The sequence below is a fragment of the Eptatretus burgeri genome, chromosome 16, assembly GCF_056783735.1.
Source record: "Eptatretus burgeri isolate ZD-2024b chromosome 16, Ebu_testis_v1, whole genome shotgun sequence".
Lineage (NCBI taxonomy): Eukaryota > Metazoa > Chordata > Myxini > Myxiniformes > Myxinidae > Eptatretus > Eptatretus burgeri.
Window position 1 is genome coordinate 57,088,594 of NC_140976.1, and position 144,179 is coordinate 57,232,772.

General features: G+C 42.3%; 1 long non-coding RNA gene across 1 annotated transcript; it reads right to left on the bottom strand.

The window, feature by feature from the left end:
* Positions 1 to 36,489: 36,489 nt before the first annotated feature.
* LOC147011114 (uncharacterized) lies at positions 36,490 to 98,130 on the bottom strand. The gene is made up of 4 exons (XR_015052340.1): positions 98,046 to 98,130; positions 73,541 to 73,644; positions 36,893 to 36,953; positions 36,490 to 36,769 (listed from the first exon to the last, which is right to left on the bottom strand). It is a non-coding gene; the product is annotated as an uncharacterized LOC147011114 (long non-coding RNA).
* Between the last annotated feature and the right edge of the window lie 46,049 nt (positions 98,131 to 144,179).

The following is a 144,179-nucleotide window of genomic DNA, read 5'->3' on the forward strand; positions in this document are numbered from 1 at the left end:
CGGTTATATGGAGGTTTGAATCGTGGCAGGTAAATTGGCTGCTCAGTTATATGGATGGTTGAATAGCGTGTGGTATACTGGCTGCTCGGTTATATGGAGGTTTGAATCGTGGCAGGTAAACTGGCTGCTCAGTTATATGGATGGTTGAATCGTGGCAGGTAAACTGGCCAGTTATATGGATGTTTGAATAGCGGCCGGTAAACTGGCTGCTCAGTTATATTAAGGTTTGAATAGCGGCCGGTAAACTGGCTGCTCCGTTATATGGAGGTTTGAATAGCAGCCGGTAAACTGGCTGCTCCGTTTTATGGAGGTTTGAATAGCGGCCGGTAAACTGGACACCCAGTTTTATTGAGGTTTGAATAGCAGCCGGTAAACTGGCTGCTCAGTTATATTGAGTTTTGAATAGCGGCCGGTAAACTGGCTGCTCCGTTATATGGAGGTTTGAATAGAGGCCAGTAAACTGGCTGCTCAGTTTTATGGAGGTTTGAATAGCGGCTGGTAAACTGGCCACTCCGTTATATGGAGGTTTGAATTGCGGCCGGTAAACTGGCTGCTCCGTAATGTGGAGGTTTGAATAGCGGCTGGTAAACTGGACACCCAGTTATATTGAGGTTTGAATAGCGGCCGGTAAACTGGCCGATCAGTTATATGGAGGTTTGAATAGCGGCTGGTAAACTGGCCGCTCAGTTATATGGAGTTTTAATCGCGGCCGGTAAACTGGCTGCTCCGTTATATGGAGGTTTGAATAGTGGCTGGTAAACTGGCCACTCAGTTATATGGAGGTTTGAATAGCGGCTGGTAAACTGGCCACTCAGTTATATGGAGGTTTGAATCATGGCCGGTAAACTGGCTGCTCGATTATATGGAGGTTTGAATAGCGGCCGGTAAAATGGCCGCTCAGGTTCAAACGGTTAAACCACTCGAGGGGCAGCTCGATTTTGCCCAAATAAGCAAAGGCTGACTACAAATGGTGGTTCAATTTCGGTCTAGATTCATGCATCATGTCTCCCAAGAAATATGATAAAGGATAAACTCAACATTGCCGACAATATAATATTCACTTCTGCAATGATGTGAGGAACAATTTATTGACGAGATCCTCAACCCCAGATGATGTTTCCATTTTTGATCGAGGTAATCGGTCTCACAGTATAAAGTTTATTCTCAACACATTCTTTGTTATTTTCCAACTTTTAAATGATTTGATGTAATCATACATGTATGATCTGGATAAATAATCATCATCATGGTGCTGTGCAGCCAGTCACCAGCCTAGAATTCGGACAGGCTTAATGTTCACGTTGATCAGACATTGCTCCATCATTCACTGTTCCATTCCAGGCCTATTTTTATCTCACTTGCTGCTATCTTGAATATTAGCTGATGTTTTGAAGCAGGAAACGTGTGTTTAAAGGGTTTTGCTTACTAACAACTATAAAGACAAATACCTTCGAATATTATTGAACCACATATAGTTGATAAACTCTCCTTTCATAAACCAAAGTCCAAATGAAATTTGAACCACCCTCACAGGAATGATTCATTCATTCATTCTCCCTGGATAGGTCCACTAAAAGTCATTTTAAAGTCACAGACATCATCTGCCTCGAGCTTACATCACTATTGTGACAGGGTGGACGCTTGTACAAGCTGCAGCTTTCAACTGGCTGACAAGTCCAGGGAGAACAGATCTAGACAACAATCTTTGTTATTCTCCAGAGATGCCTGCCCGAAGGCGACACCAAGGAGATCCGGTGAGGCAGTCTGTCAGCAACCGCACGTCACGTGTGTCCGGCAGCACTTAAGCCAGGCCACAGGGACTGTGAACCACTTAATCAGGATAATGTTATAAATTGGAACAGAAGTTGGACAACCCAAATGTGATAGAAAAAACGTAATGTGTGGAAGATGCGAAATAAGGGACACTATACGATTGTGGAGTGTGAAAAAGAGATGTTAATGAAGCCTGACAATCGCAGGATTTGATGAAAATAAATTTTTTGAGGACGAGTCTGAAACTGAGAATATAAATACGACGTATGCTTAGCTTTTTCACTGTTGAGCATATTTTACTTTTTCTCCAAAAGTGCAGATGTGAAACAGGTGATTGAGGATATGTTGCATCATCTTGCCACTTTTGCCATAAGAACAATGTTTGATGCATCCTAAGCAGGAAGTTCTGACGTCAATTGGGTAAGTTTGTTTTTTCTTAAAAAGTGTAACTTGGCCGAACTAAGTTTATTTCGTTTGAGAAATTTAACTCAACATATTGTGTATACCGAGAAGCCGCACACACGCGCAGTCGTCGGTCCAAAGCCAAATGTGTGATAGTCTGCCAGAGTTGTAGGTAGCGGTGCAGAAACCAAAAGTGGAAGTGGATTGGGAAAGACCCTGCAAAGAAGCTGTTGTTGTTTTTACAACAGAGAAGAAAATGGCTTCATTCACACATGATATTGCTGGGCACCCCCATGAGCATTTCATGCAGGTGAGGGTTTTATCCATGGAAGAATAAACAAGAGGAGATGCGTCCTGGTGATGAATGCGGTGCATCAACCTCGGGTGAAAAAAGTTCATCTGATCTCACCGAGAATGTTCATCTAATCTCACCCAACTAAAGAGGATCAAGTCGTTCATCCTGACAAGTGTTGTATCTAATTCGTAATTTGCTGTGTGCAAAGAGAAGGGTTGCTGAGCCAATGCGTCTGAGGCTGCAAAGAACAAAAAATAATCGTGAAGACATGAATAAATGTTTATTCGGGAGGCAGTTGCTGCAAAAGGCATTTCAAGGAGAATGAAATTTGTCCTTTGTTTAGAGGCATCAGAAGCAGGTGATAGCATGTACAGCTCGAGGACAATCTTGCAAATCTCGACTCGGCTACAAACTGTCATCCTGGTGTTTCATTGACAGGGTCATTCATCAGAGTGTGTGCCGTCCCTTGGATGGATGTTGAACGGATGTCCCACCTGCTGGAATTAGTTGCTGGGTGTTAAGGATCCCACAGTGTCCTTCACAAAGAGGAGGCGAGCTATCAATGGCAACATGAACAAATTATAAATTCCTGTTCCAACATCCAGGAAGCGCTTCTTCAGCAGCTCAAAGCTGTGTGCTACATACAAAAGCAGAAGAAGAAGTGCTCAGGTTCACTATCCTACTATTAGTTTGCAAATGATCACTGGCTTTAACAACAATACAATTTTTTATTATGGAACCTAGGCATCAATTAGCTACACATATCGAAATGGAAGGGCACTCTGTATGAGCGCATACATCCGCCACGTTATACCTGATCCAAGAGAACATATCGGGCCCAATCCATTTTATAAATATCATGCGACATAGCACTACATCGTTTTTGGACCCTATCTCTCAATGGTGAAGAATCACTTTCAAAATTAAATAATTCTCGTATCCAGATCCGGATTAAGATCTTCACCAAAATCTAATCAATTTATCATGGTCAAACACCCAACGTGTCCACCAAGTTTCATCCAAACCAAGTTCTTGAGATATCGTGATATATATTTCATTAACCTTATCACTCAATAGTGAAGAATCACTTAAAAATAATAACATCCAAATCCGGATTCGGATCTTCAACAAAATTGAATTAATTCTTCCTGGTCATACACCCAATATGTCCGCCAAGTTTCGTCCGAATCCGTCCCCAACTTTTTGAGATATCGTGTTATATATAGTTTTTGGCCCCACCTCTCAATGGTGAAGAATCACTGAAAAAAATTCGAGTAGCCGGATCCGGATCTTCACCAAAATCTAATCAGTTCGTCCTCATGACACACCGAACCCGTCCACAAAATTTAATCTGGATCCGTGAACAGCTTTATGAATAACCCGAGACAGTGGGGAAGCAGGGTTCATATGCTTACACAATGTAGATAATGTGTAAGCATATCCCGCTGACAAATATATGCATAAAAACGAGCAAGTACGACCCATCGCTTCGCAGATGGTTGTGTGAAGGCGATGGGGGAGGGGGGTGAAGAGAAAGAGAGAGAGAGAGAGAAGAGGGAGGGGAGGCAGAGAGGACAGAGGGAAGGGATTTGGCTGGGAGATGAAGGAGAGGAAGGAGGGGAAGCGAGGAGTAGGTGAAGAAAAGGAAGCGAGGAAGGGGAAAATAGCGATGAAGGGGGATGGAGGGAGAATTTGTCTTGTGGGAGAATCAAAGGTGTGCGTTGCGATGTGCTTTTAGGTCGGTTATTACATCCAACAAACCATCTAACGACCATCCAACAAACCATCCAACAGACCATCCAACAATCATCCAACAAACCCTCCAATGATCATCCAACAAACCATCCAACAATCATCCAACAAACCCTCCAATGATCCTCCAAAAAACCATCCAACAAATGATCCAACAAACCATCCAATGATCATCCAACAAGCCCTCCAATGAAAATCCAACAAACCATCCAACAGACCATCCAATGATCATCCAACAAACCCTCCAATAATCATCCAACAAACGATCCAACAGACCATCCAACAATCATCCAACGATCACCCAACAAACCCTCCAATGATCATTCAACAAACCATCCAACAAACCGCACAACAAACCATCCAACAAACATACAACGATCATCCAAAAAGCCCTCCAATGATCATCCAACAAACCATCCAACAAACCGTCCAACAAACTATCCAACGAACCCTCCAATGTTCATCCAACAAACCCTCCAATGATCATCCAACAAACCGTCCAACAGACCTTCCAATGGTCATCCAACAGACCATCCAACAAACCCTCCAATGATCATTCAACAAACCATCCAACAGACCATCCAACAATCATCCAACGATCATCCGACAAACCCTCCAATGATTATCCAACAAACCGTCCAACAAACCATTCAACAAACCGTCCAACGAACCCTTCAACGTTCATCCAACAAACCCTCCAATGATAATCCAACAGACCATCCAACAAACCCTCCAATGATCATCCAACAAACGATCTAACAAACCGTCCAACAAACCATCCAAGGAACCCTCCAACAGACCATCCAACAATCATCCAACGATCATCCAACAAGCCCTCCAATGATCATCCAACAAACCATCCAACAGACCATTCAACAATCATCGAACAAACCCTCCAATGATCATCCAACAAACCATCCAACAAACCGTCCAACAAACCATCCAACGAACCCTCCAATGTTCATCCAACAAACCCTCCAATGATCATCCAACAAACCGTCCAACAGACCTTCCAATGGTCATCCAACAACCATCCAACAAAGCACCCAACAAACCATCCAACAAAACGTCCAAGAAACCGTCAAAGAAACCATCCAACAAACCATCCAACAAATCATCCAACAAACCATCCAACAAACCATCCAACAAACCCTCCAACGTTCATCCAACAAACCCTCCAATGATCATTCAACAAACAGTATAACAAACCATCCAATGAACCCTCCAACGATCATCCAACAAACCCTCCAATCATCATCCAACAAAAGTCGAAGAAACCATCCAACAGACCATCCAACAAACCATCCAATGATGATCCAACAAACCGTCCAACAAACCATCCAACAAACCCTCCAACAAACCATCCAACGAACCCTCCGACAATCATCCCACGTTCATCCAAGAAACCATCCAACAGACCATCCAACAAACCCTCCAATGATCATCCAACAAACCGTCCAACAAACCATCCAACGAACCCTCCAACGATCATCCAACGAACCCTCCAATGATCATCCAACAAAAGTCTAACAAACCATTCAACAGACCATCCAACAAACCATCCAATAATCATCCAACAAACCGTCCAATAAACCGTCCAACAAACCATCCAACAAACCCTCCAACAAACCATTCAACGAACCCTCCAATGTTCATCCAACAAACCCTCCAACGATCATCCAACAAACCATCCAACAAGCAGTCACAGACTGGTACTTACGAAATCGTCAACTTGACCTCTGACCTTGTCTAATAAAAGCTGTCTCTCTCGAGAGAAGGTAGCGATGCAAACCAGAAGTTTCTACGATGATTCTGTACCAAACCATCAAAAATCGAATGTTTTGGATGTTTGACCTCAGTGTGACCTTGACCTTTGACCGATTTTGACCAAAATCTAACCATCGCTAGCCATCACCCTCCTGAATCATGTGGTCTAATTTGACATTGGTAGCTTCTTCCGTTCTCGAGTTATCGTGCCAACAAACAAACAAACAAACAAACAAACAAACAAACAGAAATGGAAGACATCAATATTCTGACGAAATCTTTAGATGTCGTATGTAACAAACCCTCCAACGTTCATCCAATAAACCCTCCAAAGATCATCCAACAAACCATCCAACAAAACGTCCAACAAACCGTCCAACAAACCGTCCAACAAACCGTCCAACAAACCATTGAACAAACCGTCCAACAAACCATACAACAAACCATCCAACAAACCATACAACAAACAATCCAACAGACCCTCCAACAATCATCCAACATTCATCCAACAAACCCTCCAACATTCATCCAACAAACCATCCAAAAAACCATCCAAAAAACCATCCAACAAACCGTCCAACAAACCGTCCAACATTCATCCAAGAAACCGTCCAACAAACCATCCAACAAACCATCCAACAAAGCATCCAACAAACCGTCCAACAAACCATCCAACAAACCAGCCAACAAACCATCCAACAAACCATCCAACAAACCATCCAACAAACCATCCAACAAACCGTCCAACAAACCGTCCAACAAACCGTCCAACAAACAATCCAACAGACCCTCCAACAATCATCCAACATTCATCCAACAAACCCTCCAACATTCATCCAACAAACCCTCCAATGATCATCCAATAAACCATCCAACAAACCATCCAACAAACCATCCAACAAACCGTCCAACAAACCGTCCAACAAACCGTCCAACAATCCGTCCAACAAAACGTCCAACAAACCATCCAATAAACCATCCAACAAACCATCCAACAAACCATCCACCAAACCATCCAACAAACTGTCCAACAAACCATCCAACAAAACATCCTACAAACAAACCAACAAACCATCCAACAAACAAACCAACAATCCATCCAACAAACCATCCAACAAACCGTCCAACAAACCACCCAACAAACCGTCCAACAGACAGTCCAACAAATTGTCCAACAAACCATCCAACAAACAAACCAACAAACCATCCAAAAAACCATCCAACAAACCATCCAACAAACCATCCAACAAACCATCCAACAAACCATCCAACAAACTGTTCAACAAACCATCCAATGAACCATCCAACAAACCATCCAACAAACCATCAAATGATCATCCAACAAACCATCCAACAAACCATCCAACAAACCATTCAACAAACCATCCAACAAACCGTCCAACAAATCGTCCAACAAACCTTCCAACAAACCGTCCAACAAACCATCCAACAAACCATCCAACAAACCTTCCAACAAACCTTCCAACAAACCTTCCAACAAACCGTCCAACAAAACATCCAACAAACCATCCAACAAACCATCCAACAAACCGTACAACAGACCCTCCAACAATCATCCAACGTTCAACCAACAAACCCTCCAATAAACATCCAACAAACCATGCAACAGACCCTCCAACAATCATCCAACAATGATCCAACAAACCTTCCAATGATCATCCAACAAACCATTCAACAAACCGTCCAACAAACCATCCAACAAACCATCCAACAAACCATCCAACAAACCATCCAATAGACCCTCCAACAATCATCCAACGTTCATCCAACAAATCCTCCAATAATCATCCAACAAACCCTCCAATGATCATCCAACAAAAGTCTAACAAACTATCCAACAGACCATCCAACAAAGCATCCAACAGACCATCCAACAGACCATCCAACGAACCCTCCAATGCTGATCCAACAATCATCCAACAAACCGTCCAATGATCATACAACAAACCAACCGTCCAACAAACCATCCAACAAAACGTCCAACAAACCATCCAACAAACCATCCAACAAACCATCCAACAAACCGTCCAACAAACCATCCAACAAACCCTCCAGCGATCATCCAACAAACCCTCCAATGATCATCCAACAAACCGTCCAATGATCATCCAACAAACAGTCTAACAAACCATCCAACGAACCCTCCAACGATCATCCAACAAACCCTCCAATGATCATCCAACAAAAGTCTAACAAACTATCCAACAGACCATCCAACAAACCATCCAATGATCATCCAACAAACTATCCAACAGACCCTCCAACAATCATCCAACATTCATTCAACCAACCCTCCAATAATCATCCAACAAACCATTCAACAAACCATCCAACAACCCTCCAATAATCATCCAACAAACCATCCAACAGACCATCCAACAATCATCCAACGATCATCCAACAAACCCTCCAATGATCATCCAACAAACCATCCAACAAACCATCCAACAAACCCCCCAATGATCATCCAACAAAAGTCGAACAAACCATCCAACAAACCATCCAACAAACCATCCAACAAACCTTCCAACAAACCATCAAATGATCATCCAACAAACCATCCAACAAACCATCCAACAAACCATCCAACAAACCGTTCAACAAACCATCCAACAAACCATCCAACAAACCGTCCAACAAACCATCCAACAAACCATCCAACAAACCATTAAAACAAACCATCCAACAAACCGTCCAACAAACCATCCAACAAACCGTCCAACAAACTATCCAACAAACAATCCAACAAACCATCCAACAAATCTTCCAACAAACCATCCAACAAACCGTCCAACAAAACATCCAACAAACCATCCAACAAACCATCCAACAAACCATCCAACAAACCATACAACAGACCCTCCAACAATCATCCAACGTTCAACCAACAAACCCTCCAATAATCATCCAACAAACCATCCAACAAAGCATCCAATAGACCCTCCAACAATCATCCAACGTTCATCCAACAAATCCTCCAATAATCATCCAACAAACCCTCCAATGATCATCCAACAAAAGTCTAACAAACTATCCAACAGACCATCCAACAAAGCATCCAACAGACCATCCAACAGACCATCCAACGAACCCTCCAATGCTGATCCAACAATCATCCAACAAACCGTCCAATGATCATACAACAAACCAACCGTCCAACAAACCATCCAACAAAACGTCCAACAAACCATCCAACAAACCATCCAACAAACCATCCAACAAACCGTCCAACAAACCATCCAACAAACCCTCCAGCGATCATCCAACAAACCCTCCAATGATCATCCAACAAACCGTCCAATGATCATCCAACAAACAGTCTAACAAACCATCCAACGAACCCTCCAACGATCATCCAACAAACCCTCCAATGATCATCCAACAAAAGTCTAACAAACTATCCAACAGACCATCCAACAAACCATCCAATGATCATCCAACAAACTATCCAACAGACCCTCCAACAATCATCCAACATTCATTCAACCAACCCTCCAATAATCATCCAACAAACCATTCAACAAACCATCCAACAACCCTCCAATAATCATCCAACAAACCATCCAACAGACCATCCAACAATCATCCAACGATCATCCAACAAACCCTCCAATGATCATCCAACAAACCATCCAACAAACCATCCAACAAACCCCCAATGATCATCCAACAAAAGTCGAACAAACCATCCAACAAACCATCCAACAAACCATCCAACAAACCTTCCAACAAACCATCAAATGATCATCCAACAAACCATCCAACAAACCATCCAACAAACCATCCAACAAACCGTCCAACAAACCATCCAACAAACCATCCAACAAACCGTCCAACAAACCATCCAACAAACCATCCAACAAACCATTAAAACAAACCATCCAACAAACCGTCCAACAAACCATCCAACAAACCGTCCAACAAACTATCCAACAAACAATCCAACAAACCATCCAACAAATCTTCCAACAAACCATCCAACAAACCGTCCAACAAAACATCCAACAAACCATCCAACAAACCATCCAACAAACCATCCAACAAACCATACAACAGACCCTCCAACAATCATCCAACGTTCAACCAACAAACCCTCCAATAATCATCCAACAAACCATCCAACAAAGCATCCAACTGACCATCCAACAGACTGTCCAACGAACCCTCCAATGCTGATCCAACATTCATCCAACAAACCGTCCAATGATCATACAACAAACCAACCGTCCAACAAACCATCCAACAAAACGTCCAACAAACCGTCCAACAAACCATCCAACAAACCATCCAACAAACCATCCAACAAACCGTCCAACAAACCATCCAACAAACCCTCCAGCGATCATCCAACAAACCCTCCAATGATCATCCAACAAACCGTCCAATGATCATCCAACAAACAGTCTAACAAACCATCCAACGAACCCTCCAACGATCATCCAACTAACCCTCCAATGATCATCCAACAAACCATCCAACAAAACGTCCAACAAACCGTCCAACAACCCATCCAACAAACCATCCAACAAACCGTCCAACAAACCGTCCAACAAACCATCCAACAGACCCTCCAACAATCATCCAACGATGATCCAACAAACCGTCCAACAAACCGTCCAACAAACCATCCAACAAACCATCCAACAAACCTTCCAACAAACCATCCAACAAACCGTCCAACAAAACCATCCAACAAACCGTCCAACAAACCATCCAACAAACCTTCCAACAAACCATCCAACAAACCATCCAACAAACCGTCCAACAAACCGTCCAACAAACCATCCAACAAACCGTCCAACAAACCGCCCAACAAACCGTCCAACAAACCATCCAACAAACCATCCAACAAACCCTCCAACAAAACGTCCAACAAACCATCCAACAAACCATCCAACAAACCGTCCAACAAACCATCCAACAAACCATCCAACAAACCATTCCATCACCCTCCAACAATCATCCAACATTAATCCAACAAACCCTCCAATAATCATCCAACAAACCATTCAACAAACCATCCAACAGACCCTCCAACAATCATCCAACAAACCATCCAACAGAACATCCAACAATCATCCAACGATCATCCAACAAACCCTCCAATGATCATCCAACAAACCATCCAACAAACCATCCAACAAACCGTCCAACAAACCCCCCAATGATCATCCAACAAAAGTCGAACAAACCATCCAACAGACCATCCAACAAACCATTCAACAAACCATCCAACAAACCGTCCAACAAATCGTCCAACAAACCGTCCAACAAACCATCCAACAAACCATCCAACAAACCCTCCAACAAAACGTCCAACAAACCATCCAACAAACCATCCAACAAACCGTCCAACAAACCATCCAACAAACCATCCAACAAACCATTCCATCACCCTCCAACAATCATCCAACATTCATCCAACAAACCCTCCAATAATCATCCAACAAACCATTCAACAAACCATCCAACAGACCCTCCAACAATCATCCAACAAACCATCCAACAGAACATCCAACAATCATCCAACGATCATCCAACAAACCCTCCAATGATCATCCAACAAACCATCCAACAAACCATCCAACAAACCGTCCAACAAACCCCCCAATGATCATCCAACAAAAGTCGAACAAACCATCCAACAAACCATCCAACAAACCATTCAACAAACCATCCAACAAACCGTCCAACAAATCGTCCAACAAACCTTCCAACAAACCGTCCAACAAACCATCCAACAAACCATCCAACAAACCTTCCAACAAACCTTCCAACAAACCTTCCAACAAACCGTCCAACAAAACATCCAACAAACCATCCAACAAACCATCCAACAAAGCATCCAACAAACCATACAACAAACCGTACAACAGACCCTCCAACAATCATCCAACGTTCAACCAACAAACCCTCCAATAAACATCCAACAAACCATGCAACAGACCCTCCAACAATCATCCAACAATGATCCAACAAACCTTCCAATGATCATCCAACAAACCATTCAACAAACCGTCCAACAAACCATCCAACAAACCATCCAACAAACCATCCAACAAACCATCCAACAGACCCTCCAACAATCATCCAACGTTCATCCAACAAATCCTCCAATAATCATCCAACAAACCCTCCAATGATCATCCAACAAAAGTCTAACAAACTATCCAACAGACCATCCAACAAAGCATCCAACAGACCATCCAACAGACCATCCAACGAACCCTCCAATGCTGATCCAACAATCATCCAACAAACCGTCCAATGATCATACAACAAACCAACCGTCCAACAAACCATCCAACAAAACGTCCAACAAACCATCCAACAAACCATCCAACAAACCATCCAACAAACCGTCCAACAAACCATCCAACAAACCCTCCAGCGATCATCCAACAAACCCTCCAATGATCATCCAACAAACCGTCCAATGATCATCCAACAAACAGTCTAACAAACCATCCAACGAACCCTCCAACGATCATCCAACAAACCCTCCAATGATCATCCAACAAAAGTCTAACAAACTATCCAACAGACCATCCAACAAACCATCCAATGATCATCCAACAAACTATCCAACAGACCCTCCAACAATCATCCAACATTCATTCAACCAACCCTCCAATAATCATCCAACAAACCATTCAACAAACCATCCAACAACCCTCCAATAATCATCCAACAAACCATCCAACAGACCATCCAACAATCATCCAACGATCATCCAACAAACCCTCCAATGATCATCCAACAAACCATCCAGCAAACCATGCAACAAACCCCGTAATGATCATCCAACAAAAGTCGAACAAACCATCCAACAAACCATCCAACAAACCATCCAACAAACCTTCCAACAAACCATCAAATGATCATCCAACAAACCATCCAACAAACCATCCAACAAACCATCCAACAAACCGTCCAACAAACCATCCAACAAACCATCCAACAAACCGTCCAACAAACCATCCAACAAACCATCCAACAAACCATTAAAACAAACCATCCAACAAACCGTCCAACAAACCATCCAACAAACCGTCCAACAAACTATCCAACAAACAATCCAACAAACCATCCAACAAATCTTCCAACAAACCATCCAACAAACCGTCCAACAAAACATCCAACAAACCATCCAACAAACCATCCAACAAACCATCCAACAAACCATACAACAGACCCTCCAACAATCATCCAACGTTCAACCAACAAACCCTCCAATAATCATCCAACAAACCATCCAACAAAGCATCCAACTGACCATCCAACAGACTGTCCAACGAACCCTCCAATGCTGATCCAACATTCATCCAACAAACCGTCCAATGATCATACAACAAACCAACCGTCCAACAAACCATCCAACAAAACGTCCAACAAACCGTCCAACAAACCATCCAACAAACCATCCAACAAACCATCCAACAAACCGTCCAACAAACCATCCAACAAACCCTCCAGCGATCATCCAACAAACCCTCCAATGATCATCCAACAAACCGTCCAATGATCATCCAACAAACAGTCTAACAAACCATCCAACGAACCCTCCAACGATCATCCAACTAACCCTCCAATGATCATCCAACAAACCATCCAACAAAACGTCCAACAAACCGTCCAACAACCCATCCAACAAACCATCCAACAAACCGTCCAACAAACCGTCCAACAAACCATCCAACAGACCCTCCAACAATCATCCAACGATGATCCAACAAACCGTCCAACAAACCGTCCAACAAACCATCCAACAAACCATCCAACAAACCTTCCAACAAACCATCCAACAAACCGTCCAACAAAACCATCCAACAAACCGTCCAACAAACCATCCAACAAACCTTCCAACAAACCATCCAACAAACCATCCAACAAACCGTCCAACAAACCGTCCAACAAACCATCCAACAAACCGTCCAACAAACCGTCCAACAAACCGTCCAACAAACCATCCAACAAACCATCCAACAAACCCTCCAACAAAACGTCCAACAAACCATCCAACAAACCATCCAACAAACCGTCCAACAAACCATCCAACAAACCATCCAACAAACCATTCCATCACCCTCCAACAATCATCCAACATTCATCCAACAAACCCTCCAATAATCATCCAGCAGACCATTCAACAAACCATCCAACAGACCCTCCAACAATCATCCAACAAACCATCCAACAGAACATCCAACAATCATCCAACGATCATCCAACAAACCCTCCAATGATCATCCAACAAACCATCCAACAAACCATCCAACAAACCGTCCAACAAACCCCCCAATGATCATCCAACAAAAGTCGAACAAACCATCCAACAGACCATCCAACAAACCATCCAACGATCATCCAACAAACCGTCCAACAAACCGTCCAACAAACCATCCAACAAACCCTCCAACAAACCATCCAACAAACCCTCCAACAATCATCCAACGATGATCCAAAAAACCCTCCAATGATCATCCAACAAACCATCCAACAAGCCATCCAACAAAACATCCAACAAACCATCCAACAAACCATCCAACAAACCATCCAACAAACCATCCAACAAACCGTCCAACAAACCATTCAACAAACCATCCAACAAAACATCCAACAAAACATCCAACAAACCATCCAACAAACCGTCCAGCAGACCCTCCAACAAAAAATCATCCAACGTTCTTCCAACAAACCCTCCAATAATCATCCAACAAACCATCCAACAGACCATCCAACAATCATCCAACAAACCATCCAACAAACCATCCAACAGACCCTCCAACAATCATCCGTTCATCCAACAAGCTTTTTTCTTTAGGACAGACGTTTACACACATTTCTTTTGCGAGCTCTGACGCCTGCCATTATTTTTCCTCAGCTACGTTTATGCACGTTTTTCGCGAGCACTGATGCCCACCTTTTTTGAAAGCGCATGCGTAGGGTGGATATACTGGTTCTGGCTCACTTTTCCCCATGTAAATGAATGGGGGATTTTCAGCGATTCCTATTTTTTTTTCACTAAAAATAAACCCCGTTTTTATCCCAAGGTATATTTATTTGTCTCCCCTTTTAACCTGGAGGTTGAACCTCATTGAATTGAACACCTGGGTGTTGAACAGCTCACTCATTGAACCTATAAAGATTTGTTCATTCTCAAATTCCTTCAATAGTTTAATTTTCTTTGCACAATAATCCCCATCTAAAATATTGACAAACAAAACATTTGAATCTTTATATTTTTTAAGATACCCCTTTTGTGCCATTACGAAATGATAAACTTCTCTTAATGATCTCATCTGGCCACCGCCCGAGTTGCAAATCATTTTTGTGAATAAACCACGCCATAAAAAAAGTTTTGTTTCAAATGTTTTCAGTTCATGCCGTGAAAATGAGGAAGTGTTTTTTTGACACGGTCGTGCTGTGAAAAGAAAAACAGGAACTATTCTGTGAGACAAGGTCTCGTGTTTATATTTTATCTCGGAACACGAACTGAAAACATGTTTAATCAAAACCATTTTAGGGCATTTTCAGTATGTTTTGAAAATGATTCATACAATCGCCCAGTTATTTTCCAAGCTGCCTCGCTCGAACCGTCAGTTCCTGTGGCTGCACCCAATGCTTAGGTAATTTCCTCATCGTTGCTTTATAAGTGATTCGCCAGACAAAGTTTCTGCCAGACGGGATTTTCATTTTTACAACTGAGACATGAGCGATCTTTCTTCCGATGAACAAAACAGCTCAACACAAAGTTGGTAAGTTGGTTCCTCTTTGAACGATGAACCAATTGATTATTAATTAAATCGTGATAATTCTGATATATATATATATATATATATTTTTTTTTCTTGGCAGGTCCTTGGAAGAAATGGAGTTTACATATCACGATGAGGTGCATCAAATGAATGCTCTTATTGAAGAGGTCAATGATTTTAGAAGAGAATTGAAAAACATTTATAATGACTGGTACGAAGTCTTATCACGGCCTCTGATCTCGAATGAATTAAACCAATGGTGAGACACGTGTGTGTGTGTGTGTGTGTGTGTGTGTGTGTGTGTGTGTGTGTGTGTGTGTGTGTGTGTGTGTGTGTGTGTGTGTGTGTGTGTGTGTGTGTGTGTGTGTGTGTGTATATATATATATATATATATATATATATATATATATATATAAATATATGTGTCTGTGTGTGTGTGTGTGTGTGTGTGTGTGTGTGTGTGTGTGTGTGTGTGTGTGTGTGTGTGTGTGTGTGTATATATATATGTGTGTCTATGTGTGTGTATGTGTGTGTGTGTATACATATATATATATATATATATATATATATATATATATATATATATATATATATATATATATATATATATATATGTGTGTGTGTGTGTGTGTGTGTGTGTGTGCGTGTTTGTCTGTCTCTTTGTATCTCTCTCTGTCTGTCTTCATCTATACCCTTGACTTATTATTTTTTTTTTTCAGCACTATCACACAACATCAGCTGTTGAAGCAATCTTGTACAACACATGATTTTCTGGAGGTAAATGTTTCTGAATTATTATTAATATCACTCTCTCTTTAGAATGTCGTCTTATGTTGGTTGCATCATTAGTTTGGACGCGGTTTTGTCAGTACACTGGAATTCATTTTATTGACCTTGAAAGGATGACAGGCTCCTGGTGTGTTAATTCAGTGGTCAACGAGGCTTGAACTTAGAACCAACACCAGGTTTACTCATATTACCATGTAATTATCTTTATAAAACCTAATTATTATCCACTTTTTGTTTCAAAACAGAATATGGTGTCTGAGTTTCGAAATCACAAGACATCTGAAGAAGATTGCTGGGAAAGATTATACATTCTCGCAAATGAATATTTAATATTTTCAATTTTAATAAATTATATTTGTTTTGTTTACAATTACTTGATTTTAAATTTTAAAAAAAGGATTAAGACATGAAGGGGGGGTAGGTGCGCCCCCCCAATGACCCATCACCCCCTCATCCCATCCCTCCCCTCCCCATGTGTGTGTGTGGGGAAGGGTGGGGGTGGGATGAGGGAGGTGGTGGGTCAAAGGGGGGCGCACAGGGGGATGAGGGGAGTGGGGCTTATGTGGGCGGGGCTTGTGTGGGTGGGGCTTCGGTGGGAGGGGTGTGTGTGGGTGGGGCTTGTGTGGGTGGGGCTTGTGTGGGAGGGGTTTATGTGGGTGGAGCTTGTGTGGGAGGGGTTTATGTGGACAGGGTTTATGTGTGTGGAGTTTTTGTGTGGAGCTTGTGTGGGGTTTGTGTGGGCAGGGTTTATGTGGGTGGAGCTTGTGTGGGAGGGGTTTATGTGGGCAGGGTTTATGTGGGCGGGACTTCGGTGGAGCTTATGTGGGAGGGGTGAATGTGGATGGGGCTTATGTGGATGAGGTTTGTGTGGATAAATGGATGGGTGGATGGGTGGATGGGTGGAGCTTGTGTGGATGGGTGGATAATTTTTTAATTAAATAAACATGTTGTGTGTGGGGAACTAATTAAGTAATCACTAATTATGTGAATATGATGAATATGGGTGGAGCTTGTGGGGGGTTTGTGTGTGTGAAGCTTGTGTGGAGCTTGTGGGGGGTTTGTGTGTGGTGGGGTTTGTGTGGGGTTTGTGTGGGGTGGGGTTTATGTGGGTGGGTTTTGTGTGGGTGGAGTAAAAAAGGGGTGGAGTCAAAAAATTTCAATTTATCTTTGTCTTTTGTAATTCCTGTGAATAAAATGAACCTAAAATCTCTTCCCCTTCCAAATCATATATCTTGTAAGTCCAAGGAACCGTATCTATTACATCAACAATTTTAAAAGTTCTTTCGTCCATCGTTTAGTAAAACCCTTTTCAAAATGAGATTTCCACCTATATATTCTTATGATATCACCAACTTTGAACTTAGGTTTTCTGACATTAATCTCTTTTTCATATTTTAATTTTGTAAATGTTTCTGATGGTTTCATATTTGTTGACATGTGAATCGTGTCATTATACTTATCCACAATATCCTGAATAAAAGATGACCATTGTTGTGAACCGAGTTGTGGGAATTTTTTATAAAGTCTCTCTTTTAAGGTACGATAAAACATTCAACAACAACTGCCTTCCCTTCATTAAAGGTACTGTATAATGTAATACTGTTATTTTTTAGAAAATTCATAAATGTCTTGTTATAAAACTCTCTACCCTCATCAGTCCACAATTTTTTAGGTTTTGTCTTACTTTTATTAAATATCTGTTGAAAGGCTAACATAAGAGTATTACCTGTTTTGTTTTTTAATGGTACAATCCATGCGTATCTACTCCTCAAATCAATAACGGTTAAAGCATACTTGTACCCCTTATCATTATTGAGTTCAATCAAATCAGCAGACCAGATATAATCTACTTCCTTGGAATAAACTTTCCTTCTCTGAAACTTTGTGAATATTGGTTTATGTAATTCATCAGCTAATTGCTCTTCAGTCTTCATGACATCATTAGAGCCTATAAGTTTTTTGAATTTCCAAGTCCAAGTTTCAATTTAGCACTGATCAACTTCTTCACAATGAACCGATCAACTTTTTCTCTCAAGGTTGGATTTTGTATCAGAGACAAATTATACAACATTTCTCTATCGGCTTCATGCTTTTCTTCCAACGTTGTGGTATTCCCATAATCAATATCGTGTCTCATGCACACTTCATCAACTCTATTGATAGGCTAACTCCAGGATTTAGGATTGTCTGCCTCATCTAATCTTTTATCCAAGTTTGTGCCTGGACCACAGAAAGAATACCCTGGAAGATGTAATTCCCCTGGTATTCCAGTAGTTGTAAATTTACTTCCTGATAAAAACTTTTGTATATCTCCTCCTCGTTTGTGTTTGGAGATAAATTGATTTTTTTTTCAACCACACAGCAAACATATACCTTTTTGTATAACCCTGTTATTTTTACTTTTAATATATGAAATATTTTTGGTATTAGTTTTCTTTTTACATTTGAGACAATAACTCATTTATTTATGTGAAAAATTCCTGCAGAGTGCAAAAACCTTTTTAGTTTCCAACATGCACATTTGAATCTTAATTTTTAAAACATAAAGAATCCTTAGAAATGCCTTCACTCTCTCCTCCATTTATTTAAGAAAAAAAATAAAAATGAAAAACTTGAATTAAAATGAATAGCTTGTCGATGTCAATAGTCTTGAAGAAAATATTGCAAATAGACTTGCCAATTCTTTGTTTTCCTCCTCGGTGGGTTGATTTATTTTCTGTAATACCACCAATCTTTTTTTAATCTCACTGGTTTCCATATTTTGATATTTATTTTGCTCGCTCTTTCCTCCCTTTCCACCCTCTCTCTCTTCTCTCTTTCCGCCCTCTCTTCTCTCTTTCCTCCCTCTCTCTCTTCTCTCTCTTCTCCCTTTCATCCCTCTCTCTCTCTCTCTCTCTCTCTCTTCTCTCTTTCCTCCCTCTCTCTCTTCTCTCTTTCCTCCTTCTCTTTCTTCTCCCTCTCCTCCTTCTCTCTCTTCTCCTTTTCCTCCTCTTCCCTCTCTTCTTCAACTCCTTCCTCATCCCTTATTATCCTTGAATCGCTTACACCCCATAGAATATCATACATATATTCATCAGGATTTCTTGTTATTACTGTATCCAAAATAATTTTTTTTACAACAGAAAACCAATAAAATTTCTTTTGAATTTCTAAAAGAGCCTTACCTTTTCTTAACTTTATAATTTTTTCATTATTTAACATTTTCATTAAATCTAAAGTTGTCGGTTTATCAACATCAGCATAATACCAATCTTTTATTGAAAATACCTCATTCTTATGTTGTAGAACATATTTATTAAAATACCGAATACCCTTTTCTTGAAGGTATGCTTGGACACAGAAATGATAATTTTCTTGAAGCCTTCTTGCTGTCATTTATATATTAGAAATTTATGTTAGAATAATATTATGGCACGAAACACCTCCCCATCTTCCCACAGTTAAATCATTTTGTATTTCCTTACTTATTATATATAATCCTGTTTTTTCTGTTTTCATGAGATAAACAAGGGCAAAACCATTATTATATTTACCCTTATTAAATTCTTTTATTTGTTGTTTACTAATCGTGGCCCCACAAAACTCATTCTCGATACCAAGTGGATAATATTCTTCCTTACGAGACTGATTTAATTGTTCCAGGTCTTCGAGGTTAATTTTAAATGACCAATTATACCCTAAATCATTCATATCATACCCCCATTGTTCTATTCTCATACAAACGATACGCCCTTCTTTATAAAAAATTATTTTAATTCGAACTGTGAATTCTGTATGACCTGGAGATAATAAACACTTCTGTATCTTTGGAATACACGGCCGTTTTATTTAAGGATATATATTGTTATAAATCGCTTAATCTCACCAAGTCATTCGCGTCAGTCGGGCTTGGATAATTTTTTAATTTGTAAGCATTTTTCATGTTAATATTTTTAGTTATATTATATTTATGTCGTTCAGCCTGTGCCTTTGTGTAATAATTTGATAAATCAATATCCAGTTCTTGAGATACACCAAAGATAGAACCATCTTTACCAACATAAGTCATTTATATTAGATTAAAAATAATATTTAAAATTTTTTATTTTTGTTGAGTTGAAATAACACATATAGACATAATTGACCACAACACTTGGAATTTAATCATTGGACTTGAAATGTTTGATAAACACCATTCTGTAAGAATTTTATGACTTCAACAGGTGGTGGAAGACCAAAACTATCAAAATAATATTTGTCTTGACTATTAAAAATACAAACCCAATGATAACCATTCCCATTATTATCTTCTAAGTTCATAATAATATTCTTTGTATGTTTCGGCACATTTGTTAATTCATCTCTCATACAAATAACCACATTATGAATTTTTAATTTCTTACAATATTTAACAAGTTGTAAATTTGATGTTGTATTCTTTCCAAATTCTTTCAACCACTCATCAATGCTCATTTATTTATTAGAAAGATATAATCCATTACCTCTTTTCGTTAATTTTACACCTGCTTGTGCTATAGAAGAAAGCATATCTCCAACTAACAATCTCGCTTTATCAGGCAGACCTTCAAGTTTTTCAGCAAAATCTACAATTACACCACTTCCACTAATTTGTTTCTCCAACTCTTTGTTATGTCTTTCCAATTCTTTTTGAGCCTGGAGTTGAGCCTTCCTTTCGTTGGCAGTTTTCACCGCTGTTGAAATACCACCCGTCAATGCTCCAACCGCACTTAAACCAGCAAATAAAGGAATTAGAAATGGGAGAAATCCTCCACTCGTCTCTCTTATTGAATATTTTTTCAACATTGGTTTTGTCATTTTAATTTTAAGTGAGCCAGTGTCATTCAAGATTTTAACCTGTTCTCTTGTGAGCAAAACATCAATTCTTACTGCTCCTTTTCTCTGAATTGGATTAACGTTAATCGTACAAGGCTTTTGATTTTGAACACAAGATGATAGTTTATGAAGATTGATTTGATTAACATATACCCCAGTTGGTACTTTGCCACTCATTTATTTAACAAAAAATTATGTGAGACTAATCATCACACCATTATCTGTATTAATCTGCAATTCTGTTTCTTCGAAAAGCAAACAATATGTATCAACTTCTTCACTCTCTCCTCTTTCAATGTGTAGGGAAGTATCCACTCGATTAGACTTTATAGTTTCCTTTTGAGCGCTCAGGTCAAACGCATAGATTGTATACAAACTTTTAAATGCTGTCATATCCAAAATAGGTTCTTTATTTCCATTACTTTCACACACCTTTTGGTAAGACTTGTATGCTTCAGCAAAATCATTTTTTTCCCAATTAATTTCCAATCTATCTCGTGGATAAAATGTTCCATCTAGAGAAACGCGAAGTTGTTTCACCTTAGCATTATCACTCAATGCATTATTCTTATCAGTCGCAGTATCACCATCTGGCTTTTTAAAAATGATCCACATATATCTTGGCTTTCCTTCCAGAACACCCAAATTCCACGTGTAAGTAGTTTGGTTGAGTTTAACGTGTTGACATCTTCTTTTGAGGTATGATACACTGAGTGGTTTCTTTGAGTTAAGTCTTCGATTCAACATCTCTTCTGTTTTAAGGTTAGGAGTATATTCACTGATATACCAACTCATCTCCTCAATTACAAATTTATTCTGATCAACAAAAGCATTACCAACACCAAAAAGCAATCGATTTTCATTATCATTCCTTTGTAGTTGAAATCTAATTTTAAGACCATACAGAACTTTATCATGATCACAAAATCCAAATATACCTTTAAGAGGAACTGCCACAGTAAAACTATTTTCTGCTTTTCAATCATCATTATATGCTCCTTTCCTTTGAGTATATCCAGGGTCTGTGTTTGTTCCCATTGACATATCAGGAATAAAACATTCGACAGACCCCTTTCCCATTCTACCACTGAATGTATAGAGTGTAAATTTCATCATTTCAGATACAGCAGAGACATAATCAACCGCTTCAACTTCTTGTGTTCCAATATACAAACGCACAGTATCAAACATTTTCCAGAAGAAATCATTTACAAGTGTAGCGTTTGTGTTAGTCGCAGCCTCAGTGAATTTAAATTTACACAACAAGAAACTTTCGGATAGATTCAAATAGGTTTGTTGATTATTTATTTCAAAACCTTTTGTACCATTAGTATTCCAGTCTGTTCCAGTTATTGCATTTACCTTGAAGTAATCTTCTTTTTTAGTGGAGTTTGAGATAATAATAGTATCATCCAAATCATAGATACTATCAATTGCTTCCATACTTGTATTTATTTAGGAAAAAAGATGTTAAAACTTTTGAAACCCTGATCCAAGTATTTGAATTATTTTCTGTCGTTCTTGGGGGGACAACTGAGTTTTGCCTTTCTTAATTTCTTTTATTGCTTGTAATTTATGAGATTCCTTCTGGGCATCTTTTATGCTCTTTACAACACCTGCTACATTTCCCACAGCAGAAGCAGTTGAACCAATTAGATCTTTATGTTTAAGAATAGTTGAACCAATACCCATTAGAGTATCAATTATCCCATCTCCTCTAAATTGATGTCCAACACCCCTTTGTCTCTTAGGTTTATAGTATCCTCCACCAAGATACATACCTTCACCCTTGTAGTATGGGGAAAGGAACATCCCATCCCCTGTAATTATTTTATATTTTCCCAACTCGTGTTTCCTCACAATAACCATCGTATTTATTTATTGGAAAACTTCACGTAGGTGAATTCTGATGGATATAACGTCTCCATTAAAAAAATCATACGATTATCTTGGTTGGTTATCCTAAAATTTACTCTGTGTATGGTTTTTCCTGACACAGGGAGATAAACCAAATTTTTGGGTTCCATATTGAATTTATAACCAATTGGGGTTGAGTATGCGCTGAATGAAAATATTGCATTTGTTTTTTTTCCATCATTATAAGCACCATCAATCAAATCACAGTGAATTAACACCGAATTTATTCCTGAGGATATTTGAATGACATTATCACTGTACAACGTCCCATTAGTTTCAATCTTTTTTGAGGAGAAACCCAATAACTCTCTAAATGAATTATCAATTGTGAAATCAACCTTGTAGTTATTTTTAACTTTAATCGTTGATTTTGAAGTATGTTTTTGAATGTATATAACAATATTTTTTAGTTCATCACCCTGTTCTTTCATAAGACGAGCAATTTCGGAAGATATTTGAGAAATCTCATATGCTCCGGGTGAGACTGTTATCGTTTTGTATCCACTTCCTGGATTATAACTAAACTTGTCATTTTTATCAGTTATATTAAATAAGGTATTATAAGTTTCCATGGACAATAAAGATGCCTCATATTCTTTTGTTGGGTCAAGTTGTAGTGGGTATGGGAATGAAGATGTGTGGTCGCTTGTTGTGAAATAAAAACTCAGGATTGTGCTTCTCATCTTATTTAATATGAGATAAAATGTCTTTATATTGAGATTTATTAATTATTTTCATGTTCATCAACTGGTCTAAAATGGCTGATGCTTCATTAAAACAATTGTTATTTCCAGCCTTCTTACTACCTAACAACAATAACAGTCTATTAACTAATTGCGATGGGTCATTTGGAAGAAAACTAACACCTGAACCAAGGATCCTTCAAGCCTGAATAATGTGTTTCTCCTTCTCATTCTTCCTACTTTTACCAGAAAGAATAACCTTATAATTTAGAGTGTTCAGCAGATCAATATATACTCTATCATCATTATTTTCCATATCCAATGGTTTATCAATATACTTTGATTCATCCCTCACAGTTGAACCTTGTCTTCCATCTTTTGTGAGAAGAAACATTAATCTCGGAGTTAGTTTAACAGAAGGTTGAGCAGAACTCAAGAACCTTAATTCATCATTAAATATCAATACCTTTTCTTGAACAAGATGAAATATTGCTGGTTGTTCTGTTGGAATGAGTCCTGCTTTAGTTTTTGAATCCGCTGAATATTCATTGTTTTGAAGAGCATTCACAATATAATCAGGGGGTTGATTAATCTCTTCCAGTTGTTGAAATAAACCTTCATCATCATATACCTTTAATTCTCCGAAATGCTCTCATTCTTCCTCTGTCATTTGATCAAAATCTTTTAACATTTGAAGTTTTTTAGGAGTATATTCTACTGTGGGAACTGTGGAAACATCTTTCATTTTTTCTTGGGGAGTTTTTAAAAGTGGTTTAAAAAATTTCTCTTGTTTTCTTTCAAATGCTTCTTCACCCGTTTGTTTCTGTCTGCGTTTCTTCTTTATGTCTTCCTGCTGTTTTACAACTTTTGAAACCAACTATTGATGTTCCTTAAATCTTCTTGCTCTTTCTTTTGCATCCATTTATTTATTGTAAAATATAATTTAATGAATTGTAAATATCAACAAGGAAATTTTCCTTTTCTTCATCATTCAAGTAGATGTGTTCAAATAAATCCTTTTCTTTAAATATTTCATCAAATTCTTTATTAACATTAATGCGAGTTGTAATTTCTTCTTCACTAATACTTGCATCTCTGCTTTTCATACGTTTGCATTGAGTTTCTTCATCAACATCAAAACCGAATGATAAAATCTTCACTCCGCTCAGATGTTTAATAATTTGTCTCGTTCCTTCTGGATTAGTTTCTAATATCCCAACACCACCAGATTTTAGTTTCTTTATCTCACTCTTACAATGTGAATATTTTGTTGTACCAAGAGAAACCTCCTCAAATATTTGACCTTCATTCCTCAATCGCATATGTTCCTCCACTGAAATATAGTGATAATCTTCAACTTTTACTTCTCCAGGTCTTATTGCTCTAGTTGTTGTTGATACAATGCGTATCACGGGGTGTTTTTCAAGTAAATTTACAATATTCTCATTTGTACTACACAAGAACCTTGATTTATGAAAGTTTTTTCCAGAAGCAGATTTACCCACAAGATTTACAATAATAGTTGTCATTTATATATGTAATTGTTTATAAAACAAAAAATATATCCCTTAATATCTCATCTTGTTTCACAACAATATATTTATATTTTTCAGTCGTGTGCTTCATGTAATCCTCAAATTTCTTTTTACTACATAATGTAGAACAATTATCTCTCCAAAAATTATTGATATCTATTGAATTTAACTTGAATAAAATAAAAGTATTAGCATTGTTTCTGATGGAACGACGAGGAAGTTGAAAGTACGATTGACTAAGATAAATACAATTACAAGAAGAATGTCTCCCTCTTGTGTAGTAGCTGTCCATTACCGTTTGGTTTCTCTCATTAACACAATCATCAAAGATAACGAGGTTCTTTTTTGATTTATCCAAATCTTGGGGAGACGGTATATCATCAGTATTATCACTAAGAATACAAGTTATAGGATTTGATTTCTTTTTACATCTCTGTGTATCACAAAATAGTTGAATTATATCTTCAATGTTATCATCATTTAGGTTTTTTTGACGTTTAAATAAACCGATTATATCTTCTTTTTGAAGACCAGCATTAAAACCTTGTGAGAGTAGTTGATACTCTGGTTGAAAACTCGACTTTGTGAAAATTATTAAATTATCATAATCTAAAAAGTTGGGAGTGAGGAGCATTTTTAAAAGTAAGCAGGTTTTTCCACATCCACTTGAACCAACTATGAGACATCTTAATGAATTTGGGAGATTTTTATGGTTGTTAAATTTTATCTTATTTTCCCAAATAGGTAAAAAATCATTCATTTATATATTTGGAAAACAGGTTATTTAATTTATTATTGGCTTTTTTAGAAACTCTATATTTTATCCTAAGTTCAGGTTTAATTTCAAGATAATCCATTATTTTATTTATACAATATCTTGTGTTGATATTTCCCTGAAAGTTACATCCATGAATAATATATTACAACAATCCTTTGAACATTTCTCTTATATGTTCAGTTTCTTCCCTTGTAAGGAAAGGTGTGTTATCACCCTCATAATTTACATTCATTTCTCTTATCAATCTTGTAAAGTAATTCATTTTTGGTGTAAATCTAAAAGAATTATTTTCCTTTTTATATTTTTTATTATCATTATTTAGAAGATAATCACAGAATATACATTGTTTATAAGCTTTTGACTCTGTGTTTAATCCCCGTGTTTCACACGCACGACAATTCTCAAATTTGTCATATGGAGAATCAGGAAAGTCTAGCATATTTATAAAGTAAAACTTTACTTAAACTGAAATTCATCTATACTTTCAGTTGTATATTGGCTCATATTTAATAATATTACCATCGATATCGACATACTTTTTTTCATTATCAGATTCAACGACAACTTTTTTTATATTAAAGGTAATTTTAAAATGATCGTTAACTACTATTGAACGAAATGTCATTTCACCTGATATATTAACATCCTTTATTTCATCAGGATTTACATCTTTAGGGTTGTTGAAAAAAATACAAATTTCTCCTTGCATATTACAGATGGTCTTATCTTTTCTTTCTAAAGCTTCATCCATAAGGTTTTTGTTTTTTGATACTTTTTCTCGTTTCATTTTACCCTAACAGCTTTTTCTAGTTTTGAATATATTACCAGAAGGAGAGGAGAAACTTTTGTTCGAGATACTTTAATTGATGTTCTACCAGGTATAGTAAAAGCCCTTCCACTGAAGGAAATTGAAGAACTCATATTATTTACCATAATTGTTTTTATCCAATAGTTGTTATATTTATCTTTGTTCAATTTTACATCTTTGACATATTTCTCAGTATCTTTAACAAATGAAGAGATTGATTGAAACTTGTCTTTTGTGTCTTGAAACATTGTATTTATTAAGTGAAAAAGTTGGAGGATAAAATGGTTTTAAGCACAGATTCACCTGTAAAATAAACGAAATTTTCATCAAGAAAATTTTAGTATATAAATATGGTGAATACAACATACTGCGATGTTTGTAATCACAAATATAAACATTATATAAAACACCTCCGAACCAACAAACACACATTTAATCTATTTCATAAAATATCTCCTCTTGAGATGGAAAGAAAACATTGTGATATCTGTTCAAAGGATGTTTTGAAGAGAAGTTATAATAAACATCTTCAATCACAAAAACACAAGAAAAATGAGTTTAAAGTAAAGGGAGACTATTATATTGAAAACACTGATGGGGGCATTTAAAGGGCATATAAAAATAAGGATTTTTCAATTTGGAGAACCCGGTCCATCATCAATAGCTGAATCAATTGAAATAGTGAAACCCAATGTTGAAAATTTTTTTAAAAAGACATTAAAAGAAATGAAAACTTTAAAGTTTTATATGGGAGTGAAAATGAATATGAAAAGACAAGATGAAGAACATACTCCTTATATGAGAACAGATCTTCATTTTATAACATCATTTCAAGATTTTTTGAATAGTGAGGTTTATGAAGACCTATCAAGACAGGAGGAGGATGTTGATAATACAGTGGTAGGAAGTGGATTCAATATGAAAAAAAATCATCTTTTTAGATATACACATTCTAAAATCAAACCCTCTTAAAGCTTCTTCTTATATTGAATTACCAAAAGAAATAAAACTAAAGAAGGCAGTTGTTAATATTAAGAACAATGATAATAAATGTTTTCTCTGGTCTGTTATTGCTCACTTTCATCCACCAAAATGTAATTCAGAAAGAGTAAAACAATATATGAAATATGAGAATACCTTGAACATTAAAGATTTTAAATTCCCAATGCCACTAACAGATATTTCTAAATTTGAGAAAAAGAATAATCTTTCTATTAATGTATATGGATTAACGGATACAAACAAAGTTCAACTATTAAAAATTTCAAACAACTATAAAAATGAAGAAACACACATTGATCTTTTATATTTTAGTGTTGGAAAGAATTCACATTACACATACATCAATAATTTATCAAGATTAATCTCTTCTCAGGTATTCAGAACAGCAAACAAAATATATCCTTGTAAGCGATGTCTTAATTCATTTCATACAAATGAACGATTAGAACAACATTCAAAATATTGTAGTAATCATAAATCAGCTGTAATTACAATGCCTAAACCTGGTGAAAAGATTTATTTTGAAGATTATAATAAATCTATCATGCACCCATTTGTGATATACGCTGATTTTGAGTGTATCCTTAAAAAGATAAATACTGCTTCTCCTAATCCAAAAGAATCATATACAAATAAATATCAAAAACATATTCCTTGTGGTTTCTGTTATTATATCAAATCATCTGTTGGAGAAAAGTATAACAAACTTGAACATTATCGTGGAAAAAAAGCTTCACAAGAGTTTGCAAAACGATTAGAAAAGGATTGTATAAGACTCACTAAATTAATGAAAGAAACAAATGAACCGATGAAATTAACCAAAGAAGAAAAATTAGAATTTAGAATGAACAATATCTGTCATATTTGTGAGGGGGAAATTAAGGAGTCTAAAGTTAGGGATCATTGTCATCTTACTGGTAAATATAGAGGTCCCGCTCATTCCTGTTGTAATCTTAATTATAAATTACCTTCCTTTATTCCAGTCTTTCTTCACAACAGCGCCAACTATGATACACATCTATTTATAAATGAACTTTCAAAAACACCAGGGAATATTTCTGCCATAACAAACACAAGTCAAAAGTATATTTCATTTACAAAAATGATATTCACAAAACCTTTAACTCGTATTAGGTTTCTAGATTCTTACAAGTTTATGGGAACACCACTAGCCTACCTCGCATCAAATCTAAGCTCCACGGACTCTTTTCCAAATCTTAATTCATTCTTTCCAAAAAAGGAAATTCTCACTAAAGAAGAAATTCAGATTAAAGAGAGAATTCAAAGTAAAGAGGAAATTCTAATTAATGAGGAAATTAATGAAGAAATTCTAACTGAAGATAAAATTCTAATTATAAAGAAAATTTGAACAATGAATGAAATTCTAACTAAAGAGGAAATTCTGATTAAAGATGAAATTCTGATTAAAGAAGGAATTCTCACGAGAGAGGAAATTCAAACAAGGAATGAAATTCAAAGTAAAGAGAAAATTCTTACAAGTAAGGGAATTTATCCTTATGATTATATGGATTCATTTATGAGATTTAAAGAAACACAACTTCCTTCAAAAGAAAGTTTCTATAATAACCTTTATGAAGAAGAGATAAGTGATAAGGAATATAAACACGCACAAGAAATATGGAAAATATTTAAGATAAAGAACCTTGGAGAATATCATGATTTATATCTATAAACAGATGTTTTATTGTTAGCTGATGTGATTAAAGCTTTTAGATCACTCTGTCATAATAAAAATTGTTATGGATTAGATCCTGCACACTATTTCACAGCTCCTGGTTTCGCTTGGAGTGCAATGTTGAAAATGACAAAACAAGATATAGATTTAATCAGTGATGTTGATATGCTTTTGATGATTGAGAAGTCCAAGAGAGGTGGAATATCACAAGTATGTTCAAAAAGATATGCTAAAGCAAATAATAAATATCTTCCAAATTATGATAGTGAAAAAGATAGTAATTATTTGATGTATTTTGATGCTAATAATTTGTATGGATGGGCAATGTCTCAATCTCTGCCTTATGGTAAATTAGAGTGGGTGGAAGAAAAGGATTATGAAAAGGCTTTGATGAATATTGTTATTTCTTCTCAAGAGGAATTGAATGACGAAGAAGAAGGTTATTATTTTGAAGTTGATTTGAAGTACCCGAGTGATCTTCATAATAAGCATAAAGACCTTCCTTTTGCATGTGAGAAAGAAACCCCAAAGAAAGAATGGTTCAGTGATTATCATAAAAGTTTTAATATTAAAGGGAAATCAACAGAAAAGTTATTAACAACATTCTATGATAAAGAGGGTTATGTTTTGCATCAGAGAAGCTTAAAACAGTTTTTGAGAGAAGGATTGAGAGTAGCTAAAATTCATAGAGTTTTAAAATTTAAACAAAGTCCTTGGGTGAAAAAGTATATTGAATTCAATACAGATATGAGAGCAAATACAAAAGTAAAATTTGAAGGGGACTTTTATAAATTAATGAATAATGCTGTATTTGGAAAGACTATGGAAAATGTTAGAAACAGGCAAAACATTAGATTCGCAACATCTTGGAAAGAAGCTTCGAGATTGATAAATAAACCAAGTTTTGAGAGAGAAGAGGTTTTTTCAGAGAACTTTTCTGCAATTCATATGAAAAAGGAAAGTATTGTAATGGATAAACCAATTTATATTGGAACAGCAGTTCTTGATTTATCAAAGATATTGATGTATGATTATTTGTATAATGACTTAAAGAAAGATTATGGTGAAAATGTTTCATTGTTGTATATGGACACTGATAGTTTTATCCTAGATATAAAAACTGATGATGTTTATGAAGATATGAAGAAAAATATTGGAGTATATGATACAAGTAATTTCAGCAAGAAGAGTGATTTATTTTCCAAAAAGAATGAAAAGGTTATTGGTAAGTTTAAGGATGAGTTGGGTGGAAAAGTAATGAGTGAGTTTATTGGATTGAGAGCAAAGGCATATGCTTATAAGTATGGTGATCAGATTGATAAGAGGTTAAAGGGAATAAAGAAATATGTAATAAAGAAATCAATAACTTTTAGAAATTATTATAATTGTTTGATGAATAAGAAAGAAGAATATAGGAAAATGAATACAATAAGAAGTTATAAACATAACATATATAGTGAAGAAGTAAATAAAAAAGCATTAGGAGCCTTTGATGATAAGAGATTTATTTTAGATAATGGAATAGATTGTGTTCCATATGGATATTGTATGATAGAGTGAATAGAATAGATTGTGTTTTAACGATGGGAAGATGGGTTAGGGTTTTTTAAGGGCTACCGCCGCGTTTTTTGCAATATATAAATGGTCAAATCAAGTATTAATCAAACTAAAGAGTGGAGAAAATCTCAGTCTTGGTATATAAATGGAAAACATAATGAATGTGAAAAATATCAAATAAGTCTTATTGAAAAAATAACTAAAACAAAGGTAAATAAAACAAATAAGCGAATCAATTTAAAAAGTAGTAAGTTGGAGGATGTAAAGTAAAAAATGAATATCCTTAAATGGACTGAAAACTTTGATGGTTATCAATTGAACAATGAAAAAACAATTTACTATAATCTCAAAATGATATGTGGCTCAGGAGGTGGTCAAACAAGAGCATTAAGAGAAGTTTATCATTTCGTAATGGCAGAAAAGGGATATCTTAAAAAATATAAAGATTCAAATGTTTTGTTTGTCAATATTTTAGATGGGGATTATTGTGCAAAGAAAATTAAACTATTGAAGGAATTTGAGAATGAACAAATCTTTATAGGTTCAATGAGTGAGCTGTTCAACCCCCAGGTGTTCAATTCAATGAGGTTCAACCTCCAGGTTAAAAGGGGAGACAAATAAATATACCTTGGGATAAAAAGGGGGTTTATTTTTAGGGAAAAAAAATAGGAATCGCTGAAAATCCCCCATTCATTTACATGGGGAAAAGTGAGCCAGAACCAGTATATCCACCCTACTCATCCAACAAACCATACAACAAACCGTCCAACAAACCATCCAACAAACCATCCAACAAACCATCCAACAAACTATCCAACAAACCATCCAACAAACCATCCAACAAACTGTCCAACAAACCATCCAACAAACCATCCAACAAAACGTCCTACAAACCGTCTTACAAACCGTCCAACAAACCATCCAACAGATCGTCCAGCAAACCGTCCAACAAACCATCCAACAAACCGTCAAACAAACCATCCAACAGACCATCCAACAAACCATCCGACAAACCGTCCAACAAACCTTCCAACAAACCATCCAACAAACCATCCAACAAACCATCCAACAAACCATCCAACAAACCGTTCAACAAACCGTCCAACAAACCATCCAACAAACCATCCAACAAGCCATCCAACAAACCGTCCAACAAACCGTCCAACAAACCGTCCAACAAACCGTCCAACAAACCGTCCAACAAACCGTCCAACAAACCGTCCAACAAACTGTCCAATAAACCATCCAACAAACCATCCAACATTCATCCAACAAACCCTCCAATGATCATCCAACAAACCGTCCAACGAACCCTCCAAAAATCATCCAACATTCATCCAACAAACCCTGCAATGATCATCCAACAAACCATCCAACAAACCATCCAACAAACCATCCAACAAACCATCTAACAAACCATCCAACAAACCCTCCAACAATCATCCAACGTTCGTCCAACAAACCCTCCAATAATCAACCAACAAACCATCCAACAAACCATCCAACAAACCATCCAACAAACCGTCCAACAAACCATCCAACAAACCATCCAACAAACCATGCAACAAACCATCCCACAAACCTTGCAACAAACCATCCCACAAACCATCCAACAAACCCTCCAATGATCATCCAACAAACCCTCCAATGATCATCCAACAAACCGTCCAACAAACCGTCCAATAAATCGTCCAACAAACCATCCAACAAACCCTCCAATTATCATCCAACAAACCATCCAACGAACCTTCCAAAAATCATCCAACATTCATCCAACAAACTCTGCAATGATCATCCAACAAACCATCCAACAAACCATCCAACAAACCGTTCAATAAACCGTCTAACAAACCATCCAACAGACCCTCCAACAATCATCCAACAAACCATCCAACAAACCATCCAACAAACCGTCCAACAAACGATCCAACAAACTATCCAACAAACTATCCAATAAACCATCAAACAAACCATCCAACAAACCGTCCAACAAACCATCCAACAAAATGTCCAACAAACCGTCCAACAAACCATCGCACAAACTGTCCAACAAACCATCCAACAAACCGTCCAACAAACAAACCAACAAACCATCCAATAAACCGTCCAACAAACCATCCAACAAACCATCCAACGAACCATCCAACAAACCGTCCAACAAACCGTCCAACAGACCATCCAACAAACCATCCAACAAACCATCCAACAAACCGTCCAACAAACCGTCCAACAAACCATCCAACAAACAAACCAACCACAGTACCTTCCAGCGCTTGCAATCCTCACCTCGCTGGCCCCAGCATATGGGGCAAAAATGTCCAGTCTGCAGTTCCTATTTGGCTTCTCCAAGTTCTCCAACAAACCGTTGTCGAGTCTTGTCGATTATTTCTTGTCGAGTCCACACGCGTGGAGTGGGTGGGCCTCGCCGGTACCTGGCCGAGTCCCCACCCAGAAAAGGGAGGACCCATGGGAGCCCCGTCCAATCAGGGCGGACGATGACGTCTGTTTCAACGAGCCCCCGTCCCGTTTGGGATGGTCCATAAAAGACGACACCATCCTCTGTGGAGAGGAATCTCAAGAGTGAGTTTTTTTTGGAAGAGTTGAGTTGGTTGGTGTGCGTCGTGCGGATTGAGCTGGAGTTCTGCATTTGGCTGGCGTTCGCTGGAGTTTTCCTGGGTCCCGTCCGCAACCCTGATCTCCGACCTGGGACTCCAACTGCTCCGCACGGGTTCCTTCATGGGCACGAGCCCCACGCGTGTGACTGTGGGACGAGCTGCACGACCATTAGCTGCTGCCGCACCGCAGAGCACCCCCTCCCTTCAACGTGCAGGTACCCAAGCAAACTGCGACCCCCAGCTCGTCTCTCCCTCTCTGGCTGCAGGGGTCTTTTAGTAAATCACCTGAGTGTGCGTCTGAGTGTGTGGACCCATCCTGTAAGTCTCTCTATCGAGTGCAGCCTGCGGCTGCTGGTTGCATCTTAAGTTGGGATATGGCTATGCTGCTGATGCAGTGCCCCCCTTTCCAGTGCACTGGTACTCATTTTGCCGACCTCGGAAGGATGACAGGCTCAGTCAACCTCCTGGTGTATTCATTCAGCGGCCAACGGGGCTTGAACTCAGGACCCTAGGATCCCAAGCCACCACCCTAACCACTAAGCCAATACCAAGCTTTGTCTTGTAAGTAGAAACTGTATGTGTTCTTGAACATTGTAAATTCACACCAGTATATTCCACGATAAGTCTTGCTCTGTCTTCTTTATTGTAAATAAATTACTGCAGAAATGTTCCCAGTTCATTTCCGTCTTTTCTTTCATTGGTCCAACATGGTTCGGATCTGAGTTTAGCCGGGTCTTTATACCCGATAATCGGTTCATCCGAGCCGGCACGGCTTTGGCAGTTCCGCTCGACTGCACCTGAACCGGAGTTGGTAATCGGTAGTTGGAACTCTACTGCAGTCGAAAGAGTGTCCCGGTTCAAGCAAGACATGCCGAGGGCGTCGTTCCCCGGTAGATGACACTGCGTAGTTAATTATGTAAATTGGTTCTAGACAAAAAGACCCTTCACTACGCAGTGGAGGTATTGGCGTTTCACGGTCAGTTCAGCGACCCGCCGGCTTGTGGGGTTATCCGGAGCGACAGCCTACAATTCCGGGGAGTCTGGTGGGAGACGACGAAACTTTCCCCACCTTGTGGTCATTCTCGCCACCGGACCCCGGCCCGCAAGAGTATGTATATATATATATATATATATATATATATGTATATATATATATATATATATATATGTATATATATATATATATATATATATGTATATATATATATATATATATATATATATATATATATATATATATATATATGCCTGGTGTTGGCGCAGTGGTTAGGGCAGCGGCTTGGGATCCAAAAGGTCCTGAGTTCAAACCCCGTTGGGCCACTGGATTAATACACCAGGGGGTTGACTCAGCCTGTCATCCTTCCGAGGTCGGCGAAATGAGTACCAGTATACTGGGCCGGTGTATACCCCGGTTAAAATAGGTGTACCATATCCCTGTGTCGTAAGAAGCGACCAGGGTTGCGTCAGGAAGGGCATCCGGCGTAAAACATGTGCCAAATCACTATGCGGATCATACGGATGATCCGCTGTGGCGACCCCTTACGGGAGCAGCCGAAAGAAGAAGAAGAAGAAATATATATATATATATATATATATATATATATATATATATATATATATATATATATATGTATATATCTATATATATATATGTATATATCTATATATATCTATACACACACACCTTTGATTCTCCCACTAGACAAAAGGAAGGGACCTGTCTCACATGTACTTAACAGAATAAATATATATATATATATATATATATATATATATATATATATATATATATATATATATGTGTGTATGTATATCTACACATGCATACATATGGACATGGAAAACATGTTTGGGGTGGAAACCGTGCCGCTTTGCCGGGATGCGAAGTGGGCTGATGTGTTTGCATTTGTTTGACGATGTGTTTGTACATTTTGGGACAAATGTTATTTAATTGTTTGATATTTCGTTGTGAACCTTATTATAAGTTGACAGGTCACTTTCATCTCCTTCAATTTGCACTGGATAGGGTAAGCTTTGCAGAACGTATTGGAAATGAGATATGCTCTATCTTGGCATGTTGTAATGAAGAGAAAAAGGAATCAATTTTATTGATTCTTCTCATTCTCTTTAACATTTCAATAAGGCTCCTACCTTATCCTCCCTTTCACAAGTAAACAATTCTGTTCTCTTTTACCTTTCAAAAAGTATCACAAAGCCTGAAGCCACCAACCATGAACTCGAACCATTCATATGGTCAGCTAAGTTTGTTGTTACGAGTAATATAATTAGTTCTTCCTTTTAAATAAATAATATGATGTGAAAAAGGTATTAAAATCGCAAAATAAATGAACTCAATGTGGTCAACAAAGCACGTAAAAAAACAAAAAAATATCTTATTGCAGGAACAGACATGGCCGGTTGTTTAAAATAAAGACGACTGTTGTTTCATGATTCTGCTTTTATTTCATTGTGGTTACAAGGGTCCCTGTCCATATGGAGAATGGTTAATCTGTTGCTTTATGATCAGACGAGCTTGGCAAGAATACTGCATTATCCGTTTGAGTCGACTCAAGAGCCAAATCCATGTTCTCATCCGTTAGCAATAGCTAAAATAGTCAACCTGTCGTTTATAGTAACCCAACTCCAAATACACAAAATCTGACAACTATATTACAAATGATGGAACAGCGAATAATGAAATTTCTGGTCAACTAAACCATCAATCCTCTTGAAACTTACAAACAATTGGCTGCACAGTATGATGATGATGATCACCTGTCAAGGGCATCTGTGTGAAAGAGTACAATGAGGGCAATAATTAAATTAAAAAGCACCCTTAACAAATATGCTTATAAACACCACACTTTTCGAAGAAAAAATAATGCAGGACATTGTAATCGGCTCAATCTACCTGTCTTTCTCTCTGTCTGTCCATCCATCTGTCCGGCTGTCTGTCCATCACGCTTTCTCCTCTGAAACAGTTGTGCAGAAATTTACCAAACTTAGTAGTTATGATCACCACATGGCAAGAAGGTGCGAGACCAATATAAATTTTGGCCCCGCTCCCTGTGGTGGTGTCAAAAGGTCAAATATTAAAAAATGCAATTGCGGGCACATTTTTAAGCATTTCTCCATGAAACTTTGAATATGCAATCAACGTTGGGGACACATGAAATATGTCATGATTTTTGGGAGTTGACCTCTCGTCCATGCCTCAGGAGGTGGGGACTTCGGGTCACAGGGTTCAAAACGGAAAAAAAAATTAACCAAAAACTTGATATTGGGCCATTACCTGGTGGAATTTTTTTTTTACCATCTTTCAACTTTGGTTGAGGTGGGAAGTGTGAGGATTTGTGATGATGTGTCATCAACTTCAACACGACAATGAAGGCGAACAATATTTCAACTGCAATAGACCAAGTATGTCTCCATAGTTGGAAAAAAACCTTGAAAAGTAATTTATATACACAGTATATGCATATTAGCTTTGTAATATACCTGCTATTGTTCTTATTCTTTTCTTGCAGCCTAACCCAAAATTGGTTTAAGCTACGAACTTGGTTTAAACACCAATCTGCTGCATTTTGCAGTGGGATGGTGCAAACTGAAAGAAATTTTAACAGCTCGAAAGGATTTCACAAAAAGTGTGCAAAACTACATTCCTTTGTAAAGGAATAGGAACGGATCAGAGGGGTGGGTGGGACTACGACTGTCAATCAGCCTGATGGGGGTGGGGCCGCTCGACATTTGACCAGGTCAACCTGTCAACCTGTGGACCAGGGGCAAATCAGACTGATTTTGTGGGGGCCTAAAACATTTCTTTACTCTGACGAAGGAATGGGGTCGGGGGTCATTTAATATTCCCTTTCACATAGCTACAAAGGCTTAGGCACTATAGAGAGATTTAAAAATGGCCCGTCACAGTCGCTGCTTAACTCTCAATTCCGTGAAATTTGCGGAAACCCCGTGGAATGGCAACTGTCAATTGTGTCCATGCACATGAGACCCGAAACCAAGAGATCGCAAAATCAACTTCGCAAAAGGAGAAATCTACTGCAGCAACAGCATGGTTACAAAGTCCCGTTACCCCTCACCTCACACCCCCCCCCTTCCTGACTCTATCAACATCTGCCCTGGTACGTTTCGAATGTGTACATGTATGTATGTATTGCACATACATACATACACACACAGATATATATATATATATATATATATATATATATATATATATATATATATATATATATATATATATATATATATATGAGGCGCCGTGAGGAAGAGTGATGTCAGGGACACCGGCCATTTTGGAGTTGATGCCATATAGCACTATTTTAACCCTTACCCGATCATCCGAGCCTGTCATCATCATCACATCATTAAAAAATGTCGCTTATATCACTCCTCCTCCGGCTACTCTGAGGCTTGGTTTGGAGGATCGCTTGAAGACAGGCACTCTGCACTGGGCCGCCCTATGAAAGGGTGTAGGGCAGCCCGGAATCATGGTGAAACCCAATCCTTATCCCTGTGTCGTAAGAGGCGACCAGGGTTGCGTCAGGAAGGCCATCCGGCGTAAAACCTATGCCAAAGCAGTATGCGGATCATAACGGATGATCCGCTGTGGCGACCCCTAACGGGAGCAGCCGAAAGACGAACAACAACATATATATGTGTATATATATATATATATATATATATATATATATATATATATATATGTGTCGTAAGAAGCGACCAGGGTTGCGTCAGGAAGGGCATCCGGCGTAAAACATGTGCCAAATCACAATGCGGATCATACGGATGATCCGCTGTGGCGACCCCTGAAGGGAGCAGCCGAAAGAAGAAGAAGAAGATATATATATATATATATATGTACATATTGTCATGTTAATACATTGGTGTTATGACAATAAGTTTCCTGTATTCACAGTTCACATTTATACCTCTTGTGTGTTCATTATGTTCATTTATCACATTCTGCGGAGGGGGTAACAGAACTTTGTGAACACCTTGTAGATTTTTCACTCAGAGGCAATGTAAAAGTGTTACCTTGCAAGTGGAATTTGATATTATTCGTCAAATGGATGCTCCTGAATGTGCCGTTGATGTTTCAAGGTTAAGTTTGCCCCTGATCTATAAATACGGTGCCGTTCAGGAAGAATAAGATGTACCACTAACTTTGACCGCTTCTGGAAGGGGTTTATTTGTATTTGAATGTCTGATAATTTTTTTCGTATTAATTTTTGCATTTATGTACTTGAATATACAGTCACTATCAATAATCCAAAAGGTTTCGGCACTATTAGAGTGATTAAAAAAAATATACGAAATTTTGTTTCAAAATTTTCGATTTTTTTTTTGCCGAAAACACCCACAGGTACTCACAAACGAACCTCTGAAAGTTTGAAGATGATCCACTTAGCCAACTCTGAGAAAAATGGTGACCATACACACGAACACACACACACACACACACACACAGACAACCGCTCTCTTATAGTACAAAAGATACGTATATATAAAGCTCAGTTCATGTCTGCATGTCACATGATGTCTATTAATGACGTACTCTTTGAATGTCAGTTGCACGCTGACTACACATACGTCTATTAATTACATACTATTGTAATGTACCTCTTGAACCTATTGACTAGAACCCTTAGACCCTTGTTAACCCTTTCAGATGCCCAAGACTTGACTTCCAGTTCTGGGTTTGGAGCATTGGCAGGTCTCCTTCAGGGCTCTCTGCTGACGATCTCAAAGTTAAGTTTCCAGTCATTATCTGTCCCGTTTTAACTGTTTATTTTCTCACCTACATGTTACTGTGTGTTTCTAGTTCGGTTTTGTTTCAAAAATCCTGCTATTTTGTGAGTTTTCGTTGACCTTGTCTTTTGGGGTGCTTGAGGCCTACCCATCCCTCCCCTTGGTATACAATCGTGTTTATTTGTATTTTCTCCCCATTACCTTCAATTTCTATCTTCCCCACTTTCCCAACATCCCCCATCCCTCCCAACTAAACACTATTTCTTGTCTTAAATAACAATAACAAAAAACTACCTTTCTCCTTGCACACTCACAAGTCTTGATTCTTCCACTTTCTCTTCCTCTTCTCTTCCTCCTCCACACCATCTTTATTCAACTGAGCTGACCCTCTCTTACCATTACCTTCACGATTTCTTCCGATCTACAACCTTCCATTCACGAATATTACCTGTTCTTCAAAAATACATCAAAAATAATAATCTTCCTTGTATCCTTTCGATCGCTCCACCTCCTGAAACCACGTGTCTCTCTCTACTCTTCCTGATAATTTTCATTGACCCAGCAGCTTCACACTACTTTTACCATCCAAATTCACCACACACTTCCACGATTTTTCTTCAACCTTCCCTTTTCCAAATGTTGCGCAATCTTTATTTAAAATAAATAATTTCACTTTTGATGATACACCTCCCAGAGCCAAGTGCTTCTACCGTAACCACGTGATCTGTTGAGAAACCCTGCGTTTATCGATCCAATTTCACCATTCACCTCACGATTTTTTCTACACTTCAATGACCTAATCTGATGAAAACTCTCTCAACCAATAATAATAATATTAATAAAAACGATCTCTTATAATGTTGCATCTTCCTCTTTCACATGTGTGGTACTTTTTACTGGATCAAAATGCACTACTCTTCTACTATTTAAACAGGCTGCTCTCAATTCGACCTATCCTTCATACCTTGCCGAAAAAATCCAACTGTTACAGCGTTTCTTCCCTCCATTCTCTTAATTCGCGTTTATTTCATCCATCAGGAAATGTGTTCAATCGCATCTCTAACCTATAACTTATAAAAAAAACCACAGTTTGCTCTCAATGTTCGCTTTCCATCGACCATTCTTTTTTTCCAATTTCAGTGCCAACTCAGATCACTCTCAAAGCAACCATCACACTCTTCTCCCTCCAAGCCTCCCTCTCAATCTCTCAAAAACTCCCCCCTCATCTTTCTCCCACCATTCACCCTTCTCAAAGTTGCCCCCCTCTCATCCACAAAGCTTCCTCCTTCCACTGCCCTCTCACCTCCATCTCTTCACTCCACCTCCTCAAATCCTCAACTGCCTTCTTCCCTCTCTCTTGTCCCCCTCTCCCCCAGAACCACAGAGCCTTTTCTCCTCCTCATCCGGCCCCTCGCAAGCTATTCTGCAATCCCCCACACTCTTTCAACAACCCTCCCTACCCCCCCTCATCCATTGTCCTACCCTCCCCCTCCCCTCCCACCCCCTGCACGAAAGCTTCCTCCCCTCCCTCTTCATTAACATTGTGGACCTCAAATTTCTGGGGCCTTCTCTCAAACCTTTCATATCTTTCCATACAGGTTGCTACTGACAAACCAGACATAATCTGCTGAACAGAAACTTTCCTCCCCCCAGACGTGTCTGACTCCCAAGTATCTCTCCCTGGTTACTCCCTCCTCTGGTATGACAGACCTGAGCCTCGTCCTGGTGGAGGAGTTGCTCTTTTCATCAAAGACTATTCCTCACTCTCCATGCACTGCTCTCACTCCCCCACACCCCCAGGAATACCTCTGGCTACGGCTTCCCCTCCACTCCCACCTCATGTTTATATGTGTACTGTACCGTCCACCAAACAGTTATCTTCTCATCCAAACTCTCTCTTCCTCATATGTGGCGACTTCAATTGTCATCATGCTCAGTGTGGTACCTCTCTCACCTGTCATAGCATTTCAGCAAAAACTTTCTGCGACTCATCGGGACTGAAACAATCTGTCAACTTCCCGAACCAGATCTCAACCAATGGTACTCCATCTCTTCTGGATCTGATTTTGACAAATTTCCCTGACAATATCTGCTGCTCTTCCTTTGCTCCAATCGGTTCTTCTGACCACGTCCTTGTCAAAGTGGACATCTCTCTGGCTGTTATCAGAGAACCACCTCACCACCGTCGAGTCTGGCATTTCACTCCAGCCGACTGGCAGGGTCTCCAAGCAGCCCTCAAACGTATAGACTGGTCTCCTATCACTACTTTCTCCAACATCAACTCATCCTGGGAATTCTTTCAAAGAAACTTGCTCTCCCTCATGGACAGATTTATCGCCTCTCGTCTTCAGTTGTCCTACCCTTCCTCCCGCCCTTGGTTCATTGAAGCTTGTGGCGAGGGAGTCGTCCTGAAACAACTTCCCTTTGCCTCATGGTAAGCAAACCCAACTGAGGGTCATCTCAGTTCCTTCCATAAACCTCAGAACAAGTGTATATCTACCCTCAGGAAAGCCAGAAAACAACATCTTTCTTAGCTCAAATCTGAACTTTCAAACCTCTCTCCCTACTCAAAATCCTGGTGGCATATAATAAAATCTGTTTCTGGTGTACGTTCCCCCTCCATCCCCTCCCTTACCTCAAATGGCAGCACTGCTGATAACGCACGTAAAAAAGCTGAATGTCTAAACTCGGTGTTTGCAGCTAAATATTGTGTCCAAAACCCATTGCTTTCTCTAACCACTTTACCCAGTCGCACCCAACTGTCCCTGGACTCTATGTCCTTTTCTCCTGACAAGGTGGAGAGCTTGCTGTCAAACTTCGACTCAGATTCTGCAACTGGTCCAGACGGTATCAGCCCACTTGTCCTAAAAACCTGCTCCTCCGCTCTTGCTCACCCTCTCTCTGTTCTATTCACCCTCTCATTTGCTCAAGGCCATCGGCCATCTGCGTGGAAATCAGCAAACATTACTACCCTGCATAAAAAAGATGCAAAAATGGATCCCTGCAACTACAGACCAATCAGCCTTCTCCCAATCATAAGCAAGGTTATGGAATCCATCATCGTTTCAGACAATAAATCCTTCCTCTTCTCCAATGGCTGGATTTCCGATCATCAATTTGGTTTTAGACCAGGTCACTTAACCCTGGATATGCTGCTTCTGCTCTCCCAACAATGGATGGAGGTCCTCAATGCCAGAAATGAAATCCGAGCCGTATCCCTGGACATATCATGTGCTTTTAACACAGTCTGGCACTCTGCCCTGCTCACCAAACTCTCTTCCTATGGTATCCAAGGCCATCTCCACTCATGGCTCGCAGACTTCCTCTCCTGTCGCAGTCAACGTGTGGCCCTAAATGGAGTTCTTTCATCCCCTCTTCCTGTCCAGGCTGGAGCTCCTCAAGGTTGCGTTCAGTGCCCTGTTCTTTTTATGGTTTTCATCAATGATCTCTCCGACTCTCTGGAAAATCCTCTGATTCTCTTTGCTGATGACTCCACCCTCTGCCGTACCATCTGTCATCCCTCAGACTGGCAAACAGCAGCATCTTCGCTCACTACAAATCTGGGTACAATCACAAACTGGTCCAACACTTTTAGTTAAAAGACTTTTAGTTAAACAGTTAAAACGGGACAGATAACGACTGGAAACTTAACTTTGAGATCGTCAGCAGAGAGCCCTGAAGGAGACCTGCCAATGCTCCAAACCCAGAACTGGAAGTCAAAAGCAGACTTTTCTCAAAGTGTTTGCCTTGCTGGATGACATCACACAATTCCAGTGGGCAGTGGTTCAAGCCGAACCATCATGGAATTATTTTAGTTGTCTCCATTTTTCCGTTTGTCATTGGATTGTTATTGTTTTTACTGTTGTTCTATGGCCCTCCATGCTACCAAAACTCAAACCATACCATCATTTATCCATAAATGGGTATATCCCATTGCATTGTCAATTATGTTTATACTTCTTTCTTTCATGGCTACAACTATTTCCACATTCTTGTGGGGTTGGCCAGGAGAAACTTTTTTGACGAAGTCTTTCACCAACCAGCTGGCGAGGCCTGCTGTTGGATTAATGAGATATATCCTTGATGAAGTGGGTGAGATTGTATGCATTGTAACTTTTTTAACATCAGCAGACAATAGTGAGGAATTCAAAACAGCAGAACTTTGATAAAACATTCCAGGTGTTGCTTATGAAGAGTGTGAAACCATTTGACAAAGAAGCAGTGCTATCCTGTCCAGAAGAACCTGAGTAAGGGTGAAGGGTATCAGAGATTGGCTGTCATTTTGGTCATGAGAAAGTGAAAGTGGCAAAGCCGTTAATGGATTCAGCAAACCATGGCAGAGCTAAACATAGCATCGTGCACCACTTGGCAAAGAGCCAGTACAATCACTGCCTTCAGTTCTCTTGGAGCAGCTCATCCATCTGAAGCACCGAACAGGAAGGTGACATCATGGCCTAAGTTAAAGCCAGGACTAGATCTGAATCGAGAACTCTTTGGCTACTTCTTTAGTCGATAACAACTTCTTTCACTTTTGGTCATCACATCTGCATCACATGACATGCAGCAGAGTGACATTCAAGCTCACTTTAGAATAGGCAGTGCTGAGGAGTTTAAAAGTGTCATTTTTCATGAAGGGAAGATTAGTCTTTGCATTGCTAATTTCAATTAGAAACATACATTTCTTGACATCGCCATCACAATAAGTGATACTTTTGAAGTAATGAGTTTGTGAGATACGAGAGTAAACAAATGAATGCAAACTTGAGCATTTTATTAAGGGTAGGTTGTCACTGCATGAATTAACATCTTATCACATTCTGATAGTGAGTGTCCACCAATTTATATTCTGCTCCACTCTATCATTTGCACTTCAGTAGCTTGGTCACATTTGAGCCGTCTGCTTCGAGTTCAGTTCCCAATTGGGTTGTGACTTATCAGACTCAAATGGTGCTCCAATGGATTGAGCCATTCCATCAGGTGGGTCACATCTCTTTAGGAGAGGGAAATTGTCATAAATTGTATCTCTGGTAAGTAGGGTGTACCAATAACATTCTGTTAAGTAAATAGATATGTTGTTTATATTATTAAAAGTAGATGTGTTAAGTTGGGTCTGTGGATGATTACATGACGACGCAAAGGTGTGATCAGCCAAATTACTTCTTCCATATCAAGCTTTGCTTATAAGTAGTTATTCTTGCGACTTTGAGCCCACGAGTTTCTAAATTACGAGGGATGTTCAAAAAGAGCAAGGCGGCAGCAATTGGAAACTCGAACGGGCACTCGGTAGAGCACATACCTCCGCCAGTCTGAACAGTTTACGTTTTGTATCCCATTGATAGGCCCGATCTGGATCCAGACCTGAACCAAAATCTAATCGGCTCGTTCTCGTCACCAACCCAACTGATCCACCAAGTTTTGTCTAAATCCATCCACAACTTTTTGAGATATCGTGTTATATATCGTTTTTGGCTTCATCTCTCAATGGTGAAAAACACTTCAAATATTTTTTTTATCTTCAATAAAATCCAATCAATTCGTCCTTGTCACACACCCGACCTGTCCACCAAGTTTCGTCCAAAACCTTTTGAAATATCCTGCTCACAGACAAGCAGACAGACGGCCAAACGGACACGATGGAAAACATGACTTCACTCCACCTTTTCTGGGAGGGGTAATTAAAGGTCAATGATGGTTTTTTTTGTCAGGCAACCAAATAATCAAAAACTAATTCCATTTAACAAATCCCCTTGACCTCTTTAAATAAGTGTTACATTTGGGTTACACATCATGCTTCATGATCCTGCAGCATTTGATCTTCTACAGGCCAGTGTACAAGGCAAGCCCTCTGCCCTATTTGTCACTGAGGTGTGCAGTCCCCAGATAACAACTTGGCTTGGCTATCAGCGTGATAAGCTAGTCTTTAATAAATGACACTGCCCAAGTTATCAATGAGTTGAATTATTTATGAAGTGGAACAAGGAGTCCTCCCCTAAAGGCATAGAGAATGCCACTGCGAAACAAGAGGATTCGTTGATGAGGACATGAAAATTAGAGATTCCAGCCTTCGGGTTAAATGTGGAAGAGCATTTTCAGGTGAGAATAGTGAACAGTTTATACATGTACAGAAAAATTAATCACTCTGATGTGCAAAGCAATATGATGGCAATGACGAAAGAAAATTGGTAAAAACACCAAATGACGAAATTTGACGTTTCAACTCTTTTTGGGGAGTCAAGTACATCTACTGTCGTATCATCACAAGCAGCATGTACAGATATGGATGAAACACGAGCCATGTACAGATGTGTATGTACCACGTCCTCCTCCCTGTAACGCTTCCACTCCACACCCTAACCTCTCCCATCCCGCCAAGCAATCTCAGACCTACATTTTGGTGAGTACCCCTGCAATTATTCATTTCATTGTCCATTTGTGTTCTCTACTGATTTGTTGAATATTTGGCTGGAATATGATATTGAGGTTAAAGTTATTTGAGGGTGACCGAAAATGTACCCGAGGAACACATCCCTCCCCACCCCCATTATAACAATACATCGATGGGAAATATCTCTCTTCTGCTTCACATCGTTTAGCTTAACGTTGCACTTTCTACGACGTTAAGTGGGAACTTGCTGTGGTGTGTTTTAAAAGAGCAATTATACAATTGATTGAAATCGAACCGAGGCCACCAACATTGCTGCGTTAATGCCCTCAGTCCGATATCAACTTTCTTGGTTTATCTGTATTTCATTTTCGTTCAAAGTGTTTATCTTGCTTGTATGTTTTGGAATATAGCGGTGGAAGGGAAACGGGGGTGTTCGATGTGATGGAGCAACACCAACCCATTAATGTAAACATCTATAGACCAGCAGGAATTCAAAATGACCAGCAGGAATTCATATATATGTAAAAAATACCCTGTGCATACAATAACCATCTCCGATTTTGAAAATTCCTCCGAAAAAAAAAAGTTATGACGTCAAAATATCTCCGCTAATGGAAATCTCCTAAAAAAATTATCTCCGAAACTAGGCAAGCTTTTTGAATTCTGTTTGTGCGAATCGAACAGGGCATTAGCAGAGATGAATTACCACACATATGATGTCATATCAATTTGTATGACGTCATTCCTATTTCTTTGACATTTTTTGTTTCACAACCCAGAGTTTTCATCGGTTCTTCGTGAAACTTGCCATGTATATGCAGAAAGCCCACGCGCAGGCAGTAACCATCTCCGATTTTGGAAATTCTTCCTAGAAAAAAAGTTGATGTCATAATATCGCCGCTAATGGAAATTGCTTATACCATTATCTCCGAAACTAGGCAAGCTGTTTGAATTTTGTTTGCGGGAATCAAGCCGGGCATTAGCACGGATAATTTATCGCAAACCTGATACATCACAATGACGTCATATTCGTTTTTATGACGTCATCATAAAGAGGACGAGGATATTAGCTCATTCGAGCTTGTTTTATTCATGTTAACTGTGGCTCTTTTGTGTTGTAGGAGAGTACAGACTATGGAGCAATAATTTGAGGAGAAAGACATTCTGCATAATTTCGGATTCAAACTAATGTAGCTTGATGCTGCGGTCTAGTACAGTATATATTAGAACAGCACATGCTTTGCTACCTTTGCCACCGAAGGTGAAGGAAGTTACGTTTTCATCGCTTTCTGTCTATTTCTATTTTATGTGCAGGATATCTCAAAAAGTTGTGGACGGACCCAGATGAAAGTTTGTGGACAGGTTCGGTGTCTGATCATGATGAATTGCTTAGATTTTGGTGAAGTTCCGGATCCGACTACTATAATTTTTTAAGTGATTCTTTACCAGTGAGAGATAGGGCCAAAATTATATGGAGCACGATATCTCAAAAATGTAATGGGCCAGATATGTTCTCATGGATCAGGCAATATGTGGTGGAGGTATGCGCTCTACCAAGTGCCCTTCTAGTTTCAGATCCATGTTTTTCATTAGAAACAGCTTGTGAGATAGAAAGGTGAACAACATGGTGGCAACTAACTCTTCACATAGTCTAGACTAGAATATGGCCCCAGAAGTAAAGGCCCGGTCACACCTTGACGTTTTAGCCAGCGATGGCAATGTATTAAAATGTATGTAAAACGCTGGCTGACGTTGAACTTTTGATGTTTTTTTTTTAAGATTCGGACGTATTCATAACGAGTTGGTCGTATGCATAACACATTAGTAATGGACACAGAACGTTTCGTTGTGTTATAGATAACTTATACCAACGAATGATGACATGTTGTCGGCCTACACAACCGATGCCCAACGATAGTCTAACTTCGGCATAGCACGTTGCATGCATCGCCGACGATGTCGTGACGTAACCTATTAAAAGGCTGACGCACAACGATTCGAATCATAACTGCCGTAGAAATGGAAGTGTCAACATCGCGGTCACACCTTGGCGATCTTGCCAGCATATGCCGACCTAAGAAAAATGTGTCTAAAACGTTGCGGCACATCAAATACGGTATGAGTAAGTTTGGTATACGTGAGTACAACGCTAAAGTACGCTATCATACGTCGTAGTAAGTAGAGTACGTCAAGAAATTTTAAACATGTTCAAAATTTTACGACGTACTCGGCGTATGACACACGTTCCGCATGCGATGGGGATAAGTTTTACACACGATATGTGGACGCTTACACACGTCCACAAACGCTACTTATAAGCTACTCATAAGTCGAAACACGTCGCGGTAATGTCTTTTTTACGCGAAACTTATTTCTAACTTGTGTTTAACGTGCTTTGAACCAATTCTTTACGTAGTCCCAACACACATCGACGTATGTAGACGTATTCCAATGACGTCTTCCGGTCGACAAGAAAAAAATAAATGAACGTGTTTCTAGGTTACAACTGCCATATAAAGACGTGTTCCCAGCAGTTTTGGGAATTGGTATATAAAAATGCTGCTCATAAAAGGGAACCCAACAGTGTTTTCGAGTTCCTTTTTGAGTCGATGTCCATGTCAGCAGTATCAGTATCAGTATCAGTATCAGTATCAGTATTAGTAGTAGTTTGTTCATGTTGGCAGTAGTAGGTGAGTGTGAGGGGGAGGGTGTGGGTTATGATGGATCCTCCTTGCGTCCGCGTGTCCACGGGTAGGTTCATAGGCTGCCACTCAACGATTTAAATGGCTGCATCTCCACTATTGAAAGTAGACGCTTGCGCTCAACAATTGGATTTTTTTTACACTCAACGACTTTTAAACGGTACCACTCAGCTATTTTCATTGTTTACAATGAACGATTTAAATTGCTGTCACTCGCCTTTGTTTTTTGACGCTGAGGTTTTGAAATTTGAAGCGTTTCTTCTGAACGTGTTAAAACGCTCAAACTCGACTATTTTAAATAGACGCTGCCGATGGACAATTGGAATCATAGCCAAGCTAGACATCGAAGTGTGAACATCCTCGTCATGCCGAAGAAAAGTTTGAAGAATGCTGCAAATAAGTGTCCTGGCCATGGCCGTGGACGCTGACGCAAGGACGATCCATTATACCGACGTCTTTCAGCCTATGAGTAACTTAAAAGTAACATCTGTCGATGTGTGGCAACGATCGCGTAACGTGCCAACAACACGTTAATCATAGGTTAGAAATAAGTTTCGGGTACGCTAAACATTACCTCGGCGTGTCTCAACTTATGATTAACTTACAAGTAGCATGTGTTGACGTCTGTCAACGATCGCAGACCGTGCATACAACTTGTGGCCAGCGTAGCGGAATGTGTGAGTCATACGCCGGCATACGTCGTGAAATTTCAAGCATGAAAAAATTTGAGGACAACGAAAAAGTACAACGTTTAAAGCCAACGTACAACGACGTATGGCAGTGTTTTTCAGTGTGCTCTCAATGTTATCAAAACTTACCCATAACGTATTCAACGTGTGCCAGCGTTTTAGAAAAAAAATTCAAAAATCGGCATACGTTGGCTAAAACGTCAAGGTGTGACCGGGCCTTAACAACCAAGAGAGCATATAATGATGAAAGAGAGAATAGACAGTTGTGGAGTCACTGCCAAGGAATGACTGGATTTGGCATCTGATGGTAAATCAATGTTGTCACCTACAACAGTCAGCATCAAAGTAGCAAATACATTTACAAACAAAATAGGAAGTAAACATTCCAACAGGAAGTTGGTGAGGAAGAGGCTGTAATGGAGGGTGATTGGAAAACTAAACTTGATCGTGAAGGCTCATGTCATTCTTGCGCAACACGCAGAACAACCCTGACCAATCGCTGAAAGATGAATTTTGAATTGCGAAACATTCAGAAAACCAATTTGATCTCACTCCCCAGGTGGACAGTTTATCTACATAGACCATTTTTGTCAAAAATGTCACTTTGGCATCCCCATGCATTGAAATTTGACCACGACATCAACTTTTCCCACCTCCCCGAATAATAATGGAATGCACTTAAATCTCTGGAAAATGGAAGGATGTCATCAAACCAGCTGAGAAAAGGGGTGCAAAGGTAGATTGTCACTCCAACCTTTACAAACATAATTCCTTCTGACAACGTGTAGTCACTTTTTACTACAAAGTTAAACTACAAGGACACTCTACGACATAGCGACATCGACAGATATGCTTCCGCCCACATGATTCCATCATCACACATACTTGTACCAAGTTTGATTTAATTTGGTACATGTCTGTCATATGTGAGATTTCAGGTGTTTCTGACTCCCTTCTTGACATTATTCTTCAGTCAAAGAGAATGAACTTGCCACTACAGTCCATTACAAAGCTACAAATTCACACAGCTTCCTTCTACATTTAACCTCCCACATTAAAGATCCCTGCCATATTTCCAATTCCTGGGGCTTCTCCATTGCTGGAGCTACAATTGGACTTCAAAATCCAATGAGATGTGCAAGTTCTTTGCCAAACATGCCTTTCATTTCCCACCTCCATTTTGACCGATGTACTGGAGTTCCCCCGCATCATGGAGAGACAGGTGGCATTGCAACTTTCTGGGGAAGAAAAACTGAAGAAGGAATCCCATTCACATTGACTTACAATGCAATTAACCTTTGAGTCAAGAATATAATCCAGAGGAACTTCAAGCTGTTACAGAACGATCCTGAAAGTGCCGATATCTTCCTGCAAGCACCTCTCATTTCGTTCAAGCAGGACAGGTGCATTTGTAAAATTCCCTCGTTGAAGGACCATTACTCTCTGATCTCCCACCACGAATATTTAAGTGTTCACGGAGTGACAGTAAAACCTGCCCTTTTATCTAGACAAGCACTTAGATTTCAGGATCTAAAAGTAGTGCTAAAATAATGAAACACTTTGACTGCTTCTCCGTGAATGTCCTCTTTGCACTCACTAGGTAAAGGAATTGTAAAAAGTATAAGGGGATTGTGATGGGAGGTAAGAATAGAGGAAGGATTACTGAGGTTATGAAGGGGGTCATATATTTACTGTTTATACAAAAAGATACTTGTATTGTTTGACTCACAACGCCATTCTCCTCATGTACACCATGTATGGTCCATTTATTGTTTTGTTTTTTTTTTTACAAAAAATTGAATACAAAGTCAAGGCTCGTTGAAGGGCTAAAACACTGAACGAATCAGGAAGCAAGATAACAAAATGAACATTAAATAGAGAAGGGGGGGGAGCAGAACAACAGTAGGGTTGAAGAACAAAATAGAGGGAAACTTAGACAAATGAGGGCTTTGGGCAGACAAGATGGATACAGAAACAAACTCTCACGAAGGAAAACTTGATATTTGAAGAGAAGTGGACTTGGGTTGGGGGGTGGAGGGGGCAGTTAATGGGGGCAGAAAATATAATGGTTTTGGTTTGGGAATGATCTGGGATGGTGGTGAACAGCTGTCTTGAAGATCTGGAGGGAAGAATGAGATTGATGAAAATGTGGAAGCTGATTTCACAGGAGGGAGAAAAGAGGAACGAAAGAGTGGAGGTGAGCAGTGATTCTGTGAGTTTCAGGAATCTGGAGGGGGGTAATGGCGAAGCACGAATAGAGCATTGGGTACAAGACCACAAAGGAGGTGGTGGAGGACAGAGAGACCACTGACCTGTCTGTGAGGAGAAAGTGAAAGCTTCACATAAAAAGTCCAGATATGAATTTTTTAAGCAACAATGGTAGTTTGTTCCATAGTCAAGGGGAGGATGAAATCATAGTCATTGTTCAAGATCTACAGTGAAGCATGGTGGATGATATAATCTACAAGTTTGGGGCTACAATTGGAAGAATGTCTTCCTCAATTGGACGAGGCTGTTTTGAAGTTTGAAATTGACTTTATAATGCAGAATAAGTAAAAAAAATAATCGTTTAATGATGATATTTTGTGTATTTATATGGTCGACCCTGTGGAAGTTGTATCATAAGTAACATCAACACTGGTCAAAGCATCCTGGGTAAAACCAAGACTTTGGAAAAGGGATCAATCATTAAATTGCATTGTGAAGGAATATTGGCCCATTTACCATTTCCACCTCAACCGATGGCTCTGGATGCTCAAGATCCAGATTCAGATGAAATACATTATTTATTGTATGTGTTCGACCAATATCTATTCATGTACTCAAAATTCGCTTTTAAAATATGGACTTATGTCTGTTAATATATTTGTCCTGCTTGTGATTTATGTACACACTCTACTCAGAGCTTTATACATCAATATAAAAACAATAAAAGAGGGGATCAAACCAGTTGACATTCACAAGAGAGTCTGCACAATGATCATGATGTATGTCTTTCACATAGCTGTGTTTAAAAGTACAGCAAGATTTAAAAATTGCTGTGATTTGGTGTCTGATCATGAGCATTCTCAAATGTAGCAACTGAACTACCACTCAGGCAAACATTTTATGCATTAAAGAGTTTATTTTGGAGAAATGGCAGATTACTAAATATATTGTTACGGTTGTGGAAATTCGCAGAACACCATAAAGGTCTCTAGTTCAGTTCGATTGATAAGTCTGTGTTCAGTTAGATTTCCCCACTGTTGTTTAATGGAATTTTTTCGTGTCACAGGGCTGTGATCCTTTGAGATAGCCGTTTTTCTTTACTATCGTTATTTTGGACCAACCACGATCAACAACAACCACGATCGTCTCAAACCACAACAACCACGATCAACACCAACCACGATCGCTTCAAACCACACCAACCACGATCGCCTCAAACCACAACAACCACAATCGCCGCAAACCACAACAACCACGATCGCACCAAACCACAACAACCATGATCGCCTCAAACCACAACAATCACGATCGCCTCAAACCACAACAATCACGATCACCTCAAACCACAACTATCACAATCGCCTCAAACCACAACAACCATGATCGCACCAAACCACAACTCTCTACCGATGGCGCGCGGATTTTCCCTGCTGCCTTTCCCATGCTTTGGTATGGGGGAGGTGCGATTTGAGCCAGAGGTCAAAGGTGAAAAAAGGTGGGGGCCTGATTTTGGGGTAATGAATCTCCCTGGACCTGTGCCAAGAATGATTGTCTCAGCCACCGCAAGGCGCGCGGGGAGGGGGGGCGAGAGGGCACGCCCCTTTTCTGGAAGCTTCCTGCAGGAGCTGGAAGGTGGGCGGAGCGATAAAAGGGGAGGGGCGAGGCGTTGGAACGGAGGGTTATAAGGGCGCGCAGGACGCAAAGTAAAGTGTTGTTGTTGTTGGGGGCTTTTTGTCGTCGTCGAGATGGTGCCTTCTCCTTGGGCACGCCAGGTGTGTGTGGTGGTTTTCGTGGGTGCGTGGGATTTCTTCTTCTTCGTCATCTTGGTCTTCGAAGAGTCTTGGGTTCGGTGGTTTGGGTCGAGTCGTCGGAGCTCGCAGTCAGTGGGGAGTTCGGGCGTGGCACGAAGGACACGGACGGGAGGCGCCGCTTTGCAGCTCTGTTGCGCAAGCCTGCGCATCCGTGCGGAGAGCGCCGGAGAGAGCTCGCCGGCTCCGTGGAAGGCCGAGCTCAGCCGCGGTTGTCCGAGCTGCCGTGGGGGACAGACGTCGCGACTCGCATCCGTCGCGACCCACCATCGCACCACGAGGGTGCAGGTAACCTGCAACGGTCTCGTGGGATTTGTTCGGTCCGCCAAGTCCCATGCCATAAAGGTCTACGGACCCTGTCTGGTGCCCTTGTTTTTTGAGGGTGGCCTTTTCTTTTCTTTTGTGTGAATGATGTGGCGCTGAGTCTCCATAAGTAAAAACTGTATAAGTGGCTGTACATAAATTGCTTATAGTCGGTTGTAGTGCTTTCGCTTTATTGAATGCATATGTGCATGACTGTATACGTGCTGTGAATAATAAATGTACTTGTGTGAATGTAACCCGTTCATCGTGTCTTTTTCCCCTCTTGGAATACCATATTGCATCTCGGAATATTAGTTGGGTTTTAAATACCCATTAAATAGAATCGGATCCTGCAAGGTCGGGCGATAATACCCGCTCGGTTATCACTGCAGAACGGAACAGACCACTTGAGCGTTTCGTGTCCAAGCCGACCGGCGTCGAGGTACGGTCTCCCGGTTGGCTACCCGCGCAGGTACTTAGGTATATCGATATTCGGCGATTGACCCTATTTTGCGCGGGTAGAAAATTGGCGAGGCCATGGCGGGGTTGAAGATCCACCCGTGACAGGGTTCCGGCATTGTTCCGGAAGGTCACGACTGAATTGTCCGTCCGGTGGGCGAGCGGTTACTATTAGTGAAAAGCAGTCGTTCGCATGCCGGCGGGCGCAAATTCGTAAATAAATATATATATATATATATATATATATATATATATATATATATATATATATATATATATATATATATATATATATATATATATATATATATATATATATATATATATATATATATATATATATATATATATATATATATATATATATATATATATATATATATATATATATATATATATATATATATATATATATATATATATATATATATATGCCTGGTGTTGGCGCAGTGGTAAGGGCAGTGGCTTGGGACCCAAGAGGTCCTGAGTTCAAGCCCCGTTGGGACACTGAATTAATATATATATATATATATATATATATATATATATATATATAAACCAAGTCGAAAACACCAGGGGGTTGACTCAGCCTGCCATCCTTCCGAGGTCGGCGAAATGAGCACCAGTTGTACTGGGCCCGGTGTATGCCCCGGTTAGAATAGGTGTACCATATCCCTGTGTGTCGTAAGAGGCGACCAGGGTTGCGTCAGGAAGGGCATCCGGCGTAAAAACCTATGCCAAATCATTATGCGGACAACAAAACGAATTTCCACACCGGATCGGTCGAGGCCCGGGTTACCAACGACCGCCACCGGTACTGGTGGTCAGCAGGGTACCAGTGGAAATTGTGCTACTGCTGGGCGAAGGAGGAGAAGGAGACGGGGAAGGCGAGTCCGGAGGCAGTGGGAGAGGGGGAAGGGTAGAAGTGTGGAGGTGAGAGTTGGAACTCTGAATGTTGGGACGATGACTGGCAAAGGGCGAGAGTTGGCTGATATGATGGAGAGAAGAAAGGTGGACATACTGTGTGTACAAGAGACCAAGTGGATGGGGAGTAAGGCGAGGAGCATTGGAGGTGGTTTCAAACTGTTCTACCATGGTGTGGATGGGAGGAGAAATGGTGTCGGGATAATCCTGAAGGAAGATCATGTCAAGAGGGTATTGGAGGTGAGGAGGGTGTCTGACCGAGTGATGAGTGTGAAGTTGGAAATTGAAGGGGTGATGATGAATGTCATCAGTGCATATGCCCCACATATGGGGTGTGAGATGGAATATAAAGAAGATTTCTGGGGTGAGTTAGATGAAGTGGTGGAGAGTGTATCCAAGGATGAAAGAGTGGTGATTGGAGCAGATTTCAATGGACATGTTGGGGAAGGGAATAAAGAGGATGAGGAGGTGATGGGGAGGTACGGTCTCAACAAGAGAAATGTGGAAGGGCAAATGGTGGTAGAGTTTGCAAAAAGAATGGAAATGGCAGTGGTAAACACGTATTTCAAGAAGAAGGAGGAACACAGGGTGACATACAAGAGTGGGGGAAAGTGCACACAGGTGGATTACATCTTAAGTAGGAGATGCAACCTGAAAGAGATTAGTGACTGTAAGGTTGTGGCAGGGGAGAGTGTAGCTCGACAGCATCGATTGGTGGTCTGTAGGATGACTTTAGAGGTGAGGTTGAGGAAGAGAGTGAGGGCTGAACCAAGGACCAGATGGTGGAAGCTGAAGGAGGAAGACTGTTGCGTGAAATTTAGGGAGGAGGTGAGACAGGCGTTGGATGGTGATAAAGATGGGTGGGATGATTGGGCAACGACAGCAGAAGTGTGAGGGAGATAGCGAGGAAGGTACTTGGTGTGACATCTGGACAGAGGAAGGAAGATAAGGAGACTTGGTGGTGGAATGAGGAAGTACAGGAAAGTATAAGGAAGAAGGGGGTGGCGAAAAAGAAGTGGGATAGTCAGAGAGATGAAGAAAGTCGGCAGGAGTACAAGGAGTGGCGTCGAAAAGCAAAAAGAGAGGTGGCTAAGGCCAAGGAAAAGGCATATGACGAGCTGTATGAGAAGTTGGATACAAAAGAAGGGGAAAAGGATTTATACCGATTGGCAAGACAGAGGGACCGAGCTGGGAAGGATGTGCTGCAGGTTAGGGTGATAAAGGACGCAAATGGGAATGTGCTGACGAGCGAGGAGAGTGTGTTGAGAAGGTGGATGGAGTACTTTGAGGAGCTGATGAATGAAGAAAATGAGAGAGAGAGAAGGTTGGAAGAGGTGGAGATGGTGAATCTGGAAGTGGGGTGGATCAGTAAGGATGAAGTGAGGACTGCTATGAAGAAGATGAAAAGTGGAAAGGCGGTTGGCCCAGATGGTATACCAGTGGAGGCATGGAAGTGCTTAGGAGAGATGGCAGTGGGGTTGTTAACCAGATTGTTTAATAAAGTCTTGGAAAGTGAGAGGATGCCGGAGGAGTGGAGATTAAGTGTGCTGGTTCCGATTTTCAAGAATAAGGGTGATGTGCAGAGCTGTGGAAATTACAGAGGGATAAAGTTGTTAAGCCACACCATGAAGTTGTGGGAAAGAGTAGTGGAAGCTCGGCTGAGAGGAGAGGTGATGATCTGTGAGCAGCAATATGGGTTTATGCCAGGAAAGAGCACCACTGATGCGATGTTTGCTTTGAGAATGTTGATGGAGAAGTACAGGGAAGGCCAGAAAGAGTTACATTGTGTGTTTGTGGATTTAGAGAAAGCTTATGATAGGGTGCCAAGAGAGGAGTTGTGGTATTGTATGAGGAAGTCGGGAGTGTTGGAGAAGTATGTGAGGATCGTGCAGGATATGTATGAGGACAGTGTGACAGCGGTGAGGTGTGCGGTTGGAATGACGGACCGGTTTAAGGTTAAAGTGGGATTGCACCAAGGATCGACTCTGAGCCCTTTCCTGTTTGCAATGGTGATGGACAGGTTGACGGACGAGATCAGACTGGAGTCTCCATGGACCATGATGTTCGTGGATGACATCATGATCTGTAGGGAGAGTAGGGAGCAGGCTGAATCGAGCCTTGAGAGGTGGAGGTACGCACTGGAGAGAAGGGGAATGTTAGTCAGTAGGAGTAAGACGGAGTACATGTGCGTAAATGAGAGGGAGGGTGGTGGTATGGTGCAGTTGCAAGGAGTTGAGGTGGGGAAGGTGGATTGGTTTAAATACTTGGGATCAACTGTCCAAAGTAACGGAGAGTGTGGGAGAGAAGTGAAAAAGAGAGTGCAGGCAGGATGGAGTGGGTGGAGAAGAGTTGCAGGAGTGATTTGTGACAGAAGGGTAGCTGCAAGAGTGAAGGGGAAAGTATACAAGACGGTAGTGAGACCAGCTATGTTGTATGGTTTGGAGGCGGTGGCGCTAACAAAAAGACAGGAAGCAGAGCTGGAGGTGGCAGAGTTAAAGATGCTGCGATTCTCGTTGGGAGTGACGAGGATGGATAGGATAAGAAATGAGTGTATAAGAGGGACAGCGCAGGTAGGACGGTTTGGAAACAAAGTGAGAGAGGCGAGATTGAGATGGTTTGGACATGTGCACAGGAGGGAAACGGAGTATATCGGGAGAAGGATGTTGAAGATGGAGCCGCCAGGCAGGAGGAGAAGAGGAAGGCCAAAGAAGAGGTTCATGGATGCGGTGAGGGCGGACATGCGGGTGGTTGGAGTGTCAATGGAAGATGTGGAGGATAGAGCGAAATGGAGACAGTTGGTCCGCTGTGGCGACCCCTAACGGGAGCAAGCCGAAAGAGGAAGAAGAAGAAGATATATATATATATATATATATATATATATATATATATATATATATATATATATATATATATATATATATATATATATATATGTGTGTGTGTGTGTGTGTGTGTGTGTGTGTGTGTGTGTGTGTGTGTGTGTGTATTTTATTTTTTTTAAAGAAGAAGAAGGCGCTTACAACCAAAAGTCAAAAACGAGATCAACTCCGCTAATTTGAGCAAAAAAGCAAGAGCAGACCTGCATAAAATATTTATTAATAATGTTTGGTGTTAAGGGGCTGTCTCACCTTGACGTTTTAGCCAGCATATGGCAAGGTATCAAAATGTATGAAAACGCTGGCGTACGCTGAACTATTGATGTTTTTTTTCAGTTTTGGGCGTATAATAACATGTTGGACGTAGGCATAACGTCGTAGTAACGTGCACAGAACGTTTCAATCACATATAGATAACTTATACCAACGAATGCTGAGCGTGTTGTCGGCGTTCACAACCTATGCCCAACGATAGTTTAACTTATGCATAGCGCGGCAGAGTATCGCCGACGATCACGTGGCGTAGGCGATTCATAGGCTGCGGCTCGACGATTCAAATCATAACCGCACTAGACATCGAAGTGTGAAGCCGCTGTCACACCTTGACGTTTTAGCCAGCGTATGCCGACGTATGAAAAATTTGCCGAACCAAGCTGGCACACGTCGAATACGTTATGGGTAAGTTTTGTATACGTTAAGAGCATGCTGGCAGACATCGTAGTATGCCGAATACGTCGAAATTGTCAGCATATTGAAAATTTCTCTACGAACTCGGCGTATGACACACATTCCGCATACGCTGGCATAAGTTGTAGGCACGTTACGCGATTGTTGACACACCTCGACACACGTTACTTGTAAGTTGCTCATAAGTTCGAAAACATCGAGGTAATGTTTAGCGTCAGTGTTCCAGACTCCCTGGTTTTTTTTATTTTCTTCGGCATGACGGTGATGTTGGCACTTCGATTTCTAGTGCGGTTATGATATAATATAATTAATAGGCTGCCGTTCAACGATTTAAATCATAACCGCTACTAAAAAAAAACAGGGAGTCTGGAACACTGACGCTCACCATTACCTTGACGTGTTTCGACTTATGAGTAACTTATAAGTGACGTGTGTCAACGATCGCTTAACTTGCCTACAACACGTTACCTCATAGGTTAGAAATAAGTTTCGGGTACACTAAACATTACCTCGACATGTTTCGACTTATGAGTAACTTACAAGTAACGTGTGTCGACGTGTGTCAACAATCGCGTATGTGGAACATGTGAGTCATACGCTGGCATACGTCGAAAAATTTCAAGCATGGAACATTTGTCTAACACCTCGGCGTACTACGAAAAAATGCCAGCGTACTATGACATATGCCAGCGTGCTCTTAACGTATACAAACTTATCCATAACATATTCGATGTGTGCCAGCATTTTAGCCAAATTTTGCATACGCTGGCTAAATCGTCAAGGTGTGACAGGGCCTTTAGGGAAGGTTAAATTTGGAAAGCATACATTTGTTCTGATGTCACTTTCTTTAAATAGAAAAAAATGGCTCATTGTGTATTGGTTGGTTGTGTATTGGTTCTGATGTCAAAGGTTGGTTTTAGAGAATTTTAAAATTATTTTAAAATTGTCAGGGGGGGGGGGGATGAAGGAGTTATGGTGGGGAATGGGACTGGGGCGGGTGTATGAAAGCTTGGAGTGGGGAAGTGATTGAAGCCTTTGGGTTGGAGGAGAGGGTGAAACTTGGAGTTTGGGAGTGGGGGGCCTTGAGGGCTTGAATTCACATTTTAAATTGCATGAATGTTCCGTGGGTTCCTGCTGGTAGGGTAATACTGTCTGTCGGTCTGTCTGTCCCACCATGAAATGGGGGTGTGGGGTGCAGGGGATGGGCGGGGGTGTGGGTGGAAGAAAAAAATATTCAAAAACTACGAAAACTAAAAATAAATGAATAAAAAAAAATATATATATATATATATATATATATATATATATATATATATTGCATTTATAAATTAGTATGGTGTTCGCGCAGGCATGGTGGGCTGAATGGCCTCCACTTTTTTTTTTTTGTATACCTTGTCGAGGCTGGTATGAGAGCGAACACACGACTCACAGCAAGGGGGAATGAGACAAGAGGGGCGGGAGTGGAAGGGACAAAATAGTGGGGAACAGACATTAGGTGAACTGTGGAAGGGAGAGGGATGGGGATGGGATGGGGAACATGGTGAAGAGAAGATGGACATTACAGGGACTTTCAGGAAGGAAAGCAGGGGAATTGAAGGAAGTGGGCTTGGGTGGATTATCGGGGGTAGAAAAGATTGAGGATTTGGATGGGGGATGATAAGAGGTGGTGGTGAACAGCTGTTTTCAAAGCCTGGAGGGAAGAATGAGACAGAATAGAGTGAGGAAGTTTATTCCAAAGGCGGGAAAAAAAGAGGAATGAAAGAGTGAAGATGAGCAGCGATTCGTGATTTTGGTAGTTTTACCAGGAGGGGGTTGTTGGAGGACCTTGAGCGCCCTGTGGAAATGTGGTGGGGACAAATCGCATAGAGAGCAGGGGGGCGGGGGGCGAGGATGGAGAGCAGACGCTAGAAGACAGAAAGACCACCGACCAACCTGCGGTGATTGGGTGCAAGGCCCAAAGTCTCAGCTTCATTGCGGGAGATGCCGATGATCCTAAATGCCATGGTTTCGACAGCGTGAAGCTGAGAAAGGTGGGAGGCAGGAGCACCAGCCCAGAGGGGAGGGCAATACTCCATCAGGCCACGGAAAAAAGCTTTGTAAGTGGTCAGGAGCTCAAGAGGGCCGAGGAAGGACTTTGCAAGACAGAGGATTCCCAGTCGGCGACTGGCTTTTGAGGCGAGGTTGGAAATGTGACTTTCCCAGGAAAGGTCATGGCAGATAGTGAGACCCAGAATCTTGAAAGAAAAGACTTCTTCCAGAGGATTGTAGAGAAAGTGGATGGGGGGGGTTTCTAAACGGTCCTTTCGAAGAGATATAGTGAGAGTGTGAGATTTGTCTGGATTGAAAGACATGTTCCACGTGTTGGACCAGTTTGTGATTTTATCCAGATCTGCAGTGAGCGAAAAAGCTGCTGCTTGCCGGTCTTAGGGATGACAGATGGTAGGGCAGAGGGTGGAGTCGTCGGAAAAGAGAAATAGAGGATTTTCCAGAGAGTCAGAGAGATCATTGAAGAAAACCAGAAAAAGAACAGGGCCCAGAACGCTACCTTGAGGAACTCCAGCCTGCACAGGAAGAGGGGATGAAAGAACTCCATTTAGGGCCACACGTTGACTGCGACAGGAGAGGAAGTCTGCGAGCCATGAGTGGAGATGGCCTTGAATACCATGGGAAGAGTTTGGTGAGTAGTGCAGGGTGCCAGACTGTGTCAAAAGCACGTGATATGTCCAGGGATACGGCTCGGATTTCCTGTCTGGCATTGAGGACCTCCATCCATTGATGGGAGAGCAGAAGCAGCATACCCAGGGTAGAGTGACCTGGTCTGAAACCAAATTGATGATCGGAAATCAAGCCATTGGAGAAGAGGAAGGATTTCATGTCTGAAGAGATGATGGATTCCATAACCTTGCTGATGATTGGGAGAAGGCTGATTGGTCTGGAGTTACAGGGACCTGTTTTTGCACCTTTTTTGTGCTGGGCAGTGATGTTTACAGATTTCCAAGCAGATGGCAGATGACCTTGGGCAAATGAGAGGGTGAATAGAACAGAGAGAGGGTGAGCAAGAGCAGAAGAGCAGGCTTTGAGGACACGTGGGCTGATGCCTTCTGGACCGGTTGCAGAATCTGAGTTGAAGTTTGAAAGCAAGCTCTCCACCTTGTCAGGAGAAATGGACACAGAGTCCAGGGACAGTTGGGTGCGACTGGGTAAGATGGGTAGAGAAAGTGATGGGTTTAGGACACAAGATTTAGCTGCAAACACCGAGTTTAGACATTCAGCTTTATCACGTGCGGTATCAGCAGTGCGGCCATTTGAGGTAAGGGAGGGGATGGAGGGGGAACATACACCAGAAACAGATTTGATTAAACACCACCAGGATTTTGAAGAGGGAGAGAGGTTTGAGAGTTCAGACTTGAGATGAGAAAGATGTTGTTTTCTGGCTCTCCTGAGGGTAGATACATACTTGTTCCGAGCTTTGTGGAAGGAACTGAGATTGCCCTCAGTTGGGTTTGCTTTCCATGAGGCAAAGGCAAGTTGTTTCAGGACAACTGCCTCGCCACAATCTTCAGTAAACCAAGGGCGAGAGAAAGGGGAGGACAACTTAACACGAGAGGGGATAAATCTGTGCATGAGGGAGAGCAAGTTTCTTTGAAAGAATTCCCAGGATGAGTTGATGTTTGAGAAAGTAGTGATAGGAGACCAGTCTGCAAGTTTGATGGCTGCTCGGAGACCCTGCCAGTCGGCTTGAGTGAAACGCCAGACTCGACGATGGTGAAGTGGTTCTCTGATAACAGCCAGAGTGATGTCCACTTTGACAAGGACGTGGTCAGAAGAACCGATTGGAGCGGAAGAAGGACCACAGATATTGTCAGGGAAATTTGTCAAAATAAGATCCAGAAGAGATGGAGTACCATTGGTTGAGATCCGGGTCGGGAAGTTGACCGATTGAGTCAGTCCTAATGAGTCGCAGAAAGCTTTTGCTGAGGTGCCATGACAGGTGAGAGAGGTACCCACCCCGAGCCAACTGGCATAATGACAATTGAAGTCACCACATGAGAGGAAGAGAGAGTTTGGATGAGAAGATAGAAGATGGTCCATGTTTTCAGATACTGAGGTGTAGATGGAGTCATCACTGTTTGGTGGACGGTACATTACACATATAAACATGAGGTGGGAGTGGAGGGGAAGCCGTAGCCAGAGGTATTCCTGGGGGTGTGGGGGAGTGAGAGCAGTGCATGGAGAGTGAGGAATAGTCTTTGATGAAGAGAGCAACACCTCCACCAGGACAAGGCTCAGGTCTGTCATACTGGAGGAGGGAGTAACCGGGGAGAGATACTTGGGAGTCAGACACGTCTTGGGAGAGGAAAGTTTCTGTTAGGCAGCGTATGTCTGGTTTGTCAGTGGATGGAAAGATCTGAAAGGTTTGAGCGAAGGCCCCGGATATTTAAGGTCCACACTTTTAATGAAGAGGTAGGGGAGGAGGCTTTGTTTGCAGGGGGTGGAGGGGGAGGGGGAGGGTAGGACAAGCAACGAGGGGGGGGAGGTAAGGAGGGTTGTTGAAAGAGTGTGGGGTATTGCAGAATAGCTTGGGGAGGGGGCCGAATGAGGAGGTTAAAAGCCTCTGTGGTGCTGGGTGAGAGGGGGACAAGAGAGAGGGAAGAAGGCAGTTGAGGATTTGAGGAGGTGGAGTGAAGAGATGGAGGTGAGAGGGCAGTGGAGGGAGGCAGCTTGGTGGATGAGACGGGGGCAACTTTGAGAAGGATGAGTGAGGGGGATGAAAGGTGGGAGAAAGGTGAGGGGGGAATTTTTGAGAGAGGAGAGAGGGAGGCTCGGAGGGAGAAGAGTGGGATGGTTGCTTTGAGAGTGAGAGTGAGGGGTGAGGGGGTGAGTTGGCACTGAAGTTGGAAAAAAAGAATGGTTGATGGAAAGCGAACATTCATTGCAAACTGTGGTTTTTAAAAGTTTTAGGTGAGAGATGCGATTTAACACAAATCTTGATGGATGCAATGAAGGTGAATTCAGAGAATGGAGAGAAGAAGCGCTGTCATAGTTGGATTTTTAGGCAAGGTATGAAGGAAAGGTCGAATTCTGAGCAGTCTTAAAATAGCAGAAGAGTAGTGCATTATGAAACAGCAAATAGTACCACATGTGTGAGAGAGGAAGATGAAGCATTATAAGATCGTTTTTGTTGTTAATATTAATGTTTGAGAGCGTTTTCAACAGATTAGGTCATGTAAGTGTTGAAAAAAAATCGAGGAAAAAGACGAGGAGGAAGATAAGAGGAAGAAGAAGAAGAATCGGGAGAAGGTTAGCGTGTTGTTGTTGTTGTTGTTTGGTATTTGTTATTTTTTTTTTGAGATAAGAAAGAGATTAGTTGGGAGAATGGGGGATGTTAGAAAAGTGGGGAAGATGAAAATTGAAGGTAATGGGGAGGATAGAAATTGAAGGTAATGGGGAGAAAAAAATAAAAATAAAAACCGATCGAACACCGAGTGGAACCGGTAGGCCTCAAGCCTAGGCCTCAAACACCCGGTAAGAACGTCGACAAAAATACTCACAAAATAGCACGATTTTTGAAACAAAACCGAACTAGGAACACAGTAGCATGTAGGTGAGAAAATTTTACAGTTAAAACAGGACAAATAACGACCGGAAACTTAACTTTGAGATCGTCAGCAGAGAGCCCCGAAGGAGACCTCTCGTCGCTCCAAACCCGGGAACACTTGTCTGTTTCCCTTGTTTTCAATACTGTGGTATTTTTTACCACGAACTTCTGCTAGTATGTGGTATTGGAGAATAATTGAGTGTGAGTGTTAGAATTGTAGAAACATCATTCATTCTCATCACTTGAAATTCAAAAAGGCTTAATGCAAACAGGGTACCAAAAGACTTCCTGTTTGATCCAAAACGCTACTTCTGCGGCTATTTCATTACAATGACTGGAATCCCACCAGAGGGAATGGATAAGCTTTATTGAAAGAGAGTAAGACACGTGATGATGGGATCTGGGCAATTTAATGCCAGAATCAAAGACAGCCGGCAAGGAATGGACAAAGCATTGACCCCGAACACCAAATATTCAAGGTCCAGACATCAGCCTTAAAGTTTATGACAATAACGTTTTGAGACCTTAATGGTTTGATTCATATTGAATTTATTGAACGTGGCAAAGCCATTTATGCACAGAGCTCCAGTGACTCGTTGCACAAGGAAGTGAGATGAGCAATCTGCGGATGATAGTCAGGTTTGCTGTCTCAATTAGATGTGCTGTCTCAAGTGTGATAATGCTCGTATTCACACGACAAATGTGACCATGACCACTCCAGAAGAGAAGAGATGGGTTGGGAAGATTTAAATCATCCTCCACACAGCCAGACTTATCTTCGGGAGATATCAAATCAAGTGTACTGAAAATAAATATGCATGATTGTCCCAAATAATAATTATAAGCAGATGGCATCAAACTGCAGCCATATCTGTGGGATAAGTGTGTACATCGCGAAACAAGTGAATACTTCATCATATTCTGGAATCTAGAATAAAAAGCCATGAGAACCTTGAACTAACCTCATAATTTAAAGTGTATGGCAGTGTGTAAACAATGAAATGTTCTGTGTTAAGCAAAGCACCACAAAGTTCATTCCTTTATTTATTTATGGCAGTCCTTGGGAATCAAAGGTTGGTTGTTCATACAAGATATGCAATGCGAATACCAGGTTGTGCGAATTTGTTAATAGTGTATGACCTGCTGCCGACACAGCAACCGCACTGGGATAGCAAGAAGTGTAACTTGGAGTTGAAGAATATCTGACCACTTCAGGCAACTTGCTGCCTGCACATTATGAGATATGGCTGCTCAGATGTAGGTGTGCTACCTTTGCACCATCTTGGCAGACCACATACTTTATACAAGCACATTGTAATACTCAAATAGTTTCCTTTAGTATTTTCTGTGATATCGATTGCACCAACAATTCATTCACTGCTGAACGTCAGTAGTGCATTGATCCCTCCCTCTGAACTAACATCTAAAATGTACAAGGATATAATATAAGGGACTCTGATTCAGGAGTAGGTCATTTGGACCATCATTCTTTTGCAATATCACACCACATTAATTAAATGTGTCAGTTTATCAACTTCATTGCATTGGTGTGTGGAGGGGAATGAGGAGTGGGTAGGAAAACAGTTGGGCAGGCACAGAGTCATCACCAGGGACACACACACACACACACACACACACACACACACACACACACACACACACACACACACACACACACACACACACACACACACACACTTTGTATTTTATTTCAGTTTAATTGTTTTGTACCTTAGCATGTTTTTATCCCCTGCCAACCAACGTCCGTCACATTTCTTTTCCGAGCTTAACTACAAATCCCCTCAATATATATTTATGAAATTTGGTACACATATCAAGCAAGTGGTGAACTGGTGCCTTTTGATATTTTCTAATTGATAGGTCACATGGTTTGGCAGCCATGTTGGATTCAAGAAAAAATATTAAATAATGTTTTCTCTGGAATTACATAACCTAACGAAGCAAAAATTTGCAACTATCATCTTCCATCATGTCTGCATACGTAGTAAAATTATGAGATCACAAGTCACATGGTTTGGCGGCCATCTTGGATAGAAAAACACACCTCATCCGATTCACATGAAACTTCACACACGTATTCCACTGGAGGATTGGAGGCAGAATGTATATTTATGATGTCATAAGTCACATGGTTCTTCAGCCATCTTGGATTGAAAATTAATAAATTTTAAAAATCTTCTTCTCCAGAACGGCTGGACAGATTGAGGCAAAATTTCACATACACTTTCTCCAAGACATCCTTTCAGAAGTTTGTTAATTTCTAATTGATAGGTCACATGGTTTGACGGCCATATTGAATTTACCCTAAAACCTTCAAACATCTTCTTCTGCAGAATGGCTGGTCAGATCAAGGGGAAACTTCACATACATATTGCACACGCTTCGGGAATATAAGTTTGTTAATCCTCATTTACTATGGCGGGGAATATCGAAGACTTTGTCTTCAACGGATGCTAGTTTCTCTTCATTTGTAAATCAAAATATAATGTAGATGCAGAGTCGTCTTCATTTCCCTCAGAGGGGATTACAGTGATCTGGGAAATACATTTTTAGTGGGTACTCTCTGCAGCCCTTGTGCCAGGCTAATTGATGACCTTACAGATAGATTTTCCATCTTAATCTACATTCTGATGGATGACATATTATAGATGTTAAGCAAACAAAAAAAATAAGACATCAGACCACTGTGGCGAAGATCAAGAAGGATAAAAAGAAACATTCCCACTGTATGAGTGTGTGTGTGTGTGTGTGTGTGTGTGTGTGTGTGTGTGTGTGTGTGTGTGTGTGTGTGTGTGTGTGTGTGTGTGTTTTACAAGACTCGATCATGTCTCTCACCCATAATTGGAGGGAATACCAATCAGCTCCCACCTAATTACCCCAGGTGGCTCGAATCATCAGATAAATTAACCCTCATGCTCTTCTCGCTGAAGAAAACTGCATCAAGCAACCAAGAAAAGCTACACAAGATAAGCCTTTTACTGCTCAAACTCTGCCCAGGCTGCAGACATTCACAAATAGTACATACATGGGAATCCCAATGCTCCACATACCCCTCAGCCACCATATCAATTTCATCATTTGTTAGCAGTCATCAGCGACAGCTTACACAGAAATGCGTACAACCGAAGCTACCAAGCATGTATCACGGAAAATGCTAATAGTAATTGTGTAGCTCTTCTTGGTTGCTTTAAGCAGCTTTCTACTCTTAACCACAGTAATTCTGACAATGTACTTGCAGTGGATGAGAGCTTTTTCAGCAACACTATAAACACACATTTTTTTTGTAGAAAAGGAAAAGACACTTGAGATTGACAAGCAAGGAACAAGGTTTTATCTAGTCGATGATCATTCAATTAAGGGAGTGAAAATGATGCTGGGGAGCCCAGTTTTTGATCCAGGCAATGTTAAAATCAGTCAATTGCTTACAGATTATTAAAGTTCTCATTGAGGTGTACAAATACTTTGAGATTTGTGATAAAGTAAACTGAAGTAGAGGGTGTTTTATAATTAAGGTTAGATCATTTCTTACTTACCATAATTATTAGCCCCCGTTGGACTTAGTCAGAAACGTGGGCTTATGGATTGTGTCTCGTCCATCCGTGCGTCCGTCCGCAGCTATATCTCGGATATGTGTGGACTGATTTTGTTCAAACTTGGCCAAAAGACAACACGCGATGAGATACATAAGCACAACATTTTATTTCGTGATTCGATCAAAGATGACTAACTGGCAGCCATTTGAGTTGTAAAAAACCCGATGTTGAACATGTCCTCAACAATTTCTCTGACATGCATTTAACGATGCTGTTCAAACCTGGCACACAGACAAGGAATGATAGCTTACATATGAACTTAGTTACTTTTCAATACCAGATCCAAGATGGCTGACTGGTGACTTTTTTTTGTTTTGTTACTTAAACGTGTACCCAACCATTTCTCAGACATGCATTGCCCAATTTTGTTCAAACTTTGCCCAAGCACAGTAAATGATGGCATACACGTGAACCTCATTTTATTTTGTGATCTGATCAAAGATGTCCGACCGGTAGACTAGCGGGCATTTGAGTTGTAAAAACCTGGTATTGAACACGTCCTCAACCATTTCTCAGACATGCATTACCTTGTTATTTATGTTGTTCAACCTTGGCATACAGATAAAGAATGACGGCTTCATTAAGAACGTTATTACTTTTTTGGAGATCATATCCAAGATGGCCGACCAGTGGCCATTTAGTTACTTAAATGTTTCCCCAACCATTTCTCGGACATGCATTTTTTGATTTTGTTCAAACTTGGCAAAAGCACAGTACATGATGGCACACACATGCCCCTCACTTTATTTTGCGATCTGATCAAAGAAGGCAACTGCTGGACTGGCGGCCATTTTAGATGTAGATAAATATGGGTTCGCCCTTTAATCCTGTCGAGCAAAATTACTAAAACCACCGGGGCTATGATATTTTTTGTCTTTTCCTCCTTGTTCAACATAGTAATGGCGAGTTCTGATGAGTGAACATGAACTGAAGATATTCCATCATACATAATTCAAGTTAGAACTACAACAACTTAAGATCATCAATAACATCCTTCAAATGTCAATATAACACATTACGAATAGCCGTTCAACACATGATTGTAATTGTGAGGATCAGCTTAATGGGAACATATAAGGGTGTGTTATATGGAACACACCCATATATGGTGTGTGTGTGTGTGTGTGTGTGTGTGTGTGTGTGTGTGTGTGTGTGTGTGTGTGTGTGTGTGTGTGTGTGTGTGTGTGTGTGTGTGTGTGTGTGTGTGTGTGTGTGTGTGTGTGTGTGTGTGTGTCTGTGTGTAGGAGGTTTTATGATTAGTCCTTTACCAGTGTCCAATCCACTATACAGTTTCTTATATATTTTTAAAATTAATAAAAATGATGCACCCCTCACCTCAAAAGGTATTATTGCAAACTGCCCAAGATAAGGCAGAATGTCTAACCTCTAACCGAACCTCTGTTTTTTCCTCCAAATTGTGTGTATCCAACACATTCCATTCTGTCCCCATTCAACCTGGACATATCCACTGTCCACTGGACTCTGTGTCTTTCTCACCTGAGAAGGTAGAAAAAGTTCTTCCTGACCATGACTCTGCCTCTGCAGTCGGCCCAGAAGATACCAGCGGCCATTTTCTCAAATCCTGCTCAATTGTTCTTCCTCCCCATCTATCTACCCTATTCATTCTATCCTTTTCATTTGCCCAACTCCCCTCTGCATGGAAGTCAGCAAACATCAGTCCCATCCACAAAAATGTACAAACAACAGATCCTACTAATTATAGAGTAGTAGGCTTGCTTCCAATTACAAGAAGGTCATGGAATCCATTCCAGCTATTGATGTCAAGTCTTTCCTGTTTTCAAACAGTCTGATCTCTGACTATCAGTCTGGATTCCATCCCAGTCACTCAACTATGGGCATGGCTCTTCAACAACGGTTGAAGACCCTCACTCTCAAACAAGAGGATAGGAATGTCTTGCTGGACATATGTCTAGGTTGTTCCAAAAAGACATGGACAACTTTGGTTTTTAATATATTTAGTACCACAAATGATACAACAATACCGGCTTTGTTTTATATGATACAGAAACTCATAAAGTTATATATTTTTTCAGGTCTGGAGGTTGAATGTAAAAGAAAATGGTGACTCCACAGAAGAAAGCTCAGTGCATCGAGTGTTTCTTCGAGACAAGATCTGACATGCAAGTTCATCATAATTTCCACACGAGGTATGGAAGGAATCTGCCATCATGGACTAGTATCAGAGAGTAGTACAAGAGGTTTAAGGAGACTGGAAGTTGTCATAAACAGAAAAGTATCAGTCGACCAAGCACAAGTGCAGCAGATGTTGAACGAGTGTGTGAATCATTTCAACAAAGCCCCAGAAAATCAGTTTGACATGCATCCAGAGAACTGAGACGACCAAGGACCACTGTGCATAGGATTTTACATAAAAGACTGAAGCTTTATGTCTATAACGTGTAGATTCTGCAGGAACTCAAACCAAATGACGAACCTAAATGCAAAGTGTTTGCCACGGAAATGCTCAGTCGCATGGAAGATGATGAAGATCACCTGAAAAAGGTCATGTTCACAGACGAGGCATGCTTCCATGTATTTTGGAAGGTCAACTGGCACAATATGAGGATCTGGGCCTCTGAAAAACCCCACGTCGTCGTTGAACACATACGTGACATTCCAAAGGTCAATGTGTGGTGTGGCCTTCTCCGTGACCACTTGGTGGGTCCATTTTACTTTGCGAAGGATACAAGGATCTCAACAATTTACATGAACATGTTGGAAGGATTCGCCTTCCCACAGATTGAAGACCTGCAACCCAATAAAAATTTTCAAAACTATGGTGCTCCCCCTCATTGGGCCTTACGAGCTGTCCTGGATGAAAAATGTCCAGGTCGCTGAATTGGCCAAGACGGACCAACCGCCTGACGCCCCCCCCCCCCCACAGTCATCAGACATAGCCCCCCTTGATTTTTTTTCTGTGTGGGTTTGTCAAAGATGTTGTCACAACATCAAAGTGGCAAATGTGCAGGATCTTCGATCTCGAATCACAGCTGCATGCACACTGGTGGACACAGACATGCTGAGCTGAACATGGCAAGAACTTGTGTACCACCTTGTTGCCCTGTGTGCGACAAACAGAGCTCACATTAAAGTGTATTGATGGTGTGCACAAAACTTTATGAGTTTATGTATCGCATAAATCAAAGGATATTGTAATTTCATTTGTGGTTCCAAATAGATATACAACCTTTTTGGAACACCTTGTATCTCAGGTATTTGACAATGTCTGGCATCCTGCTTTGCTTGCCAACTTCTCTGCTTGTGGCATAGACGGCCGCCTTCATTCCTGTATTTCTGACTTCCTCCACTCACACAGCCAAAATGATGTGATCAATAGAACCCTCTTCACCCATCTCCAGTCTTTCAAGGCAGTGTTTTGGGCCTAGTCTTTTTTCTCATGCACATTAATGACCTCTCCAATGCTCTGGAAACCCTCTCTTCCTTTATGCAGATGCATTCCCATTGTGTCATACAGTTCCCCACCCCTCCGCCATGAAGACTGCAGCGGCATCTATCTCTATCTCTATCTCTATCTCTATCTCTATCTCTATCTCTATCTCTATCTCTATCTCTATCTCTATCTCTATCTCTATCTCTATCTCTATCTCTATCTCTATCTCTCTCTCTCTCTCTCTCTCTCTCTCTCTCTCTCTCTCTCTCTCTCTCTCTCTCTCTCTCTCTCTTGATCTCGAGTTGATTAGACTCTGGTCTGAAATCTGGAACATGTTCCTCAATCCTGGAAAATCTCACAGTATCACCTTATCACTCTGAAATGATCGTCAAATAAACCCACCTATCTATTTCCTCGGTAATCCACTGGAAGAGGTTTAGTCTTTTGAACCTCTAGGCCTCACCATGCATGTGTGGACACAATCAGCCATGGGCTTTCCTGGACTGACCACAAAGCAAAGCTGGCCTTCAAAGCCAGCAAAAGACTTGGCATCCTCCATCAATCCAAGTCTTTCTTTGGAAAATCAGAGCTACTCAGTCTACAAGACCTTTGTTCATAACTCAATTTGTCAATTCCTTCTGCCCTGCCTTTGATGTCATATGGGAGATTTCAGGTATCTCTGGCAACTCTCTCTCGACATTACCATTTCAGTCAAAGATGAGAATGGACTTGCCACCAACGTCTGTGGCAATCCTACAAATTTGCAACATCTTTCAAATGAAATTCCCCGCTACTGTCAGTCAGACAAACTTATGGTGCATATGTTCAAGACAATGAAATAAAGGAGCATCTTTAGAGGGGTGGTGTGGTGGCTGGGGGTTGAGGAGTATGGATTATGCTCCTCCCTTCCTAAGAGGAGCCTTTTGCCTTATCTTATTCAATGATTTGATTGGTCATTAGCAAAGGGAAGAGATATTTGATAGATTTTTGACATCAAATGATATCAGCAAGTATGAATTTTCTTTTTCCAAGTGATGTGAACATGTTATTGAAGCACAAGCCTGGATGCAAGCCAATCAAACATTTTTTACACACATTCAATATTTTTATCTCATTGCATCATAAGGGTTAATATCTCTTCAGGAGAGTAGCAGTTTCCAGATGTAGTGTTCCACCAACAGAGCAAAGGCAGAGAGGGTAATCAGATATTACTACATGTGGATTACCAACAGAGTGGACAATGTCACAGTAAGAAGGTATCACAAAATGAACCGAGATGTCCTGCACTTTGGAAAATATTGTCCACATTGCGAATTCAAAAGTTTTGCAGAAAGGATGTGAAGGTATGTAATGGGAAATAAGTTCAAGGCAAATTATGAACCACATAAGTAATGCTGGCACAGTGTGTGTACCTGATTTTTCTTTCAAGTCTTTTCCATGACCCCACAATCTCTCCAACCCTTTGACCCCCACCTTGACCATTCATCTTTGCCTCGAACCAAAAAGGTAGACTGAACGTTTCACACCATGACGGATAGTTATAGTAGATATTCCTGAACCATAATTTCTACATTTTACTTCAGGCATATATCAGTTCAAGCGTAGCACCATATAAATTACCCCAAGGGCAGAGGCATTTGCACACAATATCGCAGCAGAGGGATCGTGCATATCCTCCCTTGACCAATGCCCTAGCATTTGGCGTTTTCAGCTATCAATATGGAGGCAGATTTAGTGGAAGCAAATGATGCAGGTGCTTATTTAACAGACCACGATTTACCACACATGACAACACTATTGAAAATGTAATTAAACTTAGAAGCTTGGTCACATGCAATGCAATGCTTTGCTCGAACATATCGAGTGTCATCGAAACTTTCACTCTGCAATATTTGGCATTATTATGGAGTGGATAATTCCAAATGTTGATTGGTTTATGGAAAAAGACGGCATCACGGGTGTAAGGAGATAATGACAGTCATCTACACAATTATGAGATGATATGCCTACAGTGGAATGAATAACATCAGGATGGCAGTGAATGGACCTTAAACCCAGGTGCAATTGTACCAAGGGCAAGTGTCACAATATGGGGTGTTGGGATACCTTGGAGGTATGCGCACTCACCTTTATGATATGCCCAGCTTGGGTTTCAATATCGACCCAGCTCGAATCTGTCACCCTGGTGTTTCATGTTTCATGACTGGCATCCGCTGGCCTTCTTTAAAATGCTGAAACCAACAGAGTGCAAGTGCAGCACATTCAGTCAGGAATTATTTTCTGTATACATCATCCTCAATCACTTCCGCCACATCTTCGAAGCCAGCCAATTGTCTGTCCTGACTGCCCACAAACCTTTAACTTTCACTCTATCCACCCATTTGGATGCTCACTCTCCTCGCACACTTTGCCAACTCAGTTATATCTCAAAATTCACCACCGAATCAAGCACATCAAAGGAATCGCAAACTCTGCGGCTGACACTCTCATGCATAGAGGTATTTGCATTGTCTTCTCCCAGCACAATGGCCTTCGATTTTTGATGCACTTGCAGCAGCGCAACGGGAGGACACAGAGTTCCACAAACCACAGTTTGCAGCCGGTTCACTTACATTTCGCGAGGTACCACTCACAGGGATAAACATGACCCTCGTGTGTGATATATCGATGGGACAGTCATGCCCTTTCGTTCCTGTGGAATTCCGTCATCCAGTCTTCAACACTTTTCACTCACTTGTGCACCCATCTACTTCGGCAACCCAGCGACTCATCACCACATGCTACGTCTGGCCATGCATCAATGCCAATGTGCACCGTTGAGCCAAGCAACGTCTTCAAAGTCAACGCTTCAAGATCCAACGTCATACTGTTGCACCACTGGGTATCTTTTCAACACCAGATAGGCGTTTTAACAGAGCTCATGTGGATCTTGTCGGCCCCCTCACACCATCGCCAAGGCCTTTGTCCACACCTGGATCACACGTTTTGGTGTTCCATCAACCATCACTATGGATCATGTAAGCCAGTTTGAATTCACTCATTTTGCAAGCTGACTCAACAACTGGGTACCGACCGTGTGCGAACCACTGCTTACCATCCAGCAGCGAATGGTAAGGTGGGGCGTTTCCACCGCCAACTCAAGTCTTCCCTGAAAGTGCATGATAACTCTATGAACTAGATGGACGTCATACCTACGGTCCTGCTTGGTGTGTGAGCTGCTCGAACAGACGACCTTGGATGCTCCACTGCAGAGCTAGTGTACGGTGCACCGCTTCGTTTCCCAGGAGAATTGTTCTCAAGGTCCAATGCATGCAGGGGCAGGGTCTCCAGGTGACAGCAACACGTATGCCTTCGTCACGCCCAATTTTTATTCCCCAGGAATTTTCTACATGCAACCACATATTTGTACGTCATGATGCTGTCCAGAAACCATTGCAGCAACCATATGACGGACCGTACAAAGTTTCAAGAAGATCCTCACACTCGATATTAACAGTGGCTGTGAGACAGTCCCCATAGATTGATTGAAGCCAGCTTTTCTTGACGCAGCACCAAAGCTGACCCTTCCATTGAACAATGGGTCGACACCTACTAAAACAATACCCTTGCTGTAGTATACGACTTGTAATGGGAATCATGTACAGTACACTTCCCAGCAGGAATTTATGAGAGTACATTTTGCTTGTTGAGCATTTCTCTTTGCTGCGACTTTTATTTTTACATGGAAGTCAACATCTCTTATTCTACAACATTATGTATTTTGTTTGGACCTTTCGTTTGAGTAATACTCTTGGTGGGGGAAGTACTGCAGCGGCATCATTTTGCCTTTGATTTTATATGCAAATATGCTCAAGCTCAGATTTAATCGTGGGGTTTCTGGAAGAAGGAAGAGTGAGTCAGACGGTGGCAGTTTCAATTAAGAGAATTGACTCGGAATACGACTGTCTCTGACGTCACTTCTTCCGAGCTGAAAATTAATAATCATTTTAGCAAAAGCAAAGTGAATCATTCGAGGTTCAAAGCACCACAAATAGAAAATGTAAGCGTGCGGTGTTACGGGGATTTTTAGTAGTCGGATGAAGTGGTTGTGGTGAGCATGGTATAATTTGGTGACCGGAATAAAGATCTGAGGTGAAATGGCTCTTGAGAATTGGCACACAGTTTTGAATGGAAAATTCACGCTTGCTGGGTTACTATTAGTCTTTGCGTGTGTTGTGTGAGATAGGGATGTTGCAAAGGAGTGGAAGAACTGCATGGGTTGAAGATTAAAGAAGTCCAACCGAAAGAGAAGGTTAAATAAGTCCAACTGAAAGAGTCCCATGCAATGCATCTTTCCCCTTTACCCACTAGACACATGGAAGGAACGAATGCACATACTATTGAAATAACTGCCTTGGGATCGCTGTATGTTGTGTGCCATTGCCTTGAGGCATGCAGTTTTGCAGAACCGCAACGATACGTTCACGTCAATGTTAATATTTTCATTTTTATGACTATAAAAGTCTCGTGTATTGAGAGGTTAAATTTATACCTCTTGCATGTTCATTATATTCATTTATCAGGTTCTTCTGAGGGGGTAATAAGACTTTGTAAACACCCTGTAGATTATTGGTGAACAGGCATTATAGAAGTTTTACCTTAGAAGTGGAATTCGATGCTCGTTAATGTACCATTGATGTTTCTGGTTTAAGTTTGCCTCTGATATATAATATAGGGCTGTTCAAGAAGAAGAATAAGATGTACCAACAACTTTGACTGCTTCCAGAAGAGGTTTATTCATGGGTGAAACTGCAGAACTTTCTGAAAAAGGAAAAAGGAGATTTTTGTGTGTGGGGGGAGGGGGGGTCCGGGGGTATGCTCCCTCAGAAAATTTTGAAAAAGTTAGGTCAAAATATGCATTTTGGGCGTGATCCTGTCCATATTGTAACCGAAATACGATGCAAATGAAAGTGATATTTGGGGAAGAATTTTTTTTATTTCATTTGAACATTCATTGCTGGAGCCTGGTGTTGGCTTAACAGTTATCGTGGCTGGCTTAAGATCTTAGAGTCTCCCTAAGATTAACAACAGGTGGATTGACTCAGCCCGTCAGGTTAGCAAAATGAGTAATGGGGCATTGCATCGACAGGCACTGCATCGCCTGAAATCGGAGTCGTGAGCATACAAATGATGGGAATACATCTGAAAGGAGTTCAAATGCCATAAAGAAATGATAAGTTGTTGAGATACTTAGCTGAACAGCTCTCTGCAACCCAGTAGGGCCGAAGCCAGGAATGTTGATGAAGGACCCGAGGAGAAATCGACTCCACACTCTTGAGACAAACTTCACCAATCCGCGTAAGGCAAAAAGAGACGTGCAAGGTAGCACAAAGGCAAAGAAAAGCTCTTTACACACGAGCCACATGAAGGTGCCAATATCAAGGGAAGAATCATTAACAGTGAAACTCCACGATAAGGGTTGCCCTTTTCAGCACAACACCAGGTACAGAAGATCTCTGAAAGAGTGGAATGCATCTGACAGACACCAACAAATGGTGGTTGTTCGCACCCAAAACGCCAAGCAGGCAGATCTTTTTAGCAGGCAGGAATCCGAATCAATCCTTTATTCCAACAATGACCTCGTCTCTCAACAACCCGCTCGTCTCTCTACCTGTTGCATCCGGTACCGGAAAACTCCCAATCAACCTGAGCTCGAGAACATTTACATATTACAAGCCGGGAGGCGACGATGGTTCACGGGAATTATTGAGGAAGCGCTACCATAAAAACCTATCTCTTCCGTCAAAATTGACCAAATCAAATCAGATTTTTTTAATATGTTATACTTATGGACATTACGTACAACTTCTAGGAAATGAAATTGCGAGAAAAAAATCGATAAAAAAGTTCAAATGGGCATGGCTCCTCCCAGAAGGGGCGTTGGGACGCCCCGCATACAAAAAGACACAACGAGACCATGATATCTAGCTTGTGTCCAAGTTTCATCAAGATCGCATCAAACGTCACGGAGCTATGCTCTGGAGAGTTACAAACAGACACACAGACACACAGACAGACACACAGACACAACGAAAATAGTGGTCACTGCTGGCACCCGCAAACCAATAACATGAAAGGCAAAATGGTGCCGCTAAAGATCGCAATGACACACCAGTTCTCCTCGACCTTTTGTGAGATGACTGAAGAAGAATTCTCCCAAAGGATAAATAGGAAGTCCCATCTCGGTGATAACTTAAGCAGTCTTCTCCAGCTATTAGAAACCGCCCATGAGGGATGAAGGAATTCCACAGCCTTCCATTCCGATTGGGGAAACCCCGCCTTTTCCTTTTCCCCGCACACGAGGGCTGAAGGAACACCACAGCCTTCTATTCCGATCGGGGAAACCACGCCTTTTCCTTTTCCTTTTCCCCGCCCACGAGGGATGAAGGAACGCCACAGCCTTCCATTCCGATCGGTGAAACCCTGCCTTTTCCTTTTCCCCGCCCCCTTTTACAATTTCCTCCATCTTATAATGTAATCTCGATATATTTTCATTCCAAACATCATCATTCCAATCACAAATTAATACTACACCATTAATATAACAAAATAAAATGAATCTGTCTATAATTCCAGCAATGTGTGTGTGTGTGTGTGTGTGTGTGTGTGTGTGCGTGCGTGCGTGCGTGCGTGCGTGCGTGCGTGCGTGCGTGCGTGCGTGCGTGCGTGCGTGCGTGTGTGTGTGTGTGTGTGTGTGTGTGTGTGTGTGTGTGTCTGTGACCGCTGTTTCTCGACAACCGGTCTGATCTAATTGAAACTTGCCAGATATATTGCTGGAGACCTGAGGATGTGCCTTTTCTAGGTTTGATATTAATCGGACAAGAGCTTCCCAAGTTATGGCCATTTATTTACCAACCAATGACAAGACACGTTGCTGCGTAGGCGTGGCCAATGGGGAAGAGAACCTCAGCCGCGTTCCCCATTATGGGTCACAACGTACGGACTTCCGGATAGTGATGACTTACTGTATTCGAATAATTTCTCGATTTCTTATGCGCATTTATAGATAAACACAATGCCCCAAGTTACGATCGTTTTCATATTAGACAGTGCATAAATTTCGGTAACATCAGAGTGAGCTGGTATGCTACGAACCAGGAAGTATTTTTTTTTTTGCACGAGCGTTTTATTTCTTTCTCTTTTCTTCTCTTTGTGTTTTTCCGTGCGACGACATTGCGAAAAGGCAAAATACATTGGCGCTAATTTCTGCATTCTTGCCCTGGATGAGGAAACGAAGAAGAAGTGCCGTTTCCTCAGCAATGTTGTTTATGAAGAGGTGCTAACGAGATAAAGGTGTGTACATGGAGACAATTATTATTATTATTTATTTATTGAAGAAAAATTGTTCCGAAAATAATTTATCAAAAAAAGTGCACAGCTTTTTTTGGTTTCCAATTGTTGAAACGGTTTGGCCTTTGGAAGTGTTAAGGAATTCAGCTCTACTCAACCTGCTTGCCAACGAAATACATCTCAATTTGGTGGTAAAAACTATTTCCTTACTCATTGTTCTGCAGTCTGCATTCAACCCCTTCATTTGTCATCTCATTGACCTCATTTCATCTATCTATAATTCCAGCAATCTGTGTGTGTGTGTGTGTGTGTGTGTGTGTGTGTGTGTGTCGTCTATCTATAATTCCAGCAGTGTGTGTGTGTGTGTGTGTGTGCGTGTCGTTTACGAGAGCGAAGGAACGGCCTGTGTGGTTGTTGTTTCTGTCCCGCGGTTTGAAAGTTTTTTTTTTTTTTGCACGTATGGCCACGCACATTCGGGCTCGCACTAGAAAAACAAAAGAATGATAAACAGTGCAGACGAATCTGCCGGCGAGGAAAGGCGGATACGCAACACTGACGTACACACACGGTCTCCTGCCTGGCAGACATCTGATCGCACGAACACGCTTGCAAACTTTTGTACCCGGGTAACTTCTACAAAAACAGTTCATAACTCGAGGGGGAGCACTCGGTAGAGTGCAAAACCTCCGCCGCCAATACTGCAAGGTTACGCAAGTGAACCTGATGTCCTATTCATTCAATTTGACATCAACAGTGCTCACAGAGTTATAGTTTGCAACTTTCCCTTTTACTTTTAACTTTTACATACTCAATTCATTCGTCATAACTAGATTCCTTGAGACAGAAATTGATTTTACGTGGGTATATCCACCTGAAGTTCCAAAATCAGCCGCAGTTATAATTTTGGCATGTTTTTTTTTGTTGGAAATCACTTATAACGTGTAGAAATGCAAAAAAAAATCTAAATTTTGTTGAAAAAAATTTGCCAAATTTTTTTTTTTTTGGGGGGGGGGGGGGGGTTGGAAATCACTGAAAACATGTAGAAATGCAAAAAAAAAGAAATCGAAATTTGTTGAAAAAAAAGTTGCAAAAATTTTTTTTCTCTAACAATTTTTATTTTGGGGGGGAGGGGGTGGAAATCACTTAAAACATGTAGAAATGCAAAAAAAAAAAAATTCAAATATTTTTTCAAGTTGGCCGCTATTGCGGCCATATTGGATTTTGGACCAAGTCCAAAATCTAATGGCATGATCCTTGGACCAGACCTAACCCCCCCCCCCCACCAGGTTTCGTCGAAATCCGTCGAGGAGTTTTTCCGTAATACTGGTCACAAATAAACAAACAAACAAACAGAAAGGGGTGAAAACAGCAACCTCCATCCATCTTCGATGGCGGAGGTTAATAATAAAATAAAAAACACGAGAGTAATTCACATAATCATGGTCATGATGCGTTATTGCTTTGGCATTACACCCCATCTGGATGAAATGTGTTAAGAAATGAATCGGCATACCGGAATACAACCTCAATTCCCTATAATCACGATATGCCTTTCTGATGACGAATATACGGAAACTTCCGTACAGGTAATTACAAAAACACGGATTTCCATAAATATGGAAGGAGTTTCACCCACGTTAATTTGTATTTAAATGTCTGGTGATTGTTATTATTATGATTTTTTTTTTGTATACCTTGTCAAGGCTCGTATGAGAGCGAACACACAACACACAGTAAGGGGGCCATGAGACAAGAGGAGTGGGAGAGGGATGGACAAAACAGTGGGGAACAGAGACATTCGGAGATCTGTGGAAGGGAGAGGGATGGGGTGGGGAACATGGGGAATACAAGATGGACATTACAGGGACTTTCAGGAAGGAAAGCAAGGAATTTGAAAGAAGTGGGATTGGGTGGATTAACGGGGGTAGAAAAGATCGAGGATTTGGATGGGGGATGATAAGAGGTGGTGGTGAACAGCTGTTTTGAAGGCCTGGAGGGAAGAATGGGATTGAATAGAGTGAGGGAGTTTATTCCAAAGGTGGGGAAAAAGGGGAATGAAAGAGTGAAGGTGAGCAGTGATTCGTGATTTTGGAAGTTTTACCAGAAGGGGGTTGTTGCTGGACCTTGAGCACCTTGCGGAAATATGGTGGGGACAAATTGCAGACAGAGCAGAGTGGGGGGGGGCGAGACGGAGAGGATACAGAAGAAGAATGAAAGACCAGCAACCTGCCTACGGTGAGAGAGTGAGAGTCCCAAAAACAGCCTCATCGCAGGAGATACCAATGATCCGAAACGCCTTGGTTTCCACTGCGTGAAGCCGAGAAAGGTGAGAGGCAGGAGCACCAGCCCAGAGGGAAGAACAGTACTCCATCAGGCTGCAGACAAAAGCTTTGTTTGTGGTCAGAAGCTCAGGTGGGCCAAGGAAGGACTTTGCATGATGGACGATTCCCATTCGGTTACTGGCTTTGGAGGTCACGTATGGGAGTATGCGCCAGAGCAGCACGTCGCTGCGTCCACTTTCCGCCCGTACTCCAAGGGCATCCGTCTGGCCATGCCCCAGACAGATGCCTGGCCCATCCCAATCTCCTTGAGATGCCGATCAACCTGCTGCAACCACGAGGCACGTGGTCGGCCCATTGGACTCCTCCACTCACGAGGTCTCTTGCTGAGAGAATCTGGTGAGCAGGATCAGCGTCAGGAAAATGAGCCACATGTCCATACAGCCGCAGCTGACGCACACGGACTATGCAGGTAACAAATTTCATTTGAGTCTCTCTCAGCAACCGCTCGTTGGACATAAAGTCTGACCAGCGAAAGCCAAGGATTCTCCGAAGAGACCTGGTACCAAATTACGTCTCCGTCTCAGATCCTTGGTCAGAGTCCAAGTCTCACATCCATAGAGCAAGACTGTAAGCACCAAGGACCTGAAGACTTGGACTTTCATCCTCCCGCACAGGTACCGGCAGCGCCACAACCCATTATGCAGTGAATCCATGACTCCCCAGGCCCGACCCAGACGTCTATTGACTTCTGGCTCACAGCCAGCAGAGACATGAATATTACTGCGAAGGGAAGTAAATCTCTCCACGACCTCAACATCGTCACCACAAACAAGCACAGACAGGACAGCAGCATCCAAGATGTCACCGAAAGCCTGGATCTTAGTTTTGACCCAAGAAACCCGTAATCCCAGCGGCTCTGACTCCTCATTCAGCACCTCGAGGGCCCCCAAAAGGATATCTAAAGTCTCCGAAAAAATGACTGCATCATCTGTAAAATCAAGGTCCGAGATCTTGACATTCCCAAATGATGCACCGCAGCTTGATCTCTCCGACATCCTCCCTAAAATCCAGTCCATACAAGTGCTGAAAAGTGTGGGGGCCAGTAAACACCCCTGACAAACTCCAGTAACAACTGGAAATAAGTCAGAGATGGTACCACCACATCTCATAGCACTCTCAAAACCAGAGTAGAGTTCAGACATTAGCTCGATCAGTTTTGGTGGCACCCCACGAAGACCAAGAATCCTCCAGAGGACATCCCGATTCACTGAATTGAACGCCTTACAGAGATCAACATAGGCTGCAAGCAGGCACTGCCGAAACTCTCAGCTACGTTCGGTGAGGACACAAAGAGCAAGGATACGGTCAATCGTTGACCTCTTTGGTGTAAAGCCTGACTGCTCTGGACGCTGGTGCTCAAGCAGATGGTGGCGAACCCTATGAAGAATTACACTGAACAACAAATTTCAAAAAATTTTTTTTACTGGAGATGTGTAAAGTGATTAAGACTAATTTGGGTACGCTGATTTCAAAAATCATAACCGTTTTGCTGTATCACGTCAGGATTTTCAGGAACAGAAATATTCCCATTGCCTAGAAGTCAGGATTTCAATGAAATTTACATATGTCTTTAACATGTCTATTTCGTACAATTGATGTTAACTTGTGTTATATTTCTTTCTTTCAGATAAAGATGAGTAGGCGTTCCTGTACCAATCATCCTGACAACTTCTGTTATGTCTGTGGTCGTTATACCAAAAAAGATCAACAGCGAAGTATATCTACAGCAGTGAAAATGAAGGCCGCCTACTTTCACTACTTCGGGTGTAAGGTGGGGGACCAAGAACAGAGCTGGGCACCACACATCTGTTGCACAAGCTGTCACACAACCTTGACTCAGTGGTTGGTGGGCAAGTGCGCGAGCATGCCATTTGCGGTGCCCATGATATGGCGTGAGCCGCAGAATCATCATGATGATTGTTATTTCTGCTGCACAAGCATCGCCGGCTTCAACAAGAAGAATAAAGGTCACATCAAGTACGCTGACTGCGTCTCTGCTCGTAAACCTGTGCCTCATGATGACGAGAACCCCGTTCCAACACCTCCAGCTGATCAGAACATAGCTGTAAGCAGTGGTGAAGAGGATGGTGATGATGAACCTTTTGAACCCGACACTCAAGAATCACACCTTCTGAACCAGGGAGACTTAAATGATCTTGTAAGAGATCTCTCGCTGTCAAAGGCGAAGGCAGAGCTGCTTGGATCAAGGCTGCAGCAGTGGAATCTACTTGAACCTAACACCAAGATATCCTTGATCAGAGCACGTCACAGAGACATGGCTGAGTTCTTTGAGATGGAAGACACGATGACATTCTGCAGTGACATCAACGGTCTGTTGAAAGAACTTGGGTGTGATCACGATCCTGCAGACTGGCGCCTCTTCATCGACTCGGGGAAGAACAGCTTGAAGGCTGTTTTTCACCACAATGGCAACGAGAAACCATCAGTCCCACTGGCTCACGCGTTTGGCATGACAGGGACCTATGAGACTATGCGGCAGCTGCTTGATTCCATCAAGTACAATGACTTCAACTGGCACATCTGCGGAGACTTGAAAGTGGTGGCGCTGTTGTTAGGGCTGCAGTCAGGCTACACGAAATACATGTGCTTCCTTTGTCTCTGGGATAGCAGAGACGACAAGAATCACTGGACGAAGAAAGATTGGGAAGAGCGAAAAGAGCATGTACCTGGTCGACACAACGTGAAGCATGTCGCCCTTGTCGACCCAGCCAAGGTTTTCCTTCCACCACTCCACATAAAGCTCGGCTTGATGAAAAGTTTTGTACGGGCAATGGATCTGAATGGGCGTGGGTTTTTATACCTCAAGGAAAAGTTTGGCAACACCTTGTCGGAGGCCAAGATCAAGGCTGGTGTCTTTGTTGGACCGCAAATCCGACAGATTATGAAGGACAAAACTTTTCCGACAACTCTAAACCCCAAAGAGCTGGCAGCGTGGAGGAGCTTCAAAGCTGTGACGGACAACTTCTTGGGGAACGAGCGCGCGGACAACTATGAAGAAATAGTGCAGCAGCTGCTGGAGTCCTTCAGAAAACTTGGCTCCAGGATGTCCCTGAAAATCCATTTCCTACACCAGCACCTGAACTTCTTCCCTGACAACTTGGGAGCAGTCTCGGACGAGCACGGCGAGCGATTCCACCAAGAGATTTCACTCATGGAGACGCGTTACCAAGGGCGGTACAACCCGAACATGATGGGCGATTTCTGCTGGTTCCTGCATCGTGAAACTGACACAGAGCAGCACAAACGCAAAGCCAAATGCCTAAAGCATTTTTAATTACATTCTAGTGGAGTTTTTCTGTAATTTCTATAATTTTGAAGCATTCATGATGAAATAAATGAATAAATGAATTTTTGTAAATTTCATTGAAATCCTGACTTCTAGGCAATGGGAATATTTCTGTTACTGAAAATCCTGACGTGATACAGCAAAACGGTTATGATTTTTGAAACCAGCGTACCCAAATTAGTCTAAATCACTTTACACATCTCCAGTAAAAAATTTTTGTTGTTCAGTGTTATCCGAGCAAAGACCTTGCCCGGCACTGAGAGCAGCGTAACCCCTCGGAAGTTGTTGCAGTCTTGGCGATCACCCTTCCCTTTCCAGAGAGGGACAACAAGGCCCCTCTTCCAGTCAGTTGGGATGATGCCTGTGTTCCAGGCAGAGCACAAAACTGCATGCAACGACACGAGTGCTGCATTTCCACCAGCCTTGAGAAGTTCGGCATGGATGCCACAGATCCCTGGAGCTTTGCCCCGTTTCAACTGGTTCACCGCAGCCCGTGTTTCCACAAGCGAAGGTGGACCACAGTTGATTCGAGGGTCAGCAACAGGGATTGTAACACCCTTGACGTCCAACTCGACAGCTGGGGGATCAGCCTGGTACTGGTACAATGACATGATATGTCATTGAAAGCCTGGATCTTAGTTTTGACCAAGGAGACCCGTAATCCCAGCGGCTCTGACTCCTCATTCAGAACCTCGAAGGCCCCCAAAAGGAAATATAAAGTCTCCGCAAAGATGACTGCATCGTCTGCGAAATCAAGGTCAGAGATGTTGACATTCCCAAATGATGGATGACAGCTTGATCGCTCTGACATCCTCCCGAGAATCCAGTCCATAAAATTGTTGAAAAGTGTGGGGGCCAGTACACACCCCTGACAAACTCCACTAACAACTGGAAATAAGTCAGAGATGGTACCACCACATCTCATAGCACTCTCAGTACCAGAATAGAGTTCAGACATCAGATCGATCAGTTTTGGTGGCACCCCACGAAGACCAAGAATCCTCCAGAGGGCATCCCGATTCGTTGCATCGAACGCTTTACAGAGATCAACATAGGCTGCAAGCAGCACCTGCCGAAACTCTCGTCTGCGTTCGGTGAGGATCCGAAGAGCAAGGACACGGTCAATCGTTGACCTGTTTGGAGTAAAGCCTAACTGCTCTGAACACTGGTGCTCAAGCAGATGGTGGCGAATACTATCAAGAATGATCCGAGCAAAGACCTTGCCCGGCACTGAGAGCAGCGTCACCCCTCGGTAATTGTTGCAGTCTTGACGATCACACTTCCCTTTCCAGGGAGGGACAACAAGGTTCCTATTTTAATCAGTTGGGATGATGCCTGTGTTCCAGGCAAAGAACAATACGAGTGCAGCATTTCCACCAGCCTTGAGAAGTTCAGCATGGATGCCACAGATCCCTGGAGCTTTACCCCATTTTAACCGGTTCACCGCAGCCTGTGTTTCCACAAGGGAAGGTGGACCACAGTTGATTGGAGTGTCAGCAACAGGGATTGTAACACCCCTGATGTCCAATTTGACAGCTGGTGGATCAGCCAGGTACAACCGCTCAAAGTAACCGGCCCAGCGGGCCTTCACTTCGGACTCTTCTGTCAAGATCTTACCACCCTCTGCTCTAATTGAAGTACACCAAGGGATGGGCTTGGATGAACGCAATGCGTGAATTCCCCTGTAAGCAGGACAAGAATCACTTGACCACAGGTGCCGCTCCACCCCCTCACAGATTCCTCACACATGGGCCTCCTTGTCCAAGATTAGCGCACGTACAGTTTTACGTCTCGGCTCCCTGAACAGCTCAGCTCTGCCATTAAGCCCGGCCCTGTGACTCTGGTCAATGGTATCCAGTGTCCCTTGAGAGACAAAATTCTTCTTTGCTCTTTGGCGACTTCCAAGACATCCACCGGCAACATCAAGGACGGTGGTCTTGAAGGCACTCCACAACTCTTCAGGACCTCCCAAAGTACCCAGAACCCCCAAATCTCCACTCAGATTGTTCGCAAACTCCTCAGCTACCATCTCATCCTGGAGCTTGCCAACATCCAGCCTAGGCTGGGATGGTACCATTCTCCTGGATTTAAGGTGCAGCTTTAGAGTTGCTACAACAAGCCGGTGGTCAGTATCGAGGAACTGAGCACTCCGGTAGACCCTGCAGTTCTGGCTCATCCTCCAGTGACCGTCAATGAGGACATGGTCAATCTCCTTTTCCACACTGCCAGTGTTGGAATACCAAGTCCAGCGATGAGCTTGTGGGCGCTGAAACCATGAACCGGCCACCCTAAGGCAATGACTTCTGGCAAAGTCAAGGAACTTCGTGCTATTCTGGTTCATAGTTCCAGACCCATGGGGACAAACACATGTCTCATAACCATCCCTATCAGTTCCAGTCGATGTATTGAAATTCCCCAAGACTAGAAGTGTATATCATCTGAGGCAATGATCAACCACAGACTCTAGCGTGTCGTAGAATGCGTCCTTCACGGTGAGATCACTGGCCTCAGTCAGAACATTAACAGAGACCAGGGAAATGACACCCAAGGAGTGACGAATCCTTAGTCTCATAATATGCTCGTTGACCGGTGTTACCTCAGTTGTGATTGGAGTCGGCTTATTGGACACAGCTATAGCAACTCCTTGGGCATGGTAACCATCAGAGCGACCAGACCAATAATAGGTGCAACCACCCACTATGATCTCGCCGCAATCCAGTCTCTGAACCTCAGAGAGTGCTGCAATACCGATGTCCAAACGCTTGAGCACAGATGATAAGAGAGACAGGTGATCATCCTCTCTTAGGGAAAGGACATTCCAGGCACCCACCCGAAGGAACCGCCTCAGGTTAACAAAGGAGACTGCCGTCTGGTGTACGACACCTCAGCACCGCTCTGACACTCTCTCCTGCAATCTTACCCGGGAATGTTACCCCATGTCATCTGTCATCAAAGATTGGGGGTCCCGAAGGCTTTGGCCCAATCCCATCATCTGGAGAGCTGCCCTGCGAAGGGAAGCTGCACAGGAAGTACTCCCACAGAGTGGGTTTTCAAATTTCTTTGCGTTTTTGTGTTTTGCGGAATGAAGGGTTTTACGGTGGCCGGAGTGCAAATCCGGCCACCAACTTCCGAATAAGAAGTAACCCAACTGCAGGAGGACATCCACAGACATAGTTGGGTACTCGATATGGATGGCCGTTGGCTCACAAGGAGCTCCTCTGCCCTTTGACAGATTTTGTTTTTAATCCTGCTAGGTGTCCATATCATAACACCCTCCTCACCAAAAAAACCTGGTGGGGGAGACAGTTTAGTCACCAACAACCCGACCATGGAACAGGTTTGTGCAGGTTTACATGATACCTGTAGTAAGTCACAGATCTAATCTGGCCTGACGTGAATCTGGCTTTGGAGGCTAGGTTGGAATGTGGCTTTCGCAGGAAAGATCATGGCAGATCGTGAGACCCAAAAGCTTAAAAGAAAGGACTTCTTTCAGAGGATTATTGAGAAAGTAGGTGGGGGGGGTTCCAAACGGTCCTTTCGGAGAGACATAGTGAGAGTGTGACATTTATCAGGATTGAAAGACATGTTCCACGTGTTGGACCAGTTTGTGATTTTATCCAGATCTGCAGTGAGCGAAGAAGCTGCTGCTTGCCGGTCTGAGGGATAACAGATGGCACGGCAGAGGGTGGAGTCATCAGCAAAGTGATGAACAGGATTTTCTGGAGAGTCGGAGAGATCATAGATGAGTGTACTGCACTTGCATTTCACTGTCATCAATCAAAAAGGTTTCGGCACGAAAGAACAAATTTTTTTTTCACCCTCCAAAAATCGACCTTTTTTTTTCAAATATTTCAGGGTAGTGGGGCAACTTAGCTAAATATAGCATAACAATTGTGCATTTTATGAGGAAAGCACCAAATTTCGCACACAAGTAGCCCATCATATTATGAACAGATTTGGATATTGGGCCATCTCAAATTCAGCTGCTGATGGCTGTGGCAGCCATTTTCCACTGCCATCAAAAATTTGAGATGGCCCAATCTCCAAATCTGTTCATAATATGTTAGGCTACTAGTGTGCCAAATTTGGTGCTTTCCTCACAAAATGCACAATTGTTATGCTAAGTTGCCCCACTAGGGTTTTTTGTCTAAAACACTCCCTGGCACTCACTGATGAACCTTTGAAAGTTTGATGAAGATCCGTTCAGCCAGCTCTGAGAAAAATGGTGACACACACAAACAGATGGCTCTCCTACAGTATAGATTTCATCGAATTTGTACTGGTATTCTTTTTAGCTCGCCTATTCGAAGAACAGAGAGCGAAAGCGATACCCCCGGCGTGAGCGTCAACGTGAGCGTAAGCGTGAAAATGTTAAAGTTTTTGGTGCAAGTTATTTCCTTTCTAATGTTTTTATCTACCACACTATTTTTTACTGATTACAAGATACAAATACATATATTGCTTTAAAATTATTTGGATCAGACTTCACTAAAATGCTTTATAAAAAAAATATTATTAGACTAGTGTTTTAACCAGAGAGTTGGTGTCAAAGCCACCCAATGCTCGCCTGTTTATACATTTGTCGTTTTTAAAAGACTAGTCTAATAATATTTTTCATAAAGCATTGCAGTGAAGTTTGATCCAAATAATTTTTAAGCAATGTATGTATTTGTATGTTGTAATCAGTAAAAAATAGTGTGGTAGATAAAAACACGAGAAAGGAAATAACTTGCACTAAAAACTTTAACATTTTCACGCTCACGCTCACGCCAGAGGTATCGCTATAGCTCTCTGTTCTTTAAACAGGCGAGCTAAAAACGATACATTTATAAACAGGTGAGCATTGGGTGGCTTTGACAACAACTCTGGTTATTATTACTAATCGAAGACTCAACTGTTGAAGTTCGAAATTCCAACGGACGATTTAAATCAGATTTTCGAGACTCCACTGTTGACATTTATACCTTCACCCAAGAAGTATGAAAGGAGTCATTCAGGTGAAAATTGGAAAATGTATTTGGAAATTTGGAATATATCGCACATTGTCCTGACATTCCCATGTTTAAATCCTACTACAGATCACTCAGAAAAATATGTGCAGGAGTGTTTCTGCAAAATGTGTGTTCATTTCCTATCCCATGGAAAATCACAGCATTTTCCCCTCGAACAGTATTCGGTGTTTGAGGTTGGGGTTATTTCACTGTTGGGGAAATAGAGAAAATTCTTCTTCCCATGGTGGATACTTGGCACGTTTAACTGAGTGACCTTGACATCGCTTGTTGAAAAAGAAAATTCGTTTTACTTTTTGCCCCACAAATTGCTTTGAGTAATTCTTGCTGGTAATTCACTTGTCACATCCCCACTGTCTCCTGAGAGTACAATGTGCAGACAAAACAGTTGATAAACACTCAAGAGTGTGATCCAATCGGGCTGGGGAGTCAGTAGTCTCGATCGTGGTGATTCTTGGTACTTGGCTGAATATTCCATTGTTTGTTGTCGACCTTTGGATTTTTCTAAACAAGTTGCGCACAATTACCTTTACGCTGTCCAGTATGGTTTTGATGCTCAACCCGACTATAATCTGTTGAACTGATGCTTTGCAGATGGGGCATAGCATCGCACAAGGTGCCACCCCTCAGATGGCTGTGGACTCATCAGCTGGCAGTGTGCGTGTGTACGTTAAAGATCCCACGGTGTGTTGGTGTCTTTCAACGGACAGTGAGCGAGTTATCGCCGACATACTGAACAAATTCCTAAAAGCTGCTCTTTCAACCATATCTAGTCAAATGTCAGGCCTGTCCGGTCAAGGAAGACTAGCGAATTCTCAAGCCCTCTACGACCACCTACTGCCAATGATGGTCCATGGAAGAAGAGGAAGAAACGCAAGTAAATTAAGAAAGTCATTTCTCATTCACAACTATGATCTTTTCTATCCTCATTAGCAGTTCCTAAGTCCCCTCTTTTCAGGTTTCCAAGTTAGCGGGTTTATCCCTTCCCTCGTCCTCCTCTTCATTTTTATTTATTTATTTATTTTTCTTTCTTTTTTTTTCTTCCATTTCTGCTTCTTTACCAGTTTACCTTTCCACCTGTGTGACAGATTATGTAGCTCCATCTCCATTTCATTTATTCCTCCATGCCTCTCTGTTTCATCCTTCGACCCCTCCGTTGGTGTGTCCCCCCTGCTCCCCCACTTCATCCTCTTTACAATATTATTAACCTCCGCCATCTTCGAAGATGGATGGAGGTTATTGTTTTCACCCCTTTCTGTTTGTTTGTTTGTTTGTTTGTGAACAGTATTACAGAAAAACTCCTCGACGGATTTCAACGAAACTTGGTGGGGGGGGGGGGGGGTTAGGTATGGTTCAAGGATCATGCCATTAAATTTTGGACTTGGTCCCCCCCCCCAAAAAAAAATTTGTTAGAGAAATTTATTTTTTTTGCATTTCTACATGTTTTAAGTGATTTCCAACCCCACCCCACCAACATTTTTTAACCCCCCCCCAAAAAAAGGAAATTTTTTTGTGCATTTATACATGTTTTAAGTGATTTCCACCCCCCTCAAAAAAATTGTTACCCCCCAAAAAAAATAGTTAGAGAATTTTTTTTTGCATTTCTACATATTTTAAGTGATTTCCAACCCCCCCCCCAAAAAAAAATTGTTACCCCCCAAAAGAAAATAGAGAAAAAATATTTTTTTTGCATTTTACACATGTTTTAAGTGATTTCCAACCCCCCCCCAAAAAAATGTTTGACAAAATTTTTTTTTTTTTTTGCATTTTTACACGTTTTAAGTGATTTCCAACCCCCACCCCCAAAAATATATTGTTACCCCCAACAAAAGAATTTTTTTTTGCATTTCTACATGTTTTAAGTGATTTCCAACCCCCCCCCCCCAAAAAAAAAAATGTTAGAGAAAAAAAATTTTTGCAACCTTTTTTTTCAACAAAATTTCAAATTTTTTTTTTTGCATTTTTACATGTTCTAAGTGATTTCCAACCCCCCCAAAAAAAATGTTAGAGAAAAAAAATTTTGCAACCTTTTTTTTCAACAAAATTTCAATTTTTTTTTTTGCATTTTTACATGTTTTAAGTGATTTCCAACCCCCCCCCCCCCTAAAAAAAAATGTTGGAGAAAAGAACTAAACTCTGTCAGCACTGTTGACATCATATTTAATGAATAAGATATAAGGTTCACTCGAGTGACCCAGCAGTATTGGCGGCGGAGGTTTTGCACTCTCCCGAGTGCTCCCCCTCTAGTTAACCTCCGCCATCGAAGATGGACGGAGGTTACTGTTTTCACCCCTGTCTGTTTGTTTGTTTGTTTGTTTGTGAACAGTATTACGGAAAAACTCCTCGACGGATTTCGACGAAACTTGGTGGGGGGATTAGGTATGGTCCAAGGATCATGCCATTAGATTTTGGACTCGGTCCAAAGTCCAATATGGCCACTATGGCGGCCATTTTGAAAAAAGATTTGAATTTTTGTTTTTGCATTTATACATGTTTTAAGTGATTTCCAACCCCCTACCCCGCCCCCGACCAAAAAAAAAACAAAATTTTGCAACTTTTTCTTCAACAAAATTTCGATTTTTTTTTGCATTTCTACATGTTATAAGTGATTTCCAACAAAAAAAAAAACATGCCAAAATTATAATTGCGGCTGATTTTGGAACTTCAGGTAGATATACCCACGTAAAATCAATTTCTGTCTCAAGGAATCTAGTTATGATGAATGAATTGAGTATGTAAAAGTAAAAGGGAAAGTTGCAAACGATAACTCTGTGAACACTGTTCACGTCAAATTGAATGAATAGGATATCAGGTTCACTTGAGTGACCTAGCAGTATTGGCGGCGGAGGTTTTGCACTCTACTGAGTGCTCCCCCTCTAGTTTTCGTTCTGTTATGTCCCAATATGTTCTGTGTCCTAGCTCTTCCATGAGCCTCGAATCTGTGTCCAAAAACGTTGGAAGCCATTTGACCCATCATGCTTGTATTGCATTCACATCAAATTAACTTGATCTAACTTATCACCCACAAGTCTTAACAATTACCTTGCATCTTCCATTCAGAATCTATCTACACAAGTAATGTATATTAGGCCATTGTGCATCGGTATATTACTGATGCACAATGGCCTAATATTTTTTAGAGATGTCAGTACCTTAACATCAAGAACCGAAATGCAGACAGTAAAACTGGCTTTACTTTGTTATATTGAGGAATTAAATGCTTTGGCGTGCAGTACCTTTTTAGAGCTTTCGAAATATGGACTTGGAGGAGAATGCTGGGTGTCCTAGATGGAGCATAAAACAAATAAGTGGGGTTCATGGTAGAGTGGGAGTTTGAGGGGACAATGGTCTCCTGAGTGTCACAAAAAGGAGAAAGGTGGAAAAATATTGCCACAGGAAGAGAAGACCTGTCAGTGTGGTGTTGGCTTGTATTGAATGATTTTTTTTTTTTTTTTTTTTTTTTTTTTTTGTATACCTTGGTCGAGGCTCGTATGAGAGCTAACACACAACTCACAGCAAGGAGGCATGAGACAAGAGGGGTGGGAGTGGAAGGGACAAAACATTGGGGAACAGACACAGGTGAACTGTGGAAGGGAGAGGGATGGGGATGGGACGGGGAACATGGCGAGGAGAAGATGGACATTACAGGGACTTTCAGGAAGGAAAACAGGAGAATTGAAGGAAGTGGGCATGGGTGGATTATCGGGGGTAGAAAAGATCGAGGATTTGGATGGGGGAAGATAAGAGGTGGTGGTGAACAGCTGTTTTGAAAGCCTGGAGGGAAGAATGGGAAAGAATAGAGTGAGGAAGTTTATTCCAAAGGCGGGAAAAAGAGGAATGAAAGAGTGAAGATGAGCAGTGATTCGTGATTTTGGTAGTTTTACCAGAAGGGGGTTGTTGGCGGACCTTGAGCGCCCTGTGGAAATGTGGTTGGGACAAATCGCAGAGAGAGCAGGGGGCAAGGCTGGAGAGGAGTCGGTAGAAGACAGAAAGACCACCGACCAACCTGCGGTGATTGAGTGAGAGGCCCAAAGACTCAGCTTCATTGCGGGAGATGCCAATGATCTTAAAAGCCCTGGTTTCGACAGCGTGAAGTCGAGAAAGGTGGGAGGCAGGAGCACCAGCCCAGAGGGGAGAGCAGTACTCCATCAGGCTACGGACAAAAGCTTTGTAAGTAGTCAGGAGCTCAAGAGGGCCGAGGAAGGACTTTGCACGACGGAGGATTCCCAGTCGGCGACTGGCTTTTGAGGCAAGGTTGGAAATGTGACTTTCCCAGGAAAGGTCATGGCAGATAGTGAGACCCAGAAGCTTGAAAGAAAAGACTTCTTCCAGTGGATTGTTGAGAAAGTGGATGGGGGGTTTTGTAAACGGTCCTTTCGAAGAGACATAGTGAGAGTGTGAGATTTGTGTGGATTGAAAGACATGTTCCACGTGTTGGACCAGTTTGTGATTTTATCCAGATCTGCAGTGAGCGAAGAAGCTGCTGCTTGCCGGTCTGAGGGATGACAGATGGTACGGCAGAGGGTGGAGTCATCGGCAAAGAGAAATAGAGGATTTTCCAGAGAGTCCGAGAGATCATTGATGAAAACCAGAAAAAGAACAGGGCCCAGAACGCTACCTTGAGGAACTCCAGCCTGCACAGGAAGAGGGGATGAAAGAACTCCATTTAGGGCCACACGTTGACTGCGACAGGAGAGGAAGTCTGCGAGCCATGAGTGGAGATGGCCTTGAATACCATGGGAAGAGAGTTTGGTGAGTAGGGCAGGGTGCCAGACTGTGTCAAAAGCACGTGATATGTCCAGGGATACGGCTCGGATTTCCTGTCTGGCATTGAGGACCTCCATCCATTGATGGGAGAGCAGTAGCAGCATATCCAGGGTAGAGTGACCTGGTCTGAAACCAAATTGATGATTGGAAATCAAGCCATTGGAGAAGAGGAAGGATTTCATGTCTGAAGCAATGATGGATTCCATAACCTTGCTGATGATTGGGAGAAGGCTGATTGGTCTGTAGTTACAGGGATCTGTTTTTGCACCTTTTTTATGCAGGGCAGTGATGTTAGCAGATTTCCAAGCAGATGGCAGATGACCTTGGGAAAATGAGAGGGTGAATAGAACAGAGAGAGGGTGAGCAAGAGCAGAAGAGCAGGCTTTGAGGACACGTGGGCTGATGCCGTCTGGACCGGTTGCAGAATCTGACTCGAGGTTTGAAAGCAAGCTCTCCACCTTGTCAGGAGAAAAGGATACAGAGTCCAGGGACAGTTGGGTGCGACTGGGTAAAGTGGGTAGAGATAGTGATGGGTTTGGGACACAAGATTTAGCTGCAAACACCGAGTTTAGACATTCAGCTTTATCACGTGTGGAATCAGCAGTGCGGCCATTTGAGGTAAGGGAGGGGATGGAGGGGGAACATACACCAGAAACAGATTTGATTAAACGCCACCAGGATTTTGAGGAGGGAGAGAGGTCTGAGAGTTCAGACTTGAGATGAGAAAGATGTTGTTTTCTGGCTCTCCTGAGGGTAGATACACACTTGTTCCGAGCTTTGTGGAAAGAACTGAGATTGCCCTCAGTTGGGTTTGCTTTCCATGAGGCAAAGGCAAGTTGTTTCAGGACAACTGCCTCGCCACAAGCTTCAGTAAACCAAGGGCGGGAGGAAGGGTAAGACAACTGAACACGAGAGGGGATAAATCTGTGCATGAGGGAGAGCAAGTTTCTTTGAAAGAATTCCCAGGATGAGTTGATGTTTGAGAAAGTAGTGATAGGAGACCAGTCTGTAAGTTTGATGGCTGCTCGGAGACCCTGCCAGTCGGCTTGAGTGAAATGCCAGACTCGACGGCGGTGAGGTGGTTCTCTGATGACAGCCAGAGAGATGTCCACTTTAACAAGGACGTGGTCAGAAGAACCAATTGGAGCGAAGGAAGAGCAGCAGATATTGTCAGGGAAATTTGTCAAAATCAGATCCAGAAGAGATGGAGTACCATTGGTTGAGATCCGGGTCGGGAAGTTGACCGATTGAGTCAGTCCCAATGAGTCACAGAAAGCTTTTGCTGACGTCCCATGGCAGGTGAGAGAGGTACCCACACCTAGCCAACTGGCGTGATGACAATTGAAGTCGCCACATAAGAGGAAGAGAGAGTTTGGATGAGAAGATAGAAGATGGTCCATGTTTTCGGAGAGTGAGGTGTAGATGGAGTCATCACTGTTCGGTGGACGGTACAGTACACATATAAACATGAGGTGGGAGTGGAGGGGAAGCCGAAGCCAGAGGTATTCCTGGGGGTGTGGGGGAGTGAGAGCAGTGCAGGGAGAGTGAGGAATAGAGTCTTTGATGAAGAGAGCAACACCTCCACCAGGACGAGGCTCAGGTCTGTCATACCGTAAGAGGGAGTAACCAGGGAGAGATACTTGGGAGTCAGACACGTCTTGGGAGAGGAAAGTTTCTGTTAGGCAGATAATGTCTGGTTTGTCAGTGGCAACCTGCATGGAAAGATCTGAAAGGTTTGAGCGAAGGCCCCGGATATTTGAGGTCCACACATTTAATGAAGAGGTAGGGGAGGAGGCTTTGGGTGCAGGAGGTGGAGGGGCGGGGGAGGGTAGGACGAGGGACGAGGGGGGAGGTAAGGAGGGTTGCTGAAGGAGTGTGGGGTATTGCAGAATAGCGAGGGGAGGGGGCCGAATGAGGAGGAGAAAAGGCTCTGTGGTGCTGGGAGAGAGGGGGGACAAGAGACAAGGAAGATGGCAGTTGAGGGTTTGAGGAGGTGGAGTGAAGAGATGGAGGTGAGAGGGCAGTGGAGGGAGGCAGGTTGGTGGATGAGAGGGGGGCAACTTAGAGAAGGAAGAGTGAGGGGGATGAAAGGTGGGAGAAAGGTGAGGGGGGAATTTTTGAAAGAGGTGAGAGGGAGGCTTGGAGGGAGAAGAGTGGGATGGTTGCTTTGAGAGTGAGAGTGAGGGGTGAGGGGGTGAGTTGGCACTGAAGTTGGAAAAAAGAATGGTTGATGGAAAGCGAGCATCCATGGCAAACTGTGGTTTTTAAAAGTTTTAGGTCAGAGATGCGATTTAACACAATTCTTGATGGATGCAATGAAGGCGAATTCAGAGCATGGAGAGAAGAAGCGCTGTAATAGTTGGATTTTTAGGCAAGGAATGAAGGAGAGGTCGAAATGAGAGCAGTCTGTTAAAATAGCAGAAGAGAAGTGCATTGTGAAACAGTAAAGAGTACCACATGTGTGAGAGAGGAAGATGAAGCATTATAAGATCGTTTTTGTTGTTAATATTAATGTATGAGAGAGTTCAACAGATTAGGTCATGGAAGTGTAAAAAAAAAAAAGAAATCGAGGAAGACGAGGAGGAAGTTAAGAGGAAGAAGAAGTAGCAGAATCGGGAGAAGGTGAGCGTGTTGTTGTTATTGTTAGGTTTTTTTTTTTTTTTTTTTTTTTTTTTTTTTTTTTTTTTGAGATAAGAAAGAGATTAGTTGGGAGAATGGGGGATGTTTGGAAAGTGGGGAGGATGAAAATTGAAGGTAATGGGGAGGATAGAAATTGAAGGGAATGGGGAGAAAAAACAAACAAACAAAAAAAAACGATCGAACACCGAGTGGAACCGGTAGGCCTCAAACCTAGGACTAGGCCTCAAACACCAAGTAAGAACGTCGACAAAAATACTCACAAAATAGCACGATTTTTGAAACAAAACCGAACTAGGAACACACATTAACATGTAGGTGAGAAAATTAAACAGTTAAAACGGGACAAAGAACAACCGGAACTTAACTTTGAGAATGTCAGCAGGGAGCCCCGAAGGAGACCTCTTGCCGCTCAAAACCGGAACCGGAAGTCTCCCCTTCCGATTGATGGAGGGGAAGAACAGGATTGGTCGTCCTGCCATAACTTGGGTGGATAATTTGAAGTTTTGGTCTGTTAGTGGGCTACCTATTTTTAGAGACTGTGCTTTCTATCACCAATGGCTGCCTTTAGCGGCAATGGTGTGAATAGTCGTAGAAGCTTGCAGTACCCACTGGGGGCACTGCATCAATGTCAGATTGGTCAGACTGCAAAAAGAAATTTGTCAATGGTCAGACAGCTCAGAAGCATTATCTGTTCTGTCACCCTTCAGCCTAGTACACGGACAGCCTTCAAGAGAGGTCTTCCATCTCCAGTACATTTTTCAGTACTAACAGGAATCAACTCTGCTCAGCTTCTGAAATCTAACTGATTCCAATGCATTCGAGCTGATAAGCTGCAGGTGATTGACTCTACAATTATGTTCTCACCTAACACTGAAATAAACAATACAGCTCTTACTCAGGACCTGACGTACAATGCTGTAACATCTATGAACTCCGACAATACAAGTTAAAGTGTTGAGCATGCCGGAGTACAGAGGAAAAAGAAAAACAAATCAAGCCTTTCTTCTCACAAGAGGCAAACAGACATTAAGACACTTCATAAATCTGCAAAAGCATAATCTCCAAACGACTGATACAATCAGCCATAATTGTTACAAAAATTGGAAGGAGCTCAACTGAAAATCATAGAAATCTTCAGTGCATGTTTCAAAAACGCTGACAGTTCATCAGAGGTTTCCTCTTCATTTTTAATGAAGATAACCTCCACTTGCTTTGGACCTATAATTGAAATGTCCTACCTTTGTTATTGATGACGGCAGTGACGACACCGTGTTGGGAAGCACTGCCATTGCATGAGGCAGTCAGGGCAACCTCCCAAAGTCCTGAAAGAGCCATTGTCAGATCAGATCCATGGGTTGTACCAGCAAAGGTAAAACCTGCTTAACAGCTACCGAGTTTATTTCATTGGTGTTGCCATTTCAATATATAGCACATTGTCCTGACATATCCCATGTTTAAATCCTACTACAGATCACTCAGAAAAATATTGGGAGAGGGGATTGGATGCAATAGTCCCAGTTAAGTTCAGTTTCAAACATTCCAGGATATGTACACTACAAGTAAATAATGACTGTACAAAACAGAAAATTATGTACAGATGCCCAACAGACCAAGACCATGAGGACAAGTTAACTGCACACCTGCAGTGCTCAATGTGTCCAATGTAGATTGTGCTTTCACTCTTTGTGAAGGATACATACAGGTAATTAAAACAGGAATTTCTCCTGTTCTTTCACTGTAAATGGCTCCTTTGCAGGTGTACAACAAGAATGACCGCACTGTGGTCACACTCTGTGACAAAATCTGGTAACGGGTCGATTGGGAAACGCACATTTGAGGCACTCTTAAAGGATGAACAGCACGTATGAGAAACACGCATTTAATGTGCTATCAAAAGATGAACTCGACACCTTTCATCCATGTCAACCTCCGCCACGGTTATATCAGAACAGCTGATTCGTCACATAGTCACGGATTGTTTAACCCCAACAAGTGGCTGTTCACAAACTACCTCACGCAGTTTTAAAAAATTTTTTTACATCATGTAATGCTTGATTATGTAAGGTAATGTAATTTAACGCTTGATTAACATGCATTCTGATGGGCTTCATTAAACCTAACTATTATTCGACATATGACTAGATTTTTTGGGGGTCCCTCATCATGGTTAACCATCGACCCAAACAAAGCCAATGGAAATTTGACGCAACAAACCCGGACAGTGTTTTTAGCAGCAGAGGCATATAGGCCTACTGTTTACAAGGCCTACCATAAAATCAAGATGGCAGCCATATTTTGTCTCAGTGCCATGGTGGGAGGAGTCATGCGACCAATGTGAGTGTGGTCCAGCAGCTGTCCGAACAATGGGTCTGAACATTTCAAAAATCGAACCACAACAATAACCCCATCAACAGCAACAACAACAACGCAGATCTCTTATAAACCTGGGACATGTTGCAGGTACAAACATGAATACACAACATTCATAAACTCTCACTACACGTAACTTTTGCAATTTGCAAGAAAAAAATAAATCACAATTACACACGCATGGAATGCACTCGTTGGGTAAAATGTACACAAAGAGCAGGACATGAAGGTGTAGAAGGAAATATAACTGCTGCAGTGGAAAATGAGAATGAAATAAGTTTGAAGGAGGCCTCAGTCCCACAATTATCTTCTCAAAGGAGTATGGTAACCCCCCCTCCCACCCCCCCAAAAAAAATTAGTTGAGATAAATGGTTTATTTTCACAAGTGCGCCGATTTCAAAAGAAACATAACTATGTTATTGTCGGAAAATGAAAGAAATGCCTCTTTGATTCCTTGTTATACGCTTTGCATCTCAGAAATGATTTACCTGTACTAAGTAAGCTTATCATAATTGACTACGTTCTTCATTAATCCGGGAATTTTGAGTTGACATATGAATGGTGTGTGTGTGTGTGTGTGTGTGTGTGTGTGTGTGTGTGTGTGTGTGTGTGTGTGTGTGTGTGTGTGTGTGTTTGCACTGACTCAGTTCTGCTCGCCAGGCACTATTAACCTGCCTATGCCAGCGTGAAATGTGTCATTCAAATTGTCTTTTAAACATAATTTTCTGCATTTATATGAAAGATTGACAACTTTAAGGTGGTTATCCATAACTGTTGTGTTCAAGAATGCAAATAGGACTCACGGAAATTTCGGAATATGAGAAATATCCGTGATTGAGAGCAGGGCCGGATTTACTTGCTTGTGGTCCCTAGGCCAAACCTTATCAGTGCCCCCCACCCCCCCCCCCAAAAAAAAAAATATATATATCGTAATATTGTAATGTAAAATAAAGGAATTACAACGTAATTTAACACATCAATAATTTTTAATTAAATTAGTTCCATTTCAAGTACATCAAAGTAAATCAAGTTCCATATCATGTATATCTTACACATAGAAATAATGGAAAAATACAATGAAACTGAAGCATAATAAATTTTGCAAGCACAACTATGTGAAGTTCAAAATGACATTTTCTGGCTTTTTTCTGTGGCAAATTTGTCAATGATACTGTTTGTGTCAAGGGATTGTAGAAGGTCAGATAATAAATCAGGTAAGCATAAAGTAATAATAAATTAGTTCAAGTCCAGTATAAGAGATACCAATATCACAAAATAAGGACACAAAAACACACGTAATATAACAATGAAGTCCACTAAATACAACACGTAATGTATATAATCTACAGATGGATAGATAGTTGGTGGGAAACGGGCATTTAAAAATGAACTGTTATATTTTTCGTTACCTTATTTTATTCATTTTAATATAGGGCCTACTGGCCTCCTCCTTGGCCGATCAGAGAACCCACAAGTCCCCGGTGGGCCCCCAGTTACTGGTGGGCCCTATGCCAATGGCCTATGTTGCCTATTGGAAAATCCAGCCCTGATTGAGAGTTGAAAGGTTCATAATGTTTACTGTCAGGTCAGGTTTGCTGTCAGGTCAGGTTCGATCTGTGACCTGCTACAGGTACCATGTAAACCTGTACTAACCTGTTCCATGGTCGGGTTGTCGGCGACTAAACCGTCTCCCTCACCAGGTTTTCTGGTGAGGGGGGTGTTTGGATATGGACACCCAGCAGGATTAAAAACAAAACCTGTCAAAGGGCGGAGGAGCTCCTTGTGAGCCAACGGCCATCCATATCTAGTGCCCAACTGTGTCTGCGGAAGTCCTCCTGTAGTTGGGTTACTTCTTATTAGGAGGTTGGTGGCACGATTTGCACTCCGGCCACCATAAAACCCTTCATTCCGCAAAACGCAAAAACGCAAAAAAATCTGAAAACCCACTCCGTGGGAGTACCTCCTGCGCAGCTTCCCTTAGCAGGGCAGCTCACCGGATGACGGGATTGGGGCAAAGCCTTCGGGACCCCCAATCTTTGATGATAGGAAGGAATGATAGGAATCACCTGTGGACAGGTGATTCTCGTCCCGCTTACAGGGGAATTCGCGCATTACGTTCATCCAAGCCCATCCCTCGGAGCACTGCAGTTCGAGCAGAGAGTGGTAGGCTCTTGACAGAGGAGTCTGAAGTGAAGGCCCGCTGGGCTGGTTACTTTGAGCGGTTGTACCAGGCTGATCCTCCAGCTGTCGAGTTGGACGTCAAGGGTGTTACAATCCCTGTTGCTGACACTCGAATCAACTGTGGTCCACCTTCGCTTGTGGAAACACGGGCTGCGGTGAACCAGTTGAAATGCAAAGCTCCAGGGATCTGTGGCATCCATGCTGAACTTCCCAAGGCTGGTGGAAATGCTGCACTCGTGTCGTTGCATGCAGTTTTGTGCTCTGCCTGGAACACAGGCATCATCCCAACTGACTGGAAGAGGGGCCTTGTTGTCCCTCTCTGGAAAGGGAAGGGTGATCGCCAAGACTGCAACAACTACCGAGGGGTGACGCTGCTCTCAGTGCCGGGCAAGGTCTTTGCTCGGATAATTCTTGATAGGGTTCGCCACCATCTGCTTGAGCACCAGCGTCCAGAGCAGTCAGGCTTTTATTTACACCAAAGAGGTCAACGATTGACCGTATCCTTGCACTTCGTGTCCTCACCGAACGCAGACGAGAGTTTCGGCAGGGTCTGCTTGCAGCCTATGTTGATCTCTGTAAAGCGTTCGATTCAGTGAATCGGGATGTCCTCTGGAGGATTATTGGTCTTCGTGGGGTGCCACCAAAACTGATCGATCTGATGTCTGAACTCTACTCTGGTACTGAGAGTGCTGTGAAGTGTGGTGGTACCATCTCTGACTTATTTCCAGTTGTTACTGGAGTTCGTCAGGGATGTGTACTTGCCTGCACACTTTTCAGCACTTGTATGGACTGGATTTTAGGGAGGATGTCGGAGAGATCAAGTTGCGGTGCATCGTTTGGCAATGTCAAGATCTCGGACCTTGATTTTGCAGATGATGCAGTCATCTTTGCGGAGACTTTAGACATCCTCTTGGGGGCCCTCGAGGTGCTGAATGAGGAGTCGGAGGCGTTGGGATTACGGGTTTCTTGGGTCAAAACTAAGATCCAGGCTTTCGGTGACATCTTGGATGCTGCTGTCCTGTCTGTGTCTGTTTGTGGTGAGGATGTTGAGGTCGTGGAGAGATTCACTTACCTTGGCAGTGATATTCATGTCTCTGCTGGCTGCGAGTCAGAGGTCAATAGACGTCTGGGTCGGGCCTGGGGAGTCATGGATTCACTGGATCATGGGGTGTGGCGCTGCCGGTACCTGTGCGAGAGGACGAAAGTCTGAGTCTTCAGGTCCTTGGTACTTCCAGTCTTGCTCTATGGGTGCGAGACTTGGACTCTGACCAAGGATCTGAGACGGAGACTTAATTCCTTTGGTACCAGGTCTCTTCGGATAATCCTTGGCTATCACTGGTCGGATTTTGTGTCCAACGAGCGGTTGCTGAGAGAGACTCGGATGAGATTTGTTACCTGAATAGTCCATGAGCGTCAGTTGCGGCTGTATGGACATGTGGCTCGTTTTCCTGATGCTGATCCTGCTCATCAGATTCTCTCAGCGAGGGAGTCTCATGAGTGGAGGAGGCCAGCGGGCCGACCACGTGCCTCATGGTTGCAGCAGGTTGACCATCATCTCAAGGAGATGGGGATGGGCCTGGCATCTGCCTGGGGGATGGCCAGACGGAGGCCCCTGGAGTACTGGCGGAAAGTGGATGCAGCGACGCGCTGTTCTGGCACATGCTCCCATACCTGACCTGAATGTTTACTGTTCATACGTTCTAGTGTCAGGCATGGATATAACACACACACGCTCGCACGCACGCACGCACGCACACACACACACACACACACACACACACACACACGATGTAAAAATCTAGCATAATTTATCTTGTTGCCCCAGAGAACAAAACAAACAATAGAAAGCCCATACAGCTCCCAATTCCCAGCATGAACATCATTTTAAATTTACACTGCACATGCACAAACCCCAGATATGTCCTTCCCATCAGTGTTCAGAAGAACCTAATCCAGATACACAGTCCATTCACTGGTAGTGATCCATTGGGGGGGGGGGCTGGCGGGGGTGTTGTGTCACACACATCCCTCTCCTTGGGTCTTGCACTGACCCACATGGTTGGGAGTTTGCAATCCGAGCAGCTGCCCGTTCGATGAGTTAATTTAGTCCTTCGTTGTGCAGACACACAACCCTTTCTCTCAGATACTTTTCCAAGTGTTTCCAGTTTCATTGAGAAGCTTGGTGAGCCACTCCAAGTAACAATCCTTATCTCACACAAAATATACTTTATGATGCCCTGAATGCCGATGCATCTTTGAGTTGATTCCCAGGGTTTCTAGACATGCGCGCGCCCATTCGCCAAACATTTTGTGGCGGATTAGATCATTTCTAAAGTGCCGTATTATTCATTGACATTGTTGATATATGGATTCATGGTAATTATATAGTTTTGAATGCACACGGGTGGGAAGTGGTTATCCATTACCTTATACACCATGCCATGGGAACTGGGGGTCTGTCACCATTTTGCTCAGCCAAACCCCGTCTCAGAGTTAGCCCTCAAAAATTTGAGTATATATCTTCAACATCAGTAACCATTCAGCCAAACAATACGATTACTTATTGTGATTCTTTCTTCTTGCATTTTGATTATTTCATTGTTTCCAGCTGTCCAATGCAACTGCCTTTTTCCATCCATCCATTGGGACCAAACTCTGTGCAGAGCATTGGTGCTGCCTAAGCAGTCTCCTTGGCTATTGGGTACAATCCTGGACGGGTCGCCACTCCGACGCAGGATACCAGCATGCTGGTACTCATTTTGCCAACCTCAGAAGGATGACAGACACAGTCAACCCCACCTGGTATTAATTAAACAGCCGAGTGGGATTTTAAATCAGGATACTCATATCCCAAGCCCATCACCCTCACCATTAAGCCAACACCAGGTATACTGCCTTGTTGTTCGCTGTTAGATTCACTAAATTCTATACGCTAGTGTTGTCCTCATCATTGCCTCGGCGACATAACGTCAACAAATGAATTGCTCAGCCTTTTGACGCAATGACCTTCCAGAATTATGTCATGCAGAATGGCTGAAATGAATTGAGGCACGCCGAATGTCATTAGTTTACCATGGTTGTGCAAACTCAAGATGATCCTGTGGAAGGAAAACTTACAATAAAGGCAAATATCACTTCACACAATATTTTGAGCTTGTTTGTATATCCTGCTTCATCATCAAAGACCCGCATAAGATGGATGTCAGCAATGCTCACAAACCAAAAACGTGGGACCAATGAATCATCAGCAGATCGAAGACCAGACCACAATTTCCCAGGTAGAGCAATTCATAACCATTATATCTTCTCTATATCGATGATGAGGAGGTAGATGCTCTGGGTGATGAATGGTGCCAAATTCCTGAAGAAATATCAAGACTCATTCATTCGATGACATCACATAACTTGTGCTGTGTGGATGTGTTCATATTGGATAAACAATATTAAAGGAATCCCATTTTGGGGGAATTAACCATTGTATGTTATCAAATCCAGTCGGTGGGACAGCGTAGAGGAAGTGCACACTCATCTTTGAGCTGTCAAGTCGGGATTTGATTCTGGAACCACTATAAATGGTCACTCTGATCCTTTGTAGACTGGGCGTTGCATCAATGAGTGTGTTAGCCTTCGATGGGACATTAATCTGGGTGTTTCATTGCTGGTGTTCACCTATGGATGTTCAGATGCCACAGGGTCTTTCACATGAGTTGTTCGTCTTTCGGCTGCTCCCGTTAGGGGTCTCCACAGCGGATCATCCGGTATGATCCGCATACTGATTTGGCATAGGTTTTACGCCAGATGCCCTTCCTGACGCAACCCTGGTCGCCTCTTACGATACAGGGATAAGGATTGGGTTTCGCCATGATTCCGGGCTGCCCGACACCCTCTCATCGTGCGGCCCAGCACAGAGCTCCCGTCCTCAAGCCATCCTCCAACCCAAGCCTCCGAGTAGCCGGATTTCAGGCGCACGCCACTACGCCCGGTGGTCTTTCACATGAGTATACGATGGAATGTTATGCTGGCCAAGTTTCAGGTTTCTAGCCTAACCTACAGCACGATCGAGTGGCCACCAGTTCAGAGTTTGTTCTCTGCCACGGAATTGCTACTGACTTGGCCTGAGTGTCCTGATACTCCTTCAAGTAATTTGGAACTTAAAAGACCAAAAAGAAAATGTTATCACAAGGTGAAATTGTTTTAACTTGTGCATATTATTCCATTTCGTCTGTGTTGCCCTTGAGCATTTATTAGAAATTTATTGTAAGCCACAAGTAAATGAAGGCTAGTCAAGAAAGAGAAAACTAATATAGGAAAGATGTTCTTGTGAAAGTTACACTTTTTGACACTTTTACAGTGTGAGATGCCGCTGGAATTTTGTCTCCTTCCTTCGAAGAATAATAGACCACTGATCTTCATTGGACGGGACTGTGTATGTGATGAAATTGTGGAAATTTAATCACTCTCTCAATCAATAACTGACAAGTAACATCATCTGTGTGCTACGCTGAGAGATGTTACGATGCTATGATGCTACGGTGAGAGATGTTATGTTACAAACACCCAGAGCAACTTACAAAAATGTAACATTCACTCGAACATCCGAGTCATGAAATTCGAGTACAAGCCATGGGGCACATATAACTGATTTGCGTTTAACCTCAGAGGAAGAACAGACAGGTGGGTACTTCACAGGAATGATTGAGGTTGAAAAACCAGGGAGAGTGAGCATCACAGCAAATACGTTTCAAATGATAAATGACCAGTGGATGAACAAAGTGCTTTGCTGGGTTTAGAAAATGAGTTTGTGGAACAATTCATCTACATAAATGAGGAAATGAGCAGCAAAACGAGATGATGAGCTCTTTAGGAACGAGGGGAAAGAAAACGCACTGGAGGGGAAAAGCAGTGGTGATCGTTTGTGAAAATACACAAACAAACGGTAGTCATATGGCCCCACCAGGAAAGGGACTCCCCACTTCGCTTCATCTCATTGCTAATGTCGTGTAACCGATCCCATCTTCCCACTGTGTTAGGCTGGGAGGATAATTTCAAGTGAAATCGGTGAGTTTTCCCTGTCTGCTGCTTTCTCTGATCGTCTTTGCTTAGCTTCTTCTGCCTGTGGCTAATGCTGGTGACAAACATCACATGGCCATGATTTCACAAGAACACTGTCCAACAAACTCTCAAGGTCAAATATGGATCGGCGAATAATTAAAGTTCCATGCATTGCCATGTAACATGTAATTGATGTGTGAATTGTGGGGGAGGGATTCCAAATGTTCTACCATCTTGCATATCTAATATTTCGGTGGCCCCCTTTTGCCTCATATACATTTTCCAAAAAGGATACGGTTATCAAACAACATTACCTGGCACAATGTGCACAATCTCTTTGCTTCAACAGGACCCAGGCAGGAGATACTCCAGTTAACTGTTGTAATGATTAATTTCCTCCACCAACAAAAGTGGGTGGAGGTTATGTTTTCACTCCTATTTGTCTATCTGTCTGTCTGTCTGTAAGCAGGATATCTCAAAAGGTTATTGGACGGATTTGGACGAAACTCGGTGGAGAGGTTGGGTGTGTGATAAGGATGACTTGATTAGATGTTGGTGATGATCCAGATGCAGAAACTACAATTTGCTCAGAGATTCTTCACTATTGAGAAATAGGGCCAAAAACAATATGCAGCATGATGCTGTACTGTCGGATCCCAGTATTTGCAGGGGATACATTCCTGTAAAATTCCGCGAATGTCGAATCCTTGAATGTCGGGGCATTGTTTCAATAGACAAAGGGGGGATATGTTCCCAGCTGTCGTAATTTATGAGGGAAAAATCAAAAATCCTGTGTAAAACCACGTTAACCTGTGAATATGCCTGCACAAAAAACTGCGAATACACCCACAAAAAACCGTGAGTACACAAAAAAACTGTGAATACACCAAGCACAGGGCCATGAATGTCGAAGCAGGTTGCATTATAAAAACCGTGAATACACGGGTCCGCAAATAGCAAATCCACAAATAGCGGGACCCAATAGTATCTCAAAAAGTTATGAATGGATTCAGCCGAAACTTGGTGGACAGGTTGGAAGTGTGACAAGGATGGAACGATTTGATTCTGGTGAAGATCTGGATTTGGATACTCGAGTCTTTAAAGTGATACTTCACCATTGAGAGACAGCGCCAACAATGATATATAGCACAATATCTCAAAAAGTTATGGATGGATTATGACAAAACTATGCGGATGAGTTGGTTCGGTGACAAGAATAAGCCGACAACAGGAAAGATCATGTTATTGACCTCTCTGGGGCATATAGATCACAGTTGATCTAGGATGGCGTCCATTAATCTGTAGGGGGCATGATTAGCAGAATGTGTCATGAATGTCGGGTTTCCTTCTTTGCAGTGTAGTGTTAAACAGCAGCGACTGTTGAAAAAAGTAATTGTATGTGTTTGTGGTTTATAATATTTTGTATTTCTGGTAGGGGTATACAAGGAAATTAGACACAGGTGGAGGCCATTCAGCCCATCATACATGTGCGACATCAACACCACACTAATTTATCAACACAAGATCCAAAATCATGAATTTACGAATTTGGACAAAAAGGTCAAAATGTCGAAGGTACTGTTCAGCATACGGAAGAAGAAAAACTCCGAACACAAAGCAGACTGGCTTTGCATTTTCAGATGCTTTCTTTTTGGTATTAGAAGCGGCCTTGTAAAAATGTCACGGTTAGCTACCTATACACCTGAACAATAATTTTACTAACAATAAAAATAAAATACATGAAATTAAACACGAGGTACAAAGCCAATGAAACCTCAATATGAGGAGAACACGAAGCATGTAGAACAAGAAAGCATCTGAAAATGCAAAGCATCTTCTGTGTGCTAAACATGACGAAAACAGCTAAAAAATACAAGTAAAATGACGAATTTTGGTGACCTTGATCTTTTGATGTAAAAAAGCAATCGGCCTCTCGCGTATGATTGGTGAAACAATTCAGTGACCCAATATGTGAATTCATTAAATTTCAGGTCAGTCAGATAAAAATTGATGATTTTTATGCAATCTTGATCTTTTGATCTCAAAAAAACTTTCGGCTTCTAGCTTTTCATTTGGTGAACCAATTCAATGACCCAATATGTAAATGCATAAAAATTCAGTTCAATTTGATGAAGATTGATAATTTTAAGTGACGTTGACCTTTGACTTTTTGACCAAATTATTAATTTGTCTTCTCCATGTTCTCATAATGAAGCTTTGTTGAAGATTTGATGACAAAAGTTCAAATGGTGAAAAAAAAAAAGTAATGGCCCTTTCAGACACACAGGAGTGATTGGAGCGGAGAACGGTTGAACTGATATCAAACCTCCCCACTACAGCCATGGATGTAGTAATGTAAAGAGGAGAAGGTTTCTGGAAAGAGGGGAGAAAAGGAAGAAGTCAAAATCTCAGAGAGGAGGAGAGGGTCCTCATGAATGTCACAGAAGAGAAAAAAAAAGCTCATGAAGCTCAGTCTTGTCTGGCTAGTGGCTATCAACCTATCTACTCCTCTGGCCCTGAATCTGAGCTTCCGACTGGCTCACTTTTTCCAAGCCTACCACAACCCCCCCCCCCCTGCTGTGAAATGGCCGGCTGAAGCACACCATTGCCTGACCTAACAAAGCTCATGTGGCTTATATATCACTGCACGTGCACCCAGGGCTCGGTGTGCCCCCCTTTCTCAGCCCAGGGTACTGTGGGACAGCCGTTTTAATGAATAAAGGTGGAACAAGTCTGAAGACGACGATGGTTCACGAGCAGTATTTGACGATGTAGATTGTTTCAGAAGTCAAGGATGAGACAATGTGATAATGTTTGACCAAGTTATAAAAATGATCAACATGATGTGGTATGGGTGACAGATTATAAGCTGCAAAATGTCGAAAACCCAGTTTCGTTCAACAACTTTAAAAATTTGACCTTTGCATAACCTTTAAAGGTCACAAAACAATGTTGTGGACATTAAAATAAGGAAACAGGATACGTGCTATAGCTTATTGGAGTTAGTTCGGCGAAGAAGGTCGAAAACCCGGTTCGATTCCCACAACTTTGAAATTTTGACCTTTGTGAACTTTAAAGGTCAAAGTTCAAGGATTATGACCTTTGGTGCAAAACTTCCTCTGGAACATTCCAGGAACAAAATAACGTCATACAGGATATATGGCATTTCGCACTCCTCGGATTATCCATACTTTGATGAAATCAGCGTAAAAACAAACTTGAAGGGGGCGCCACGGGCAAGGTGTTCGAGATAGAGCAAAATGGTTTCAAGACCTTAGGTGGGGAATGACCTCAAGATTATGCATAAAAAATATTGTCATCCTAGCTCTCAAAGTTTGGGGGGTCGTATGATTTTTATGTCAAACTTCGAAATTTTCTAAGTTTGTGACCTTGTGACCTTGGACCTTATGACCTTGGGACGAAAATTAAAAATCGAGCTCCGTGGGGCTATGCAGGTGCCATTGGGCTAACCAAATACCGAAACCCCTGCTAGATTCGATAAACCCCTCGGAGAAGAAAAAATTTTTACGTCAAAATTCGCAATTTTCTAAGTTCGTGACCTTGTGACCTTGACCTTGGGACAAAAATGAAAAATCGAGCTCCGTGGGGCTATGCAGGTGCCATTGAGCTAACCAAATACCAAAACCCCTGTCAGATTCAACAAACCCCCAATGAGAAGATGCAAATTGAAATCGGCTACCCCCTAAAAACACATGTTTTTTTGGGCGTGGCTCTGCCCATAATGGGCGCACCACGCCCATTTTCAGGAAAACACAACTGGATCATGATATAAACCTCCCACCAAAATTTTATCAGGATCGGATCAAAACCCACGGAGCTATGCTCGGGACAGACAGACATACAGTCAAGCCGGTAGGCGGACATGGGTAATCGACTACCCAATAGAACCTGATGCAATGGGCCCGTTCGATGGGGAATGACCTGAGGATTAAGCACAAGAAAATTCATGATTCTCGCTTCAAGGGTTAATGCTGCAGATTGTTTTTTCGTTAAAATACCCCCACATTTAGAGGTTTTTCGGCCGTTGCTAGGCAACAGAGGGGTCCATAGCAACGGTTCTTTCTCACACATAACTAGGTCATACCATGAACCTACCATACCAGTTTCATGTATATCTGACTCAGTCTGAGATAAAACGAACTTCGTTTTTTTATTGTTTTCGACCAAGGTTGATTCAAAGTCTATCTTCTCTGACAGTTTTCATAGGATCTGGCTGGAAATTTTTGACAATATGGCTGAATGTACTGCCCACAGTCGCTCGTGGCCAGCTTTTTGAAAAAATAAATTTTTTATGATTTTTCAAAAATTTCATAAGTCCCGTTGCTAGGCAACGGTGGTGTCCATAGCAACGGTTCTCATTTGCACACAACTAGATCATGGTATAAACCTACCAACCAAGTTTCATCGAGATCGCCATTGTATTAACTGAAATCGCCATTTTAAATACTGATAAAATGGGTATAACAAATCCCAAAAAAAAAATTGAATTTTTTTTTGGACTTCATCGACTACCCAACATATCGACGGAAATACTGATAATTAGGGTAGGACAAATTTCAAAAAAAAATGTTTTCAAATTTTTTTTTTTTTAGACTGGATCGACTACCCAACAGACAGACATACAGACAGACAGACAGACAGACAGACACACAACAATAACGAATATAGTGGTCACTTATTTTTTTCGTGAACCAATAAACAGTAGGTGGGGAAGAGGGAAGACGGAATCCGTTGGACTCATGACTTCTTCTGGATATCCATTATCAACAGACCCGTACACACGCATCCATAAAGTATGTATGCAGACGTGAGACAGTATTTACATCATTAGAAACACATCAGGAAAAAAGGAGTGGTGGGGGGAGGGGGGTACCACTCCTTCCCATGCATGTTTCATTGATTTATTCTACTACTACTACTACTACTACTACTACTACTACTACTACTACTACTACTACTGCTGCTGCTGCTACTACTACTACTACTACTACTACTACTGCTGCTACTACAACTACTGCAACTACATTTATAGCGCCAATTGTTATGAATTCTTTGGTTGTCCGTGCAAACTTTTTTTTTGCTAAAGTCTTTAACGCACCAGCTGGCTAGGCCTAACGACTGAAGGTGACAATAATTGCAGGCTTCTTCACGGTGCCGGTGGTAACTCACCAACTCTTTGAGTAAGACACGAAGAGAGAGAATCACAACTTTAACATCCACCGATCAGTGCTGGCTCACGGGTCCTCCGGCTTAACGTCCTTACGATGAATGGCGCACACATTGATGTCTCGATGTCTATGTCTATGTCTATGTCTATGTCTATGTCTATGTCTATGTCTATGTCTATGTCTATGTCTATGTCTATGTCTATGTCTCTCTCTCTCTCTGTCTGTGTCTGTGTCTGTGTCTGTGTCTGTGTCTGTGTCTGTGTCTCTGTCTGTGTCTCTCTCTATCTCTCTATCTGCATGGAGAACTCCAGATTGGTAGTTTATAGCTGTGAGGACATTTTAAGCCAGGCTCGAGAGATCAGATCACGGCAAGTAGGAAGACATCTAAATATCCTGCAGCCTTTCTCCAACTAACTACATGTACGAGTATATGGGAAAAATACGATGTCGTTTCTTTGACGAGTGTATGACATTTTTTGGACATTTTGAACGCTCCGTGCAGGTGTACGTCACCATCAATCAGACAGAATAACCGTTTCAACACAACTTTCCTCTGCTTCAATGAAAGGCATTTTGCGAGAATCCCGTGGGTACACCTAGATCTCCCTGCACGTATTCAGGTCACCCTGATGTGGATACTAGGTGTAATGGATTGTGTCGACAGCAAATAATTTCAGGGGATAATATAGTTCACACATGCAGGCACTTTCTATTCTGTCAGTCTACTCATTAACATTTCTCACAATGTCTGTGTACATCCTGAGTACTCAGGTGCCCTGCCCTTGGACATTTGCAATGTCAAACAAAGCTCATAATTTAAGAGTGGTTAACCTCACAGATTCTTCGTTAATTCAAATGAGAAGTGCTTTTGCAAAAGTTTTTCTTGTCTAAGCTGCCACTGCTTCTTATTCTTCTTTTGTCTGCAGCACAAGTTTGTGGGGTGGCATCATTGACTGAGGGTGCGGCTGATGCAGTGCCCTCTGAAGATGAGAGCAGGAATTTGTAATTTGTTCATGGTGTTGGGTATAGCTCGCAGACTCTTCACAAAGGATACCCTAGGATCTTCAACGTCCACCAACTAATGCCAGCAGATGGAACACCCGGTGTAACATCCATCCGAGGATTGCAAGGGACGGTACATGCATCGATGAATCACCCTGCCTGTAAAACACTGGGATGACGTTTATAGCTGGGTCGGGATTCGAACCCAGGCTAGAGAGCTTAGAAGCATGTCTCCGTTCCTCTAAGCCATCCAGCCAACCCACTGCCACTGCTGAAATATCGTGACAACTCATGATTTGTCGTGGTACCCAGTATCTCAAATAGGGGTTAAACTTGACCAAAGTTGCTACATTGGGGTTGAGACTATCATTTAGAGGCAAGCATCAACTAACGTCATCCAAGTTGGTAACTCGGTCAATCTTAAGTAATTTATTAAGCCTGTTGTGTCAAAGAGAAAGTCTCCTTCAATCATGGTTTAATCATGTCAGCGTGTATGTCGTCTTCCTTTTCCAGGGTACTGCGGTCTATCGGGGCAGTGAATCCCACTGTCACCCGCTACCGGACATGAGTAATCGCAACACGAAAACAAAATCGAGTAAGTACTCCATGTCCACGCAGCCTGAAATAAGTCATCTGCAAAGTCTATTCATAGTGACAGCTTGGATCAGCATCAGCCACCTGGGATCTTGGTAAAGTATAGCCCCCTGTGCTGAACAAGGTTTACATGGGATTACAAAAGCTTACATCAACAATCAATCATTGTAAGTTGTTTTGAGCATAAGCCCTCTTTGGAGAAATAAATACTCAATACGAGCCTTAAGTAATCTTAGTTTTCTTCCAACAGTGAAACTTGAAGTCCCGAGCGAGATAAATATAGCCGCTGCAGCTACTGTGGGTGTGTCTGCCCTTGAGTGTGAGGTTGATCTCATGGATATGCTGTGACTTTGTGCAGTCTCACACTTGCAAGTCATTCAGATTCATGTGCTGACATGTTGTGCAAGGACCACCCGTTCATAAGTTTATCAGTACGAGATCAAGGATTTTTTGTAAGTGGGATAGGGTGCAGGGTTGAGGTGTGGACTTTGTACCTTTTCTGCCAAGAGTATATTGTTTCACCTTACTCTAACACCAGCATGCATGAGTTTAGCACATTGGATGGTGCACAGCTTGGCTGCCACTTAAAACAAAGAGCACAATCAGAAAAAAAATGAGGCTCAGCTTCGAAGAAAAGGCATGGTGTTGGCTTAAAAAAATGCGCACACGGATTACCTTGTCCAACATACCTCCTTTCATGGATGATAATGTAGTTTTGCCTTTCCTGGAGTGATTGGGAGTGCTAAGATCACCTATCAGGCCTGTGTCTCAAGGTTATCATGAGCCTACCCTCCATCATATCCTGTCTTTCAAAAGACAGGTCTCAATAGAGTTGAGAAATGACATGGAATGTGAGGGATCGTTTGTCATTCCTTTTGAAGGGAAAAGTTAGAAGATATTTTATATGACTAATGAGCCTTGTTTTGTATGTAAGGCAAAGGATCACATGAGAGCAGACTGCCCTACTATCTTAAAAGAAGTATGTACTCCTCAGTACCTTGACAAGCCGAAGGAAAAGACTGTCATTCCAGAAGCTTCTGTATTGTCTTCTCGTCCTGGCCCTTCTTCTGCTGAAGATCAATGGCAGACAGTGAGGGTAGGGAAGGGGAAGAGAGCACAGAAGAGAAAATCAGAACCAGAAGACAAAGTGACTGCGGATCGAACTGACGTTGAAGACGCAGCCGACAAGGACTTGAAGCGATCTGCAAGGTCAAGTGTTTTGGAGGAGACAAATTGTGACCCAATAGGTGCAAATGGAAGTTAAAGAAGGTGCTGTTCCTGAAGTTACAGATCATGGGAAATATTTGCTGCCAGATGTATGAAAGACCTGTTGAGGAGTGAACAGAAAGATGGATCATCCATGAACAAGCCTGGCACAGTCATGAAGAATGACTCTGTAGCATCTCCTGACCTGTCAGAATCAATTGAGACTGAGATGTCTGTCGCTAACACAGTACATCCAGACAAACCAACAACAACTGAAACGAGTATTCATCATAATTCAATGATTGATACATCCCAGGCAGCATTTCTGCATGAAAGGACCACCACTGAAGCATCAAAATATACTGTAGAACCCCTTCTTGTTGCGACAGGCCTTAGGTACCGGTCTTACAAGCGACAAAGGCATTACCTACACTGACCGAGGTCTTGAGTGCTGCCACAACGTCCACAGTAGATGTAGACAGCGAAGTCGAGCACAGTTCTACCGTAGCACCTCAAACGGATGATCTCCCTGTCCCTACCATCAAAGCATCTTCAATCCCTATAGCTTTGCCAAGCGGTGAAGCAAGGACTGCTTCGTTAGTCCCAACGGAGTGTTCATCTGTGTCACCAGGAGAAGGCACAAAGTCGGTTTTAAGTGACGACAAGGTAGATGTTTTTTCATACATTGCAGATGTACCAAAGGAGAAAGACTATGAGCTCCCAGACAGCGAAGATGAGGAGAGCATCGGTGACTGGGAAGGGGATCAAGGATCATTAACGGGCATTTAATCGGAACTGCCCTCAGGGCATCATTCGTGTATTCCTGGCCATGAAATATTGGAGTTCCTTGAGCAAAGTTTGCACAGTCGGAAGAAAGTTGAGACTGCTTTAAAGTGGTGGAAAGACTACAAAACACTCGTTCATTCCCTGCATATACTGAGGAGAGATGGACAAAAAAGCAAGACTTCAGGTTTGGCTGAACAAGTCTGAGTCAGGAAGTTTCTTGCAAAGTTGCAAAGTTATGGGGCTAAGCATGAGTTGGCTTACACTGTGTTTTTCCTTGTATAACTCTCATTATATGTAATGACAGCATTATGTCTTCACCTGGAATCACTGAGTGTTAACGGCTGTAAAGATGCATTTCGTTTGCACCAAGTACTGTCATTCTGTTTAAAGGAAAAACTTGGAGTAGCATTTCTACATGAGACCCACACAACCCAGGAGGCTGCCTTCCGATGGGAAAATCAATGGCAAGGATTGGCTTTTTTCAGTCACCTCACGGATACATCTTGCGGAGTGGCTTTCCTCTTTTCGCCAAGTGTGAAACCTGAAATACTTGTTCAAATGAAGTCAGTTTGGGTCGTTTTTTACATGTAAAGGTAAGGCTTGAAGGCTTTGTTGTTAACTTCGTCAGCATTTATGCACCATGTTCCAGAGCTGCAAGGGTGCGGTTCTTTGATCACATGTGGACATTCATGCTCACCTTGCCTGACGAAGAGTGTGTGATTCTTGGAGGGGATTTTGCACATTTTGCAGATCATAATCTAGCCTGGATTCAGCTTTCCTTGGCTGAGGCAAGGCATGGCACTGGGTTTTGGCATCTCAACAATGCCTTAGTCCAGGATGAAGCTTTTTTGTTCAACTTTTGGCAAGCCTGGAGAGATAGAAAAGGAGATTTTTGTTCACTTGGACTCTGGTGGGACGTTGGGAAAGCACGGCTGAAATTGTTATGCCAGGAATACTCATATGGATCGAGCAAAGCAATTCGAGTGGAAATAGCTAAGCTCGAAGAGGAATTGTTGCATCTTGAGTGTCGCTTGACCACACTTACCCCTGCTGAATTACATGCTTATGAGTAAAAGAAGAGCAACCTCAAAGCATGCAGTCATATAAAAGCATGAGGAGCATTCGTTCGCTCTCGGTTGCAGTTTCTTATTGAGGATGAATATGCCCTGAGTTATCTCAAAACTTTGGAAAAATGCAAAGGTCGACTTAGGACGATATCCAGTGTTCTGGCAGAAGATGGCTCCTTGCTCAATGATCCTGAGCGTGTTAATGAACGAATTCGAGGTTTTTATGCTCAACTATACTCAGGTAAGAAGGTAGATGTGGATGCTTGTGGAACTTTGTGGAATGGCCTCCCTGAAGTGACTCCAGACTACAGAGAGAGTGACTAGAAGCTCCATTTTCTCTGGAAGAATTAACAATTGCTCTGCATAGCCTGTCACTGGATAAGTCCCCTGGAGTGGATGGCTTGTGTTGTGAATTTTACACCAAAGTATGGGATTTGATCGGATTTGATTACCTTAGTGTAGCTCAGGAAGCATGTGATACAAGCCAAATGCTACTGTCTTGCAGGCGAGCAACCTTGGCTTTGATTCCTAAGGAGGGTGACTTGAGAGACATAAGGAATTATCGGCCAGTATCTGTTCTGCGTGGACGACATAATCATGGCAAAAATGCTGTCAATTCGTCTGGGACTGGTGTTACCAAAATTAATCAGCCCTGACCAGTCATACGCCATCCATGGCAGAACAATATATGACAACATATCCCTGGTCAGAGGCGTAATACAGTATGCGGAAAAGACTAAGACTCAAGTTGGATTCCTTTCCTTGGATCAAGAGAAAGCTTTGGACCAAATGAACCATGATTACCTCTTTGAGACCCTGCTAACTTTTGGGTTGGGGAGAAGATATGTAGGCATGATCCAGACGGTGTACATGTCGGCAGAATGCCTAATTGAAGACAATGGTCACTTGTTCACCCCCTTTCCATTTAAAAGAGGAATAAGATAAGGATGTCCCTTGGCCGGCCAACTTTAGTCCTTTTGCATCGAACCCTTCCTTTGTTTGATGAGGTGAAGGCTAACTGGCATCGTGGTACCAAACAACAGACTCTCCCTCATATTTTCTGCATATGCAGACAACATCCTTGTTTTTGCCAGCAGTGCAAGGGACATGCAAGCCGTTTATGATTGTCAGTGGGTCTACTCAACAGCATCGTCTGTGCCAATAAATTGGAGGAAAAGTTCTGGGCTTCTGATTGGACCATTGCAGATCACAGAGTTCCCAAAACCTTTTCAGTAATTGACATGGAGTTGCAATGAGCTAAAATTCTTGGGGGTGCATTTGTCCACCTCAAGTGGGTGCTCACCACTTGTCAACTGGAACACTTTAGGGGACAAGATAGAAGCAAAGTTGAGAGACTGGAGTGGGCTGCTAAAAGTCCTGTCATGAGAGGGAAATCACTCCTCATTAAACAATTTATCATTCCAAAGTTGATGTTCAAGATCTCTTGCATAAGCATTCCAAGGAGTTTCTGGTTGAGATGCAGAGGAATCTGTTGGACTACTTTTGTAATGGCAAACACTGGGTTCCCTTGGGCATTCTTAGCTTGCCCTTGGATGAAGGTAGACAGTCTTTTCCCTGCCTTCGAGGCCACCACCACACATCGAGGCTGAAGACCATTCAACGCTACCTGTATGCGAATCCTGCACCGCAATGGTGCTCATTGGCGTCGTACTTTTTCAGCAAAGTTTTAAATCTTGAGTATGAAAGGCATATTTTTACCATTACTTCACACAACCTGTCAAGTTCGACATTGACTCTCTTTTATCAAGGCCTTGGCATGTTGCTAACATGAAAAGAACAGATCCTTCTCCAAGCAAAGACTTGTTTGAAGAACCACTCTTTCTCATCCTTCTTCTGCAAGGCCCAACCCTGGTTTCATGCTCATTAAGAAGGAAGCTCTTGACTGGTAATATATCCACAGTGACAGACCTTCTGAATGATAGGAAGACAGGCCTTCTCTCATCAGAGAAACTCGCAGTGAAAATGGGCCTACGGACAATTAGAATCCCCTCAAGTATACTCCAAGAGGTTAAAATGTCTTTGCCTCCTGATTGGTTGGCATACCTAGTTCCAATGAGGGTGACAGAACTTTGCAGATATCCAGCAGCAACTTCATGGACTTTAAAATTGAACCACGATATTGCGAGCTCCCTTCGCTATCACCCGCACACAACATGGGTTGGCCCCCTGGCACAGCTAAAATGTCATTCCGTGGGCTGTCAAGGAAGAACATATGCTTGCTGGTGATGCACTCGCTCCACTACACGGCTCTTGCAACCTGACGGGATACTCCCTGGCGTGAGATTCTTCCACTTACTTTTCAAAGTCATCCATGTTGGGGTTCACTCTATCTTCACCCAACACCAAGAACAATGGCGGACTTAAGTTGGAGATTGCTGCATGGTTCCTTAAGCTCTGGAGCTATGATGCGGCATTTCACAAACATTGCAGAGGAATGCTGCTTTTGTGGTGAAAGAGAAACGGTATTTCACATGTACCTACAATGTCGCCATCTTCAGCCAATTTTGTTACTGATGAAAAACTTACTTTTGCGCTTCTGGCTTCACTTCTCACCAACACTCTTCATCATCGGACACCCGGTGAAGAAGCAGAGCAGGTCAAGAGATCTCCTTGTCAACTTAATTTTAACTTGTGCAAAGATGGCAATATATAAAACTAGGAAGGCAAAAATTGAAAGGAATGTGATGATGGAACACGGCAGGCCCGGAGCCAGGGCTCAGTATTAAGGGGGGCATATGAACTGGATGGGGGGGGCACAATTATTATATTTAATTTTTTGATAACCCGGTATACTATTGTATTCATGCAGCATTGGCACATCTATACTGAGGTTGTCGGCGCATACTAACCAAATTGATCTCAGCTAGATTTAATATGTTCCGATGTTTTTGGCCTAAAATTATTCGAATGCAGGAGAGCCGCAACAAACTGGCACATTCACAATGCAGATATTCAATGATTAGACAATTGGCACCAATTCAGGTGCACTTATACAAGGTGTTGTGAAGAATTGGCATTAGAAAAATTAATATACCAGAGATACAATGACTAAACGGGGGAGGTTGGCACCAGAATCAGTGCACTTTGAAATAATATACAGTAGGCTATGACCTGCGATCATCACGTTAAACGATCAACAGCAAATACGCCCAGCCTGAAGATACCACAAGGTCCGCATTTAAAGCAGTCAATTACACAGAGGTAAGGTTATGCACAAAGCACTAGATATGGGATATGCAAAGCACCAAACACAACATTTAACTTAAACATCAGAAGTACAGAGCAGCCGACCATGGCGGGTGCTGACCACAACCACACTGCAACCACAACCACACACGCATCACCAGCAGTCACACACACACAGTCTGAACTCCTCGTATAGTTTTTATACCACTGTACTCACTGTCAGAAGAGCTGCAGGCGACGTGTCTCGGTGTGGAATCTTGTGAGGACCTTCTCCTTCAATTCATTCAGGCATTTCCGTGTGAGGTCTGTCTCGAAGGCCAGCCGTACCAGTTGTGCCTTGCGTGCATGGCGCATGGACCGTCGATGGTCAGTGAAGATATTCCTCAATGTTGAGAATGAGTTTTCACACATGGCAGTGGACGCATCAAATGTTAGTCCAAGTCTCATAGCAGTCACTACACTTGGCATGGCTTCCAGCGTTTTGTGGTATGTTGAGAGGAGTTTTTGTGTTGTCCATCTCTCGTTTGGCTGCTTTTCTGTCTGTGAGCAAATAAACTGCTTTGCAACCACACACTCTGTTTCACTGATGGTTGACTTTGTTAATGTCATGATGTGCCGGAGCAAGTGGGGATCCAAAAACGTGCCATTTTCAGGATTCAAGGCAGCGAGTGAACGGGCGAGTTGTGTGTTGCGCTCACTGAAGCGCTGAGCGATCTCGCCAAGCACAGTGTCAATTGCGCTGTAAAAAAACCCTCTGCAGTTCGGTCTTGTCATTGTCATTGTTTTGTCCTGTAGTCTCCAGAACTACAAACTGTTCCAAGTTCTTATGCATTGTGCGTCTCCGTTTTGGTGGTGCAGGTGTGGAAATGCGAGCATCGTTGGCATTGTTCCACAGATCAGTGAACTCATCCTCAGAGCGGAGTTTCGTCATGCACTCTGTAGCACTCGCCACCAGTTCCAACTCCGTTAGCAAGTCCATGTCCTCTGCCTGCAAGAGTCTGTTAGGGCCATCGAACAACATCAGCAGTTTTTGTACAAAGATAGCAATGAACATGAAGGCAGGCCCAAAGACTTCCTGCAAAAGCCCAATAGCCTCCATCCTCATCTCTGCACCGTAGGCGCGCTCTGCATCAATCTCCGACAGTAAGGATGTGATATATTTAAAAGATCCTATGATCACAGACACGGTGGCTAAATGTCCCGTCCACCTTTGATCAAGAAGTTGTTTTAACCGCTCACCTTTATACTGTGCAGCAACAGTGGGCTTTCTGAAGAATTTGTACAGGCAACAACAAACCTCGAGGAAATCAGTGACAGCTTTCTCTGCTGCCAGTGCGTGGATAACTACCAGATGGAGTTGGTGATTTAAGCAGTGCACATAGGGGATTTATCTTTCCAATATCTCTTGCAACAACTTTTGAACCCCACCGTGCTTCCCGGCCATTACCGAAGCCCCGTCGTACACCTGACTTAATATTTTTGACGTGTCAAGTCCTGTTTTTGTCAGCTCTGCAATTATTAGGTCTGTCAATGTTTTTGCATCTCCAGCGTTGGCTGTAGCTATTGTGAGTAGACGCTCTGTTGCTTCATTTGATGCCGATACAAAGCGAATGATGATTGATATGTTCTCACATTCAGTGGGGTCCCTCGTCCCATCCACCTTGATGGTAAACCACGATGTGCCTACTTCTTCCACGATGACATCCGTCACAACATTACTCAATGTGCAGATCAGTTCATTCTGCATTTCCGGACTAGTATAGCTTGCGTTTCGTGAGATATGCTTTATTATTTCGGCTCGCTCGGTGTCATTTTTGAGTGTGTAGTTTAAAAGCGAGAGGAAGAGCCCACTGTGCCCGTCTGACATATCTTCAAAATTATCAAGGCTCCCTCTAAAAGGTATCTGATTTTCGGCGAGAAATCCCACAACATCTATAAGAGCAGACACATAGTACCGGTTTCTATTTAGCTGGTCAGCATTGAGGAGTGTGGAAATCTCCTTACCACAATCGATGCGCCTCTCATTCTCCTTCCACCTCAAAACACAAGTTAAATGTTCCTTTGAAGTTGCGTGTTTGTGAAACCCCCTGTCTTTCTCAACGGCATGTTTCCAATTCCGGTAGCCTCGCACTGTGAAAGTAGAGTTCACTGGGCCACGTGCGGTATTAAACTTCCTACATGGATAGCAGAATGCTGCATCTGTCTGCACACTGTATTCCAGCCATTCATTAGTCTGGTACCACGAGGACACAAACGAGCGACTCTTGTTCTGCAAAAGATGGCCAGGGTACCGCTGTAGAACAACTTGATTCGGTCTCTCACGTCCAAGATCACCGGGAGCGGCTTGACAGTCACACCCGATCCTGAGGCCGCCGCCGAGCATGGCAACCCGGCTGCCTGTGCTGGGGCTCCAGCTGCAGGGCTAACGTTGCTGGCTTGGCCAGGTTGGCCAGCTTCTGTCGGTATTTCATCAACATGATCATCTTTTCCTCCTCCTCCTCCTCCAACTCCTCCCACAACATGTCTTTAATTATCTTCTATATTTTCGTCGGTTGCATTTTTTCCTTTTCTGAGCCATTTTCGTATATCCATCATCCACGTCCTTTTCTCCTGCTGCAAGCTCGCGCTCTCCATGACTCATCCCTCATGACTCGCGTCACTAATCCCACGACTTGCGAGATTTGACGGTTTTATTTATTAAATGATCCATCCATCAAACACAGGTTTTATCTGCATAATTTCAAATACATATTTTTTATTTTTATTATAAAATTACTTTTGTAAGATGGAGGGTTGACGGGTTGTGAAGTTCACGTGGTGCACGTGCACTTCATTTTTAATGACGTAAATTTATGTCTTTTCCTTAATCATATTATCATATTATGACGATATTACATTTAGACCTAACTTACAACCAATCAGGTAACCTGCTCAATAGGGTCTCCATATCGAATACGCTGATTGGCTATTCCTTAAAACTAAATGATCCACGATATATATAACCATCCACAACATCGACATTCGACACGAGGTCTTGGCTGCTGGCGTTATTATCTTTTATCTTGTGGTCTTGGACTGTATTGTCTTGCCAATTGCTTTTGGAGATGCGCTGACAAGCGCACACTTATCTCTTGACTGTTATTCAGAGAAGGACATTATTAAAGAACAGTTTATCCAAGAACGCCTTATTATTCACCATGTTGAACACCTGGAATAAGGGTTTTAGTTCACACAGGTGAACTCTTAAACAGCAAGTTCACAGTGGGCGCTCGTCCTTGAACACCAAGTTGTTCACAGGGTGCAACAGGGCATAAATGGGTGGCGTACAAGTGGGGGGGGGGCACCAGATGCACCATGGGGGGCATTGCACCAAAATGCCCCCCCCCCTTGCGACAGGCCTGGAACACGGTGCTGTGAGCCTGAAAGGCTCGATTCGCTCACGCATCGTCTCAGAATATAAGGCGGTACAATATGGTAACACTGTTCGAAATTTTCAGGAAACCTGGACCATAAACGAAGCACTTTGTAATATCTCTCCACAAGGCACTTTTCTCTGATTTATATAAATGTGTTATTTTGGTAATTCGTTCTTTCTTCCCCTCCCCCCCTCTCTCTCTTGGTGCTGCTTTCACTTAAAATGCTCCACCTTACCTACTGCAGTCCTGATCATGTACTTGCAGGGGTGAGTAGAGCGAGCGACATTAAATAGAATTGTGGCAATTCTAAAAAAAAGCATGACAACTACTACTACTACATTCACATGAGAAGTGTTCCTCATAGTCAACTACTACCACATCTTTAATGGTCCAAATTAAAACCATCTTATTGTGAGGTCTGGAGAACGTCTTTGTCTCACGTCTTTCATTAACTGACTGGCCAGGCCTGACGTTCGACTGAAGGTGCAGGAAATTGTAACTTGTTCGCCTCCACTTCATGAAGGACACCGTGGGATCTTCAACGTTCACTAATGCTGCACGGGATCCTCATTAACGTCCATCCGAGGGACAGCGCACACATTGATGAATTACCCTGCAGGCGAAACACCAGGACAACAGTTTATAGCTGGCTCGCAGATTTGAACCCAGGCGAGACAGCTCGATAGTAAGTACACTGCATACCTCTCGGCTATCCTATGAGCTCTCAAAATGCTTCTGTTATGCAAATGCAAATTTGATGAAGTATGAATGGTAACTGTCCCACTAATGTTTTATGACAATAATTCACCCCTCCCCACTTCTCACTCAACTCTGTTATATTTTCACCGGAGGGGACGATGGGTTTGCTCTCTATCTGTCCGTCAGTCCGTCGCACCTGTGGTTTTTCAGGCTTTTTTCGCATACCATTTGAAGTATATAACAGAAACTTGGCACATGGCTTTATTATTATAAGTTACAGAAGAAGTTTGAGTTTCAGGGCGTTTCATCATTTCTTCACAGAGTTATGCCCTTTTTGGACTTGTATCACATCGGTAGAGGACATGCATTGCAACGTAATTCTCAATCTCGTTTTAATATGTAATTGTAATGAGAGCGAGAGAAGAACCTTCAGAGTTTAGGCTTTATTCCATTTGATTGGAGCCGCTTCTGCGGGCACACCGGGGAATACAGGTTCAGCTAGGAGTACATAAGCAGTAACGTATACATGTGCGATTAATCATTGCAGACTAAATCCGCGTAAGCACGGAGTTCGATATAATCTCCATTCTCACCAGTCAATGAGCACCTTCAGTCAACGAGCATCAAGTGAACAGCCGATGTAAATGGCAATGCCCCGGGGACAATCACCCCGTGTCGCGGAGACCTCCCCTTATACGCGAGACGCACAACATGTGATCCCGCGTCATGTCCCTCAATTCACCTCAATTCACCACATTCTCCCCACCTTTAAAATGCAACTAGGGGCCCATCTTACGCACCATGATTGCTTTAGCACTATAGGAGTATACATTTCAAGCAACGCGGACTAATAGGTCTACAGAAGCATACATGCCAAGCAGTGATTATTTTGAGTTGTAGGAGCATGGAAATGAGCATCGATATATGATATAATGAGCATATAGGAGCATGAGCAGCGAGAATGCCGATAATCCCCTTTACAGATTGAGTCGTTGAGGGGGCCTTATTCGTCGACCTCTCCGGGAGTAAATGGCAGTTTCACTTGAGGGAGACTCCCGATCCTCTTGGTGAGCCTCGACTTGTGCCGGGGATGACTCCTCGATCGCTCTCGGGTGGAACGCGGCAGCCCCGTCGCCCGGTGGAGTTCCTGGGGGGGGAACACCTGGGGAGGGGATGTCAGAAGGAGGAGTGCCAGAAGGTGGTGTACCTGCGGGAGGAGTACCTGAAGGAGCCAGATGGCGAACCGACACAGTGGTCTCCCTGCCATCCGGGAGCCTGACATGAGCATACTCTGGATTAGTATCGATGAGTTCGACCCCCTCCACCAGGGGTTCATACTTGCTTTGTCGTACCGGGCGTTTCATGAACACTGTTCCGGGATGGGTCAGCCAGTTGGGCACCGTTTGACCGTCAACATAACGTCGCTGGTGAGTAAACATTCGTTCGTGAGGAGTTGCATTGGTGGACGTGCAGAGCAAAGAGCGTATGGAATTCAGAGCGTCGGGAAGAGTAACCTCCCACCGCTCGGGGCCCAGTCCTCTCGATTTCAGCGCCAGAGTTACAGCTTTCCAAATAACTCCATTATACCGCTCCACCTGCCCGTTTCCCTGTGGGTTGTAACCCGTCGTTCGACTAGTTGCTATGCCGAGCTCTAGTAGGAATTGTTTTAGCCCGGCCGACATGAAACACGGCCCTCTGTCTGAATGTATGTACGAAGGTTTCCCAAACATAGCGAAGAGGTCAGAGAGACATCTCACGACAGTGCCCGAGGTCATATCCGAGCACGGAAATGCGAAAGGGAACCTTGAATATTCATCAACAACGGTGAATATGTATCTGTTGTCTGTCTCGGTCGGCAGGGGCCCTTTGAAGTCGATGTTTAGTCTCTCGAAGGGAGAAGTGGCCTTGATCAGTCTGCCAGATGCCGCACCATAAAATCTGGGTTTTAGTTCAGCACAAACAGGGCATGAAGCATTCATTTGTTTAATATCTTCAACAGAATAGGGAAGATTTTGTCTGCGCACGAAATGTGCCATTCTGGTTACCCCTGGGTGGCAGAGAGACACGTGTAGGTCTTGCAAAGCCTGACTGATTGTTGCCGAACTGTAGACCCGAGAGAAGGTATCTGCAGCAGGGTTTTCCTTCCCGGGCCGGTAAACAATGTCGTACCTGTAGCAAGCTAGGTCTATCCGCCATCTCATAATTTTTTCATTCTTAATTTTCCCGTTATTTTCCCATCAAACATGAATGCCACGGATCGTTGGTCCGTAACGAGCGTGAAGTGGTTTCCCAGTAAATAATGTCTCCATTTCCGCAGCGCTTCGACGATGGCGTACGCTTCCTTCTCTATCGCTGAGTGTCTCTGCTCGCTTCTAGAGAGAGTTCTCGAGAAGAACGCGACCGGCCGCCCAGACTGATTAAGTGTAGCAGCTATGGCGTGATCTGAAGCGTCGGTTTCCACCACAAAGGGCACCGAGCTATCGATCGATAAAACCACGGACTTACTGATATCATCCTTGAGGTTGTGGAAAGCTCTTACAACAGCGGCATCTGGTGGAAAGTTTTTGCAATGCACTAGGGGATGTATTTTCTCGGAGTATTGCGAAATCCATCTCGCATAGTAAGCGAACATGCCGATCACCCGGCGCATTGCCTGCAGGTCCTGAGGTGGGGGTAGCTCACGAAGTGGGCGCAATCGTTCAGGATCAGGCTTAATCGTGCCGTCGGCTATCGTGTAGCCGAGAAGGTCAATTGACCTTGCCGAGAATACGCATTTCTCGTAGTTGAGAGTCAGATTATATTTTCTAGCAATGCTCAAGAATCTGTCCAGATTCCTATCATGTTCCCCCTGATCCCTACCGCACACTGTGACATTGTCCACGTAAACAAAAGTGTCTTTGAGGTTTTCATCTGAGATGATGTCGTCCATAACCCGTTGGAAGCAAGCTACCCCATTCGTGACACCGAAAGGTATTCTCCTGAATTGGTAGAGGCGCCTCCCTGCCTGGAATGCGGTGTAAGGTTTGTCTTCCTCTCGGATGGGAATTTGATGATAGGCGCTTCACAAGTCGATGGTGCTGAATACCTTATAATTGGCCACGCGTTCGACCATCTCGTCTATGCGCAGCAGGGGGTAGGCATCGAGTTGGGTAAAGCGATTGACCGTTTGGGAATAATCGACAACCATTCGTTTCTTATGGTTCTGACTGCTGGTTACTAACACCTGTGCGCGCCATGGCGAATCGCTCGGTTCTATAATTCCTTCTTCCAGTAATCGCTTGATTTCTGAGGTGATGAAATTCATGTCAGCAGTGGTATATCGCCGCGATTTAATCGCTATCGGTTTGCAGACCGGCGACAAGTTAGCGAACAGCTGGGGGGACGTCACCTCCGCGGTGGTCAACGCATTTAAAATTAGACGAGGCTTGCTTCCTCCAAAGGGTATTTCGACGCTCGTGTGCTGCTTGAGGACATTATGACCCAGAATTACGTCTGCGCACAAATCACGAAGCACCAGTACCCTTACATCCCGATGCGTGTACCCTTTTACGTCCAATTCAACATTGCAGTACCCTCGTACGCGGGACTGTAGTGATGTGGCGGCCATGCATACCGTATTGTCAGTCGGGTGGATTATCCATTTCCTGCCCTTCACTAGCGAGCTGTTGACGAAACTTTCAGAGCTACCGGTATCAATCAGTGCCTCAGCCATATGCCCGTTAATTCGTACGTTGATGATAGCCTTGGATAGCATCGGTTCATTAGCAGCATCGGTGTCCCAAATGACTCAGATTGCTGCTGAGCCGTATCCATCGCTCGTGCCTGATCGACTACCTTGTCAAGAGTGGGTTGCGCTTTCTCTAGTAAGCGTTGCCGTATGTGGGCTGATCTGAGTCCTTGGATGAATGCCTCCCGTGTGGCTTCCTTTCGGTGTTCCTCGGCGCTTACGGCCCGGAAGCTGCAGTCTTTTCCCAGCTGATTCAGAGCTTGCAGGAACTGATCGATTGTCTCCCCGGCTGCTTGCTTGCGTGTGTTGAGAAGATGTCATATGTATACCTCGTTCTTGGGCTTCACGTAGAGCGCTTGCAGCACGTCGATCGCTGCTTCGTAAGTGTCGCACTCCGAGAAGAGCCTGTACACGCTGGGCGAGACATGATTCACGAGAGCGGCAAATTTGTCAGCTCCCTCCTCGATGATGGTCAGATAGTGTGAGAAGGAACAGAACCAATGCGGCCATTTCATTTCTGCGTCAGTTGCGTTTGGGTCTGCGTTGAACCTCTCTGGTTTGTAGATCTTGTCCATCGTTGGTTGAGAGAGCCGAGAAAACCAAATGGAATAAATTGTAATGAGAGCGAGAGAAGAACCTTCAGAGTTTAGGCTTTATTCCATTTGATTGGAGCCGCTTCTGCGGGCACACCGGGGAATACAGGTTCAGCTAGGAGTACATAAGCAGTAACGTATACATGTGCGATTAATCATTGCAGACTAAATCCGCGTAAGCACGGAGTTCGATATAATCTCCATTCTCACCAGTCAATGAGCACCTTCAGTCAACGAGCATCAAGTGAACAGCCGATGTAAATGGCAATGCCCCGGGGACAATCACCCCGTGCCGCGGAGACCTCCCCTTATACGCGAGACGCACAACATGTGATCCCGCGTCATTTCCCTCAATTCACCTCAATTCACCACAGTAATACAAAGCACTCACTGAGATACATTAAATTCACCAGCTTTGCCATCACTTATCACCTTCCTGGTTTTTCTCAAATATTTCAATATTTTGTCCACACACTGCACAAAAAACGCAGGTATACGTACAACAAACCTTCCATATTTTCTCAGAGATGGAGGCTCATGTAAAAGTAAAGTGACCAACAGTGGAGCAATGGTATGAATGAATGAAAATATATATATATATATATATATATATATATATATATATATATATATATGTATATATATATGTATATATATATATATGTATATATATGTATATATATATGTATATATATATATATATATGTATATATATGTATATATATGTATATATATGTATATATATATATATATATATATATATATATATATATATATATATATATATATATATATATATATATATATATATATATATATATATATATATATATATATATATATATATATATATATATATATATATATATATATATATATATATATATATATATATATATATATATGTATACCGGGTGTAGTGGCGTGCGCCTGTAATCCGGCAACTCAGAGGCTTGGGTTGGAGGATCGCTTGAGGACGGGCGCTCTGCGCTGGGCCGTGCTATGAGAGGGTGTTGGGCAGCCCGGAATCATGGCGAAACCCAATCCTTATCCCTGTGTCGTAAGAGGCGACCAGGGTTGCGTCAGGAAGGGCATCCGGCGTAAAACCTATGGCAAATCAGTATGTGGATCATAACGAATGATCCACTGTGGCGACCCCCTAACGGGAGCAGCCGAAAGATGAACAACATATATATATAGATATATATATATATATATATATATATATTTTAGTGCTTGGCCGATATCGGCAAGTTTTCTGATTGGAGTCAGTGTGATTACTGACAACAATACGTACTGCCGACGACCTAAAAACCTTGAGTAGCTTTAATCCTTGTTTTGGGAGAATTTCAACAAACAAATTAAAAAAACAACAACACTGCATTATCGATTTTTCAAGATGTGCATAAACATTACTCTTCATAAAGAGCTGGCAATTGTCATGTGACGGGTGGAAAAATTTAGCTCTGTAATTTAGAAAACACGTTAATATGGCAAACGGGTCCAGAAATCGGGTGTTATCAAATGTATTTTGCTTTGAAACTAACAAAGAGAAATCATATAACCTTTCTAAAGTATACTACCCGATTCATATAAAATAAGCAATTACTTTAGAAACAGCCATGAGGACAAAGGAAAACGTGATCACTTGTATGCTGCAGAGGTTTTTTTTTGGTATACCTTGTCGAGGCTCGTATGAGAGCTAACACACAACACACATCAAGCGGGCATGAGACAAGAGGGGAGGGAGTGGGAAGGACAAAACAGTGGGAAACAGAGACATAGGAGATATGTGGAAGGGAGAGGGATGGGACGGGGAACATGAGGAATAGAAGATGGACATGACAGGGACCTTCAGGAAGGAAAGCAGGGAATTTGAAGGAGGTGGGCTTGGGTGGATTATCAGGGGTAGAAAAGATCGAGGGTTTGGATGGGGGATGATAAGATGTGGTGGTGAACAGCTGCTTTGAAGGCCTGGAGGGAAGAATGGGAATGAATAGAGTGAGGGAGTTTATTCCAAAGGTGGGAAAAAAGAGGAATGAAAGGGTGAAGGTGAGCAGTGATTCGTGATTTTGGTAGTTTTACCAGAAGGGGGTTTTTGGCGGACCTTGAGGGCCCTGCGGAAATGTGGTGGGGACAAATCGCAGAGAGAGCGGGGTTGGGGGGGCGAGGCTGGAGAGCAGACGGTAGAAGACAGAAAGACCACCGACCAACCTGTGGTGATTGAGTGAGAGGCCCAAAGACAGCCTCATTGCGGGAGATGCAAATGATCCAAAATGCCTTGGTTTCTACAGCGTGAAGCCGAGAAAGGTGGGAGACAGGAGCACCAGCCCAGAGGGGAGAGCAGTACTCCATCAGGCTGCGGACAAAAGCTTTGTAATTGGTCAGGAGCTCAGGTGGGCCGAGGAAGGATTTTGCATGATGGAGGATTCCCAGTCGGCGACTGGCTTTGGAGGAAAGGTTTGAAATGTGTCATTCCCAGGAAAGGTCATGGCAGATAGTGAGACCCAGAGGCTTGAAAGAAAGGACTTCTTCCAGAGGCTTGTTGAGAAAGTGGATGGGGGGGGGGGGTTCTAAACAGTCCTTTCGAAGAGACACAGTGAGAGTGTGAGATTTGTCCGGATTGAAAGTCATGTTCCACGTGTTGGACCAGTTTGTGATTTTATCCAGATCTGCAGTGAGCGAAGAAGCTGCTGCTTGTCAGTCTGAGGGATGACCGATGGTACGCCAGAGGGTGGAGTCATCAGCAAAGAGATAGAGAGCATTTTCCAGAGAGTCTGAGAGATCATTGATGAAAACTAGAAAAAGAACAGGGCCCAGAACGCTACCTTGAGGAACTCCAGCCTGGACATGAAGAGGGGATGAAAGAACTCAATTGAGGGCCACACGGTGACTGCGACAGGAGAGGAAGTCTGCGAGCCATGAGTGGAGATGGCCTTGGATACCATAGGAAGAGAGTTTGGTGAGTAGGGCAGGGTGCCAGACTGTTCAAAAGCACGTGATATATCCAGGGATACAGCTCGGATTTCCTGTCTGGCATTGAGGACTTCCATCCATTGTTGGGAGAGAAGAAGCAGCATATCCATGGTTGAGTGACCTGGTCTGAAACCAAATTGATGATCAGAAATCAAGCCATTGGAGAAGAGGAAGGATTAAATGTCTGAAGCCATGATAGATTCCATAACCTTGCTGATGATTGGGAGAAGTCTGGTTGGTCTGTCATTGCAGGGATCTGTTTTTGCACCTTTTTTGTGCTGGGCAGTGATGTTTGCTGATTTCCAAGCAGATGGCAGATGACCTTGAGCAAATTAGAGGGTGAATAGAACAGAGAGAGGGTGAGCAAGAGCAGAAGAGCAGGCTTTGAGGACACGTAGGCTGATGCCGTCTGGACTGGTTGCAGAATCTGAGTCGAGGTTTGACAGCAAGCTCTGCACCTTGTCAGGAGAAAAGGACACAGAGTCCAGGGACAGTTGGGTGCGACTGGATAAGGTGGTAGAGAAAGTGATGGGTTTTGGACACACAATTTAGCTGCAAACACCGAGTTTAGGCATTCAGCTTTTTCACGTGCGGTATCTGCAGTGCGGCCATTTGAGGTAAGGGAGGGGATGAAGGGGGAACATACACCAGAAACAGATTTGATTAAACACCACCAGGATTTTGAGGAGGGAGAGAGGTTTGAGAGTTCTGACTTGAGATGAGAAAGATGTTGTTTTCTGGCTCTCCTGAGGGTAGATACACACTTGTTCCGAGCTTTGTGGAAGGAACTGAGATTGCCCTCAGTTGAGTTTGCTTTCCATGAGTCAAAGGCAAGTTGTTTCAGGGCAACTGCCTCACCACAAGCTTCAGTGAACCAAGGGCGGGAGGAAGGGAAGGACAATTGAAGACGAGAGGGGATAAATCTGTGCATGAGGGAGAGCAAGTTTCTTTGAAAGAATTCCCAGGATGAGTTGATGTTGGAGAAAGTAGCGATAGGAGACCAGTCTATAAGTTTGATGGCTGCTTGGAGACCCTGCTAGTGGGCTTGAGTGAAATGCCAGACTCGACGGCACTGAGGTGGTTCTCTGATAACATCCAGAGAGATGTCCACTTTGTCAAGGATGTGGTCAGAAGAACCGATCGGAGCGGTGGAAGAGCAGCAGATATTGTCAGGGAAATTTGTCAGAATCAGATCCAGAAGAGATGGAGTACCATTGGTTGAGATCCGGGTCGGGAAGTTGACCGATTGAGTCAGTCCCAATGAGTCGCAGAAAGCTTTTGCTGAGGTGCGATTACAGGTGAGAGAGGTACCCACACTGAGCCAACTGGCATGATGACAATTAAGTCGCCACATATGAGGAAGAGAGAATTTGGATGAGAAGATAGAAGTTGGTACATGTTTTCAGATAGTGAGGTGTAGAGGGAGTCATCACTGTTTGGTGGACGGTACAGTACACATATAAACATGAGGTGGGAGTGGAGGGGAAGCCATATCCAGAGGTATTCCTGGGGGTGTGGGGGAGTGAGGGCAATGCATGGAGAGTGAGGAATAAAGTCTTTGATGAAGAGAGCAACTCCTCTTCCAGGACGAGGCTCAGGTCTGTCATTCCGGAGGAGGGAGTAACCAGGGAGAGATACTTGAGAGTCAGACACGTCTTGGGGGAGAAAAGTTTCTGTTAGGCAGATTATGTCTGGTTTGTCAGTGGCAACCTGTATGGAAAGATCTGAAAGGTTTGAGCGAAGGCCTCGGATATTTGAGGTCCACACTTTTAATGAAGAGGGAGGGGAGGAGACTTTTCGGTGCAGGGGGTGGGAGGTGGAGCGTAGGACAAGGGACGAGGGGGGGAGGTAAGGAGGGTTGTTGAAAGAGTGTGGGGGATTGCAGAATAGCTGGGGAGCGGCCGAATGAGGAGGAGAAAAGGCTCTGTGGTACTGGGGGAGAGGGGGGACAAGAGAGGGGGAAGAAGGCAGTTGAGGATTTGAGGAGGTAGAGTGAAGAGACAGAGGGGAGAGGGCAGTGGAAAAAGGCAGCTTTGTGGATGGGGGGGGCAACTTTGAGTAGGATGAGTGAGGTAATGAAAGGTGAGGGGGGAGTTTTTGAGAGAGGTGAAAGGGAGGCTTGGAGGGAGAAGAGTAGGATGGTTGCTTTGAGAGTGAGGGGTGAGAAGAGTGAGTTGGCACTGAAGTTGGAAAAAAAGAATGGTTGATGGAAAGCGAACATTCATGGCAAACTGGGGTTTTAAATAGTTTTAGGTCAGAGACGCGATTTAACACTATTCTTGATGGATGCAATAAAGGTGAATTCGGAGAATGGAGAGAAGAAATGTTGAAACAATTGGATTTTTTAGGTAAGGTATGAAGGAGAGGTCGAATTGAGAGCAGTCTGTTTAAATAGCAGAAAAGTAGTGCATTTTGATACAGTAAAGAGTACCACACGTGTGAAAGAAGAAGATTAAGTATTATAAGAGATCGTTTTTATTATTATTATTATTAATGTTTGAGAGAGTTTTCAACAGATTAGGTCATGGAAGTGTTGTGGAAAAAAAAAATCGAGGAAGAAGAAGAGGATATGAAGAAGGCGAAGAAGAAGAAGAGGATATGAAGAAGACGAAGAAGAAGAAGAAGAAGAAGAATCAAGAGTCGTGAGTGAGGAAGGAGAAAGGTAGCGTTTTTTTATAAATTAAGATAAGAAATAGAGTGATTAGTTAGGAGGGATGGGGGATGTTAGGAAAGTGGGGAAGATAGAAATTGAAGGTATTGGCGTTGAAAAAACAAAACACGATCGTACACCGAGGGGAACTGGTAGGCCTCAAGCCTCAAGGGTAGGCCTCAAGCACCCGGTAAGACAAGGTCGGCAAAATCTCACAAATAGCACGATTTTTGAAACAAAACCGAACAAGGAACACACAGCAACATGTAAGTGAGAAAATAAACAGTTAAAACGGGACAGACAACGACCGGAAACTTAACTTTGAGATCGTCAGCAGAGAGCCCTGAAGGAGACCTGTCGACACTCCAAACCCGGAACCGGAAGTCCATGGTTCAAAGTTGTAACCTCCACTTCCCATCATCATTTTGAGATACGGAATGAAACTTTGCCACCACGGCATGCCGGCATGCACACACACCCGCGAGAGTTCTTTTACAGATCCAAGTCTACCCATATGCACCACGTCCTTGTGTGCTGTCTATGTAACTACCTTGTAGCAAAGCCGACTGCAAATCCCAATCGGGACACGAATGTACCGCTATCGACTTTCAGGCACTCGGCTAGTGGCTTCAGCACTTGCGGAGCACTTAAGCAAGCACACTAATGAAATGGTTGATAAGGAAGGAATGACTGGCTTGGCAAGCAAAAGCAAGCTGAATAGTTTTGGTACATTCCTGCAAAAAAACAATATAATTGCACTTTCTACACATTCCTTAATCTTTAATTCACTCAATATAATTGTCCGAACAACAGGAAACGTTAAGTTTAATGTTTGCTGGAATAAAATACACTTGGTTATCAAAATCGGTGTTTCCTTAACATTTTCAGATTTCACTCCAGATTTCAATCTCATTAGTCCACATAATCCAATCCTCCAAACTCAAATTATGTTTCAATTATACACTTTAATTTGTCCATGAGAATAGATTGTGGAAAATCACATCATATAATGCATGAAATGACTCCATGCTCCTCATTTGAAAATTATAGCACTTACAAAAACGAAGTGTCCAACGATTTGTAGGTATGTTGATGAGCCATTCGATTATTTGAATGAGGAAAGTGAAAAAAAACCATTTTGAGTGCTTTATCATTAATAAACCATTGTGGCCTGCTCCACCTCAAGGCATTTTTGAGCAGGCTGAACAAAATGGCGAATTGAGACCCCAACGAGAAGAAGCGAGGTGTCCGGGGATGCACCTTGATAAAGGATATAATTAAATAAGGGCGTTTTATCTTCAAAAGGGGTGTTTTAATGAACCCAAACACACAGTTTTCATTCCAGCAGTCCATTGGAGTTCCCTTCGAATACATATAAAGTTTCAGGCTGCTAGTTTTCATCATTTTGGAGTTATGGAGGAGACACACATACACACACACACACACTGACCGACTTACTGACTGAATGACACACACTGGCATTTATTATTATTGAAGAAACAAATACAACCCATCCCTTTCGCTGATGGGAATATTCAGAGGAAGGGAGAGAGAGGAGAAAGAGGAGGGAGGTGAGGGAGAAAGTGGAGGGAGAAACAGGAGGGAGGGGAGAGAGAGAGAGAGAGAGAGAGAGAGAGAGAGAGAGAGAGAGAGAGAGAGAGAGAGAGAGAGAGAGAGAGAGAGAGAGAGAGAGAGAGAGAGAGAGAGAGAGAGAGAGAGAGAGAGAGAGAGAGAGAGAGAGAGAGAGAGAGAGAGAGAGAGAGAGAGAGAGAGAGAGAGAGAGAGAGAGAGAGAGAGAGAGAGAGAGAGAGAGAGAGAGAGAGAGAGAGAGAGAGAGAGAGAGAGAGAGAGAGAGAGAGAGAGAGAGAGAGAGAGAGAGAGAGAGAGAGAGAGAGAGAGAGAGAGAGAGAGAGAGAGAGAGAGAGAGAGAGAGAGAGAGAGAGAGAGAGAGAGAGGAGAAGTGAGGGGAGAGTGAGAGAATGGATGCAGGGAGGGATAGAGAGGAGGGAGCAGGGAGGATAGGGGGCGAGGAGGGAGGAGCAAGGAGGGGTGGGGGAGCTATGAGGGGGTAAGGAAGGAGGGGCAGGAAGGGGTGAAGAGAGAGGAAGGGGGAGGGGGTTTGGCAGGAGGTAAACATGAGGAGAAGGGGTGATGGACTTGCGGTTGGTCAGAGGACTTGGAGGGGGGGGGGAATGGAGGGAGCGGTTCTTGACTTACATTTAGAAGTGGGACTTGTGTTGAAAAAAGGGGGATGGGTAGTACAGGAATTAACAAAATGGGGTATGTTAAAACAGCACATTAATACAGCATGTGGAGATCACCCAGAGATGTCCATAGGCAGTGAAGAGAGGAGGGGATTTGTGAGGAGTGGAGGGGAGGGGATGGAAGGCAGTGTGATGGGAAGGAAAGGCAGTTTGAGGGGGAGGGAAAGCAGCACGAGGGGGGGGGGAGGAAACGTGAGGGGCGGGGAAGGAAAGGCAACGTGAGGGGAAGGAAAGGCAGCATGAGGGGAAGGCAATGTGAGGGTAGGGGAAGGAAAAGCAGCATGAGGGGAAGGCAATGTGAGGGTAGGGGAAGGAAAAGCAGCATGAGGGGAAGGCAATGTGAGGGTAGGGGAAGGCAACATGAGCGGAGGGGAAGGGAAGGCACAATGAGGGGTGCGGAAGGGAAAGCAGCGCGAAGTAATTGAAGAGATGGTGTAATATGAAGGTGATTTTATGTATTGGTATCAGATATTATATTAAGAAGGTGATTTTATTTAGTGATATCAGAGAGTGCAGTAATAAAAAGGTAATTTTATTTAGTACGAGTGGGACATTCTTGCACACTGCAAGCAACTACTCGGGTGCATCCTTCGTTGAGACATAATAAATACAAACATTATATATTTGATTATGTTCATTGTGAAAATGTTTTTTTTATATATATATATATATATATATATATATATATATATATATATATATATATATATATATATATATATATATATATATATATATATATTTGATGAAGTGGATTGTACTTGCACTCTGGAAGCAGCAATAAACTTAAGTAAATCAAGAATTAGTGATTAGAATGAGCTCCTTATTTTAAAGTTTTCAGTATAGTAATTGTTCCTGTAAATATGGCAAGAGTTATAAAATAAGAGGCACGTGTTAGCGTTGCATAACAACCAGTTTGAGTACAAGCTCCATTGTCTTGGGTGAAGAAAAGGTTGCACTGTTCATTGCACAACCTTCCGCAGTGAAATGAAAAGCTTGGTGAGCACAGATAACTATAATCAATTGTTACCATGGAAATATTTTGCAAACCATTCTATTTATTTGTCCATTGTATTGGGTCACGTGACCCCCATTGAGCAGTGTCTCTGCACCAGCTGGCTTTTATTGGCGGATATTTTCGTTTCTTGAAATTATCCGACTATTTTGTGATTTTTCCTGGAATATTGGCTTCAACTTGCAGCAGTAAGCAAAATTTAAGCTTTTTAGCTAATCTCGAACGTAATAAACATTTATATCAGTAAGTCAACGAGTGTGTGAGTCATTGGTTAATAAGAGCTTTCAATGGTTCCCATGGCAATATTCTGTGAAGCATTCCATTTTCTTTTCCATTGTCCTCGGTCATGTGACCCACAGTGAGCAGAACGAGTCTGCACCGGCCAACCTTTATTTATGGATATTGGCATTTATGGAAATTTTCGACTCATGTTTTGTGATTTTTTTTCCTGGGATATTTATTGGCTTCGAGTTGCAGCAATATCCCAAATTTCAGCTTTTTCGAGCCCACCTAGAAGGCACGAAACATTTATATCAGTGCAAAAAATAGGGGGATATTGTAATCAGCTCTATCCTTCTGTCTGTCTGTGTGTCTGTCTGTCTGTATGTTTGTCCATCACAATATCTTCTTCTAAACGGTTGTGCATAAATTCATCAAACTTGATAATTATGATCATTGCATAGAAAGAATGTGCGACAGCAGTCAAATTTGGCCGTGCCCCCCCCCCCCCCGTGTCAAAAGGTTAAATACCAAAAAAACAATTATGGGCACATTTTAAAATGAAACTTTGTATATGCAATCAATAATAGGGGACACAAGAAACATGTACCAATTTTGTGGATTCGTCCCTCGGTTCATGACCCAGGTGGTGGTGACTTCGGGTCACAGGGGTCAAAACATAATGTATTTTTAAAAACTCAAAATTTGATATTAGGTCATTCCTGGTGCAACCAAGCTGTTAGTTTTGGTACATTCCCGCAAAAAAACAATATAATTGCACTTTCTACACATTCCTTAATCTTTAATTCACTCAATATAATTGTCCGAACAACAGGAAACGTTAAGTTTAATGTTTGCTGGAATACGTTTGCAAACAGTTGTTTGCCATCATTCAACCTTGCTTTAGGTGGGCAGTGTGGGGATTTGCGATGGCGCACCATCGACGTCGCTCTAGTACTCGTATATTCGATTTAATTTGAATTGTGATGAGTAATGACATTATGTATTTAAAAAGTTATACAACTTATTTCCATTTTGATGGTACCTTGCACTTTAGTATCCCTTCTACCCTTAATCCACCAGTACATCTAAACCAAACATGGCCATCACAAATGGACATACAGTAGAATAAGCTTTCTAAAAATTGCCTCCAAAGATCCCTGGAGCAGGAAGGAGGTGGGGAGGGGGGTTCACTGCTGTCACACAGTCGATGTTAATGAGTAGTCTTCTTAATTTGCTGTTTCACACTGCTTTCCTCCAACGTTTTTTCCTCCAAATCTACCCCTTCCCTCACCTCGCTTCCACACATCCCCTCTCTCCTGTAGCGGGGTCATTATCCCACAACGCAGGCTTGCTACAATGTGTCCAGGAATCAATGATAATAATTTATATTCGTATATTTTATTTAGTGATATCAGATGGTGTAGTAATAAGAAGGTAATTTTATTTAGTGATATCAGATAGTGTCATAAGAAGGTAATTTTATAATTGTGATATCAGAGACTGCAATAAGAAGGTAAATTGATTTATTGATTTGCAAATGTACCCGGCATTGCCCGGCAATGCCGGGTGCCTCTTCCCTACTCCTTTCTCTCCACCTCCCACCACCACCCTTCCCCTACCTCCTCCCACAAAGGTGCCCGGCATTGTCCGGGATCTAATGTCCATCTTTTGGACTACCACAATTATGCACATATTTAGAGACAAACATTTCATTCATCAAGCTGCAAAATATTGCACATAAATATCGACAAAATTTAACATATTATTGCAGTGCTTTTGGGTAGACAATGTTGAATGTTCTTACATCAAGGGCCAGAACATGTGTCCGGGTCAAAATCGCTCGTTTTAAAATTTTCACAGGTTGTATTTATGGAGAAAGCCAGCAGAGGCGTGAAACTTTTTTTCCACAAACTTCTTTCACCCTTGAGAGTTATGTCATTAGATGTGCAGTAACATCACCTTTAAATCAATGTAAAAGGTTGTGTTTATACTATTTTCAGTTTTTGAATAATTGACGGTTTGAGAGGTCACATGACCCCTTCACCTGTCTTACCGATCATTGTAATCTCCTCCCTCACTAATTGTTGTTTTTCACATCTGATACCATATTTAATGCTCACCATCTCACCAATTACATCATTCCAATTATTATATCTGGGTAGAAATCCGAAAAAAATTGAACTTTTAATTAAACATTGCATTTATGGATCTACCCTCGGAGGTAATTACAGGTGGTGGTGGCTCGTGTGTTTATAAGTTATGAATTGTGAGAAAATGACTTTAAAACTCTCAGTAAGGTGCATCATGGTAAAACAAAAGTGATCCAATAAAGTTTTGTCACGATTAACGTTAGGAGCTCAGAGGAGTAGGGAAAATTTACATCATGTCATGCAGAGGGGTAGGGAAAATTTACATCATGTCATGCAAAAGGTAGAGAAAATTTACATCATGTCATGCAAAAGGTAGGGAAAATTTACATCATGTCATGCAGAGGAGGAGGGGAAATTTACATTATGCCATGCAGAGGGGAAGGGAAAATTTTCATCATGTCATGCAGAGGGGTAGGGAAAATTTACATCATGTCATGCAGAGGAGTAGGGAAAATTTACATCATGTCATGCAGAGGGGTAGGGAAAATTTACATCATGTCATGCAGAGGGGAAGGGAAAATTTACATCATGTCATGCAGAGGGGTAGGGAAAATTTACATCATGTCATGCAGAGGAGGAGGGGAAATTTACATTATGCCATGCAGAGGGGTAGGGAAAATTTTCATCATGTCATGCAGAGGGGTAGGGAAAATTTACATCATGTCATGCAGAGGAGTAGGGAAAATTTACATCATGTCATGCAGAGGGGTAGGGAAAATTTACATCATGTCATGCAGAGGGGAAGGGAAAATTTACATCATGTCATGCAGAGGGGTAGGAAAATTTAGATCATGTCATGCAGAGGTGTGGGGAAAATTTAGATCATGTCATGCAGAGGGGTAGAGAAAATTTACATCATGTCATGCAGAGGGGTAGGAAAATTTACATCATGTCATGCAGAGGGGTAGGGAAAATTTACATCATGTCGTGCAGAGGGGTAGGAAAATTTACATCATGTCATGCAGAGGGGTGGGGAAAATTTAGATCATGTCATGCAGAGGGGTAGAGAAAATTTACATCATGTCATGCAGAGGGGTAGGAAAATTTACATCATGTCATGCAGAGGGGTAGGGAAAATTTACATCATGTCGTGCAGAGTGAAAGGGAAAATTTACATCATGTCATGCAGAGGGGAAGCTTCTTCAATATCATCATGCGAGCCAATCATCATCATTCTAACCTAACATTCTAACCTATCATCATCATCATTCTAACCGCCATCAGCTTCTCCCCTTCAATATCATCATCGTCATCGTCATCCTCTGGGATGAGGGTGGGAGTGAGGTGGATGGGGGGGTGGGGAGGGGGTTTGGGAGGTAAGCTTGAGGAGTGGGGATTCTGGACTTGTTTTTGGTCGAGGGACTTGTGGGGGAAAGGGGAGGGGGTGGGTTTAGTACAGAATTTAACGAAGTGGGATGCGTTAAAATAGAACATTAATACAGCATGTATAGACTGCCCAGAGATGTCAATTGGGGGGGGGTGCAGAGGGAAGTGGTTTGGGGAAAGGGAAGGAGGAGGGAAGGCAGCATGATGGGAAGTGAAGGAAAGGCAGTGTGGGGGGAGGAAGGCAGTGTGGGGGGAGGAGGAAGGCAGCATGAGGGGAGGGGGAGGAAAGGAAGCATGAGGAAAGGAAGGGAAGGGTGGAAAATGTGCCAAAACATTAACATTTTCTTTTTAATCCCCAGGTTCTATATCAAACCGAGAGGGAGCATTTAAAACCCACACTATCTACCTGGAAAATTCAAAACAAAACCGTCAGTCCTTAACAGTACCCTTAACAGAGGGGGCAGGGTAGAGAGGGGAAGTGGTGGGAGAGAGAGAGAGAGAGAGAGAGAGAGAGAGAGAGAGAGAGAGAGAGAGAGAGAGAGAGAGTGAGAGTGAGAGTGAGAGTGAGAGTGAGAGTGAGAGTGAGAGTGAGAGTGAGAGTGAGAGTGAGAGTGAGAGTGAGAGAGAGGAAGGGTTGGGAGAGGTTGAGGCTTGAAAGAGGGAGAGGGGTGAAAGAGGGAGAGAGGGGTGAAGGGAGAATGAGATGGGAGGGGCGGGGGGATTCTGGTAGATGTGATGTCCAGTTTCATGTCCATCCGTCGGCACACATTGATAAATCACCCTGCCTGTGAAAGACCGTGATGACAGTTTAAAGCTGGGTTGGGATTCACACCCAGGCAAGACAGCTTTGAGTGACCGTGCATAGCTATCCTTTCATGATGTGGTGACTCATTGCTTTGTAACAACTGAAAACATTTTTTACTCATTGTAATATAATTCATTTTGCCTTCCTAACTCTGGAAATGCCCCCACGGAGTACTGCGCCATGGTATCGCCATGAAAGTTTTAGAGATTGAAGCTTGAAGAACACTCACCAATTGGCTAAAGCACTCAAGCAGGCACTCCAACAAAACGGTTGAAGAAACTTTTTAAAATGAAACGTGAAATTTTTTGCATGTACAGTATATATATATATATATATATATATATATATATATATATATATATATATATATATATATATATATATATATATGCCGGTGACAGGTTGTATAATAAAAGAAGATCGTACAAAAATGGGAAATGTCGTGTGAAATATAATTGCACATTTAAAGCAGGTGAGCCACCACCCAAGGTATTGCAGGACAACGTGGGGCCAAACGCAGACGAGTGGAGCCTGAACTTTGTTCATCTCAATCGATATATTCAGTGACAGTGTGAATACTTTTGCCACGTATGGCTATGGCTTGGAGACGAGGAACCAAGCAACTTCTAGCGCACTCGCCAAGTGGCTTAAACACTCAAGCAGGCACTCCAACGAAATGGTTACTAAGGAACAGCTAGCTTGGCAAGCGATTAGCAATCGCCAATCGGTCATATAACACCATGATGCATCCAGAGACACCCAGAATGTCAAGCAATGTCCGAATTGGACGAATGAACACTTATTTTTGCAGTCGGAACTGCAACTGAGATGAATTGAGAAGTTTAAATTTTGAAATTCTGCTCGGATGAAGAGATTTTTGAGGTTTATGGCATGTGTGGAAATGAAATAAAACCACAATGGGTGGCGTCTCTGGGCATTTATAAACATTGCAATGTATCCAATGATTCATAGGTATGATAAACAGACATTTGGTAATATGAGTGAAGAAAGTGAAAAAAGATAACTTTATCATTAAGAAACCGTTGTGGCCTGTTCCAAGTCAAGGCATTGTTGAGCAGGCCAAACAAAAGAGGTGAATTAAGAACCCAGCAAGGAACAGCAAGATGACCAAAGATAACAACTTAACCAGAGAGTTGGTGTCAAAGCCACCCAATGCTCGCCTGTTTATACATTTATCGTTTTAAAAAGACTAGTCTAATAATATTTTTAACCTCCGCCATCGAAGATGGACGGAGGTTACTGTTTTCACCCCTGTCTCTGTTTGTTTGTGAACAGTATTACGGAAAAACTCTTGGACGGATTTCGACGAAACTTGGTGGGGGGATGAGGTATGGTCCAAGGATCATGCCACTAGATTTTGGACTTGGTCCAAAGTCCAATATGGCCGCTATAGCGGCCATTTTGAAAAATATTTGAATTTTTGTTTTTGCATTTCTACATGTTTTAAGTGATTTCCAACCCCCCCAAAAAAGATTTATTGGAGAAAAAAAAAACCAGAAATTTTGCACCTTTTTTTTCAAAAAAATTCGATTTTTTTTTTTGGCATTTCTACATGTGCATCGATCTAGTTTAGTTTATTCAATCGTGGTTGAGTAGAGTCTGATCCGTTTTGACCTACAATGAATAGGATATCAGGTTCACTTAAGTGATCCAGCAGTATTCACGGTGGAAGTTTTGCACTCTACCGAGTGCTCCCCCTCTAGTTTTATAAAGCATTACAGTGAAGTCTGATCCAAATAATTTTAAAGCAATATATGTATTTGTATATTGTAATCAGTAAAAAATAGTGTGGTAGATAAAATCATTACAAAGGAAATAACTTGCACCAAAAACTTTAACATTTTCACGCTCATGCTCACGCCGGGGGTATCGCTGTAGCTCTCTGTTCTTCGAACAGGCGAGCTAAAAAGTAATATGTAGTGTTTTGACTTCACAAATATTGAGTCTCTGAAAAAGGTGCACCAACAAAATTAATTTCATTTGGACTTAATTGCATCCCGAGTACACATATTAAATGAATGGCAAGCGTCTAGTATAAACAGGCGAGCATTGGGTGGCTTTGACACCATCTTAGGTTGAAATTTAAAAAATATTTAAATCATTTCTTAATTTCAACTCGACTACACCAATAGGATACCCCAAAGGAACCTCCATGCCAAATATCAGCATCCGAGTACAATATTAAATGAATGGCAAGCATCTAAATAACTTGCACCAAAAACTTTAACGTTCATGTGCGGCAAAAAAGTTAAGTTCAGGTCAAAAATTTAAAACATTTGAAATTATTTTTTAATTTCAACTTCACTACATCAATAATATACCCCAAAGGAACCTCCATGCCAAATATCAGCATCGGAGTACACATTAAATGAATGGCAAGCTTCTAAATAAGTTGCACCAAAAACTTTAACATTTTCATGCTCACGCCGGGGGAATCGCAATAGCTGTCTGTTCTTCGAACAGGCGAGCTAAAAAAGGATAATTTTAAAAAGTCGTTAATTATCTTCAAAAGGGGTGTTTACATTAAACGAAACACCCAATTAACATTCATGTACTACCGTGGAGTTCCTTTCGTATGCATGCAAAGTTTGGGGCCACTGGGTTTCATGCTTTTGATGTTATGGAGGAGACAGACTGATGGACTGACTGACAGACACACACTGGCATTTATTCATATAGATTAGTGTAGGCCTAATATTGGACTCGGCATTCAGCAATTTTTTGGAACTCGGCATTGAGAGATTGGAGTCCATGTGAGTGTTAATTGCCCATTACAGTGCTGTAACTGTATAGAACCCAAACACCTTGAGTAGCTTTCACCCTTGTTTAAGGTGAATTTAATTAAAGAAACAAA